Below are 144,179 nucleotides of genomic sequence, written 5' to 3' on the forward strand. Positions count from 1 at the left end.
ATTTCTTATATGTTTGGTAGAAATCTTCAGTGAAATAATCTTGGCCCAGAGTTTTGTTTGTGGGGAGGTTTTATTTTATTTTAAAATTTTATTTATTTATTTGACAGACAGAGATCACAAATCACAAGTAGGCAGAGAGGCAGGCAGAGAGAGAGGGGGAAGCAGGCTCCCCGCTGAGCAGAGAGCCCAATGCGGGGCTCGATCCCAGGACCTGGGATCATGACCTGAGCTGAAGGTAGATGCCCAACGAACTGAGCCACCCAGACGCCCCTAATGTCTACCTTTTAATTGGAGTGTTTAGAACATATTCGATAATTATCATTATGGCTAAGGGGTGCCTGGGTGGCCTAGTTGGTTAAGTGACAGGCTCTTGGTTTCAGCTCAGGTCGTGATCTGAGCTGTGAGATCGAGCCGGGAGTACGGCTCTGCACTCAGCACGGCGCCTGCTTGAAATTCTCTCTCCCTTTGCTCCTACCCCTGCTCGCATGCTCTCTCTCTCTCAATAAATAAAATCTTTTCAAAATTTATCATTATGGTTGAGTCTAAGTCTTAGGTCTTACTATTTACCTGAAACTTTTCCCTCTTTGCTTATTATCTTTTGCATTAATTTAGGAACTTTTATTATTCTTATTATTTTTTTTTTACATAGGCTCCCTGCCCAATGTGGGGCCTGAACTCACAACCGTGAGGTTGAGAGCTGCACACTCTGCTGACTGAGTCAACGAGGCACCCCTAATTTAGTAACGTATAAAAGTCCATTTGTGGGGTGCCTGGCTGGCTCAGTAGGTAGAGCATTTGACTCAATCTTGGGGTTGTAAGTTTGAGTCCCATGTTGGGTGTAGAGTTTACTTAAATGAGAGTAAAAGTCCATTTGAAACAGTCTATTGGCCGTCATGTTTAAACCTTTAAATATGAAGGCCAATAGACTGTTTCAAATGGACTTTGAAAAGTTGCTAAATCAAAGGTTATTTTCTCTTGTGTGGAATTTTAGGTTGACAGTTTTTTTTTTCATTGACTTCTGACTTGCATAATTTCTTTTTTTTTTTTTTTTAGTGGTTTTTTTTTTTTTATTTTATTTGACAGACAGAGATCACAAGTAGGCAGAGAGGCAGGCAGAGAGAGGGAAAGCAGGCTCCCTGCTGAGCAGAGAGCCCGACGTGGGGCTCGATCCCAGGACCCTGAGATCACGACCTGAGCCGAAGGCAGAGGCTTTAACCCACTGAGCCACCCAGGCGCCCCTGACTTGCATAATTTCTGATAAGAAATCTATCTTTGTTCCATAATGTGTCTTATTATTTTCTGGCTGTTTTTTTTTTTTTTAAAGAAGGATTTTTTTTTTTTAAGATTTTATTTATTTATTTGTTAGAGAGAGAGAGAGAGAGCGAGAGAGCGAGCACAGGCAGACAGAGTGGCAGGCAGAGGCAGAGAGAGAAGCAGGCTTCCCGCCGAGCAAGGAGCCGGATGTGGGACTTGATCCCAGGACACTGGGGTCATGACCTGGGCCGAAGGCAGCCGCTTAACCAACTGAGCCACCCAGGTGCCCCTGGTTTTTTTTTTTTTTTTTTGGTTGGTTTTTTTTTAAGATTTTCTCTTTGGGGGCCCTGCTGCTCTCCCTTCTTGTGTTCTCTCTCTCTGTCAAGAAAATAAAAAACATCTTAAAAAAAAAGATTTTCTCCTTATCACTGTTCTTCAGCAATTTTATTATAATGTGTCTTGATATTATTTTCTATGAGTTTATCCTACTTGGGATTCACTGAGCTTCTCAGATCTGTGAATGAACTCAAAGTTTCCAACAAATTTGGAAATTTTTCTGTCACTTATTTCCAAAAATATTTTTCTTGTCCCTTTTTCTGGAACTTTCATTACACATATGCTTGATATTGTCCCACAGAGTCTCTGTTCATTTCTTTCAGTCTTTTTTTCCTACGTTGTAACGTTTCTATCATTATATCTTCCAATTCACCAAACATAACTTCTGCCGTTATTTAATCCTCTGTTAATACCATTCGTGAACTTTCCTTTTCAGACCTTGTGTTTTTCATGCCTGCAAGTTCCATTTGTCGGAGTCATGAGTGTCCCCCACTAGCCCCACCATCAGCGCCCTGCTCAGCGCTGGTCCGCGTCTTACCATGCACCGCGCACTAGCTACTCGGATCAGAATGTCCTTTCATACACTCTCTATGTACCGTTTTCTTTCTTCTTTTCTTTTTTCGGTTTTCTGCCAGTGACCCCCTGGTAGCCCTGAGAACTGTGGGGTCTGTTGCGTGTGTCCCATTCCAGACTCTCACGACCTAGTGCCTCACTTTGTGGGCTGCTGCTTACCAGGCCATATGTGCAAAATGGTAATCACCTTGTTTGCTTCGGGGACCCAAGCCGCCATCTCTCCCCCTCCTTTTGGCAGTACTGTCTGTCGGGCTCTGTAGTAGGTGTGAACTAGGAGGAAGGACTAGAATTCATGGCCAGAAATCTCTCCACCATCCTAACACATAATAATATGTAGTTGGCTCCCTTTTTGGCTAACTGATGGACGGCATCCAGGAAGGAAAGAATTAAAATAATGTACGGGTCACGGCTTTATTGCTGACAAGATACCTTTTTTTTTTTAATGATTTTATTTATTTATTTGACAGACAGAGATCATAAGTAGGCAGAGAGGCAGGCAGAGAGAGAGGGGGAAGCAGGCTCCCCACTGAGCAGAGAGCCCGATGCGGGGCTCGATCCCAGGACCCTGGGACCATGACCTGAGCCGAAGGCAGAGGCATTAACCCACTGAGCCACCCAGGTGCCCCCCTAAGATACTTTTAATAACATGATTTTATGTCATCTTTTTATTGTGAAATATACATAACACGAAATTGACCATTTTAACCATTTTTAAGTGTGCATTTCGGTGGCATTAAGCACATCCACATTGTTGTGCAACCCTAACTGAACTCTATGCCCATTAAATGATAATCCCGCAGTCCCCTCTGTCCCCAGTCCCTGGCCGCCACCATTCTACTTTGTATTCCTATGAATTTGACTAGTTTAGGATCTTCACATAGTGCAACCCTACAGTACTGGCCTTTTTGTGTCTGGTTTATTTCCCTTAGCATAACGTCTTCATAGTTTATGGTTCATCTATGTCATAGCATTTTTCAATTTTCCTTCCTTTTTAAGGAATGATGTTCCACTGTATGGACATACCACATTTTCTTTATCCCATCATTCGTCGATAGACACTTGGGCTGCTGCCTACCTCCTGGCCATGGTGAATAATGAGTAATGCTGTTATGAACATGGGTGTCCAAATATTTGCTCAAGTCCCTGCCTTTCATTCTTTAGTGAATATGCTCAGAATTAGAACGGCTGAATCTCAGGGTAATTTTACGTACCACTTTTCAGGAACCAGTATCCTGTGCCCACGGTCACTGTTCCATTTTTCATTCCCACCACCAATGCACAAGGGTTCTAATCTCTGATGGGCTCAGCGATACCTGTGTACCTTTACAACTGCTCGGTGAGGCAGCACGGACTAGGTTACCTCCATTTCAAAGTTGTAGGTCGCAGACCGGTGAGTTTGCCTCAGAGTCATTAGACTAAACCCGTTGATATGTTTTTATTGAAATATCACTGACATACCATAGTGTGTATGTGTGAGGGGTGCAGTGTGTGGATGTAGCGATGTGATAATTGCCACTTTAACTTTAGCTGCTGTCTCTTATGTCACAGAATTCGTTCTTTTTTGGTGGGGGGGGTCAGTTAAGAGCTAGCCTGTTGGCACTGTTGAAGCTGCTACTGCAGTCTTGGTGAGTCAGACCGCTAGGCTGTGTGCATCAGATCCTCAGGACTCAGAGTCTGTCTCCCAGTTCCAAGTTGGTCACCTTTAAAAAGCACCTCCCCGAGTCCCCCAACCCCTGAGCCGCTGGTGACCACCATTCTACTCTCTGTGTGTGCAAGTGTGGCTTTTTCAGATTCTACATGGAATGGACACCAGTGTCAGTCTTTCTCTGACTCTCCTCACTTAGCAGAACAGCCTCGGGGTCCACCGATGTCACCGGGGGCAGGATTCCCTTCTTTCCCAGGACTGAACACCGCTCTGCTCTACCCATCTGTATAGATCATTACTTCTTCGCACAGTCATACCTGTTGGCACTTAGGTTGTTCCCCAAGACTTTTGGTTTTATGTTTATTTATTTATTTATTTATAAAGATTTTATTTATTTATTTGACAGAGAGAGATCACAAATAGGCAGAGCGGCAGGCAGAGAGAGAGGGGGAAGCAGGCTCCCTCTTGAGCAGAGAGCCCTATGCGGGACTCGATCCCAGGACCCTGGGATCATGACCTGAGCTGAAGGCAGAGGCTTTAACCCCCTGAGCCACCCAGGCGCCCCAAAGATTTTATTTATTTATTTGACAGATCACAACTAGGCAGAGAGGCAGGCAGAGAGAGAGGGGGAAGCAGGCTCCCTGCTGAGCAGAGAGTCCGATGCGGGGCTCAATCCCAGGACCTGAGATCATGACCTGAGCTGAAGGCAGAGGCTTAACCCTCTGAGCCACCCAGGCAGCCCAAGACTTCTCATTTTATAGTTTACTGTGACTACCACTTCATTTTGGTTTTGGTTTAGTTCTTCCTTCTTCTGTCTCCAGAGCTCATCATACACAATAGGTCTTCAGCGCCTCATAAATGGGAAGTGACTGGACTTAGGTTTAGCGTTATATTTGGGAGGTGTTAACTGCACGTATTCTTACTTTTGGGTTAACTTCTGTATCGTCAGGAAGAAGGGTGATCAACTTCCTTCTCAAAAATCTTGGGCTTTGGGGTGCCTGGGTGGCTCAGTGGGTTAAGCGTCTGCCTTCAGCTCAGGTTATGATCCCAGGGTTCTGGGATCGAGCCCTGCATTGGGCTCAGCAGGGAGCCTTATTCCTCCTCTGCCCACCCCCGCTTGTGTTCTCTCTGACAAATAAAATCTTTAAAAAGAATAAATCTCTCAATTCAGAGTTTTTAGTATATTCAGGCTGTGCAACCATCACCACTGTCAATTCTGGGACATTCTCATCTCCCCCAAATCAAGCCCATACCTATCAGCAGTCATTCCTCATGCTCCCCTTTTCCTGGCCCCTGGCAAGCGCTGATCTACTTTCGGTCTCTGAGCATTTTTCTGTTTGAGGTTGTTCATATACATAGAACCATATAGTATGTGGTCTTTCGTGTTTGGCTTCTTTCATTGAGTACCACGTGTTTAGAGTTCATCCAGGTTGTTGCGTAAATCACCACCTCATTCCTTTCAATGGTTGAGTAATATCCCATTGGATGGATATCCATTTGTCAGCTGATGGACGTTTGAATTGCTTAGTATTTCATCTGTTACGAATAATGCTGCCGTAGGTGTTTGTGTACGGATATTTGTGTGAACATACGTTTTCAGTTTCCTTGGGTCTATAACAAGGAGAGGAATTGCTAGGGCATACGGTAACTTTATGTATAACTACTTTTTATGTTACAAACAGGTATTTACTGAGATAAATTTTCTGCAGTGTACAAATCATTCTTAGAGATATTTAACCTAAAGAACATTCTTTTTCTGAGAGAGAGAGAGAGAGAGGATGAGGGGAGGGCTGAGGAAGGGGGAGAAAGAGAATCTTAAGCAGACTCCATACCAAGTACCGAGCCAAAGTGGGACTTGATTTCATGACCCTGAGATCATGACCTGACCTGAAACCAGGAGTCAGATGCTTAACCCACTGAGCCCCTCAAGCTCCCCTGAATATTTAACTTAGAGAAATTGCTACAGTTTTCTAAAGTGGCTGCCCCCTTTCACATCCCCCCTGGGAGTGTGTGAGGTCCCACTTTCTCCACATCCTCACCAGCCTGTATCTTTGATCCTAGCCGTCCTAGTGGGTGTGAAATGGTATCTCATTGTAGTTTTGATTGGCATTTCCCTAATTACTAATGATGTTAAGCATCTTTTTGTTGTCATACCAACCTCTGTGCTCCTCTGTGCTGAAATAGAATACAAAGACAGTTTGGTGATAAGAAGAGTGATAATTTTATTACTTGGCCAGGCAAAGGAGGCTGCAACAAGGTAGTGTCTTCAAAACTATAGACTAGGGGCCCCTGGCTGGCGTAGTCAGTAGAGCATGCAACTTTTTTTTTTTTTTTTTTTTTTTTTTTGAGCATGCAACTCTTAATCTCACATTTGTGAGTTCAGGCTCCACGTTGGGTGTGGAACCTACTTTAAACCCAAAACCAAAAAAACCCAGCAAAACTGCAGAGCTGCCTGCGGGGTACAAGGCTGAAGGGTTTTATAAGAAAATACAGGATCGGGGCCGTTTCGATAGGAATCTGGTATGTGCTGCCAGCCACGTTCATCATGTCTTCAAGGTGGTCTCCTGACCAGCTCTGGCAACAGCTATCTGAGTCTCGTTACTAAGTATACACTGAGATCAGTGAGATGTCCACATTGATAAGAAGGGAGTTCCTGGGACAAAGGATCTACAGAAAAACAAGTTCAGGGGAGGAGGAGGCTTCAAGAATGAAGAAGAGAAAAACTCGAGTTTAAAGTCAAGCCTTGCTGAAGCATTCGTGAATCTGTCTTCATCTCCATGTATCTGCACTTTTCTTCTTCTCCTCCTCCTCCTCCTCTTTCTTTTTCTCTTCTTCTTCTTCTAGATATCTTTTTATTCATTTGCAAGAGAGAGAGAGAGAGAGAGAGAGAAAGCGAGAGCAAGTGAGCACAAGCAGGGGGAGGAGCAGAGAGGGAGAAGCAGACTCCCTGCAGAGCCGGGAGCTGATGTGGGGCTTGATCTCAGGATCCGGAGATCATGACCCGAGCCCGTGGCAGACACTTAACCATCAGAGCCACCCAGGCGCCCCACATCTGTATTTTTCTTGTGGTTTCATTTCCACGTGCTTACGGGTCATTTGTATCTCCTCTTTGGGGAAAAACAACTCTTCAAATCTGTTGCCCAATTTTTCATTGGGTTATTTGTCTTTTTGTGGTTGAGTGTCAGATTTTCTATATAGTCTGGATACACAGACTCTTACCAGATACGATTCACAAATACATGATGCCATTCTGTGGGGTGTCTTTTCACTTTCCTGATATCCTTGGGTGGACAAGAGTTTGGAATTCTGTTCAAGTCCAATTTTCACCCCGGTTGCTTGTGCTTTAGATGTCCTATCTAGTCATGGATTACCGTGGTCACGAAGACCTCTACCTGTTTTCTTCTAGGACTTTTGTAGTTTTAGCTCTTACAGTTTGGTCTGACGATCTATTTTGAGTTAATTTTTGTATTTGGTGTGAGGTAGAGGTCCAACTTCTTTCTTTGATCCGTGGCTATCCAGTTGTCCCTGCACCATTTGTTGTAAAGACTATTTCTTCTGCATTGACTTCTCTTGGCATCCTTATAAAAAAATCACTTGACCATAAGTATATGGCTTTGTTTCTGGACTCGGTTCCATTGATCTAAATGTCTTGTCCTTATGCTACTGCTCGTCTTGATTAGTGTAGATTTGAAGTTTAAGTTTGAAATTTGGAAGTTATGAGTCCTCCAAATTTACACTTTTTCAAAGATTGTTTTTGGCTATTTGGCTCCTTTGCATTTACATATACATTTTAGGATTGGCATCTCAATTTCTGCAAAAAAAAATAAAAAAAATGCAAAAAGCCAGCAGATATTTTGGAAGGGGTTACATAGAATCTCCAGATGGATTTGGAGTACCTCTTTCCTAACAAATTACTGAGGACTTCCCAGGCTTCTGATCCATGAACAATGTCTTTTCATTTATTTAGGTCTTTAGTTTCAGTGTTTTTAGTTTTCGGTGTACACATCTTACGCTTTTTTTGGATTGTTGTTGTTAAATCTATTCCTAAACATTTTGTTTTTGTTTTTTTTTTTAAAGATTTTATTTATTTATTGGACAGAGATCACAAGTAGGCAGAGAGGCAGGCAGAGACAGAGGAGGAAGCAGGCTCCCTGCTGAGCAGAGAGTCCGATGCGGGGCTCGATCCCAGGACCCCGGGATCATGACCTGAGCCGAAGGCAGAGGCTTTAACCCACTGAGCCACCCAGGCGCCCCAACATTTTGTTCTTTTTGATGCTGGCCTTATGTGATCTTGAAATAGCATGACCTCATCATGAACGTAACACTCCAGGAAACCATCTGTCTGGAGACCGGGTTCCTTGTTTGTAAAAGGGGAAGCCTGAGGAACTTACCTTTCAGATTCCTTGGTTTCTTTCTCCCCTTTCAGTTTTGAGTCTGTGTGTTGCATTGGCTTGGCGCAGAGCCCCTGTGTCCTATGTGTTAATTTGCTGCCATCACTAGGGGTTCTCTGCGGTATGGGAGATGAAGGATGTGCAGAAGAAAGGCTTTGGATCCCCTCAGGCCTTTGAAATTCTGGTAACCCATTTCCTGGCTGCGTTACCTTGAGCAAGTTGTCGCTGGAGCTGCAGTCTTCTCACTGATCAGTTGGGGGTGTTTTTGAGGATTTCAGTGAGCTAAGTAAATGAACCCTGAACACTGCTCACCTCCCCAGGTCCATTTCCTAGACTGATGTGTTATAAACAGCTCAACTGGAGAGTTGTGGCTCCTTTCAGCTCTTCCCAACTTTTCATGGTGAGAATTTTCAAATACACAGGAATATTGAAATCAGCTTCTTGTATTCCTGCCTCTGGATTCTTACCTTCCCCCTCCCTAGCACTGCCTCTGACCTAGACAACAGCTCCCCCCCCCCACCCCATTTCTTTACTTCTGCCCCCACTTTTCTTTTCAACGTTGTAATGAAAATGGGATTGAACACTTCAACCCACATGTCTTGAAGCTAAGGAGACTAGAGGTGTGAAAGCTGGATATTTATGGCTTGGAAAGGAGTTAGAATTCTTGAGTATTTTTCCCTTTTGGGGGCTCAGATCAATCCTGGGCCCCTAGTACCACGGAGAAAACAGGGGTCTTTTAACAGGCATTCACCCTCTTCTGTAATCTGGTGTCAGCCATGTAGAGCTGAAACTATTTTCCCAACGGGATCAGATTCTTCTCTCCTGGTGCGGTTCCTCCTTACTCTTTTCCAGCTTTTCCCATTCATCTTCCCAAGATCCATAGATCTATGCCACACGCAGGGCTCGAATTTATGACCCTGCGATAGAGTTGCATGACTGAACCAGCCTGGCAGCCGTTCAAGATCCATTTTAAATACTGTCCTTTCCAGAACTTACCCAATTCCCCATCAGTAGGTTTCCCTGACTCCCATCTGTTCCTTGCTTATACATACATCAACACTTTGTTTTATCTCACTTAAGCATCCTTCCATCTTCTTGCAGGGCTGCATCCTGTCCTTGCGTGCCATTTGGTCTGGCACATGATGTAGGTGCTCCAAGCGGATCTGCTGGACCACTGACCGGAGACTGGTAGGCACTTGACACGTTTTCTGGGATGGTCTCTGATTAATGCTTAGTGTGCAAGTTCACCTCGCGTTAAGATACTGGTTATTTTTGTTGAGACAATGTAAAACAGAACAAATAGGTGTTGGATTAAGCTACTTGAAGATCTTTCTTTAGCCCTTAGTAGACTTATCATAGTGTGACGCTCTAGGACAAAGACAAGGTCTGCCCAACGATGCCAAAGCTGTTAGTAGTATTCAGTTGGAGACCAGTAAGCTCTTCATTCATTCTTCATTCTAGCTAGCACAATATACTAAGGCTCATTGCTGTAATCTCTTAGGCTTCCAGGTTTTATTACCACACATTTTCCTTTCTTACAACCTCATCCCCCATTGACTTCTTAGTTGGCAAGTAGCAAAACCAAAGTGTAACAGGACAGGAACATACTGTTGCTGTAACATCCAGTGCCGCTGTTTCAAGGAGTTACTTCTGACTTGGGCAGATATAGGATTCCTCTAAGGTGCTCATTCTCATCTCTGTAAGATGAGAGAGATCAGAAGACCATGAGGTCATCCATCCATAGGGAGCCCTGGAAGAAGGTCCTATATAAAGCTATTATTGGCTAATTAATACCAAGTCAAACTGGTGAAACTGACATTTTGCTGGTCCTTGGGTTTTCCCGAGCTCTGGAGAAATTTATCAGAATCTATTTGTGAACTCACTTTACGTGATAGTTTAGGAAGGCTCCAAGCTAGTGCTTTTGCCTTTTCCTCTGAATCCCACGTATCAGGCACTTACTCAAATGGATGCATTCTAAGACAAAGATGTGATGGCAAGAAGTAAAACAAGGTCAGGTGTCTGTCTCACACAGTTTATTTAACAATAGGTAATAAGAAATCAAATTTAACAGTCTATACAGTGATCCAAAGTTCATATTTATAAGTAATCAACTTTAATTGCATGATTTACAACAGTTGAGGGTTTTTGCTTTCTATTTTCAAGTTTTACAGAAAGTGTGTGTGTGTGTGTGTGTGTGTGTGTGTGTGCGTGTGTGTGTATGGGGTAGGGGCAGGGTAAGGAGGAAGAAAGCAAGCAAAGAAGAAACCCCAGGGACATTTTGTATGTTAAAATCATCCCACTGGAATCGTTTCTTACCCTCTTTTTAATTTTTTCCTTTGTTAGATGTAAAAATAACGAAAAAAATTCTTTCAAGAAACAGAACCACAATATATAATACATCAATTTTGGCAGCTGCCCCTGTATATTTTGAAAAAGTCATTTTTCTCTCTACATGTACAAATTATTTTAATACTTGAAGTTTTTACGCTCAGACTTATGGAATAGAAAATTTTCTGGAGCACAAAAGTTGACTTGAGGGGAGGAAAGGTGAAATTTTTTTTTTTTTTTTTACATTTTTAAAAGAATGAACATCTTTGCACCCAGAGAAAAAAAATTGGTATTTTAATATATATTTATATATATTTATATATATATAGAATGTAATTTTAAAGTAACATTAACCCCTTTTGTCCTCTGGTTTTAGAAATGTTCTAACTCTTCCATAAAGTGAGGAAAATAGGGAAAAATGTCAACCATCTGCACCAGTAAATAATAACTATTAATATTACATATTTTCATTAATTTAAAAAAAATAATAAAACCTATCGGAGGTGCAAGGCAGGAGCATGTGGTTGGCTTCACAGACCTCAGCCTCCTCCCAGTGCACACTTGAACCACACACACAAGGGAAAAAAAAAAGGCCGGTGGTAACCAGCCATAACAAAAATATATTCTTTGTATTCTATCATCCCTCAGGTTCATCTGGCATGTTTGCTTTAAACCACAAACAGCTACTGCACAGTTCTTGTGTGTTCCACGGAAAATTGTCTTTAGGCTAAGAAAGATTCAAAAAAATTGTTTTCAGTACAAAAAGTCTTGTTAAGAGAAAATAATTTTTTTGCTCCCAAAATACTACAAGGTGTCTCTAGTGTATGTCTAGTGTACTCTGTGAGAGGTTTGAATTCAAGTCTGAGTTATCGGTGCTGAGTCCCAGGTCCGTGGCGCTTGCACCATGGAGGTTTGCCATGCCTGGATTGCTAGCGAGCTGAGACAGCATTGAACTCTGGTCCGGGCTGGCAAAATGCCCTTGTTCCATGGGGTTGGCCTGGGCAGCTACCAGCCCAGGGTGTGGAGAACTGGTCTGTGGGGAAACGTGGTGTGGAGAAGGCTGAGGCTGCATCCTTGGGGAAGGGCTGGAGTGGGGGGGCTGGGACTGTGGCCGCGGAGAAGGGACAGGCTGGGGAGAACGCACTTGATTGGAGAGAGAAGAAGGGATCTGCTGGCCTTGGAGGTGTGGGGACTGAGCCTGGCCTGGGAGCATATGCTGCTGGGGGCTCATGGGGTTGGGCTGAGCGGGGGACCCCATCTGCTGCTGGAGGAGTCGTTGCTGATACGCCTGCAGGCTGGCTCCGGCCTCCGCCCCCAAGGCCTGCGGGAGCTGGCCCATTTGCCCCATGCTCCCCTGTTGCATCTGCTGCATGTGGTGCTGCATCCGCGGCGGCTGCTGCTGCTGGGGGGGCGGTGGCGGCGGGGGGTAGCCGACTCCTTGGGGTTGCTGGAACTGGTTATGGTTGGCCATCCCGGGGCCGATTCCGGGCCCCGCTCCCTGCTGCTGCTGCTGCTGCTGCTGCATCATCTGCTGCCGCCTCAAGATGTCTCGGAACTGCGAAGGCATGGTGCTGTGGTTCATGTTCATCTGCTGAGCCTGGGGGCTCATCCCGCCCATGGGCGGCTGGAGCTGCTGCTGCGGCTGCTGCTGGGGCAGGCCGGCCCTCTGGACGCCTGCTTGCATGGGGTTCATGTTAGGCATGGCTGGGTTAGAGTGCACCCCCTGCTGGCCTGGCAGGGTGGGTGGCTGCAGCCCCGGCTGGCCCTGGGGCATGCCAGGCTGCCCAGGGAGGGGCTGCGGATTCGAGTTGGCATACTTGGCAGCCCGCTGCTTGATGAACGCAGCCAACAGCTGGGGGTTGGCGTGAAGGATACTAAGCACCTGTTGCTGCTGTAGGGGAGAGCTGGGAGACCTGAGAGTCCGCAAAAGGTTTTGTAAGGCTTGTTGAGACACAGTGCCTGGTTTGAGAGGGCTCACACCTACCTGGCCCAGTCCTGGCTGGGGAGCGATATTCAAGGGCTGGCCATGCTGGGCCACCGACATCATGGCTGGTGGCCGCGGCATCCCAGGCTGTAGCTGCTGGGGCTGAGGCAATCCTCCCTGCACCCACTGCGGCTGCTGCTGCATCCCCGTGGGCCCCATCCCTGGCTCCAGATGCCCGCTGGGACCTCTGGTCATCGGGGGTGGGTTCATACCCATGGGGGCCATTGGAGTCATCTGGGGCATCTGGTGCTGGATTGGCCTTTGAAAAATTTGCACGTGGGCCATCTGGCGCTGCGTCTCAGCCGCCCTCTGAATCTGCATGGCCATTTCCACTGCGGCGGGCGGGGGCCCCGGGAGGGGTGGCTGAGCAGTCTGAGGGGGGGTGGGAGGGGTCACCTGGCCCGCCGCCTTACCCTGGGAGACAGGGCCAGCAGGCTGAGTCCTGGGCAGGTAGGGCGGCATGCTGTTGGGAGGGGTGGGCTGAGGCTGCGAGGGAGGCTGGGGCTGCGGCGTCTGCGGTGTGGCTGGCTGCTGGCCCGTGGGCGTGGTGGGAGTGGCAGGAGTCGGGGAGGGCAGACCCTGCTGCTGCCCCACCACGCCGGTCCGCTGCATGCTGGCCATCCTCCTGCGGAGCATCTGCGCCTGCTGGAGCCGGTGCTGCAGCTGCTGCTGCCGGAGCTTCTGCTTGATGTTGAGGCAGAAGGGCACCGGGCACTTGTTCTCCTGGCAGTGCTTGGCGTGGTAGCAGCAGAGGGCGATGAGCTGCTTGCAGATGGGGCAGCCCCCGTTGGTTTTCCGCTTGCAGCCCTTGGTGTGCTGCACCACCCGCTTCATCTTCTGGCAGGACGGCAGCGAGCAGTTGGCGTTGCGGCACTGGCAGGCGTGCACCAGGGACTGGATGCAGCGCTGGATGCTCAGGCGGCGAGAGTCTCCCGGGCTCTGGGTGGCCGCAGCCTGCTGGCTGTTGCTCTCGTCGTCTAAGCCGAGACCGAGTTTCTCCATTTTGTGGTCATGGTTTTTAGTGTTATAGCAGGTGATACACAAATCATAATCCTGCGGGGAAAATGGGTGCAGTCAACTCTCCCGGACGGAGTCATTCGGGCCCCAAAGCTGCCTTGTAGAGAGCCACTCCAAGGCTGGGCCCCTCCCGCTCTGCTCTGACTCCCCACCGGCACCAAGCACAGGCCTGTGTAGTAACGTCTGTTCCTGCTGCCTCTTGGGGACCCAGACCTCCCCCCGCTCCCCCGCCCCCGGGGCCTACCTCGCAGACGGTGCAGTGCCAGCGCGTCTCCACGTGGTGTTTGCACTCGTTGCAGGTATAGACGAAGCGGTCCTGGCTCTGGGTGTGCAGCTCCACCAGCATGCACATGGTGGACCACTGGGCTCTTCGGAGTGAAGAGAACTCCAGGTGCTTGTCCCTCGCGAGGGTAAGGAAGGCATCCCGCCCATCCATCAGATCGCAGGGGATGAGGGGGTCAGGATCGACAATGGGAGGCAGGGAGTTGGCGGCAGGGCCAGCGATGAGACGGATCACAAAGAAGACCTACGAAAGAGACCATCGCAGTCTGACTCCAGGGTAAGTGCAGCGCTGGGTCAATGGCAGCAAACAGGGGAGTCAGCAGGGAGGCTTGCAAGGCTGCTCAAAACCTCTGGTCTCTCCGCCGAGGACGACGACAGAGGGCCCAAGATCGACACCTTATTCTCTTATTTAATAATCCCTTCCAGATCAGAAGGGTCCACTCTAAGATCCAATCTACGGCCGACTCTGAATCGAATCACAAGGAAACAAGTCAGACAAATCCAAACTGAGGGACATTCTACTTGGGCCCTGACCTTCAATAAAACGCCCATGTTACCGATGACAAGAGAGCCGGGACTGAGACGGTAATCCTCGACTGGAGCCTAACAACCAGACATTAGAGAGTGGCGCCGGGGGCAATATCCTGAGTGTGAAGCCACAGTGTGGTTAAGGAGAGGAGGTCTTTTTTTCTTAGAAGGTGCTTGCTGAACTACAGATAAAAAAGGTGTAGCAAAATGTTAACAACCGGTGAATCTAAGTGAGGGGCAACACTCTGCAACTTTCTTAAGTTTGAAATTTGGGGGGTGAGAAAGAAAAAAGCAGAACCTTCTTAGTCCTTGCTGCAGAAACAAGAAAATTCTTGTTCATCGAAGTTTGAAAAGACACAACCACTCTTAACTCCCATAACCATTAGTGTAAAGGCTGCAACAGAAAGCCGGCATTGCACATGTACTTCGCGTTATTTGTATCTAACTATAAACTCTTACTAAGCTGAAAATCGCAAAGGTTCCTTCAAGAGATGAGGAACCTGTGAGCACCTGCTGCACTGCCCACTACATCCCGCCAGTTTCTCAGAAACGAAACTCTGTGCGAACTGGCAGTGACACTTGAACTTGGGCAGCAATATTTGCGTAAAACGAGATTAAGACATTTCTAGAAAAAGAACATAGGGCAAGAGAGCACACAGAGTAGAGACACCTCTTGAACAGATGCCAAAAGTGATAAGCATCAAGGGAGGACTGTGATGTGTGTCTGACCTTTCAACACTGGGTTTAACATTATGGCTCAAAGAAAGGCTCATAAAGCAAGGAAGAGCGTTTTGAAATGTGATGCACGGGAAAGCACTGGATCTAACCAGTGGGGAATCCCTTTAACGATGCACTCAAAACAGAGGCAAAGAAATAAAACCACCTGGTGACTCCCTTAGAAATCTTTACTACGACCAACCCTGCAGTAACAATCCTCTTGATTAGTTCCACTGTATGTTACCCTCTAGCTAAGACAATACCCAAATTTAAGCTAAACTGACAACCTTAGATTTTAATTCCCAATAGATAGCCGCTACTAACAGCTTCAGGCTAAACAAAGTCAGAAGACTAGATGCATAATTTAAGTCAAGCCTATTATAATACACTCTAGGGACCCTCCCCAACTACTTTGTCAGGCCAGAATCTCATGACACGAAATACTGCTCAAAATAGCTAATGATTATTGTTGATAACATCAAAACGAGGCACCCACCAGAACTCAGAAACCCTGAGGATTACAAACTGGGTTGGACAAACTATGCTTATGCTTTTAATGCACGAGACACAATACGACACCACTGAAATAATCAAGGAAACCTTATCACTTCCTGTTCTTAGCTCCCACTCTACCTATCCTCTTTTCTTTCTTCTTACCCCTCGGATGATTTCTTCCTTCTGAATTTCAAATGGTCCCGTGCTCACACCTTAAATGCTAACGGGGGGGGGGGGGGGGGGGCAGTGTTTCAGACCTCCTGCTCTGCTGCTTCCCCCCAAGTGGCTACCTCTTACCTCTTTGTGTTTCTCCATTGTGGCATACAGTTTCTGCGAGAGGTCGTTGGATACATTGGGCATGCCCGGCTTCTTCTTGTTGCCCCTACTCAGGCTGCTCTTGTTTTTGCTGGTTTTCTTATTATTTTTCTTTTTAGCATTTTTGCTGTCTCCCTTTGTCACCTGCAGGTTAGCAGAGGGGACAAGAAAATGTTAACATTCTTGTTAAGAAGTGATCTGAATAATACTAATGGTAATGGGTTCTTCTTTTCTTTGAAACTAGAGATTCTAATTCTACCAGTGCTTTCCAGACAGACCCTCTTTTTTTAAGCTTTTACAGCAGACTAATATTTACTAAGGTCTGTGCGCTAATTTTCTTCCAGTGAAGACTCCCTACGCTAAGACCCTTCAATAAGACAATGGTAGCCTTAGCTATTTGCTTAGAAGAGCCCCACAGTTTGGACACCACTCAGATCGATCCACCCTATTTCAGATTTGAGAACAGGGAGTAAGGAGTGAAAGGGTGGGCTACTGAACATTCTAGAATTTTATGGGCCTACTGTAAAAAAAACAACTTGAAAAGAGCCAGTCCATGAATTCAAGCTACAAGGCTGTGAGTTTAACAGGCTACTACTTAAAAGTGACTTTTGTTAGGTCAGACTCAACAGAGACCATGGTAGCTATGCTATGGGGAAGTAACTGACCAGGAAATGCTCCTCAGATGATCCCCTACAAAGCCAGATTCTGTCCGGGGGACTGGCAAACTCTGGCCCAGGCCTGTTTTCATACGGCTCAGAATGCTCTATACATATAGAAAGTAGTGTTGGGGGGTGGGGAGAAGCCCGAAATATTCAACCTGGATCTTTACGGAAAGCACTTTTGCCAGCCCCCTGCTCTAAACCGTTAATTTTCTATCAGTTTTTCAAGGTTTCCTTCCTTCTCTTTTTCATTGCCAGAAAATCCACGGGTCTAATGATAGAAAGGTTGAAAACCACTGGAACAGAACATTAATAACTTATCTAAGCCAATTATTTCCTGACCAATTTAAAGAACTTTCACACCTGAGAGTTCTAAGATCGAGTCAAAAGTGGAAGCCTGCTTGTGGATTATACCCGCCAATCAAGGCGGAAGCTGGAAAGGAAAGTGCAAAGCCCTTACATCTGTGCTCTCGCTGCTGGTGTTCTCTTCTCGCTTTCGCTCTTCCTCCTCCTGCTCCAGTTCCTTAATGCTCTCCTCCAGAACGTTGGGCCAGAAATCACCCTCAAAGTAAGGCAACTCCTTTGCACTTGTTAATCGATCTTCAGTAGCTTGTTTAAAAATATCCTGTGAAAACACCCCGGTACAGACAGGTATTTTTCTTTTTCTTTCTTTTTTTTTTAAAAGATGCATTTATCATTCAGAAGCAGTCATGGCTAGTGGACACAAGAAACACAAAGGACTGCAACATCTCCTGAAAGAAAGGCTGCAGAGATTTTATTGAGGGCCCAGGGAGACATTCAGTCCTAAACAGTGAAAACTCAAGGTCTGAAGTCAGTGGTTCTGGGTCTATCTATCCTCTGCCTGTGAGAACAGGGAGGTTACCTGCCTTTATACAAGTGGGACATCTTCCTGCTAGGACCAATGGCACAGGGGGAGGCACAATCAATCACACCGCGGCCTTCACTACAGCTGGTAACAGCGCACAGAGCAATGTGAGGCATGCCTGCCTTGCGCCCATCCCCCATCCCCCGACTCAGAAATATGTTCAAAACAACCCAAACCACAAATACTGGAATCTGCCTGGCTACAGGCTGCTCTGCTGCCTGGGAAAGCATCCAGTTCTTGCCTTTCTCCCCAGGAGTAAAAACAGATAAGAAACTTATCTGTTCAAGTTCTTATCATGAGACGCCCTCTAATCATGAATGGCTATTAAGAATACGTTTTTCATCACGTCTTTAAAACAGAGATTTGTAGATCTGACTCTTTTAAAACTGAGTTTTTTCTTCCTTTGAAAAAGGAAGAACAAACAGAAGATTTCTGTTAAGATGGTCAAATGGCAGACTACAGAGCAACAGATGAGTCCTTGCCCCCCAAGTCCTCCTGACCTTGTAGTCATGGACGATTCGCTCAGACACGGCCTTGTCAAGCATCTTTTTGTACCACTCCTGCAGTCGCTTGGGCTTGGGTATCTTCTGGTCAGGAGGATGGCAGTGGAAGATATAGTCATCTCCCTCACTTGGCGGACAAGCCCAAATATGCCCTGTCGTGTATCTAACAACACGGAGAGGGAATGTTCAAGAGAAAAGTTTACTGTCCATTCCAGAAAAAATGCTGTAGGGTGGGGTCAGTAGAGAAATAATATTAAGGCAACACTGAGTGTACAAGCCAGCATCAGGCCAGAAGCAGGCCTAACCCACTAACCCACAGCACTTACAGTGGGTCTCACAATGCATAGTTCTTATTGGAGGCTAGCCCTGGGTCCCCAAGTCCCCAGTTTGCATTTTAAGACCAAACCAAAGCTACGTGGGTCCACTCCGATAAGAGCTCAAGAGAATGCAAAATGTTAATGGAAGAACATGCCAGGGGAAGTGGGAATATTTTCAAGCACGTATTTACTTTGAACATAAGGAATCGGACTCATTTGTGTACTTCCAGATCTTAGTTTGGTTTTGGTTCTGGCCCTAAATGAGTAACAACCATCCAATCAAACTGCACCTAACAGCTAACTGAATGAAACAGAACTCATCTGAATGAGTCTGACTAGGGTCACAACAGCCGTTTCTGTCCAAATGACAACACTGAGAAAAGGGAGCAGGAAGTCACCCATGCTTCAACCTATGTCATGGTGGTCATTAGTTTAAGCTGTTTTTAAAGACAGCACTTATCAGTATGCTTACCCTAATTTCTTGACGTATTCTAAATATCCAATTAGAATTTCATGATAGACTGCGGTCCTCAAGCACTTAGGACGGAAGAAATGAACACTGTCGAGGTAAGATATGTAAACTCTCCTGCATCAAGTGGGGAGAAAGAAACCAAGTCAAGTTACATAAGGATTTCTTACTCATGTGGCTAAAAACACAATCTCTCTCTCCTGTGCTTTTCTCACCTCGTTGATAATGCACATCACATAGTCATAGATAAGTGACCAGACTGTGCACCATTCAGGGGAGTTTTGCGAGCCTATGGCTCTATTACAGACTCAGTACCCAGTAGTGCCCGAAACACAGTGTGTTAGTATTTATGGATCCAAATGTATTCTGGCAGCATTCTTTTTTTTTTTTTTTTTTTAAAGATTTTATTTATTTATTTGACAGAGAGAGATCACAAGCAGGCAGAGAGGCAGGCAGAGAGAGGAGGAAGCAGGCTCCCTGCTGAGCAGGGAGCCCAATGTGGGACTCGATCCCAGGACCCTGAGATCACGACCCGAGCCGAAGGCAGTGGCTTAACCCACTGAGCCACCCAAGCGCCCCTCTGGCAGCATTCTTGTTCTGGAAACAAACTCTAAACATATCCTAACATTTTTTCACATACCTCTCAGGCAAGGTGCTTTACCACAATCTAGATTTAAGGCCATTTTCTGAAAAATAGTCTGCTTCCCACTTCCAATTTCAGGCTGCTGTTCCTATCCCCTTCCTTATTACTATGACCACAGAACAGCAGTACTGAGCAGTGAAAATTTGCATTTCCATTTCCAAACCAAGCACATGAAATAGTTTCTTGCCCATGATGCTTCAAACTCCCACTCAAATTGGAAGACAGCTGTGTTAGGTCCTACCTCTGGTTGGGTGGAGGGCAGTCAGAGCCATACTCTTGAACATGCATGCCAAAGAAGCACAAGTCAACACCGTCTATCTCTTCAAAGGCAAAGAGGGCTTTGGTTCGGTATGGAAAGGATTCTGCCATCTCTCCACTATCTACAAACCTACACAATGCAGATTGGAGAGAAAAACATCTCATTCAGATCAGAATCATCAGCAGTAGCTACACTAAGCACAAGAGGAAAGGGGAAATTACTGGATACCTTGCTTTCATGCCTGGCTTCACTTCCACAGTTTTGTCAGAAGCATGAACTACCCGAACAGTGACTTCTCCTGATTCAGGGTGGTTTTGTCTCCTAAGAAAGTCATTCACACGGTTTTCCAGAAAGGTGCCAAGCCTGGTAGATGGCAACCCTAGAAATGCAGTGAGAAGTCCAGGAGTAACCAAGGTGCCAATTTATTACTGTTAAAAGTCTTAAGCTTCAATATCAAATATCATTTCTGCACAAATAAGATAACTTGATTTTGTTAAAGCAATGTGGTTAATATTTGAAAACAATCTTTAATTTAAAAAAAAAAAACAAACCTGGAATACTTCATGAACTTGTGTGCCATCCTTGCATAGGGACTATGCAAATCCCTATCATTCCAATTTTAGTACATGTGCAATCGAAGAAGACATGGTAGTCTTCCGCCCACCTCCTTTTTAAAAAAATATTTACTTTATGTACTAGAGAGGGCATATGAGTGTGGGGGCGGGGAGGGAGAAGCAGACTCCTCACTGAGCGGGGAGCCCTATGCAGGACTCAATCCCAGAACCAAAGGCAGCTGCTTATCCAACTGAGCCACCTAGGCACCCCTCCACCCAACTTTTTATTTGGAAAAATTTCCAATTTCAGATGTTAAAAAATAGAACACCTAAATGCACTTTGCCTCAACTGCAGTCATATTTAAAAATAGCACTGGTTAGGTATTATGAGAAACTTTATAGGAAAAAAAGCATTCTGTAGGTCAGTAAAAAGTGCAAAGGCATCTATAACGTTAAACCAAATACCAAATAATGTGATAATCTCAACTGTATGATAACAATCTTTGGCTACCACGCCCCCTGTCCCTGAAGCGAGACAGGTCTGCAAGAAGTCCTAACTGTATGGACCAAATCGAGGCAATCACGCATGGTATGGCAATTTTGGATAGTATTTCTACATGTGGCCCCCAAAATGAAGAAATTTAGGGAAAAAAATCCACACACATACCTTGCACATTTCAAATCCTGATCCTTTACGTTATTTCTACACCCAACGTGGGGCTTGAACTCACAACCCAGAGATCAAGAGTCACATGCTCTTCAGACTGAACCAGCTGCCTGGCCCCTTGGATAGTTTATTTTAACTATGTTTCAGGAAAGTATTGCCAGGATTTACTTCTAAGAGTAAACTTACTTTTAGCAGAAAACTTATTTTCTTTCCTGGTTCGTGCAGATTTCTTTAAGCAGCCATCACAGACAAATCTAAAATGTAAACCAAGACACTCCTTACACAGCTTAGAGAAACATTTAAAGTTAACATAGACTAGTAACAAAGTCTACCATATACATATATACACACACACATATATATATGTGTGTGTATATATATAAAGTTAAAATTCAAAACACAAGCTGGGAGAAATATTTCTAAATATATAATAACGACTTAAAGTAAGCAATATACAAAGAGCATTTAGAAAGCATTAAGGAAAAAAAAAAAGAATAAAAAAAAGTGTTTCTTAACCAAGTGACTGATCTTAAGTTGCAAGAATCACTGTAAGTCTTTTAACTATTCTTACCCAGCTCTTTAAATTAAGGAGAGCACTAAAAAGGCGTATCTGAACACAAGCCATACATACATCAAATGACTGATTTTTCCCTGCATGTTATTTTCTAGAAATGTGTTAATTAGCCACTTCTTCCCTGTGATCCCTAAACCAGCATCAACAATTAAAGTAAAGAGCATAGGACAGTGCAGAGATCCCATCTTTTTTTAACTTTGTATTTATTTATTCATTTAAGTAATCCCTCCCCACGATGGGGGCGGGGGGGGGGGGTGTGTGTGTGGCTTCAAACTCATGACCCTGAGTGAGATCAAGAGTCACTTGCTCTTCCAACTCTTCAGTCGGGCACCCTGAGATCATGTACAGACACCCCCAACCTTGAACAGAGCTGGTATCAACTCCATCCTGGAGAGTGAACGGAGACCCACAGTAGTAGACAAGTGTCACAATGGACAAAAATCCATTTACTGTTGTCAAAGTCTTTGATAATGTGCAGCTTAAGTAAATACATGGAGAATATTCAGAAACAGAACTTGGGACCCCAAAACAGCTTCTTTACAGAAATCTGTTTGTAGTCATTTCTATGAAACTCTTTCACTGGACAATAGCTATAATAACTTACTGTCCAACCCCCACAAAACATCAAATCCTAACCCATTTCACCATTTAGTAAACCATTCACAGCATGACATTTTCTCAGAGGTAAGAACAGAGCTGCCCCATGGACACCCTCTGTATCTTAAAATTTTCCTACTGTAGCCAGTATAAGCAGCACTCAAAATCTGGCAAATTTAATTCCTTCTAATAACTCTTTGCTAGTTTCTAGGTGCTAGAGATTTCTTAACTCTACTGATAAATCTTACAAAAATACTTAGTTTTGATGTGTAATGATTACAAAAGAATTTTAAAAACCAGACTATTTGTATATGGATTAAAACAAGGCATGCAAATTAAGAGAAAGACCTATATCTTTGGATTCTAGCTTAATGTTTTAAAAGTGAACTTCAGAATTTTTAAAAGATTTTATTTATTTATTTGAAAGATAAAAAGATAGAGAATGCAAGGCGTACAAGCAAGGGGAGCGGCAGAGGGAGAAGGAGCAGAACCCCAAAGAGCAGCAGGGAGCCTGACATGGGGGTCTATCCCAGGACCCCAGGATCATGACCTAAGCCGAAGACAGATGCTTTAACAGAGTGAGCCACCTAGGTGCCCCTAAAAGTGAATTTTAACTATCACACACAGTAACTTTGAAAATATGATACAATCATTGCAATGACAAAAACTTGCTAAAGTTCACAAAGAAAAACTCTAGAAAAAATACTAATGTCTCACCCAGATGGCCAGATGATTTCATGATGAAGGACACAGATCTGATGCATCTTTCTTCCACACTCTGTACATTCAACAAACCTGGAATGAAAAGCCGAAGAATTCGAGATTAAACCAGAACTTTAACTGGTTTAACTTTAACTAAATCAAAACTTTCCAACATTTTCCCTTATTCCTGACAATTTAAGACAGCCAAGATTACATTCAAAGAATGGAACTGTTTTTAAAAAGCTCTTCAGTGTTACAGGCAGAGCAAAATTCAAAAGCAATTAAGTCACTGAGTGTGACAATTTTATCTGAGAGAGAGGGAGCACATGGTGGGGGGGAGGAGGTTAGGGGTTAGGGGGGTTAGCACGATACAGAATTTAAGCAGACTCCCTGCTGAGTGTGGAGCCCAACTGCATGACCCCAAGATGATGACCTATGTGGAAACCAAGAGTCAGATACTTAACCAACTGTGACATCCAGGCATACCAAAAATTTTATTTTTAAGTAATTTCTACACCCAACATGGGGCTTGAACTTAAAACCCTGAGTCACATGCTCTACCTACTGAGCAGGCCAGGTGCCCCTAAATGTGACAATTTTAAATATGACTGTGGGTAGGCAGTAAAAAGTGAAAGATCACTACTGCTTAAACTTCCAAAGAAGTCTGATGCCATTGAGGATGCCTGGGTAGCTGAGATCACGATCCCAGGGTCCTGGGATCGAGTCCCACATCGGGCTCCTTGTTCAGCAGGAAGCCTGCTTCTACCTCAGTCTGCCACTCCCCCTGCTTGTGCGCATGCTCTCTCTGACAAAATCTATTTAAAAAAAAAAAAGGAAGAAGAAGTCTGACAGCGTTCTAACTGTTCCAGGAGCGTCCAGAGTACTAGGACTGTTTGGTACTTTCTGGGTGGCCTCACTACAAAGTAGGGGAGCATGAAGACGTCTGAAAATGCACAGGGAAGGAACACATGACACTCAGCAGAGGTAGGAGGGAGCTTCACTTGGGCCCAAACTATTCAGGGGATTTAGTGAAATGTAAATGATATTAACTGTAACGCTTCCAAATTTCCAGCATGCGTGTTGGACGTATGTTGTACAGATTTATCCTCAGACTGCACTGGCTATGCAAACAGAGAGAATGAAAGGAAGAGGGAATATCAAAGTAAACGGACTATTCAAGGCACCACTTACAGTTCAGGATCCAGTGTGTCATTTTTTCTCTTGGAAAATTGTTCTTTATTTATTGTACTAAGGAGAAAAGAGGGACACAATGAGAAAAAGCAATACAGAAAGATGAGCAATCTGACTACTATTCTAACCAAAGGAACAAATCTTGCAAAAGTGGATTATTTAAATCTTCTAAGACACTGAAGATACACTGAATAGGTACATTCTGGGCTCCCACATTTACATAAAGGAATGCCTATGTTTTTGGAGACTTTATAATAAATCTACCTCCCCTGAGAGGAAATGAAGAACCCAGTAACTTAACAACTGGAAACATAGGAGTTTGTTGTTCTTTTTAAAACCTTGTTTACTACTCATAGTAATCATTAGGTATTTATACCTTTTTTCTTTTTAAAAAATTTTGTCTTTGAGTAATCTCTACACCCAACATGGGGGCTGAACTCACCACCCTGAGGGTCAAGAGTCCCATGTTCCCCTGACTGAGACAGCCAGGTGCCCCCAGCATTTATAGCTTTTAGTAATAGACAGCTCCTAGACCGAGCTATGAAGATGGTGTAGATGGAAGGAGCTAAACCCCTATTTAAAATTAATATTCATTTCTTAGGACAGTCTAGTCAAGTAACATTTTATAGTAATAAAAAAAATCTCAATATTAAAACATGTATTTCAGGTTACTAATTGTTACCTGTTTAAAACTTTCACATGGCCTCCCATCCGCAAATCTAGCACAACACACTGCTCATAGCCTCACAAACACAGACACTAACATCTTAACCTTCTCTACCTAGAATAAACTTCAGGGTGCCCAAGGCTGACTACAGTGATTGCTCCTCACAGAAAAGAGGACCTCTCTCCACACTTAAACTCCGTCCTACTACATATGGTCTAGATCTAAAGGGTGAAAGTCCTTCCTTTTCAAAGTGTGTTCTGAACACCAGCAGCATTTAAGGACCTAGGAGCTTGTCAGTAACGCAGACTCTCAGGCCCACTACAAACCTATAGAATTGGAAGGGGATTTCCATACTCTTTAGTCTAAGAAATTCATGGTCCTAAGGTTTAGATCTTGTGGGAAGCCACTCAACCGTACCAATGGTAAGGCTACCTTCCTTTCCTGCTATCAGGGGAACTTACTTAGAGCTAGTCAGCCTGATTTATTTAGCCAAGGGTCAGAAAATCTCCTTAAGGTTCAAGGGGACCCAGCCATCTACTCCCCAGACTAGCACCCGACTCTACTACATTGCAGTCCAACGGTGACTGAAGGAAAAGTGCAACTTCAAGACTTAATTCGGAAAAATTAACCAGTTTTCCCTCAGAAGCCCTATTTTTCACTAGTAGTGTAACAATTCCACACTTTTTGGAATGTTCTGAACTGCTTCTGTTTATTACAAGTTAAACCAGAAAGAAGGAACTGAAGAGTATTAAAAGTACACCAAATAGTTCTTTCTTCCTAAAACAGTACACACCTGAAACAGTGTCTAACTACATTTTAGCAATCAGAAGAGCTATTAGCCAATTTAAGCTATGTTTCCAAATTTGTCCTGGCATTTGCCACACACAGTAAGAGCTTGTGAGACTGCAAAAGCCCAACCAACCCTCCTCCTTCTGGGCTACTCTAATTAAGTGCCTAAACCCCTAATGTGAAATGAATGTTGCTCAACGATTATAATTGATTTCAGTACTGATAACCAAACATGAGAAGGCTATAAGGAAGTTATCTGTTCAATTCCCCTTCAACTTGAAAGAGTTAAATAAAACTTTGGTTCCCTTGCACTACAGCCTTTCAATTTTTAGGAGAGAAGCTGTTTCCATATAGAAGAAATACCTAAAATGACCATGCAACCCAGTGTTGATATATTTCCTAGATCAGTGTTGACAAAACTTTCTGCTGTGACAGAAATGTTTTCTATCTTTGCTGACTAACATGGCAGCCACTACCCACAGATGTCTATGGAACATCTGAAATGTGAACTTTTATTTCCTTTAATTAATTTGTATTTAAACAGCCAACTGTGGCAAAGAGCTACTATACTGGCAGTGTAACCCAAGACCACTAGAAGCTTAAGGATAATCACTTGACAACTAACCAAGACAGCACTTTCCAAAACAATGCAGTTACTTACGTTTGAGGCTGGGAAGGGTCATCCCCCAAAGAAACGCTCTCCCCTTGGATTTCATTGAAACACTTCTCACAGAAATGATACCTGTCGGCGAGAAGGCCATACTGGGGTGAACTGTTCCGTTCACACAACACAGCCCAAGCCAAGCAACGAAGCCACCAATCACAGCAGGCCAAGGAGGGGGACGGGAGCAGAGAGCAGGTCATCAACGGCGACAAGGACATTCAATGATGCAGATTTATGGGCCCCACAGTTTTTTTTTGTTTTGTTTTGTTTTGTTTTTGTTTTTTTTTTGTTTTTGTTTTTTGCAATCAAAGCCAAGTGCAGACAACGGACAAGCATGAGGGAGAAAAAAAAAACACAAAACAAACGAAGAAATGAGGGAATTGCAGGACAACAAAAAACATAAAAGCAAGACAAGACAACACAAAGCAGAAAGCCAAGGCAAAGCACAGATTAGCATTAAATATCTCAAATGGGATCACAAGTAGCAAATGATTACAGCAAATAAAATAAAAAAGTTTCACTTACACAGACCTACATTCTTTCATTTTAGTAATTAATGCTACTTGATGAAAATAATCAAAAGGAGGAAGGATAAATGTACTGGAGGAGAAGAACTGCTGCTCTATTACTGAAACATAACAATCACACACTTCTCCCCATTTCCAACAACAAAATAAGTAACAAATAAAAATCCACTATGGATACAGAACCAGGAAGCAATCACCTAAAAACAACCCCGACTGAAAAAAACCCACAAAATTTTTTTGGTCCCAACGAAGCCACGTTAAGTTAAAAAAAGTTTTTTTTCAATGAAAACTCTGCACAAGTGCTTAAATACTGATTGCAGCCACCAACTGACAGCTGAAAAGGCAAAGGCAGGCAGTGTTGCACACAGGCGCATGATTACATGTTCCTTAGGTACAAAGATTACAAACACTGCGCACTGATGTTAAAAATCCAAAAATGGCATAAATGTCAAGACTGCAACATGAGGAAAGTTTCACGCAAGTTGCCACTTTTTTTTTTTTAACGTAAGTGCTTTTAACAACTTGATTCACTTTTCCTAGGTATTAACAGTGAAAAACTATGGATTCTAATGATTACAACAAAGCATTAGGAGAGTGCACCTAACTTTTTGTAAACAAAACAAAAAGTTTACGTGACTTTTTCAAAGCTAGAAATGCAACTGTAGCACACAAGTCCAGCAAGAACCACCACCATGGGGTTGGTTTTATTAAAGAGTATTAACTGCCTGGTCTTGTTATGACTGTCTCAGAGCCCCAAGTTATATTTGTAGGCTAATGACTGAAAACAGGAGACAGATCATGCTTAAGATAGATAAATGAATGCCATCTGTATGATTACAGCCATTGTTTGGCCAGGAGAAAAATAAGGCAGAGGTTCCTAATTTGTTAGAACTCTACCATCCACTGTCATATTCAAAATAAATTTTAAGTAACAGTCTGGTGCAGACCTATTTTTTGGAGATTTTCCTTTTTATTGGCTTAACAGAGGCAAAGAAAAAACTCTGAAATCCTGTTTTCATTTGCTCTGAGTACAACTTAGTGACAGGCTGCACACAAAAACGAAACATTTCCCTGAAGATATAGCTGGCTAACAACTTTTGGTACAAGCTTTTTGGGTAGTTTTTGGGAAGGAGATGGCAGCAATTTCACGGACAAGAAAAGACATTCATTTAAAAATTCTCTCAGCCTCAGGCAGTGGTAAGTTGGGATATAATGCCATCTATGCTACCAACTCACAAAGTTGCTTAACCTCTTGAGGATTTGGGCTCCTGCCTTCTAAAAATAAGGGGCCAGACAACTGACACAAGGCTACCTTCCGCTATACTGATTCTGCAAACAAAGGCCGAATGCTAAGACCAGAACTTGTGCTGTACAGTTGTTTTCAAGCAAGATACACATGAACCATGAATGTATGTGTGCTGGTCCATCCGCATGCAGTCCCTGGACACACGGATACGCGGACCATGGTCCACACATGGTTGAGCTTACCTGTTCTGGTAACTGTAGTAAGTGGCATCACGAGGGATTGTGCACAACTGTTTGCCATAGCAACAGAGTGTCTGTGGAGAAAACTCCAACTGCAATAGAAACCATTTGTTAAATAGTACACAGGCCTGCAAAACAAGCTAGAATAGTCAAAATGGCATTTCAGAAAGAAAAGTCAGTGAATTCTTGAGTTCTCATTTATACAATGGGCTAACTCAATTTCTAAGAGCACACACAGAACTAACACCACTCTTAATATCCTGCAGCAGTCCCACTTCTCAACAGGCAAAGACCACACTAGTGGATGCCTAAGATCCTGGACAGTACCAAACTGTAAATATAGTATCATGTTGTCTCCTATACATACATATCTATAATAAAGTTAACTTATAAATTAGACACAGGTAAGAGATTAATAACTAATAATAAAACAAAACAATAATAATAATATACTAAAGACATAGTTATGTGATCGTGGCCTTTCTCAAAATATCTTACTGTATTGTACCCACCCTTCTTGTGATGCTATGATGCCTAGGTGAAGACATGAAATGAGCTCAATGACGTAGGTGTTCCAAAGTAGCATAAAAGCTACTACTAACCTCTTGCTAGTATGTCAGAAGGTGCATCATCTGTTTCTGGACCACGGTTGACAGAAACCATGGGAAGGAAACCCATGACAAAGAGGGACTACTGTACTTTATCTGCTCACCACTCTGAGGTGAGCGGGGCCGTCATGTCCTTCAACCACTTAGCAAAAAACTCAGTAGGACAAGATGAAATGCATGTAAGGTGGTATGCACAGGAAAACCAGCTCATGCCAGAACCGTGCACCCATAGGTGAAGATGATTCAAAGTCCTATTCCAGGTGAGTTTACAATCTGATAATTTAGGATTCTAATTAGTCAAGCTTTCAGTAATTCTTACCGGTGAAAAATTTCTTACCTTTCTGCCACAACAATATCCAAGGCTTTGCATTACTGGGTCAATTTCTTGTTCAAAGACTTCAGACAGCTTGGAGCAATACTTGTATACCCGAGATGTTTTCCGATTATACAACCAGGCATTGTTGAACATAAGCCAAATGTCATCCACATACTGCCAGGGTTCCTGATACTGTCCAGTGTCTAACTTCCTCTTGATGGTAGAAAGGTCCATGGGGCTCTTCACAATATCAAAGTAATCCTAGAGAGGTAAGTGGCACCAAGCAACATTATCTCAGTCTCAGTATGTTTTAAGGCAGATGGTGTGTCTTCCTATTATAATCATGAGTTTTCCAGAAAAGCTGAGTCTTTGACCTGATTGTATATCCAAGAAATTGTCTGATGCCCTTCACTTTCTTTTAAAGATTTAAATTAGAGAAAGAGAGCACATGGGCAAGTGTATCAACTGGGGGAGGGCAGAAGGAGAGAAAATCCTCAAGCAGACTCCCCACTGAGCACGGAGCCTAACACACGGGGCTGGATCCCAGGACCCAGGGATCATGACCTGAGCTGAAATTAAGAGACAGCTACTCAACCGAATGAGCCACTCAGGCACCCCTATCACTTCTTTAAATTACTAGTCTATAGAGATATTAACAGAGCTACTATGTAGACTTTCCAGATAGTAGGCTGATGATCTACTGAAACTCCAGGTTCCTTACTACGGTATATATCATCCATTTAAAGACCAAGAAGTCAAATGGCCTGTTTTAACATTTTAGTACTAAAAAGGGCCTACAGATGAGAAAACAAAGCCCAGTGAATATCAGTGATCTAAGGTCACAGAAAACTAGGGGAAGAAAGAAGTTCCTAAGAACTTTGCCTCCATAAGCACTCCAATGCCTTATTCAACACCACTTAGAAGCCTCAAATGAAGGCTCCCAGCAGCCTGGTGTAGAAAGGCCAACTTTAGAAACAGATGAAGCTAATTTGGTCCAATCTTTTCTACCAAATAAACCTGTGACCTAGTAATCACACTCCTTGGTATATACCCCAAAGAAACAAAAACATACACCCACACAAAATTTTGCGCGTGAATGAATATTCATAGCAGCACTACCCTCAACAGCCCCAAAGTGCAAACAACTCAAATGTCTACAAACTCACGAATGGGTAAAGAAAATGTGATGTGGCCATACAGAGGGATATTTCTGGACTACAAAAAGAACGATGTACAGGTTCATGCTATAATATGGATGAACCTTGAATGAAGCCTGTCATAAACACATACTATTTAATTCCATTTAATGAAATGCCCATAAACAAATCCATAGAGACAGAAGCAGACTAGTGGTTGGATGGGGGGGAGGAAATGGGAGTGACTACTTATGGACATGGGGTTTCTTTTTGGGGGGTGATGAAAATGATCCAAAACAGACTAGCCGTAGTTGCACAATCCTGTTAATACACAAAAATCACTGAATTATTCAGTTTAAATGGGTGTCTTGTATAATACGTGAATTACATCTAAATAAAGCTGTTAACAAATAAAAAAAAAAATTAAAGTACCACCACATACTTACAGGGATTCCAAGAAGTTGAGGGTCCACAGGTTGACGAAAGGGAAGGGATTCTGGATCCTGCCGGTAAAGTGCCTCCAAAGTTGGCATCAGTGCCTGTCGTAACTCCTCTGGTTTGAAAACTTAAGAGCACATTTGAAATTAGTTATCAATTAAGCAAAAGAAGAAATGCTCAAGTTGAAGCTATAAAAACATCTCACAAACCACAAATCTGCCTAACAGTATCTCCATGAAGGTATCATTTAGGACACACTTCCTACTTCTAATTCCCGGTCCGCATCAGGTAGCGCCTTCAAAACACCATGTCTAGTCAACTTTAAACACCCTTCATAACTCAGCTAATTTTTCAGTCAGAAATTCAGTTAAGATAGTCTTGACCAAGTAGAAACGGAATCTCAAGCATTCCAAAAATTTTTGAACAGACCTGTCAAAAAAACGTTTCAAAATATACTAGCGATGGGGAAGGACAGGCGATGCTGTTGAACAAGAATAGAAGTAAGGCCTCATTCATGATAACAGTATTTAACAAGTCAGAAATTAGACCTGCATTATCTAAACGCTAAAGGAATCCGAAACCCTGAGGGGAAGAGTCCCTCATTAAATTTAGCTTGGTGTCTTAGAGCTGAGGAGGACATATCATCTTAATGGCAAATGTTAGGTTTAAGTCTAAACAGAGAACTAAATTGTTATTGCCAAAAAATGGACTGAGTTGATCAAATTTCATCCCAGTGTGCCGTTAATATGTCCTAAAGATCAGGAAAGATTTGACGATGTGTCCCAAGTGGATTTAATTTAAGCTATTATTTAAGAAGCTATTCATTAAAGGTCCAATCTTGGGCTTTAAAACACTCTCAGCACAGGCCTTCTTACTTCTTCTATTTACAAATTAATTTTTATCTTCACGAGGGGATATCTGTTAGTACTTTAGATATTTTTCACTTGATGGTGGGGGCGACCATGAAAAAAAAATGAACAAACAGGAGAAGATACTTTGTTTTTCATATCTGGTTGTACTCAAAAGAAACAAAATTTGAACCTGTGAAATTAGCTATTTTAAAGACAGATTTCTAATAATAAGATTGGGTTTCTTACAGCCTATATTAAAATACCACTTCAGTTATATAAATCTTATTAAAATACAAATAATTTTTCGACTCCAACATTCTAAACTGCATTATATTAACAGAAAAACTTTGTATGTGCTATTGTGAGGAGCCAGCAGACTCCTCTCTTGAGAGAAGTCCTACCATAGAAGGCATCATTAGAGCCATGAGAAGTTCTAGTCCTACAGTAGTTGGTAAATCAGTTTTTGTGGGAATTAACTAAAGAGAGAAACACTCTGTGTGAAGCAGAGCTGTTTGCTGGGCTTGACTCATTAATACTTAAAGAGTTGGCTGGGAGCAGAGACTCTGAATCAGCCCACCTGGGTTCACTTACCAGCTGAGTAAGCTGGGGCAAGCTACTTAACCTTCCTAAGCCTCAGGTCTTCCCTGCCTGTAAAGCAGGGATCAATAACCCCAGAGATGCTGTCAAGTTTTTAGAGGAGACAATGCAGGTGGCACAGTGCCTAGTGCCCAGGTTAACAACGAACAGTACTATGGTCACTGCTATTATTTCCTGCATTTTAGTCAAGGATATGTAACAATTTCTCTCCTCTGGTGGAAAATAATTTTTTTGAGAGGTTGTTAACCAGCCCACCCTGAAGAAATGATGGATGCGACTGACCCAATGACTGCAGGAAGGAACTATGCCTATAGAAAAGAAAAAGTCTTCTCCAATATTATTAATAACCCAGAGACCAGGCAAAATGGGCTCCAGGCTTAATGAAATCACATTAAAATCAATTTCTCAAACCCAAGAAGCCTGATCCCGTTCTATTCTAAGTCTTGGGTTTTTTTTTTTTTTTTCCCTTGTCTCCAGGAACAGAGAGCCTAAAAGACCTACTCTTCTTCTTTGACTGTCCCGGGGCGGGAGATGACTGGGTAGCTGAAGTACTTGGCTGGTCTTCCTCCTCTTTTGTTTCGGTTTTTAATTCAGTGCCTCTCTCTTCTGTTTCTGTAGGTTCCATTTTACAGTCTTCTGCTTTACTCTGAAAGATAAGGTAAAAGTTGTTAGTATTCCAAAGACTTGCCAACCAGGAAGCAACAAGATCATTATCTTATTTACTATCCTGTAGAAATATCTGAAGACCCTTTCTCATCTGGAAACCAATGAAATGAGACCTAATTATCTGAATGCTAATTTCCTAGACTGAGGCCCTAACCAACGGCAGTCCTTGCCCTGCTCTCACCTCTGCGATATCCTCTGGCTGAGCATCTGCCGGTTCTGGTGGTTCCACTTCCATCTTTGCCTCCATTTTCACTTCCTGTGAAGGCTGCTTCTCAGGAATGGTCTGAGAACTCACTTCTGTGCTACTAGTGGATGGAGGGTTTGATACCTGCCCTTCAATGCTTACGGCTGGTTGGGAAAGCTGGGCGTAAAGAGAGGAAAACACACAAAAAGTTCGCCAATTATACAACCAGAGTTTAAGCTCCAAAACAGGATGGCATGATTAACAACCTAAATCTAGACTCCTCTCATTACATTCATTTATGGTGCTTTCACATACTCGGCCTACTCCACTCCCTTGAAGTAAACCGTGCGTTAGAACAGGAGACTGAGGGCTTGCAAAACTGGCTGGCTGACCGTACAAGCGAGAGACACTAGCAGTTCCTGCACTAGCTGTCCTGTGCCAGGGTGTGAGGGCTGGGGTCTCAGAGATGACTGCCTCAGAGAAGCTCACATTTAGAGAGAAATGGAAAGAAAAGAAGGATTGACTAGCTATTTTGTTTTGTTTTTTAACTTTCCAGTGGGAAGATCTGCAAGGCTATAGAAAAAGTAGAGAACATATCATGAACTCCCACACTGAGTGGCTGTTTCGAATCACCACATTCTAATGGGATAACCAGTAATCTCTTTTCCTAGGTCTTCCAATAAGAAACCTCATGAGTAGTTAAGAATTTTCAGGAACCCTAATCAAAAGTTTCCTTTCCGCATTCTACTGTTCCTTGCCTATCAGAGGGTGGGACGAACCAGCTGCTGACTTATGGTGTTTTATGAAGTAGTTATGACTCATGTACTTTTTTGTTCACCAACATGACAGAAAACTAAAATGTAGGTATCAGTAAGCAAGCCTCAGAAAGTTCTGAGCCTTGACACAAAGAATTCCATTAGTAAGGATGCAACTATTAGATGGGAACTTAGATTTCTGCTACGTACATGATGAACCTCTCACAAGGAAGCTATGGACTGTTCAAGACCCATACTTTTCTCACCTTAGGTCATGAATTTCTAACCTTGGCTAGGACCAGACATTCATAAATCTATGGTTTTGTTCGTTTACTCTCAAATACTACAGCTCAGACTGTTCGAAAAAGATTCTTTAAATAAGCAGAAAAGTTATGTGATGTGCTGAACATACTACAGATTCTTTCCCCTTGTCACCTGCTTATATGCCCTCAAGTCTCAGAACACAACGCAAAACATACCACAGTGTCAGACCTAAACAAAGTCTTTGAGCTCCTTCTATGCTAGGTACTAATTATCGTAAGAAAGAACAGGAAGGAAAAGAAAGTCCCTAACTGCAAAGAGATTCTAGTTTAACTGGGGAGACAACACAATACAAACCAGAACCGGCATATAAATAATCTTAACACTACAGTACAATCTGAAAGGGTTCAGCGGAAACCCAACTCTCTGCTTACTGGAGTCGCAGGCTGTGGGGGCAGCAGCGGCGCTGTCGGGGTGGGAACAGATGCTGCTGTACTCTGCTGGGAGAGAGGCTGCTGCTGGGGCTGGTCAGCTGAAGGAGCAGCAGGAAGTGAAGGCTGAACTTGAGGAGGAAGTTGCGTTGGTGGTGGTGTGGGTGTCTGCCTTGGAGGCGGATGCAGAGCCTGGGTCTGCGGCCCGGGTGGCAAGGCTGGAGGTGTAGGAACAGGGGCTGGAATTGCTGTTGCTGGTGGCTGCTGAGCCCCTATGCTTGGGGGAGTGTGGTGAGGCGTAGGGGTGCGACTAGGTACTGGAGAGGGTGAATTCTGATGCAGAGCTGACTGAGGGAGAGGGGGACAGTGAATGTGGCTCCCTTGAGACCCTGGAGGCATTATAGGAGAGTTCACAGGGCAGGAAGAACTGGACATTTGTGCCTGTTAAATGAGAAACAGAACAAGATGGCACTTGAGAACACAGTAAAATATTTACACAGCAATATGCTTCCATTTCAAAATGTGTCAAAACTTCACATAATCCACCAACGTAGTACTTAATTAAGTAGACTTCAAAGAAAATTCACCAAAAAATCCCGAAAACAAAACAACCCACAACAAAATGGGCCTCAGCCACTTCAGGGGCATGGGACGGTTGAGTACACAGTATTTTCTGCCTGGCTATGCTCTCCTTAGCCATAGTTCTTTCTTCTGTATTACAACTCTAAGATTTCATTTTAAGAAGTGTTCACTACTATTAAAAAATGGTTACAATTATCAACTTAATCTCTTTTCTAGTTTGTAACAATTAGCAGCACTGCTATATCACAGAATAATCTTTTCATGTCCAGAATACCATATGTGCATAATTGCTCTTCTTAAAAACCCTCTATTTTCACCCATTATTTGCTGCCACCCTTTCCTGTAAAAACCTAGATCAAGAGAAGTTTAAGGACTCCTAAGAACAAGTGAAAAAACCCATCTGTGAGACCTACTTGAGACACTGGTGCTTGACCGCCAGACGGAGCCAAAGGCATATTTGTTACATTCATTCCCTGTGCTGAGAACTGAGTCTGGGGAAGGAACTGGCTCTGGCTGGAAGGCTGCTGCATGCGAGGCCCATAGCCCATAGGCTGCATAGGGGGGAAAAAAAAAAACAAAACATTACACAGAGCACCAATTGCTTCATTATGGTTATTCTACTAGTTAGAATCACAACTGCTGTGGCTCTGCTGAGGGGAAAGGTGGGTAGAAAAGGAAGAAAGTGCAACACTGGACTCTCGTGCAAAGATAATGGAGAACAGCCTTACAGCTGACCCAAGCCTACTCTAAACCAATTATGGGGGGTTACAGACAAACCAGTTCCGATACACACCTGACAAGGTACAGAGGTGACCACTCTTTGCATACTGTTAAGTGACAGTGAAATACACCTTCACAAGGTCTGTGTTCACGTCATGATGTTGCAGTAGCACAAACCGTAAGAATCTATAATCAGTACAATTAAAATCTTACAAAGATTTGTGGCTGAACTTGGTGGCATTCATGGTCCACAAATATTTGAAGATTGTTATATTTCATTTCTTTCATGGCGGGGAGGTGTTTACAGTACTTTATTCATAAAAGTCAACAACTGGAAACAATCAAAATGTCCATCAATAACAGAAAGAATAAACACATTGTCGCACACTCACTAAATCGACTACTACTCAGCAATAACAAATTATGGACATAAACAACAATGCAGATGAACATTAAAACCATTATGTTGAGCCAAAAAGGCCAGACACAAGAGTACATTTGAATAATTCCATTTATATGAAGATGAGAAACAGGTAAGGCTAATCCATGGTGACAGTAATCAAGGTATCAGCTGTCTAATGGGGACAGTGATTCAGTGGAAGGGGACACGAGGGCACTCTTAGTGGAAATGTGTTTTATCTTGAGGATTATTAAATTTCATTTCTAAAAGTCTGCAAACAAATATAGGCCTTTAATAGAGAAAGCAATTATGGAAAAACAAAGGTCAAATACTTAATAATGTAAGAAAGATTATTAAAACATGGCAGTCTGACGCTCAAGAACTAAAGACACTACCTAATTCTGAAAGCATAAGGGTTGGGGTTAACATGGCAAGGTGGACTGCCTTAGAATTTGCACAAGGAGAGGTGAATGCTCAGAGTCCCTCTTCTCCGGTCCCTAGAACCTAACGATTGCCCCTACATCACTCTTGCGAGAGACAGTTTCCTGTCTGGATAGGTTCTATGTTTGATGCACATTACAGAAGAGCGGCGACCATCAAAGTATGCAGGCTACTAAATATTTAGACTCCAGGGAAAGGTGACTGTCGTTCTTATCAGCTTTCTTCTTGTAAGAGGACCACGGGTTTCTTAGTGTTTATTTTATATAGATTATAATCAACAGAGTTCCTTAACTATCTTGGACCCTCTAATACATTTACTTCAGAAACTTGGTTTTTCATTTAAAGCTGTAAACCTGTTTTATGCCACCATGTTAAGTTCTGAAATTACTGGTTATAGAGCATTCCAATTTACAAATGTACCGTAACTGAACCATAATGAATCCCTGACTGTACATTCAGGATACAGCCTTTTTTCAAAACAGAGTACATAATATGAGATCCTAACATGAATTTTCTCCAAATTACATCGTTTTGGTACCTCAGTGATGAATTTTGTAGGATAAATTTCTAAATACAATTTATTGGTAAAAGAGATGGATGCAAATTAGGGATTATAGTATTTACTCCCTAACTGTGGTATATGGCTTAGTTTTCTCCTACTCCACTTTAAAAAAATAACTACTTATTCTCTGCTTTAAAACACATATATAATCATTTATCATGTGTACCATAAGGGCCAAATAGAATTACAGAAAAAAATCAACGTTAAAGGATAACCACTTATAGTTAGCTATTTAAGCAACTGTAAGGTTTGTTTTCAAAGCAGAAACAATAAAAAAGGATTTAGGTAAAGGCCAAAATGATTACACAAAGACGACACACTTACTGGGTTGAGAGTTCCAGGCTGAGCTAACTGTCCATGGTGCTGAAGAGGAGAGGTCTGCCGGGGTCCAATTGGGGGCTGGGGCATACTCATCTGGCCAAACTGATTCAAACCTGTAAGTATAAAATATTAGGTCTGAATACCTTCATGGAATTGGAGAATTAAAGAATGAATTCTGATTCTGTAACATTTTATCAGGATAATTAAAGGAACCTGTTTCCAACTGTGAATGGAGGACACTGTTAATAAACATACTGTTCTCTGAATAAAAACTAGTAATCCGGAATAAAATCCACCTTGACGAGTTGTTTTACTTATTTTATTATTTTTTAAAAGATTTTATTTATTTAATTATTTGAAAAAGAGAGCCCAAGTTGGGGGGGGTGCAGATGGAGAGTGAGAGGGAGACTCCCCACCAAACAGGGAGCCCAAAGTAGGGCCCAATCCCAGGACCTGGGATCATGACCTGAGGCTAAGGCAGACGCTTAACTGACTGAGCCATCCAGGCACCCCTTGACCAGTTGTTTTTATTTATTTAATTAATTTATTTTAAAAAATATTTTATTTATTTGACAGATCACAAGTAGGCAGAGATAGAGAGGGAGGGGGAAGTAGGCTCCCTGCTGAGCAGAGAGCCTGATGCGGGGCTCGATCCCAGGACCCTGGGATCATGACCCGAGCCAAAGGCAGAGGTTTTAACCCACTGAGCCACCCAGGAGCCCTGACCAGTTGTATTTAAGTGGATGCTTCATGTCTGCCACCTGACCTGCCAGCCAACCTGTACTCTAATACCTTTCCTCTCCCTCCCTGGGCTCCAACTCCAAAATGTGCTCTGATTTCTCAAGTAGGTAACTATGATACATGCTGCTGGTCTGAGGCAGGAAGCGAGGTGGCAAGAATAATCCTGTAGTACACCAGAGACTCTGTTTTAAAAAGCCATGGTTGGGGCACCTGGCTGGCATAGTTGGTAGAGTATGGGACTCTTGATCTCAAGGTTGTGAGTTTAGGCCCCATGTTGGACATCGAGGTTACTTTCGGGAAAAACAAAAGCCATGGTTAGATACATGGATTACATGGATTGCTTTTACAACTTACCAGGCTGTGGAGTTATCCGGGCCATCATCTGGTTTGGCACACTGCCACGGATCATAGAGGGGTCAGGCAGAGGGCCATCTAGAGTGGAACAGAGAAATGGTTAGAAAATCTTTCTACTTTTTAAGATTTACTCATTTATTTTTTGAGAGAGCATGCATGAACAGGGGGGAGGGGCAGGGGGAGAGAGAGAAGCAGATTCCCCACCGAGTAGAGAACCCAACACAGGGTTCCATCACAGGACCCTAGAATCATGACCTGAGCCAAAGGCAGACCCTCAACCAACTTGAGCCACCCAGATGCCCCTAGAAAACCATCTTTTGGCTAGTGGCCTTTCCATTAAAAAGAGGAGGGGCTGACAGAATGAAGGAGAGAAAAGGAAAAAAAAAGAAAACCTCACAAAGTATCTTTAGTAATGTCATGAAAAATTCAGCCTGCCTCTCCAAAGAATAAAGCAATGAACTTAGGAACCCGAAGAAAATGTTAGTTCTAAAATATAAGAAAAGCTTCCAAATGATTATAGTATTTTGCTTTCCTTCAGTGTTGACAGGAAAATAATATAGTAACTTAAATTAAAAAGAGAGAGAGAAAGAGAGAGAGAGAGAGAGAGGCTACTATAGCATTTAATATGCTACTATTTGACTAATCTGGAATCTTTGGTTGGTATGCAGCAGGATACCTCCGAGAGACAGCCACAGATTTTGTTCAGTGACCAAATTTGATGTGTACCCCATGTGTTTTTATGTGCATAAACCCACTGTGAACACTGACCTTAAATAATTCACGTATTATACTGCTCTATGTATCAAGGACCTCAGATTTGCCTGTGGCAGACTATGCTTTAAAGAGAAGCCTACCACACATCGGAAAATTCAAATCCCTGTCACTTCAGCAAGTGTGCTATACTAACAATAAAAATCATCACACAACTAAGTGCTTTAGTGCAATTCAACTAACTAAATCCACTAGGATTTACCATTAATATTGTTGTTTTTTTTTTTTTTAAAGATTTGTCAGAGAGAGAGCACACGCGTGCACAAGCAGGCAGAGGGAGAGGGGGAAGCAGGCTCCCCACTGAGCAGAGAGCCTGAAGCAGGGCTTGATCCCAGAACCCTGAGATCGTGACCTGAGCCGAAGGCAGAGGCTTAACCCACTGAGCCACCCAGGCACCCTAAAAATTTTTTTAATAAAGATTTTATTTGTGTGTGTGAGAGAGAGAGAGTGCACAAGCAAGGGGAGCGTCAAGCAGAGGGAGAAGCAGGCTTGCTGTTGAGCAAGGAGCCCAATCCCACTGATCCCAGGACCCTGCGATCATGACCTGAGCCAGAGGCAGAGGCTTAACCCACTGAGCCACCCATGCACTTTTTTTCCCCCCAGATTTTTTAAAAAAAGATTTATTTGAGAGAGAGAATGAGAGAGAGAGAGAGAGTGAGAGAGAGAGAGAGAGAGAGCATGAGAAGAGGGAGGGTCAGAGCGAGAAGCAGACTCCCCACTGAGCAGGAAGCCTGATGCAGGACTTGATCCCAGGACTCCAGGATCATGGCCTGAGCCAAAGGCAGTCGCTTAACCAACTGAGCCACCCAGGCGCCCCCTTTTATTACTTTTTAATTACAATTGTATTTAACATATCTTCATGGTTTAGAGCTGACTGTGAAGACAAAATGGGTTTGATTCTTGGCTCTGCCATTCGCTAACAGTGTGACCACAGCAAGTCAGGCCACCTCTATACCTCAGTTCCTCACTGGTAAAATGGGCAATAGTATCTAACATTATCTCTCAAATCTTTTTTTCTATGTATCTGTTATCTCTCTACTAATTTTTTTCTTAATGTAAGCTCTACGGCTCAATGCGGGGCTTAAAGTCACAACCCTGAAATCAAGAGTCACAGGCTCCACTGACTGAACCAGCCAGGTTCCCCATATTTTGTACCTTTTTAAATAAAGCTGTTTTAATTCTTATCTTCTGTGGTTTTTTTTTTTTTTTTGAATTGCAAATCTGGCTTTAAACTCTGTCAACTCTCCCAGTTTGTGTTCCTTTTTTTTTTTAAACATTTTTTTATTTTTAATTTTAGTTACTTGACAGAGAGAGAATGAGAGAACACAGGCAGGGAGAGGGAGAAACAGACTCCCTGCTGAGCAAGGAGCCAGAGGCGGATCTCAATCCCAGGACCCTGGGATCATGACCTGAGCAAAAGGCAGATGCTCAACTGACTAAGCCCTCCAGGCATCCTTCCCAGTTTCCCACCCTTTTTGTTTTCAATTTTTCTATGAACATTTATGTTTTCTATAATGAATTCCCCTTGCACTTTTAATTATCTACACGAGGACCACAGGATGAGTTTTTCCTGATTATGTATCTCTGTATAGGGAGTCGCCCCTCAGGGTGCGCTGCCTGCTCACGAGGGCAGGTGGCATTACCTTAGAGTGGTTCCTTTAGCAGCCACACCTAGCCCTTCGCCTTTAAGTAGAGGGCTCCAGATGGTTGGTCAAATCTGTTCAGTCTTCCAACTGCTTGGGTAAAAAGGGAATGCTCTGGAGAAGCCGCAATTAAAATATTCTAGTGTATGGCTACTTTAGCAATGTAATACTGGGGCCAGTTTTAGGATGTTTCTATAGTATAAATTATGTTATTGTGAATATTTCTGTGCAACCGTACATTACTTAAAATTAAATTTTCAGAAATGTAATGACTGGATTTAAGGGAATGAAAAACAACATTTCAGTTTTCACCAATAGCATAATCCAGAGCCATGTTACTGTACAGTCTTCAATACCCACTTTAACCTTTAAAGACCCCAAAAAGGGGCGCCTGGGTGGCTCAGTGGGTTAAAGCCTCTGCCTTCAACTCAGGTCATGATCCCAGGGTCCTGGGATCGAGATCCGCGTTGGGCTCTCTGCTCAGCAGGGAGGCTGCTTCCCTTCCTCTCTCTCTGCCTGCCTCTCTGCCTACTTGTGATCTCTGTCTGTCAAATAAATAAATAAATAAATCTTAAAAAAAAAAAAAGGACCCCAAAAAGGTCACACTGATTTTACTTTTCTTTCATTTTCTTTTCCAATGTTTCATCTTTTCCCCTGAGTCATACGCTAAGGAAGTTAGCACCTTTAATATTAAAAATATTTAGCTTGGTTTGCCCATTAATTGTTTATTCTTCAATACATTCTATGTACTACTTTTAATTTTTTAAAATTTAAAACTTTTGATTCTTCTATAATTATTCTGCATATGGGATAAGGCAGGGATCTCATTCTACAAAATACCAGATTTAGTATACAGGCTAAAGGTCAACATATACTTAGAGGCTATTCAGTTCCATTAATGTCTGTTGCTGTCTCCATCAATATACCATACTGCTTTCCCTCTAATATTAAGACCACAATTTAGTATCTGCAGACTTTAGACTTGGCTCAAATATCTAAAGAACTTCAGAAAACTCTAACACACTCAAGTATCTCAGGTTTGCCCACTTGTCTCTATACCTAATCCTGGTTTAGACCATCAGCACCTAATCAGTCTACTCAATTCTAGTCTTGACGGTTTCTGAACATTTGTTCTTCTACTATTAGGAGGTAGGTAGGAGAACAACAACAAAAATACCCCAGCTGGGGTGCCTGGGTGGCTCAGTGGGTCATGGTCTCAGGGTCCTGGGATCGAGCCCCGTGTCGGGCTCTCTGCTCAGCAGGGAGCCTGCTTCCCCCCCCCCCCACCCCGCCTGCCTCTCTGTCTACTTGTGATCTCTCTCTCTGTTCAAATAAAAAAAAAACAACAAAAAACACAAAAAAACCCCAGCTGCTTGGGCGTCTGGAAGGGTAAGTGGGTTAAGCGTCTGGCTTCAGCTCAGGTCATGATCCCAAGATCCTGGGATAGAGCCCCTCGTCAGGCTTCCCACTCAGGGGGGGTTGGTGGGGGAGGCACGCTTGTCTGCTTCTCTCTCTACCCCTCTCTCTTGCTTGGGCTGTCTTTCAAATAAATCTTAAAAAACCAAAGACAAAAAAACTGCTGCTGCTTTTCCTTTGCCAGTGGACCTCCATGTATACTCTTCCTCTGCCAGAAACACTGTTGCTCTTCTCAATTCTTCTCACATCATGGCCCGAGGGAACATGTATCCAGCACACTGCATTTAACAAATGTGCCTGTTAAAGGCCAGTGGCAACCAGGAATTCACCACTTTACTACTTCAAGGCCTGAGGGAGATGAATTTCTCAGCCCACCTAAAATCCTGACGTATGAGCTGGTGCTTGCTGGCTCAGATGGCACATCTACAGGTAGTCAGAGTTCCCTGACTCAAGCAATACAAGCTTGTCCCTCTCATAGCCTTTCTCACAGCATTCGAACTAGCCTGTGTTGTTCTTCACCATGTATATAAAACTCATTTCACTGCTTGAAATCTAGTAATAAGTCAGTGAATGAATAAGGGAATGTATAACACTCTTGGATACCTGGTTAATTCATGAGGTTGAGAAGGCTCTTATAACCAGAATACCGAAACTGTCAAGATGAATTTTAAACACTTGTAAAAAAAAAAAAAAATAGTTCTTAGCCTTCAAACATATTGTGTCAAGAAGAAAGTGTGACAATGTTAAGTAACATTTATTTCGTGTTTAGGATGTATAAAGGCTGGTGGCCTGCTCGGCCTACATTTATTGGATGCCTACCAAATTCAAGTCAGTATAAACCTGTAGGCTATCATTTTCTAGGTGTCACTTTGAGAGAAGAGTATCCTGGGCTTCTAAAAATGATCCCAGATTATCAAGACTTGTTAAGTATTTACTATCACCAGAAATCTTAAATATACTGTTCAGTTACTTCTTTTACTAAGGGATGAATTAGTTTCTTTGCAAAGAAAGGGGTGGTTCAGAAACTCTAGAATAGGTACACAAGCAATGAAAAGTAATGACTTTGGTTAGAAACCATTTTATTACCAATTTCTCCCCAAAATAACTGTACAAAAAAGCACTTACTGGTAGTCATTCCTGGTTGTGGCTGTCCCATATTGGGCCCTGGATTCATAGAAACTGGCACCATGCCTGCAGCACTGGGCAGCATGTTTTGTTTCTGGAGTCTAGTCCTTCGTTTTTCTTCTAGTTCTTTCTGGATCTTATAGATCTTCTCAGCAAGCAGGTGGTAGTACTCCGCCTTTGTGAATGTTGGAAATAAAACAGAGATAAGGGAGAAAGGGGAACTCCCATTAGGTAACAGAAAAAATGAATAAAGACCAGATATTTGCCTCATTTAAAGAGGGAAGCAGAAACTCAGAGGGGAAAAATCTAAACTATTTTCAAGTTTTTATTTTAATTTCAGTTAGTAGCATACAGTTTAATATTAGTTTTAGGTGTACAATACAGTGATGCAACACTTCATACGCCACCCGGTGCTCATCACAAGTGTACTCCTGAATCCCCATCGCCTGTTTCCCCCATTGCACACCCCTCCCCTCTGATAAGCACCACCTAATCCACTTTCCTAGATCATTCTGGGTGTGAGTTCATGTTTGAAATCATCATGTGAAAAGCAGCTTTATTATGAACCTGCATAGTAGAGCATGACCTCTCATGTCTACAGAACACATGCTGGCAATCTGCAGCCCGAGAATGAGCATGCTGTATTTTGAAAAACTGCCAATTTAGAGAACAAAGTTCAAATGATGCAGAGAAACCGGACTGCTACTTGAGATGAACACACGAAGCAGCTGGTTCACTGTACTCCTGTGAACACAGCACAGAGCTGGTAACAGCTCAACCACTTTGTAAGCTGACAGAAGGACAACCCAGATAAAGTGCCACACAAGTGCACTGTATTACAAGGAGGAAAAATGTAAGATTCTTGATGACATATGCTTTAAGAAAATTGCTTTGTTATCTTGACTGTGCACAGGGAGAGTAAGACAGGATAGCTAAAGGGTATCCTCTGACGCACACTGTTATTTATATATGTTACAAAGAAGAATACACAAGTAGAACAGGTCCATTTCTGACTTTATATAGAAAAACAGATGCTCACTCGATTATTTGCAGATTCATACATGTCCCCTTCCACTTTCCGGGCGTATGCAACTAAGTTTTCCATCCGTCGGTCTTTTAAAGCAGCAGGATCCGGAGTAGGAAATATGGCTTGAACACTAGAAAGAGAAAATTCTACCACTATTATATCATGTCAACTTCTCGTTCTCATCACCGAAATATACAATACTTTGAACCTTTCCCTCATTAGTTATTTTCTCATTTTTATACGATGTGCCTATTAAGTAAAATAAAAAGGGGTGGGATGTACTCAAATAGGAAATAATACCGGCCCCAATGAAATGGTCTCTGAGGTAAACAAAAGGTTTCCCCAATCAGAATGTAAGAAATGACACTGCAAAAATCCCCTCTGGCCCCTGTCACTCTAACATAGGACCAAAAAAATTATACCATGCTATTTGCATCAAGTTAGCGAGGAAAAGCTGACCTTTGTCATTGTGTCAAGAACCAACTGCCTTCAGACCCTTCTATTCTCCTCAATTTATTCAGCTTAGTAAAATAAAACCTAATGGGGCACCTGGGTGGCTGAGTCAAGTTAAGCAGCCGACTCTTGATTTCAGATCAGGTCATGATCTCAGGGACACAGGATCGAGACCCACATCGGCTCCATGCTCTGAGCATGGGAGCTGCTTAAGATTCTCTCTCTCCCTCAAAAACTAAATAAATAAAACCTAATAATCACTATAAAATCTTGTAAGATAAAAAACATGAAGTGGAAGGGGCAGAGATGCATAATGATTCCACCCAATTCAAAGTCTTTTCCTTTCTAACAATTCCCCACAAAATGCTTGGCACTGGTGTTCCTGAAGATCTGACAAATGTATTTCCAGTAATTAATTTTTTTTTTAAAAGAGGACTTATTTATTTGACAGAGAGAGGGAACACAAGCAGAGGAAGTACGAGAGGGAGAAGCAGGCTTCCAGAGCCAGATGAGGAGCTCAATCTCAGGACCCTGGGATCATGACCTGAGCCGAAGGCAGACACTTAACGACTGGGCCGCCCAGGTGCCCCTCCAGTCATTCACTTTATTATTTGGGTATCTCACATTCAGTTGTGCAAGATTTGGAAAAACTAAATGGAAAAGAAAGAAATGGAAGTTTAGAAGAATATTTGAGTTGGTAACAAATTCATAAGCATATACAACTCTTAATGTCAAGTCAGATGATCAATCCCAAACAATCTATTACCTGATATAACGATAGTTACACAATTTGAATATCACAATATAAGTCCATTTCGTTCTTTTTAAACTCATTTTGTTAAAATCTTGGGAGTTTTCTCCCTGTTGTCAAATTCCACTAATAGGAATTTTTGAATTCCTAAATGAAACTTAAAATATACTTGGTAGGCTAATGTAAGATAAAAATAAGTTTAGATAAAAGATAGGACACATGGTTCTAAACCAGTAAAAAATATGGATGGAATGAAGGAAACCCTTCTATTAAGTGGAGGAGAAATGAAAAAAAGAATGCTTTCTTGGAGAAAAAAATGCTGGACATCACTCACAGTGTTAAGCTCTGCAATGAGTGAAGTCCAAACTCTACTTTTATGATATTGGACACATTACACTTTAATGCTCTCTATCCCGTCCTCTTTCCTCTGACAAGAAGTAGCTAAGCTTCTTTAAAGAAGCTAAATGCCTGGCATTTATCAACTCCACAACAAACAGTGCAGAGATAGCTCACGAACTGCTGACATGCATTTTTGGAGGTCCAGAAGACCACAAAGAGCTGCCACCATTCAACATCTTAAGAGCTTTATTAGGGATACAAGAAAACAGTGTCACCACTACCATACTCTAATGCAGAGACATGGTTTTGCTTCTAAAATTTGAAATTTGCAAAGGCAGGGACATTAAAATAATTTTTAGGTAATATACTGAAAACCATCACTGGTAGAATAGTATACACACTGTTAAAGCTGAAAGACTCCTACAAATGATGGTGGAAAAGGCTGAGAAGCAAAGAACAGGAAGCAAGAAAGCCACAGGAGCAGAAGCATTAGCGGCAACAGTCAGGCTACAGAAAAATCAATAATACCCCTCTTGTGGTTAAGTGCCTGGCAGGATTGAAAGCATGCTGACATGGTAACTCTTCATAAATAAGACATGCTCAGTCTTTATGAATAAGACATACAGTTTGTGAACAAGATGATTTCGAAGATCCTGAGTAATATCTTCATGCCATTGTTTCCGAATTCCAGTATTGGATGGTTGAGCTGCTGTTGGCATAGGACCCAGGGAGGCCACACTGGCATTTTCACTCATCATTGGGCTTTAAAACGGAATTGTGACATAGTTTTAGTGAAGAAGGTAGGAGAAAGAAGATTTCATTTAGAGGGGACAGTGATGGGTACAAATGGTCCAACACACTATGACAATTCTTTTACATAAAGAAATCTGAGAGAAATAGTGTGTATGTGTTTGTACCTGTGTGAGGTAGAGTTAACTCACAACATCTGATCCTCTGGAGGGGAGGATGAAGTCTTAGGTTTAGAAGACTTAAGTGTTATGTTGTTAAGACTAAACTGTTACTTTGACACAACTTATCCCAGGGAATCACTGGGTAATGGATTAATTCTTACCTCTGGGACAGAGTAAGCTCATTTTTAAAGCAGCTGCATACTTGCAACTTCTTACTATATCCAGGGAAGGTATAGGTTACCCCAGATAATTGATATAACTTCAAATAATATTGTAGAAAGCCAAAAGCATGGACTCAAATACAATATTTGTCTTCACTCATCAAGGATAGCTTCAAATCAAGGAAGCAAAAAACAAACAAGGAAATCTAACAAGTGCTTAAAACACAGGGTGCCCACCAAGAAAAAACTTACTTTTGAGAATTTATGGCTGAATGCAACATTGAGTCAGAGAGAAGATTCGACGTTTGAACCCCTACACCTCCATTTACTCCCATAGGACTAGCACCTAAGTCAAGACAAACAAAAAAAAATTATTTTAAATATCAGTTAACAAAAAGAAAAGAACAAAACAAAGAAAAGCTATAAAAGTACTAGAATATATCATAAGAAATTTCTGTCCTTTCAAAGACCCAAAACCCAGAAGCCATAAGGACAACCTTTAGAAACTTGAGTAATAAATAAAATAATCACCATGAGCAAAGAGACAAATGACAAACCAGGAAAAAAAAAAAAAAATACTAGGGCTCTTTGGCAAATGCTGACAAATAAAAAAAATCCACACACTCTTTGACTTAGTATTTCTATTTCTGGTATGTTGTCTTATAGGTGTACTCATACATGTATGGACAGACACTGGGTAAAATGACGTTAAAAGCAAAAAAATCAGAACCAAAACTGTGTAGGTAACAACTATATACGCATATTTTCATAAGCACAACTTATGTAAGGATGTAAGGAACCTAAGTGTGATGATCACTGGAGAGGGTGAAAGATGGTGTTTTGGTTAAACATTTGAATACTCCTTCAAAAACTGACCTGAATAGTTCTAGGTGTATATATTACCTCTTCAATTGGCAATTGAATGAATAGCTCATTTCTTTAAAAACAAAAACAACTAAAAGCAATATTCACACACAAACAAGATTTTCATGTGGTAAAAACAAAAACCAAAAAACCCCACAACTTTTATAATTCTATCAATATACCTCAAGATATTTTAGTTAAAAACAAGGAAACAAATAAAACTTCCCACTATAACGGGAATAACTGGCCAGATCTGTAAATAACATTTAATGAAGAAAAATGCTGGTGCTTTCCTTCATCATGCTTCCTAAATACTTCGGCAGAAATTTGCTTCTGACATCGGCCCAGCTCTGAAATGTAGTTGCTGGAAGTCGTCTTTTAAGACAGAACTGTACTATTTGTAATTCTGTATTTGTCCGTGTAAATACTCCACGTGTAAACACTATTTTTTAAAAAATTTATTTATTTGACAGACAGAGATCACAAGCAGGCAGAGAGGCAGGCAGAGAGAGAGGAAGGGAAGCAGGCTCCCCACCAGAGAGTCCAATGCAAGGCTTGATTGCAGGACCCCGGGTTCAACGTCCAGAGCCAAAGGCAGAGGCTTTAACCCACTGAGCCACCCAGGCGCCCCTAAACACTCCTTTTTAGAGAAATTAGGTACCCATAATATTGATTTGCTTTATCGATGGCAGCAGCATGAAGGGGTACAAGAAAAAGTGATGACCCTCCACGCATTTGCTTACTGTCTTCTGATGGCACATGAAAACATAGCAAAACATTCTCTATGAATCCCCAGGTCCATTTAATACTCAGCCCTGACTCCAAGTTATAGCTCAATCATAACTTGAGAAGGAATACCCTAATACAGGTTAATATTTAAGATCCTGAAAGGAGGTTAAAAAAAAAAAATCCCAAGAGCGAACATTCACTTGAGAATACAAAAACGAAGAAGTAAAACAGTACTGGCACTGCCAGAGACGAAGTCAGAAGGGGGAGGAAGGAACCACAACACCTAAAAATCATTAAGGATATATTTTTGTTGGGGCACCTGGGTGACTCAGTCAGTTAAGGGTCCAACATTTTTTTTTTTTTTTAAAGATTTTATTTATTTGACAGAGAGCGAGCGAGCGAGCGCACACGAACGGGGGACCAGCAGAGAACCTGACAAGGGCCAATCCCAGAACCCAGAGATCACAACCCAAGCCCAAGGCAAGGCAGGCACTTAGCCAACTGAGTCACCCAAGTGCCTTGCATCTGACTCTTGAGACTGGCTCAGGTCATGATTTCAGGGCAGTGTCATCTAGGTCCATACTGGGCATGGAGCCTGTGTAAGATTCTCTCTCCCCCTCTCCCTTTCTTTGCCCTTCCTTCCCCTCTAAAAATAAAAGAAGAATATATTTTTGTTTTCTAAGCTCTAGGAGGAATCCCATACTAACCTTTACAGAGAAAGGGAACTCAGCAAGAACTTTAAGAATGTGGTCAAATATGGTCAAGAAGTCTTATACAAAAAAGCTCTAATTTAGGGCTCCAGAAGGGAGTCCACCTTCTGGTTACAGAATTTCTGTAAATGGATATGTATTAACAGAGATCTTGTAGTTTTTGTCTGCTTAATTGCTTCCTTGCCTATCCAAACTAGAGATGTTTCAAAATAGGGGCCATGCCCCTTTCATATTATTTTTTTCCCCAGCACACAGCGGATCTGAATGAATGCTGTTTCTCATTTACTTAAATGTCCCCATCAATCAAAGGTAACTGAAATTTATAACTGAGAATGCTCCAGCATTACAGCCAATTGAGCCACAGCAGGAGAAACACCTGTAGTCCTGAGTCATTTTGGAGGATCTTAGTCTGCTCAAAAGCACTAGTATAAAGGCCTGCTTAGGTGCTTCTTCCTACCCAGGACTACAAACCTCAGGGAACGATGGTATGACATAGACCCATAAACACAAATACTACTTTTTCTAAAACTCCAACAGCCTAAACTGGCACTTATATCTGAGAAATAGGTGACACAGAAGACCTTTAGAAGAGAGCACAAAACAAAACCCAGGAGTTCTTAACGGTAATAGTTCCAGAATTTCCATAAAATAGCTGAAAGATAGCTAACCAATAATTTGAAGGTCAGTAATAAAGAGAATAGAGATACTACAAAGGCAAGTAAAGAATCCCAAGACATTTTTATGCTGAAATTATTAAAACCTGACCACGTACACACCACTATACATGACGTATTCATACCAAGAATGTTTAATCTGGATCTAATTACAAGGAAACAATCAGACAATTATAAATTATAGGACAATCTACAGTGATCATCAAAAGTCAATGTGTGATGAATAAAAGAGAGGAGATAACTTCTAGATTAAGAGAAACACATTGTGGGGGGCGCCTGGGTGGCTCAGTGGGTTAAAGCCTCTGCCTTCGGCTCGGGTCATGATCTCAGGGTCCTGGGATCGAGCCCTGCATCGGGCTCTTTGCTCCGCAGGGAGCCTGCTTCCTCTTCTCTCTCTGCCTGTCTGCCTCTCTTCCTACTTGTGATCTCTATCTGTCAAATAAATAAATAAAATCTTTAAAAAAAAAAAAAAAAGAGAGAGAGAGAGAGAGAAACACATGGCACATAACAAACTGAACGTAAAAACCCGACTGACTTGGTGGGGTTATGGACATTGGGGAGGGTATCTGCTATGGTGAGTGCTGTGAGGTGTGTAAACCTGGCGATTCACAGACCTGTACCCTTGGGGCTAAAAATACATTATATGTTAATCAAAAAATAAAACAATTAAAAAATAAATAAATAAAATCCACCTTTTTGGGGTGCCTTGGTGGCTCAAAAAACAAACAAAAAACCCGTATGACTCTGGGGGACAACTGTAGAAATTAAAACACAGACTGTACATTAGATGACGTTATTAACAAATGTTAGATTTTGTATACATGACAATAGCGTTGTGGTCACAGAGAATACCCTTTTTATTAGGAAACATGCTGAAACAGCAGTCAAATGTCAGGACAGCTCAAGAATACACAGAAACCAAGCAAATGTGGCAAAAATGCTGAGAACAAAGAAATCTAGGTAAAAAGTACGTATATGGTCTTTACTGGAGTATTGCAACTTTAAGGTAGGTTTTGAAAACTCCAAACTAAAATTTAGAAGGAAGCAAGTATACTGGGGCCCCTGGGTGGCTGGTTAAAGCCTCTGCCTTCGGCTCAGGTCATGATCTCAGGTCCTGGGATCGAGCCCCACATCAGGCTCTCTGCTCAGCAGGGAGCCTGCTTCCTCCTCTCTCACTCTCTGCCTGCCTCTCTGCCTACTTGTGATCTCTGTCAAATAAATAAATAGGATCTTAAAAAAAAAAAAAAGTACTTTAGAAGGAAAAAAAGTATATTCATATTAAATAATACTTTTACCTTGCTTAAATCTGCAACCATTATGAATAACCTAGAGTATTTTAAACTGCTGTAAAGGAGGATAGAAAAAAAATTTTTATGTCCCAAATTTCCTAATGAAGTTTTCCCCTGGATTTCTGATCATCTATCCACTCTGCCCTCTTGGCAGGGTCCCCAACAATACTTTAGGGTTAAAATAATATGGCTGAGACCTCACAGCACTAACCACTTGGGAGTCCAATCTTAGAAAAATATAAAAGATTAATTTTAGGTTGCTGAGTATATGGAAATATAGTAAATTGCTTTTGTTTATAAATGTAATAAAAACCTTACACTGTTGGGAGGACACAACATAGTCCTATTTGTGGATATAGTGTATCATATCAGGTTCAAACCTAAAGTGTTCTGAAATAAAGACCATTAGTGAAAAAAAAAACAGAAGTGAAGAGAGTCTGGCTTAGTATTTCAAAATCATGAGACATCAAAAAGGTAAGAAAGGGGTGCTTGGGTGGCTGAGTGGGTTAAGCCTTTGCCTTCGGCTCAGGTCACGATCCCAGGGTGCTGGGATCGAGCCCCGCATCAGGCTCTCTGCTCAGCAGGGAGTCTGCTTCCACCTCTCCCTCTCTGCCTGCCTCTCTGTCTACTTGTGATCTCTGCCTGTCAAATAAATAAATAAAATCTTTAAAAAAAAAAAAGGTAAGAAAATACAGTTAATAGTAATTTGCGTACTGAACTGTCCATTTCTTTACTCTTTCTGACAATATCGTTCTAGGCTAAGGCCAAGATGCAACTCCAGAGTCATTATTTCTGATAATCAAAATTATTATATTTCTAGTAAAATCCATATAAAACTCAAAAAATAGAAGCCTGAAAGGGTCACTTCAAGTACCCCCCAAAAATAATTTATAGTAATCCTTAGTCCAAACATTACTCAGAAGTATAAAGTTTTGGTTAAAACTAATAAATTGCTGGGTTGCCTGGGTGACACAGTTGGTTAAGTATCCAACTCTTGGTTTTGGCTCAGGTCATGACCTCAGGATTATGAGACTGAGCCCCACAAAGAGCTCCCTCCATACTGAGTGCAGAGTCTGCTTAAGATTTCTTCTTCCTCGCCCTCTGTCCCTCCCCACACTCGACTGCTCTCTCTTCAAATGAATAAATAAATCTTTAAAACAACAACAAATAAATTGGTTAAGATTTTGGTGTGAAGTGAAAAAGAGGTCACATGTTCATAATATGCAATAAAATACTTTCTTAAAACCCTCTTAAAGCCAGTACGGGGTGGGGATGCGCCTGAGAGGTTCAGTTGTTAAGCCTCCCCTTTAGCTAAGGTCATGATCCTGGGGTCCTGGGATCGAGCCCTGCATTGGGCTCCCTGCTCAGCAAGGGGCCTGCTTCTTCCTCTCCCACTCCCCGTTTGTGTTCCCTCTCTTGCTGTCTCTTGTCAAATAAATATATAAAATCCTTTAAAAAAAAAAAAAAAAGGACTGCAGAGAGGGGTGCCTGTGTGGCTCAGTTGCTTAAGCGTTGGACTCTTGATTTCCGCTAAGGTCATTAGGTCGAAAGACTGAACTCTCCCTCACGCCCAGTGCTGGGCCTTCCTGAGATTCTCTCCCTCCCTCTCTCTCAAAAAAGAAAAGAAAAAGGTAAGACTGTGGAGAACATTACATGCCCTAGTCAGGGGGATTCCATTTTGAGATGCATTTCTTTATCTACGTTTTAGAGAACTCATAAAAAGAAAATGAAAAGAGAGGGGGCACCCTTCAACATAAACACATAGGACTATTTACCTTTCTTTTTTTTAAGATTTTATTTATTTATTTGACAGAGAGAGAGATCACAAGTAGGAAGAGCAACAGGCGGGGGAGGGGGAGAAGCAGGCTCCCTGCTGAACAGAAAGCCTGATGCAGGCCTCGATCCCAGGACCCTGAGATCATGACCTGAGCCTAAGGCTTAACCCACTGAGCCACCCAGGCACCCCAGGGCTATTTACTTTTAAAAGGGCTTTGGCACTGGGTGTGGTGCATAAACAATGAATCTTGGAACACTGAAAAAATAAAATTAAAAAAATAAATAAACAAAAGGGCTTTGGTATAAAAGAAGTAACGCTTCATATATAAGCCTTTGCCCATCTGGCTTGGGCCTAATAGATAGAAACCATGAGGATTTAACATGCCAAAAAGAGGAGTTTGCTTTCACACCAGTTTTTAAGATGGGATTGAACACAAAAGAAGAGAGAAATGAGGTATTCTAGAAGTTTTGGCTCATGGTGATTATTACTAATATGGCACCATTAATAACTGAAGTAATAAGAAAGAGATGGAAACTTAATTAATCTTCAATCCTAAAATAAAAACACTGAGAAAAGGGAAAAAGAAATCTCAAGAAGCTAACTTTCAAATGATTTTGAATGTCTGTCAAATAAATAAAATAAATCTTAAAAAAGAAAAGAAAGCAAGCACAAAAAGGCAGGATTAGCCCTTTACCCCAGTTTCTGGTCTAGTTTTTTTAAACTAGACCCTCAATAATTATTTAATAAGGTAGCAATGCTCATCAAGGAATGATGTATATTTGAGTTAAAAAGCACAAAAATCAGGAAGATTACATTTTTGTAAGAGTAGTGTGCCCAATTTTGTTTCCTCATTTAGAATTGGGCAGTAATGGGCAGAAATAAAGCTTATCACAAATATTAACAGAAGGATGACAATGGACTTCACAGGAAAAAATATGGTGGACTATACAGAACCATACCTTTTTTGTTGTTGTTAAGATTTATTTATTTTAAGGGGAGAGACAGACCACAGCACAAGTGAGAGGGGCAGACGGACAGGGAGAAACAATCCCAAGCAGACTCCGCACTAAGCACAGAGCCTAACTATGGGGTTCGATCCAAGGACCCTGAGATCATGACCTGAGCCAAAACGAAGAGTCGGATGCTAAACTGACTGCGCCACCCAGACGCCCCCAGACAGTTTTCTAGTCACAGAAGATCTCATCACCAAGGACAATTTTAGAATAAAGAGGCAAAGTATTAAAAGTCACTGACTCACCAGTGGATTTACTTATTTAACTATTTAAACAAAATGGCTTAGATGTTAACTGCGTAACAGCAAAGGGATACAATCTAAATGCAAACCTCCTTCACTTCACTTCACACAGAGGGGAAAAATTTGCCCCAAATTAGGATACTAGAACACTGCTCACTTTTCCCCTTCCTTCTCAGTCATATCATAGAAGTTAAGTAAACACATACATTCAATAAGCTATTTCAAAAGGCACACAACTTCAGTGAGAATATGGGCATCTGTATTAACAATAACCACATTCGGGCGCCTGGGTGGCTCAGTCAGTTAAGCGACTGCCTTCGGCTCAGGGTCCTGGGATTGAGCCCCACATCAGGCTCCCTGCTCAGTGGTGAGCCTGCTTCTCCTTCTCCCTCTGCCTGCCCCTCTGCCTACTTGTGCTCTCTTTCTCTGTGTCAAATAAATAAAATCTTAAAAATAAAACAAAACACCCCCCCCAAACTAGCCACACTCATTTCCATACATTTTAAACCTCTTTTTTTTTTTAAGGTGGGTTTTTCTTTTGTTTTGTTTTTTTAAGAAAGCAAAAGATACTGAGCGAGAACTCAAGCAGGGAGGAGAGGTAGAAGCAGGCTCCCCATTGAGCAGGGAGCGTGACACATGCCTTGATCCCAGACCCTGGGATCATGACCTGAGCCAACAGCAGATGCTAAACCAACTGAGCCACCCAGGTGCCCCCACAACAATTTGTGTGGTTTAAGATGGGGAGGGGGAGGAAATCTAAATCTCCACGTGTAAAAGATTGTTCTGTACAATGAATTACTCTTCAACCATTAAAAAGGATACAGTGGGTAAGTGAAGTGAAAGATGTCCTAATTGCATTAAAGAAATAGTTATAGAATAACACACAAGATCCCACTTCTAGAAATCCAAGTTCATATATGCTCATAAGGACTAAGGAGGATATAAATCACTAGCAGTTGCCTCAGGTATACTGACTGCAATGAGGCTTTTATACTACAATCTTTAAAAAAATTACTTTAAGAATTAATCATGGGGGGCGCCTGGGTGGTTCAGTCAGTTAAGTGTCTGCCTTCAGCTTAGGTCATGATTCCAGGGTCCTGGTAGCGAGCCCCACATCAGGCTCCCTGCTCAGTGGAGAGCCTGCTTCCCCCTCTCCCTCCACCTGCTGCTCCCCCTGGCTTGTGCTCTCTCTGTCAAATAAATAAATAAAAACTTAAATAAAAATACCTTGAACAATCAGTCATATAACAAAAAAAATTAAGAGTGAGAAGAGACAGACACACAGACTAAAACTAAGAAGGTAATCTGCATTTTACATGGTATTTACATATAACCAACATCACATCTGTCACTAGGGAGGACACAAACTTACTCATGTTGCTCATGGGCCGCATGCCTTGGGGTGACTGCCCAGACTGCTGATTCTGCTGGTTCTTTGCTTGCACCTGGGGCTGTGTCGGCATCTGATTTACTTGATAGGGCAGTCCAAGAGCTGCATAGGCCCTTTCTATAGAGCTGGGATCAATCTGACTAACAGTGCTTAGGCTGGGGGTAGACTGCTGACCCACCCCGAGAGAGCTAGTATTTCCAAGTCCAACCGGTGCTCCAGTCAGAATTGCTAAAGAAGACAAAGAAAATGGGATTACAATGTTAAAGATGTAAGAAAAATAGACCAAACCATCATGAATTTAAAAGATATAAAATTATTTTTATGTGATTATGAAACACCTCAGTACATGCCTCTTGTTTTTCATTATTTCCCTGAAAAAAATGTCCAGATGCAGAACTGAATGGTCAAAAGAGGGTCACTGGCACGAAAGACTTTCAATACAGAATACCCAAAAGCCTCCCTATAGGCTGTATCGGTGTTCCCACCTACAGTGTATCAATGACTCAGAGCCAAATACCAACACCAGGGAGCATCATTTCTGTTAATGTGATGTGAGAGAAACAGCGCCTTATTTCATTTCTTAATAGTGAACTTTTTGGTATGCCCTCCCTCTATTAAATAATAATAATTTCCTTATCCCAATTTTCCCCTGGGTTACTTATGACTTCATTAATTTATGATACTTAATTCCTTCTTCACATGCTGCACATATATTTCTAAATTTGTCTTTTCAGCCCTAAATGCTTAATGTTTTGTTTCTAGAGAGGAGGTGTGGCAGCTGCACTTAAATCTTTTTTTTTTTTTTTTAAAGATTTTATTTATTTATTTGACAGACAGAGATCACAAGTAGGCAGAGAGGTAGGCAGAGAGAGAGAGAGAATGGAGGAAGCAGGCTCCCTGCTAAGCAGAGAACCCGATGTGGGGCTCGATCCCAGGACCCTAGGATCATGACCTGAGCTGAAGGCAGAGGCTTTAACCCACTGAGCCACCCAGGTGCCCCGCACTTAAATCTTTCTCCTTTTGTCTTTCTCTAAGAAAAGCTCCTCATCATCCCAAGCTTATAAAAATAATCTCAAACTTTTTTCCTTTTTCTTTAAATTTCAAACTATCTAGGTATTTAGACAAGTATAAAAGAATAACTTGCCCAATGTCATTGTCTTTTAAGTTTTCATAAATGTAAAAGTTAAGAATAAATTCACTGTTTTTATACAGAATGACTGTTAACAGTTTCTGGATCTTAAGGTAATAGAAGAGTAATTCTAATCTCATTAATATGAAATTAACAGGAGTGGAAACAACCTAACCTCAGGAACGTCACATAATCAAAAAGTACTCCAAATCCCACCAAACTGCACTGGTAAGAGTCTAAGAATATTCTTAGTACAAAAGCTTCTCAAAAGATTTAATCACTTACACTGTTGATTTCTCTTATCTCCAGCATTTTTAAGGGGGAGACACACAGGACAATCATGTCTCGTACAATTCTTCCAGTGTGAAATGATTTGTCGAGAAGATGCACAGTGTGCCACTAAAAAGAAGAAAAATAATTTTTTCAAATGCAGTTTATAGTTTTTTTACATTAGTTATCAGCTAACTTGTTGATAGTACTTAACAAGTGCTACAATGTTAACTCATTTCATCTTCCTAATATTCCTATAGGGTACTGTAACCACTCACATTTTACAGTTGAGAAAATAGGCAAAACCTGGTTAACCAATTTGCATAAAGTCAGAATACTCAAAGTGGGATTCAAACTTAAGCATCCCGGCTCCAGAGCCCATATTTTTCACCAAGATGCACAATCTACTTTACTCTATAAAAACAGATTTCTCATGACTCCACAAAAATATAAAATATACTAAGTTGGGTAACATTGTTTTAGTATTTGCCTAACTGCAAATCCTCAATAATATTTAAAGTATATTATGCTGGGGCAAATCAAAGTCAGTAAGGATCACCACAAAAGGGATATCCTTTAAAGTTTCTACCACAACCCTAGATACTGACAAAATGATACTGAATTTTATTATATCCTAATATGGAGTAAGACATTAACTGTAAAGGAGTTTCAAAATAGAGTAGATCACATTTTCTCTCTTGTCTTGGACTCTGAAGGTCAATTGCTGAGCACAGAAACCCTTTGAGCCCACTCACCTTGGCAGGACTTGCCTGACTGGCAGTGTGTCATGTGGTTTAGGACGTTCTTCATCGTGCGACAGTGGGGAAGGTTGCACTGCCTCACTTCCCCATTAGCCTGCTCCCTGCGCTGGCACTTGTGAGCATGCAAAAGGAGAACCAGCTGCTGCTGGATGAGCTTGCGCTTCTCTGGGTCAGCTGTGTGCGCTCCCGAACCCATTCCTTGGGCTACTGGAGTCACAAGGCCTGGTTGCTGGACCTGTGGGGCCTGCTGTTGACCCTAAGGGATAAAACAACAAAGATGCATTTAACGTTAGGTGTCACAGTGTGCTCTTTAATAAATATAGACCTAGACATTTTCAATTAAAATCATTAAGGACAGTCTACCATGTGCCACAGGGGATTCCAAGGTAAAAAAACAATGGTTCCTACCATCAAGAAGCTCAGTAAGAAAACAAAGCTACATTACCAAGTCATATAGTCAAAGTATATATAGGATATAAAGCAAAAGTAAAGAGAACAGCATGATAAGCTGAGGTGGGAGAGGAAAAGGCAAGGAGTCTATAGTGAAGAGAATGTCCAACTCAGGTTCTGAAACACAGCAACAATGAAGAACTCCTCGGGAGACCTAGCAGGGTCCTTTCAGGTGGGTGAAAAATAAGTTTTTGTAATTATTGAAGAAAGTCCCTTTTCTTCCCCAGTGAAAAAAGTAAACATTTCTGGGACAGAGAAGCCTTGTTTTATTCACTTTTATATCTCTAGTACTTGAAGTATTTGAAATACAGGCAATTCAGTGACTATATAACACAAATAAAAAAATAAAAAATCTGAAAAAGTAGCAGCATTTCTACAGGACAATTTTTTCCAAAGGTGAACATGGACTACTTAACAAATTTACACCTAGAAATCATTTTACTTTAGCAAAAAGCAAGCAGCAGCTCTTTCTGTCCATGGGTACTATGCCCATGCTTTAGTAAAATCCCTTCTGACACCAAAAAAAGAAATAAAAATAGCAATGTTAACAGCTTTGGAGATTTCCCGAAACAAAAATCACTGTTTAAAACAACGTGTAACTTTGAGGGAGGTTACTTTCGTATGGTACTATCAGATACAAATCAGTAGATACGGTCACTGAGAGTCGTAATGCTTTGCCAGAGTCCTTCCCAAGAGAAGAAAGGTTCTACTTTGCAATTTCACAGAAATGCTCACAAGCAGAAGATAATCAATTGAGCAGGCCACAAAATTTTCGTTGTAGCAGCCCCACTTGCTCCCATTTGGCCAAGCACTCTTACTGAACAATACTGTAAGAAACAAAAACCCATGGGAAATGAAAGGAAGGAACAAGCTAGATCACAGGGTCCATCCATTAACTCCTAGTGTGTATAGCAGACAGCACGAAAGTTTAACACAGTACTTTTGTCAAAATGCTACTTTAAAGACAAATCTTAGATAGATTACTACCCACCATGTTGGGCATTCCTCCACCAGGAACTGCCTTTTTGTCCATGGCAAATGGAGATAAGTTATTTGGTAGTACAGACTTTGTCTGAATCTGGAGACCAAGGCCACCGGCTCCAATCTGCTGTCCAGAATTCTGAGTGTATGGTGAACCGTAAGGATTAGGGTTGTTCATCATTCCCATCTAAGAATAAATAAAAACAGGCAAGAAATTAAATCTTATTCCCTGCATTAACAGAACATTACCATTCCTTTTCCACTTCCTAATTTATAGAGACAATTTTAAACGTAGTCCTCTGCTATTATAAACAGACTATAAAAGTATGTTCATGGTAATACTCATATTTTCAAGATCAAGATTTATAGGGGCATCTAGATGGCTCAGTTGGTTAAGCATCTGCCTTCGGCTCAGGTCATGATCCTGGGGTCCTGGGATTATGCTCCACATTGGGCTCCCTGCTTGGTGGGGAGTCTGCTTCTCCCTCTGCCCCTCCCCCCACTTGTGCGCTCTTCTCTCTAGTCCTCTCACTTGCTTTCTATCGCAAATAAATAAATAAAACCTTTATAAAGAAATTATTTAAAAAGATTAAGATTTAGGGGGCTTCAGGAGTGCCTGGGTGGCTCAGTGGGTTAAGCCTCTGTCTTCAGCCCAGGTCATGATCTCAGGGTCCTGGGATCGAGCCCCACATTGGGCTCTCTGCTCGGCGGGGAGCCTGCTTCCTCCTTTCTCTGTCTGCCTCTCTGCCTACTTGTGATTTCTCTGTCAAAATAAATAAATAAAATCATCGTAAAAAAAAAAAAAAAGATTTAGGGGCTTGAGCTCAGGTGGAGTAAGTTTACAGAGCTATTTTCTGTAAATATTTGATAAATGTGTTTTAGAAAACTTATAAGCATCTTCACTAAGCTGTATCTAAAAATCAAGGGTTTGTCATTCACCTTCACTTGAATGAAGTAGAAGCATTTTTATTTAATGTACAAAATACGGCTTAATAAACTAAATTCAACTCAATAAATGACCTAATCTCTGTCAGAGAGTATGATATGTCAAGAGCATCTGAATGCTTATTCCAGCATTTTGTTCATATAAAAGGTAGAAAACAGATAGTTTAGGGGATATGTCCTTTTTTTATTTAGGGATACAGTGGCACAGTGATTTTAAAAGTTTTGATATCTGAATCCCTTAGACAGAACATGCAAACTTCAGAGTCCACATCATTCCCTGCAGTCTCAAACCTACCTGCTTTATTAAATTACCTGCTTGGCTCCTAAAGTAATAATCTGAGTTTCTCTGTAACCCCTATATATTTGAAAAAGTCGATTTTTGTCTGTACTTAGAACAGGCAATCTGGAGCGATCATACTGGATAGTTATTAACTTAATGAACAGAGTATTAATTATTCAGAAGCCAAATGTTTTACTGATAGCAATGATGCAACTTACAATCCTGTTCTTCCATAGAAGAACCCACCAGAAGTCAAACACCACCTCTTAAAAACATAGTGCAAAGCTCTCAGAATAGAAACTAAGGAAGACAATACTACCACCCAATTAAAAGGAGTCATACTTCTAGTCTTCTCAGACAGATCCAGGTCTACCAGAGGGGCCTTCAAATTCTATCTCCAAACACACACGAACCCTAAACTGTTCCGTCCGCTGTCACTGTCTTAATTCAAGCTCCTCATCACAGCTTGTGCAGACTCTGTCCAACAGGTTTTCTTGCCTTCTGTCTATTCTATTTTCTACCCAGAGCCTTCATGATGCTCATGAAGTCTGACTATCTATCCATGGTATCCTTCTGTAGCCTGTACCCATTAACTTGCAAATCTGAAGAGCAACTTTCTTCTTAAATCTCTATCATCTGCCTTAAAGACTTCCCTTTTCCCTCTAACTAGGCAGTGGCACACCCTCCCTTCCTATCTGATTTCTGAATGATAACCTGTAAAGAAAATAAAATACTAAGTTCACCAAGAGGCAGTCCAATTTTCATTTTTCGTTGCTTACTTAGTTGGTACAACCATAACTAAGCAGCAGCTACAGATTCTACTCGTCCTCTAAGATAAATTTCAAAAGTTATCATGTCTGTGAAGCATCTATTGCTCCAGACCACTAAAGAGCTTTTTCTGCCCTAATAAATGTTTGTGCATTTATACTACAACAGAGGTGATAAAATAAAATGCATGCCTCTTCTATCCCCCCAGACCATGCACATTAAGGGAAAGAACCTTAGTTCATTTATCTTTGTAGCCCCACTGCCCTTATCCTGATCAACCAAAGAACCTGTTGACTCAGGAAAACAGAAATATAAGAGTCATAAAATAAACTCATGAACTTCAGTGAATAAAACTGTTCTTTAAATTATACGCATATCTATACAGAGGATTTATAGAAATATGACATCTTCAAAGGTTTGCCTGTAATGAAAAACTAGAGAACTGTGACAGTTTCCAGATGAGATCAGAGACTAGGAGTTCAGTAACTTGGGGAATAAGCCAGAGGGAAGTGGCAAGGTTTGGGGGAAAGCATACAAGAATGGGGCAGTCTGAATGGGGAGCATCCAGAGTAAAAAACTTACTGTTTCAGTACAATAATACACGAGCTTACATCTGGGGGAGTTACATTTCACTTGTCTATGTTTCCTATCAGCATGGAAACTCATGACAGACATAAAATGAATGCTATTCTGACACAAAATCTGCAGGACAGACCATAAAAGACCAGCAGACAATAAATTAAGTTTTTAGGAGTCCATTATTTATGAAAATAAAACACAGTGACTTGTAAGCTACCTTGATGTCTCTTAATAAGCATAATATCTCTACTCAAATATACCACAATAGAATCTGGTCGTTCACACTGTTCACAAAGACACTGCCTTATCTGATTCCAACAACTGGGTTTCAACCAGTTCCTGGCGTTTGTTTTCCCAGTTACAATGCATTACCTAGAAACTCCAAAGTGGACTACTGGTCTCACATATACAGACTGCACTGACTGCTGATCAGTGGCAGTAATGCATTCCTAGCACTTCTCATCACTTTGACCCACAAAGACTCTCAGGCTTCTGGCTTTTCTGTCTTCCTCAGGGTTCTGGGGCCGGTGTTAGACAGAATACAACCAATCTCCCCATCTCCACATCCCTCTCCTTCCAATCTCCCCAGCCTCCAGTACTCCCCCACCAAATATAACAGGAAGGGAATATACTGTACTTAATTTCCACTACACTGTAGTTCATTATTTGATCTTGTTTCCCTTCTTTGTATCTCAAGTGATCCTTGGCGTCCAACTACCCACCACCCACCTGCATTGCAAGGATACAGAGAACCACCTAAATGGAAAAGGCAGAGGACCAGGAAGCCACAACAGTTCTAGTCAAGGAAAACAAGAAACACCTCAGGGGGACTACCTTTTCTTTTCTTTTCTTTTTTAAATATGACTCTACAGGGGCTTCTGGGTGGCTCAGTTGTTTAAGCGTCTGCCTTCGGCTCAGATCATGATCCCAGAGTCCTGGGAGCGAGCCCTGTGTCGGGGTGGGGGGTGGGGGGGGCGATGGTCCCTGCTCAGTGGGGAGCCTCCTTCTCACTCTGCCCCCCCTTCTGTATCAAATAAATAAACCCTTAAAAAAATTTGTCTCTATAGGTTTTTTTCTAAGTTTTCAATATATTAAAAGAAGAAACTTAGAGAGCACAGGAATCCAGAAAACACCTGACAGGGGTTATCATTGGCAAATATACAGAAAAAATAAAAGTAGTACCTCAAATATAAAGAAAATAACTGGGAATATTCAGCACAGTGAAAAAAATATCCCTTAGTAAGATTTGAAGACACCACAGTAACTCAAAACAATACCCTGTGTGTGACTCCAAGATTCATCAAATAATAAAAACAAAATTATCTATAATCAGACATTTCCCACTACCTACCAGATTTAATAAATGCCAGTGTTATATATCTGTATCCAAGTTAGATGTCAGATACTACATAATAACTGAGGATACAATGATAAACAATAAGGACTAGGGATCTCTTAGAACCTACAGCAAATCTTAAACATTTACTTTCCAGAATCATTCCCCTTACTCCTATACCAATGCCTTAGTTTAGCAGGCCTCATCACCCCATTGGGACTATCCTTCAAACTGTTATTACAAACCTAAAACCAAATCCATCTAGATGGTAAATTTGGGTAGAAGACCCTCGTCTTTCAAATCTGTCAGATTACAGAATTTAAGATTAGTCTTTCTCTCAAAATGGATTCTTCCTCCTTTCCTTAAACTGAATACCCACCATCCCAAGTGGTCCTTCCTACCTGCTTCACTCCTGGCTGATTCAAGTTCTAAAACAGATCAATCATTGCTCTTATACTTTAAAATTTTATAAGTTAAATACTCTTTAACATCACATGGCAAAGACGATGACTAACTAATGTTAATTTTTTTTTTTTTCAGTATTTATTTGACAGACAGAGATCACAAGCAGGCAGAGCAGCAGACAGAGAGAGAGGCGGAAGCAGGCTCCCTGCTGAGCAGAGAGCCTGATGCGGGGCTCGATCCCAGGACCCTGGGATCATGACCTGAGCCGAAGGCAGTGGCTTAACCCACTGAGCCACCCAGGCGCCCCAACTAATGTTAATTTTAAGAGAAGCGCTCCAAAAATGACATTACTGTTCCTACCACCTCAAAAAAATTGTCAAAAGGGAAAAGGAAAGAAGGAAAATGGGAATTATTCCTAAAGCCGATATTCATTTAAATGAAGTTCAGACTTTATTTATTTATTTATTAGATTTTATTTATTTGACAGACAGAGATCACAAGGAGGCAGAGAGGCAGGCAGAGAGAGAGGAGGCTCCCCACTGATCAGATCACAGAGAAGCAGGCTCCCCACTGATCAGAGAGCCCGACCTGGGGCTCGATCCCAGGACCCTGGGATCATGACCTGAGCTGAAGGCAGAAGCTTTAACCCACTTGAGCCACCCAGGCACCCTCAGACTTTTTTTTAAAATATCAATTTCATCAGTCACAATTCATACAAAATTTGGATACCAATCTATCCAGATGCCAAGTAACACAATTCTTCACAGCATGTGAGGTAACCAGAGTCAGAGGAAAGGAAGGTTAGGATCTGTCATCGCCCAGATCCAGGACTACAGAATAAGAAGTAAAAAGTAGGGGCACCTGGGTGGCTCAGTGGGTTAAAGCCTCTGCCTTCGGCTCAGGTCATGATCCCAGGGTCCTGGGATCGAGCCCCGCATCAGGCTCTCTGCTCAGCGGGGGGCCTGCTTCCTCCTCTCTCTGTCTGCCTCTCTGCCTACTTGTGATCTCTGTCTGCCAAATAAATAAATAAAATCTTAAAAAAAAAAAAAAGTAATACATAAAAATGCTCTAAGATGAGGTGACTGGCAGCGCCTGGTGGCTCAGTCAGTTAAGCATAATCTTTGGCTGAGGTTATGATCCCGGGGTCCTGGGATGGAGTCCAGCTTCCCACTCCCTGATTAGCGGGGAGTCCGCCTCTCCTTCCTCCTCTGCCCCTTCCCCTGGCTTGTACTGTCTAAAATAAATTAAAATCTTTAAAAAAAGAAAAAAGATAGGGCGCCTGATTGGCTCAGGTTGACTGTGTGACTCTTGGTTTTGGCTCATGATCCTGGAACTCATGGGATTGAGCCCCACATCTGGCTCTGTGCTCAGTGCAGAGTCCTCTTGGGATTCCTCCCTCCCTCTCAACCCCTCCTCTCACTCCCTCAAATAAATAAATAAATAAATAAATAAATAAATAAATAAAATCTTAAAAACGAAACAAAAGGATGTTCCAAGGCTGTGTCTGTGAATGGCCCAGCAATCATGAAAACTGAATTATAGAAAACAGGCAGGGTTCCTGCTCTTACAGGTCTTAGTCTAGCAATGATCACCCCTATATAAGGTCACAAGTAAGTGAGGAGGTGACTGCAAGAAACATAAAGGCACTGCATCTGTTTTCACCTGTGTAAGTTCTATTAATACGTGGATCATAACAACAGAATGACATTATACTACAGTGATCAACAACAGGCACTCTTAATTCAAAAAGACAAGAGTTCTCTGTAATACCCATTCCCTGACTGTTCCCTCACCTGTGTAACAGGAATAAAACCATAGGGCTGATGTTAGAATTAATGACCCTAGCATATATTAAATACCTAGTAACATTTAGCAGCTCCTTAGCTGTTGGAGCTAACGCTAATTTAGGCACAACTATACTGTCTGCTGTTATTTAATAAAATTCTGGATCTTGTCTCTTTAATCATAACAAGCTTCTGTCTCTGGCTCAAGTCATGATCTCATGATCCAAGGGTCCTGGGATCAAGCCCCACATCGGGCTCTTGAGCCCCACATCAGGTTCTTGAGCCCCACATCGGGCTCTCTGCTTAGCAGGAAGCCTGCTTCTGCCTCTCTGCCCACTTGTGATCTCTCTGTTAAGTAAATAAAATAAAATCTTAAGAAAAAAAAAAGTTAAAAAAAATCATAACAAGCTCTTTAACAGAACAGATATTTTTCTTTTTTAAAAGATTTTACTTGAGAGAGAGAGGGAGAAAAAGCGTGCTCACGAGCAGGGGGAGGGACAGAGGGAGAGGGAAAAGCAGACTCCCCGCTGAGCAGGGAGCCCCAGCGTGGGACTTGATCCCAGAACCCCAAGATCATGACCTGAGCCAAAGGCAGATGCTTAACTGACTGAGCCACTCAGGAACCCCTAGATTTTTTTTTTTATTTTCTAAGAGGGGGGCATCCAGAATACTAATGAACACTGCCTGAATAAAAAGTTCTTAGTTCCAAAGAACTCTACTAGTGGGTATCCCCATATCCTCCAGCCAACAGCTGTTCATGTGGTATGTTGTTTCATCTCCTGTTATAGCCAAGAGCTACGCCTCTAGAAGATTACAGCTTAACTTACGTGATCTAGATTCGATTTCTCCCTCTCCCCATAAAAATGTTTTAAGAACTTCACAAAAATGGAACTACAATAATACTAAGCACATGCTCCCACTACTATTACTACTCTACAGGTCCTTACAATATACCACTCACAAAGGGCTTACTTCTATTAATTATTTAGCTCCCCAATAATTCCATGAGGTAGGTTACACCCACTCTTACTATTTCCATCCTACAGATGGGAAATCTGAGGTACAGCAAGCAAGTTGCCCAAGTTACTATAGCTACATGTGAGTAACTGAGTTCATTGTTAACCTGGGCAGTAAAACTCCACAGTCCATACCATTAACTATGATGATTAATGTCATCTCTTTCTTCATCCATAAAAAAGGCAGCTATTAGGGTAAGGATTTTCAAAAATGCTTATTTCTTTTGTCACCAGCATTTTTAAGGAGGCAGATTATGTCTTGTGACGTTACTGGAGAGGGAAAGGATTTCACCAAGAAGCTTGGCAATATGCAGCTGAAGAGGACCCCAACTGTGCTAACAGCCCAGAAGCTAACCCAGGTAGCATGACTCAAAATCGGCACTCTTCTGCCGTGCAGGGCACCTCCTGAACTAATCAGTCAGAAATAACTTTAGACATAAAACCCTGCCTTCATCTTATGCTAACTCTAAGATCAAACACTAGCTTAAAGGGGGATATGACCCAAGTTTTTCCCTATAAACCACCGTTAGGCTTTGGAAAAACACTGTTTAAGTAGTAATGTCACAACCCACGTGCACACTCTGAACCACAGATTCCTCCATAAAAAGAACTGTGTACAAAAGTCACTGCCATTTGCCAAGAGGGTTCAAATCTTCAAGTCTCACTGAAAATTTCCTTAATTCCTGATTCTTAAATATCATTAGAACTCTTAAGAATTTTGGAAGGAAAGTAATGAATATAATCAGCTCTTTGAGGTAATTTTAGGACCTGGGTCCACAGAAAGGGAATTGCTATCCAATAATTTTAACACCTTGACTCAACTTTATTTTAATCTCCAGTAAAAAAATACAGGTTTTTTTCCCACTATAAAGAGAAAACTCGTTTTATAAAGTACTTAGTTGTATATTAATTGAGTATCTCATCCTAAACCTCCATTATTCTCCAAAACTCATTTACTAAATAAGCATTTAGAGTTCTGTGTTAGGAACTGCTTTAAGTACTTTACGAGTATCAACTTTAAAATATAGATAGGACTCATTTAAAACCACAAATTTTAATAATAATATTTTTATATTTGAATTCCTCCATCCCATGAAAACAGAGGCACTAAAAAGGTTATTTTTGTCTGTTCTGTACACTGCTATATATCCAGTCCCTGAAACAATGCTGATACAAGAAATTTGTGTTTGTTTGTTTGTTTTTAATCTTATTTATTTGACAGAGAAAGATACAGCAAGAGAGGGATCACATGCAGGGGGAATGGGAGAAGCAGGCTTCCCGCTGAGTGGGCAGCCCAATGTAGGGCTCGATCCCAGGTCATGACTAGAGCCGAAGGCAGATGCTTAATGACTGAGCCACCCAAGCGCCCTGAAATTTGTGTTTCAGATTATAAATAGATGGAACCCCACTATCATTGAGCCTTTTTTTAAGATTTTAAGTAATCTCTACACACAACTGGGGATCAACCCCTGAGATCAAGCATCACATGCTCAACTAAGCCAGCCAGGCGCCCCTGAGCCTTTCCTTTCAATTTTCTCTTCCCACCATATACCTGGAATATGTAAGCTTGTAACTTACGTACACACTAGAAAGTAAGTTCTATGAAGTAAGTTTATTCACTGCTCTATCTTCCTTCAACACCAAAGCTAGGCTCAGTAAGTATCTGATCAGTCAGGGAAGGTTCCATCTGTCACCCCATCACTCCCTGCTGGAGTGTGAACAGCCACAGCTCTGTTCTAGAACCCAGAAGAGGGACCTAATAAAGACCTCCTCGATTCTGGTTTGCACTCCAAATATTTGAACTTAACCATATCAACACAGCAACATTAAAGTGCCAAAAAGGGAAAATCTACAAAGGAGGTAGGAAAGATAACAGAATCATTCCCTAAGAGGTCAATATTCTTTACTGTGTAGCAAATAAATTAATTCATTAATTAAATTAAAAAATTAAGGGCTTTCATTTATGAATATGACCTCAGTCTCCCCACTCCCTATTCATCCCCCTTTTTTTTAAGTAGGCTCCATGCCCAGTGTAGAGCCCAACACTGCACTTGAACTCACGACCCTAAGATCAAAACCTCAGCTGCTGAGATCAAGAATCAGATGCTTAACCGACTGAGCCACCCAGGCGCATCTCCTCCCACTGTCTTTAATTTCACCCCTGAACTCTCTCATCATCATGATTCTCAGGAACACAAAGTCCCAATACCTACTCAGTAATTCCTCTTACACAGAGAGCTTGCTCTTAACTCCTTATGAAAATCTTACCCATCTTCATTATCACCTTCCAAGCAAAGTCATCTTTTTCATTCAACAAATATTTACTAACTATATGCCAGATGCTGGCAATTGTAGTGATACCACTTCAAGAAATAAAGAAATAGATATGTAGGAAAAATATAAAGGAATACACATCAAATACAGACTTGTAACATCTTAATTTTATACATAAAGAACACATTTAAAAAGTTTTGAAAAATGTGTTTAGTGTGTGTTAGTTAATAAAGCTAAAAGAGGGTGCCTGGGTGGCTCAGTGGGTTAAGCCTCTGCCTTCAGCTCAGGTCATGGTCTCAGGGTCCTGGGATCGAGTCCCACATCGGGCTCTCTGCTAGGCAGAGCCTGCTTCCTCCTCCTCTCTCTCTCTCTCTGCCTGCCTCTCTGCCTACTTGTGATCTCTTTCTGTCAAATAAATAAAATCTTAAAAAAAAAAAAAAGCTAAAAGAGTAGGCTTTTTGAAAAAGAAAAGCCTTTCAAACAATGACCAAAGTTATGTTAAGTAAACACTTGGAATGTTAGTTGAGGTTTCTGAGTAAATGAATGCACCTTAATGTCCATCAACTAATAAGAAAAAATAACATTTAGTAAATCTTTTAGAATAAACACCTCTTGAAAACCAGGGATATTCCAAGTAGTAGAAATATGTGATGTCTCTCTGAAGATGGTATAAAGCCAGCTAGCTCAAAACTATATTTTTACAAGTAGGCTATGAAGGCTAAAGTGGGCTTAGAAAGGAATTAAAAAATACTCTAGGATTTGTGAAAATATTCTAATACTTATTCTAATACCGAGAAAACAGGAATTAGCTAGCAATCAGCTGGAACCAACTGAAGGTATACAGTATCACTGAACCGTGAAAAAATTGTTTTACTTAAAATTAATGTAAGAGCTTCATAAAATTTGTGCCAACACAGATCTTTGGTATATATGTGAGAAATGGTACACCATGTAAGAAGATTAAGCATGAACAGTAAAGAATAAATGAGTAACTGACCTCAAGCCCTCCCTCCATCATGGGAACAATCAAAAACATACTGACAGTGCATACAAACCGAAACTGCACTTACCTTAAGAGGCTGAGGGCCTCTCAATCCCGTCTGTCCTCCCATCTGAGGAGAGCCTTGCTGCAGTGGCTCGGGCATTAAATTGCCAGCATTTCCCATGCCTGGGTTTGGGTACTGCATATTAGGTCGCCCCCGGCCTGCTCCAATTGAACCGTTCATGACTTGATTAGGCATCATCCCCTGTCCATTGCCTGCATTCAACATTCCAGGATTCATGCCAGCATTCATCCCTGTGTTCATTCCCATGGCAGGCTGATTTACCGGACTGTTCATCATACCTGCTGCAGATGGCGTAGGACCCTGATTTGGTCCGCTAGTGCCCATCCCCATGTTGGGAGAAGTCAAGCCTGCCTGTGCCATTGGGCTTTTAACCATGCTATTTATCAAACCTAATCCAGGACTGTTCTGTTGGGGCTGGCTGGCCATGCCTTGGCCTGGGCCACCAACCCCCATATTGAGGTTAGGGGAACTACCAGACCGTAGCAATTCTGACAGCTGTTTATGTTTAGAGGCTGCATCTTGTACTATGCCAAGACTTGTCTGAAGCTGATTAATATCACCACCATTGGTCAGTCCCAATTCTGTAGAGTTGATTAATTCATCTGGTAAGTCATGCTCCAAGTCAAATAGAGAGCCAAAATCTAAAAGCAAAGAGAAAAAATAAAAGTTAGTCTGACCATCAAAATCACAAATTTCTCTCTGTTTTGTTCTTGATAAACATTAAATATTTCCAAACTTCAATCCATGGGATACTATATGTATTACAGTCTTTCCAATATTATGCTAAAAATTTTTACATATGTATTTAAAAATTAGAGAATATTTGGCTATGCCAACAAGTTTAAACACCTATGAACTGTACCTAAAGTAAGACCAAAGGAAAAAGGATTAAATGTTAGCACAACCCCATTACATGAGTTGCCCAGTTTGTACTGATGTTCATGAAAAAAAAGATATACAACCATTCAATATTCCAGAATTCCTTAGAAGAGATTAAAATAACTTATCTACATACAAACTAAGTTCAGAATGAAATACAAGACTTAAAATGTAATAATAAAGAGAACTGATGGTTTCTCAGCCTTTTGGCTAAGATCAAGTGAAGACAAGTGCTAGAAAGATTTGTCATTCCAAGAACGTTAAGTGTGAACTCCATGACAGGGGCTATCTACCATTCCTTACCAAGTGCCTATCAAAGTGCCTGCCACAAAGCAAGTCCCTGATCTGAGTGAATTCAATTTCACCTGACCTCAGCCTATAGATAGCTTTCCTTAACCAAAATCTCACTGGAACAGGATATAAAACCATGCCTAACTAGTTCCTTCAACAACATACAAATCACCCCCAATCCCCCCAAAAAGAGAATGCAAGTTATGGATTAACTCAGGGTTTCTCAAATCTTGGCACTATTGGGTATTTAATAATTAGATATACTTGAATCAACTGATTATACTATTAAAAGACAGTCCATCCCTTGAAGACAAAATACCACCTAGTAATGATCTACTTGGGTCCAATTTAACCTTGTTTCCGAAGCCCAACTCTTCCTCTACGTGCCCTTTCTGTTCTTAAGAGCATTCTATCATGGCACTGAAACGATCTGTGTCTCTCTCCCCTCCTCCATGCTACCTCTTCCTACCACCACCCCTCACCCCACCCCTGCATCCAGACTCTGTATTTGGGAAGGAAAAGTTTCACCACTTATACACCAACTCCCTGCCTAATGTCCAACACACTTAAGCATCTGGTCATATTATAATTGCTCTGAATCGGGAAACCTAGGTGGATCAGTTGGTTAAGCATCCACCTTCAGTTCACGTCATGATCTCAGAAATGGAGCCCCGCGTGGGCTCCCTGCTCAGTGGGGATCCTGCTTCTCCCTCTTCCTCTGCCACTTCCCCTGCTTGTGCTCTCTCACTCTGTCAAATAAAAAAATAAAATCTATTTAAAAAGAAAAAAAAAAAAAAAGAATGGGAAGTTCTAATACACACACACACACACACACACACACACACAATTTGCTCTGTATCACATCCTAGGATCTCTATGCATGATTCAGAGTCCAGATTTTTATAGTATTCTTTCCTTCTGAAAAATCATTTTGTGCTCCTACAAAATGTGTCTTAGGCATTTTGGAATACAAATAAAGTCTCAAATAAAATTTCCCTGATATCATTGGGATACTTGGGTGGCCCAGTTGGTAAAGTGTTTACCTTCGGCCCAGGTGATGATCCCAGGATCCTGGGATAGAGTCCCACAACAGGCTCCCTTACTCAGTGGGGAGCCTGCTTCCCCCCCAGCCTGCCACGCCTCCTGCTTTGTGCTCTCTCTGACAAATAAATAAAACCTTTAAAAAAATTTTTTTTTCTGAATCACTAATGAAAAGACAACTGCTTAATATGTGGATATATTTCCTTCACTGTTTCCACTTACATAATTCACTAAACTAAAATCATACGTATTTTATGAACAAGCTTGCATTCTACTTTTCCCCTACAGTATACAAGGATATATCCCATCATCTGCATAGTTTTAGTGCTGAACATTTAAGTAAAAAAAACTCTGCTCATTTAGAAATTTTATTTTATTTATTTTTTTTAAGATTTTTTATTTAGGGGCGCCTGGGTGGCTCAGTGGGTTAAGCCTCTGCCTTCGGCTCAGGTCATGATCCCGAGGTTCTGGGATCAAGCCCCGCATCAGGTCTCTGCTCGGCAGGGAGCCTGCTTCCCTTCCTCTCTCTGCCTGCCTCTCTGCCTACCTGTGATCTCTGTCTGTCAAATAAATAAATAAACTCTTTAAAAAAAAAAAAAAGATTTTTTATTTATTCATTTGACAGACAGAGATGACAAGTAGGCAGAGACGCAGGCAGAGAGAGACAGAGAGAGAGGGAAGCAGGCTCTCTGCTGAGCAGAGAGCCCAATGTGGGGCTTGATCCCAGGACCCTGAGATCATGACCTGAGCCGAAGGCAGAGGCTTTAACCCACTGAGCCACCCAGGCGCCCCAAGAAAACCCATTTTAAAGAGAATCAGGAAGGGGCACCTGGGTGGCTCAGTCAGTTAAACATCGACTCTGGTTTTGGCTCTGGTCATGATCTCAAGGTCATCGGACTGAGCCCTGAGTTGGGCTCTGCACTGAGCAAGAAGTCCGCTTGAGATTCTCTGTTCGTCCCTCTCCTTCTGCCCCTCCCCAGGCGCGTCTCTCTTTCTCTCTCTCTCTCATAAATAAATAAATAAAATCTTTTAAAAAAAATCAGAAAAATTAAATATGACTGAGTGGTGGGTAGTATTAAATTATCGATTTTGGTGGGTGTGGTAATAGCATAGTTACTATGTTAAAATAAATCCTTTTAACTAAGAGATACATATGAAGTATTCCTGGTGAAACCACTTGTCTGGGATTTGCTATAAAACACTCCAACAAAAAAGGAAAGCAGGAGAGCATGTATGTGTGTGCAAAAATAACTTGAAGTAACAGGCACATGGGAATTCCTTTTAACTATTCTATTAAGTTGAAATTTCCCATTTAAATAAGTTTAAAAGGAGACACAGAAAGCCTGAATAATCCTAAAATACTATTAGGGATTCTCCCTCCCTGTCCCCATGCCCCTCCCGTTGCTCCTCTGCACTCTCCCTCTCTCAAATGAATTAATCTTGAAAGAAAGAAAGAAAGAAAGAAAGAAAGAAAGAAAGAAAGAAAAAGAGTGAGTCTCTGTCTTAATCATTGGTTGATCTTCCCATAAGGAAAACACCGTATCTAAATGTTTTTTTTTACAGGCATTTCCCACTGAACTTTTTTTTTTTTTTTGAAGATTTTACTTATTTGAAAGAGGGAGAGACAGTGAGAGAGAGCATGAGAGGGGAGAAGGTCAAAGGGAGAAGCAGACTCCCCATGGAGCTGGGAGCCCAATGCGGGACTTGATCCCGGGACTCCAGGATCATGACCTGAGTCGAAGACAGTTGCCCAACCGAGCCACCCAACAGCCCCCCCTCAATGAACTTTCCAAGTAAAAGACACTTCAACCTCATACACACTTCTAGAAAACAGAATACTCTAAAAATCACATGGCCAGTACAAGAAAAGAAAATCATGAACGTAATAAGTAAAAACCAAAACCAAAAACTCCAAAACAACAACAAAAAAACCCCCTGCAAGTCAAATTCATCAGTGTCTTGAAATGTACTGTAATGATCAAGTTGGGATAATGTCAGGAATCCAGGGTGGAGGGGTCTGCATCAGAAGCCTCGAATATCCGTAAACATCATCCACTGTATTAACAAAGGAGAATGGAAATATAAGGTTCATCTCAATGGCTGTAAGAAAAACTATATAAAATTCAATACCCAGTCACACACAACAAACCCCAAACCAAACCAACAGAAAACTACAGCAATCAAGAAAGTGATGGGAACTTCCTTAAAGTGATAAAAAAAGGTTCCTTCCAAAACCCAGAAACTGACAGCAAATAATGCATTAACGGACCAACATCAAAAGTCTCTTTAGCATCAGAACAAGAGAAAGATACCCATGAGAAACACTTCTAATTCAACGTTGTACTGGACAATCTAGCCAAAGGAATACTACAAGAAAAATTACACATTCAGCGCAATGCCAATCAAAATCCTAACAGTTTTTCAGGGCACCTGACAAGAGGATTCTGAAGAACCCACAGAAGAGCCTAGTTTCCACCTCTGTATAACACAAAGTACCTACTTCTAAGTTATTTGTAGAATAGTGCCTGACACATATTGAGCACCATAAAAATGTTTTATCTATTATTATTCAATGGAATCATTACCTGATTAGGAGACAAACAATCTTATAATAATGAGAACAAACTTTTATCAGGCACTTTCAACAAGGGATTGTTCTTGGCACTTCAGGAATTGTATTATTCCCACTAACCCTTCTCAACTGTATCTGTAGTAGATAAGAGCCACACACACAGAATTCATTGAGGAGAAATCAACTTTAGGAATATGGAAGTCTCACTGGAGACCCTAGAATCTTGAGGATTTTAATTTAACCTGCATTATAGCCACAAATTTGCTCCATCTGATTGCTCCTTCATGTTTATGCAAAACATTTCCCAACACGTTAAAAAGTTTAGCTCCATCAGGAAGCCAGACAGGAGGGTTTACATGGATAGACCCTGAAAATAAAAGTTTTGTTTTTTGTTAATGGCAATCCTGTATTTTCAATAGACCTAAAATGTAGTTACTACTACAAGAGATCCACTCAGGTTTCAACTCAAAGATTGATCCCAATATTCCTGTTTCCCAAGATGGCTCTCAATCTCAACTAGGCATCCCCTTCTACCTTTTATTATGGCTAAATGTTTGTGTGCATCTTACTCCATTACCAAATTACGAGTATCTGAAGGATAAGGGTTGCATTTATTTTTTTAAAAGATTTGAGAAGGAGCTTGCATATGTGCACAGGGAAGGGGCACAGACAAAGATTCTCAAGCAGACTCTCTGCTGAGCAGGGAAGCAGGATGTGGGGCTCAACCTCACAACCCCATCATGACCTGAGCCGAAATCAAGAGTTGGACGTTTAATTGACTGAGCTACCCAGCCGTCCCAAGGGTTGCATTTAATAAATATTTACATTTCTCACATGATCTACCATATACTCACAGAATTAAATAATGTTTTACAGCAATTCTAAAATTGCATACTGTAATTACTTATATTTGATTGGTATTTATAACTAAATAAGAGTTCTCTTATCTCTACTTAAACTTTTTTTTGAAAGATTTTATGTATTTATTTGACAGAGAGTGATCACAAGTAGGCAGAGAGGCAGGCAGAGAAAGAGGAAGGGAAGCAGGTTCCCTGCTGAGCGGAGGGCCCAATGTGGGGCTTGATCCCAGGACCCTGAGATCATGACCTGAGCCGAAGGTAGAGGCTTAACCCACTGAGCCACTCAGGCACCCACCCCTACTTCAAACATTTTCAACAGCTATACTAATTTGGAAGACTACATAAAAGTCATATATACTTTGATCAAACAGACCCTATTATTTCATCTAATATCATTAACAGTCATTACTACTCCTAAGCTACTTTGTGCCTCAAAGCTCTGGACATTTATAATTCCTAAATGCCATCAACTATCACTGTTATCTATACCTTGGCACTGCGCAGGGAGTCTAAACCCAATTCTATAAGCTGACCTCATTTACCAACTGTGAGCTCAAGTCACCCTTCCACCAAGAGATAGTAAAACTTTCTCTACTTCCTTCATGGAGTTTTATTGTTGTTGTTCTGTTTTTAGGGACAGGAACAGTGTTTACTGAAAAAGGTAAACTCACACAGAAGATTCTGATGGCCCTGGCTGAGTGACAGAGAATCTGAATGCCTGATGAGAAATTTCAGAACCTTCTGTCCAGAGGGATGGGCCAGGATAACTTCCAGTGTGAGTCCTTAGCTACAACTTTGTCCTAGACAACAAATGAAACCCATGGTCTAAAACTAGTAGAAAAGCAAGTTCCAAACTAAAAGCAAAATATATGAAGATGTAAGGGAAAAAAATAATTAAAAAATTTAATGTCACATTTAGGAAATCCTACAGGATGGTGGGTTTTAGTACTGACCAGTCTCGATTTCATGCTTATTACTGAGCTTTTCGAATTCTTCCTCTTCCTTCAAGGAAAGGGGAAAAAATGAAGGTTCAAATAAATCCTCTTCTCAGACCCCTATCTCAACTTGCCCTTCATAGAAATTAGTTCACATCAGCTGAATAAAATTTAGATGTTCAACAAACATGAGAAACCTAGAAGATCCCCTAAGCTAAGAGTAGAGAAAATTGGTCTACTGAAGAACTTTAAGCAAAAATATGATATGAACAAACCTGTATTTCTTAGAGCCCACTCAGGCAAACAAGATAAAGAATGAATTGGACGGACGTGTTGGAGTCAGAGAGACTGGTTAGGGGACTGCTGCTGGAGAAGTGACAAAAACTAGCAGTTGATCCTGGAGCAGATGTATTAAATGAGCACAGGCACCAAAATGTCAATCAAAAGAACTCTGACTACAGAAGGGGGGTTAAGAAAAAAGACAAGGATGACTCCTAAGTTTCCGGGCTGGATGACTTAAAAGAGTATATAAGGGTTCTGCTACCCAGATGGGCAATCTAGAGGAATACATGATGATGTAAGAAAAAAGTCACCACTGGACATTAGGGGGACCATCAAATATACAAGTGTTTAAGGGACAATAATCTTAAACCATCAAAGGATGTTAAAACCCAACATTCCCCAGCCCATCCATCAGGAATACTGTCCTGGAAACCAGGTTCCAAGAAAGAAATGTTAGTCATGTCCCATGCTCCAGGAAGAATTTACTAAATGTATATACTAGGAAATATTTACTAAACCGGGTAAGAGTAGTTCACTGGAGTTGCAAACAGCAAATGCCAGACTGCAGTGGATTGAGGGGGAGGAGGTAAGAAAGGAAAAGACAGCAAGTATCTTTTCTAGATATTAAAGTAAGCTCCTAAATATTCACTTAATTGCCTCCTTTCTCTATGGTTAGAAATTTATAAATCTGAAATTTATTCTATTACCTTTTAGACTATCCTACAGCAAATTATCACAAAATAATATCACAGACAACTGTTGAATAAACTCACACTATGTCCAATAAGATATTTCCTGCTTACTTTTAAAAAATTATCTACCAACCAACATCATTAGCAGACAGTTTCTACCAAATAGTTGGCTGAAAAGTTCCCAAATACCTTTAATGATGCTCAAGTACAAAATAACTTTGAGTAAAATGTTTCTTCACCTGAGTGTGAAGAAATACAAATACAGTCCAAATACAAATACAAATACAAATACGATCCAAATACAGTGATACAAATGTGACTAACAGGACAGATTTAAATGTGATTTGCAAAGTTTAGAATACATGAGGTGTATCCAATGGACCAGATATTAGAAATGTGACAACCTAAACAAAAACAAAATTGGACTGAATTATGTGGGAAACCAGCGTTGAGTCAAAACATCCTTTCATTATTACATACTGATTTTGTAGGTCACCCTTGGTGTTTTCTATATTGCTATACGATTTAGCCATGTAATCTCTTGTAAAATGAATACCCACATCACTTAGCCTTTCCAAAAATGATGATTCCACAATATGAGAAACCAGATAAATACTACCTACCATGAAATACATAAATGAAGCATAACCTTCAAAATTAGAATTCTTAACAATACAATCCCACACTGCACACTGTGCTGTGAGTATAAATAATAGGCTTTTTTTTTTTTAAGTTTCTAATTAGGATGTGACAGTTGAAATAATTTTGGCTCAAAACCTAACTCTACTGAATGGCACCTCTTCCCAGTTATACATTTTTCCCCATTTACAAGGCCCAAACATTATTTGTTTGTAACAGGCTTATTTTTGTGATTTAGGTAAACTGAAGTCAAATAAAAAACTCAGTTCTGCTCTTAAACTGTGCACATAAGCAAAATACCCATACTAATATCCACACTATTCCAAAACTAGTCAATTCTGAAGAATGCACTTAACAGAAGACAGCATTTATCCACTGAGTCTCTCTCTCTCTCTTTTTTTTAAGAGTTTATTTGACAGAGCAAGAGAGAAAGCACACAAGCAGGGGCAGCAGCAGAGGGAGTGGGAGAGGGAGAAGCAGGCACCCTGGGATTATGAACTGAGCGGAAGGCAGACGCTTAACCAACTGAACTACCCAGGTGCCCCTGATTCTCCTTTCATTTAGTTTACTCTATGGCATTAAAATGCTTTAAAAAAAGAACATTCCAGATCTCAAAACCTTTCTTTCCTCTAACCCAGCAGTAAGGCCAGAGGATAAGTAGGAGCGGGACAGGTGAAGGATGGAGAGAAAGAAAATGGGATGTGTACCACCTAAAGCTCCAGTTCAGCAACTGTTAAGAATTCAAAGTAGGGGGGCGCCTGGGTGGCTCAGTGGGTTAAAGCCTCTGCCTTTGGGTCAGGTCATGATCTCAGGGTCCTGGGATCGAGCCCCACATCAGGCTCTCTGCTCAGTGGAGAGCCTGCTTCCTCCCGCCCCCCCCCACCCCCCGGGTTTCTGCCTACTTGTGATCTCTGTCAAATAAATAAATAAAATATAAAAAAAAAAAGGACATTTTAAAACATTGCAGCCTTTAAAAATGAGGCAAATTTGCAGACTTCATGGATTAATTAGAATGAAACAGCTTTCCTAACCTTCATTCAGTGCTTTATTTAAAAATTGTATTTCGATACTCTGTAGATGTAGAACTAATCTAATCACAAACAACCCACCTATCAAGAAAAGAAAGATGCACAAACACTTCAAAGCTACTTTTCAAAAACTAAGAAAATTTAATGAAATATCCATGCTGGAAAAACAGATATGACTTCTAATACTTTTCAAGACAACTGGAAACAATCTGTGAGTTATCTATAAATCTGGATTGAAGACGATCAATATTAGGTTATAGAGAATCACACAGCTATGCATGTCAGCAAGTGTTGAATTTTGAAATCCAAAGGAGTCAAAGGGCAGAAGTGCAAGCAAATTTCAAAATATGCATTCTTAACATTGTCCTGCAACCATGACATCAAAAGGTGTACCTATACTTTGGCAAGTGACTGACTTGGAGTTGACTCTTAACCCCAACACATTTAAGTTAGGTCTCAAAATTTAAACAAAAGATGAAGTGTTATAAGTGATCAAATGTGTGACCCCCGGCCCACTTCTAGAAGTTTTATGTTGACTACATGCCTTGCTCTTCATCAATTTATTAATATGGTAACCCTTCTTGGCATGAAATTAACTAAAAGGTGAGGACACTGTTGTTTATCAAAAAGCCCACTTTAAAAATCAACTCAATGACATGCTCATATTAAACCTAAACTGCATGTTAATTTAACCACCACTGATCATTTCTTGATTTTGAATACTGGTAACATCTTGGAAGTGAGTCTAAGATTCATCTGCTTGACTGGGGTTTGTCCTGCAGGAATGAAATGCCTATAGGGGATCCTATGTGACAGAGCTATCATACAATCTCTCCATAAAAAAAAAAAAATCCTAAAGATTGTATATCTGTGCAGAAAAAGGAGAGAATGAATGGTTTCTGAGTTATCTCCTGTATTCTCCACATTTAGGACTATATTGGTAAACAAAATTGGACCTTAAAAAAATAAACAACCCACATCAATAATTACACTCTACCTAAAACTTCCAAGGCAAATGGAAGTGCACTTCAAAAGATAAATGACATACCCCTAGTCTTCCTGCCATTAGGTGCTCTCCTTGCTACTGAACCTGTACTGTGTCACCAGAATTAGTCTCCCCCCTTTCCCTGACCATGTCATTCTCTTGTTCATAAAAGCTTTATCCTGATGGTAAGAAATGTCAAACTCCTTACTATATTTCTGTCTTTTCATAATAGGACACCAAAATCCTTTTCCACCTGTCTCACGTGAAAACATAACACTGTAGTCTGTGTTCCAGTCACATTAGAACCACCTGTATTTGTTCCACCCGAAACACAAATACTCTTCCAACTTTCTCTACTTCTAAGGTAAGTTATCTTCTCCTACCTCTGTTCAAATACACTTCTGAAGTTTTCCCTCAGTTCTCCAAACTCACCCTGTCAGAAACAATCCCTATCCTCTACCTTTATCCTGACTTTTTAAAAACACTTAGCAGACAACTCAGGAAAATTGTGCGGACATGTATACCAACCCCATCAGATCCTAAATGCTTTAAAAACAAAAAGTACAACCTTGATTCATTTTTACAATTCCAAGTGTCTAGCAATTGATGTTTGGTAATTAATGTTTATTGGCTGAAATGAGAGAAAGACACACCAAATGAAAACAGTGACTACTCAACTCAGGGGAATCACATAATTTCAAAATGTTTAAAATTTAACTCATCACAATCCCTCCCCACCACCATCCATACACAAGTACTTCACTTCCTATGTTTGAAATCTTAGGAAATGGCAACCTCACCAATCCAGCTGCCCAAACTTGAAACTTGGGAATTACCCCTGATTCCTCTATCACAACATCCTAACGTGTAATTAATCACTAAGTTCTGCTGGTCACCCACTTTCCTCAAATCTTTCCACAGCTTTCCATCTACTAATTCAGGCCACCCTCATCACAGCTGGAATCCTAAAACAGCCATCTCTCTGGTCTCCCTATTTCGTATTTTTCCCTGTTCCTTTCCAAAGCATTCCTCACTTTAGTCAATCATCAAGTCAATCATCAAGATGTACATTGGGCTCCCTGCTCAGTTGGGAGCCTGCTTCTCCCCAATTGTGCATGTGTTAATGCAAGTGTTTTCTGGCAAAAAAAAAAAAATAAATAAATAAATAAAAATCTTTTTTAAAAGAGCTAAAATGGAAAAATCTGAACTCCAAGAAGAATTAGAAGGCAAGCATAACTGGCTCTATGCTCACCTATATGATGGTTGTATCTCGCTATTCCACCAGTCCACCCGGTCAGATGGAAATTAATAGGTTTCCTGAACAGGCCATACTCTTGTTCCCAGCCTGGGAGCACTCTTACTAATCCTATATTCTATCCTTCAGATCTCAAGATCAGACACCAATTCTTCAAAGACAGCCACCAGAGGAACAGTAGTTACAGCTTATAGGCCCCCCTGTTTCTCTCACTGTACACGGTCCTTTGCAAACATAATGTTGGTCAGTCTTAAATATCACTCTCATCCCCTTATCTATGTGCTATGTACGGGAAGGAAGGGTCCATGTCTGTCTTGATTAACAGAGTATTCCCTGCACTGAGGAGAAATGCCCCGTATACAGAAAATGTTGGTCCAATACAGATGAATGCCAAGTTGTCAACTCTTCTAAGCCAGTATTTTTCAAATTGTGGGTCACAAGCCAATAGCGGGTCATGAAATCAATATGGTGAGTCACAACCAGAACTTAAAAAAAAAATAATAGAAAACCTCAGAGTATGTTACAGGTAGTAAGGGAAGTAGTTTGTCCACTTGCTGAGGTAGGGGCTCTAGTTCTCCATGTAAAATGCAGTTCTTATTGGGTGTGGTCAAAAAAATTTGAAAAGCACTGCGCTGCTCCTTCTTTTCTTCTCCCTCTTCCTTTTTAAGAAACTCTTTAAAGACCCAGGGATAAGCAAACAGAAAAAAGAAAAAGTAATGTTTAATCACACAGTTCTTTAGCAAAATGCCATTCTAACTTGAGCATTTCTAGTAAGAACAATCTTTCTGATTTCTCGTTATGCTCTTAATACTTAATTTCCATTTTAATTACTTACATATACAAAACACCTTGTATGACAGGACATACAGTACTTCTACTTTTAGTCTCAGCTACTGTATTCTTAAACTCTTCAGAAAGTTAATCTTTGAGCAGACTGGCTAACTGTATCGTAAGCTTTACTTCTGAGACTACTACTTTCTGGGGGCACCTGGGTGGCTCAGTGGGTTAAGCCTCTGCCTTCAGCTCAGGTCATGATCTCAGGGTCCTGCGATCGAGCCCCAAATCGGGCTCTCTGCTCAGCAGGGAGCCTGCCTCCCCCCTTTCTCTGCCTGTCTCTGCCTACTTGTGATATTTCTCTGTGACAAATAAATAAATAAAATCTTTAAAAAAAAAAAAGATTACTACTCTCTGAACTTCATGAACTTGGCTTTCTCTTTATCCAATCTATCTATAAATCCACTAAAAAAATCTTTACCACTGCTTTGTTGTTGCTATATATTTAGCCAGTAAGGTTAAAAACCCTCAACACAATGAGCGCATACTACACTGCAGCAAGCACTCCATCCTAAACATTTGACAAAGAGAATTTTCTTTTATTCCTCATCATAATCCTGTAAGGTGGGTACTACAGGTGAGGAAGCTGAGAAAAAGAGGTTAAGAAATTGGCCCAAGGTTCACAGTTCATAATAAAGTCACGTCTGGGATCAGAAATCTAGCCTCTCCAAAAACCCCTTTTCTTAACCATTCACTTTTTTTTAGGAGTTTTAGTTTTTGTTTCTCTCTCTCAACTAAATTACTCCTAAATGCTTTTTGAAGCATTTGTAAAATAAGACCTATATCTAAAAACAAAGGATATCTTGACTGTTCAGAAGAAGCTTAACACCTTAAAATTCATTCTCTTAAACCTATGAGAACTAAGCAATAAAAAATTTCCTACCAAAATTTCACAAGAAAACTAACACCCATCACATGAAAAAATCATCTGCAAAATTCAATGTTTTAAAATTTTTACACTTGGGGGGCGCCTGGGTGGCTCAGTGGTTTAAGGCCTCTGCCTTCGGCTCGGGTCATGGTCCCGGGGTCCTGGGGTCGGGCCCCGCATCGGGCTCTCTGCTCTGTGGAGAGCCTGCTTTCTCCTCTCTCTGCCTGCCTCTCTGCCTGCTTGTGATCTCTGTCTGTCAATTAAATAAATAAAATCTTAAAAAAAAATAATAATAAAATAAAATAAAATTTTTACACTTGGTATAATTTAAGTTTTAACCTGCCCATTAATTTCTCTAATATGTTTGCCACATTAAAAAATTCAACCTCAGAAATTCTCAAAGAAAAAACCCTAAAATCACAAAATACACACGAAACAAGCATATCCTACTTTTCTATTAATTGTTGGCTGTTACGAATTGGCAGAACAGCTCCTGAGCTGTTTTTGTAAATATACCAGGAAGAGGTATTTTACACTCCCACTTGTCTGTGCAACGTTCTTCCTACTCTTTTTTTTCCCTTTCCTATTTACCACTTAATGTCCCTACAAACACCACTAGGCACTTATTTTCAACTTCTTGTTTCAATTTTTCTTGCTTTTTATAGAATAGACTAAGAAGAAGGTGGAAAAGCAAAGTAAAACAGAAAATAATGCAAAAAGACAACCAAAGGCAGAAAGTGTTTCCTTTCTCTCCATTATACATTCACTAGACACGCCAATACATTTCTTACATCTGTGACAGACAAGAATTTCTGCTGGAAAAGGGCACCCATACTGTATGTAACACGTATACTGTTTACAATTTAACAAAAGTCACTTTATCTCACTATCAATCACATATAGCCTTCTTGAAGCCCTATAAATGAACTTACAAAGCCTTGAGAATAGGCAACTGCCAGAGTCCAAGGCACTTAATAAAATGTTTTGCAACCTAACACTGAGGTCAGCAATACCTCATTGGACCAAGGAGCCATAACAGAAAAACCCCAGGAGAACTTTAATATAAACATGCACGCCTTAAAAATAAAATTAAAACACAGTATCATAGGCTTAAGAACTGAAAAGAAATGGCCTCCACCAGAAATATTCTGGTTAAGATAATAAACCATTAATCCACAGCAGTGTTTTGAGAAAATATAAATGACATTAAAAAAAAAAATCCTTGCCATTTCCCTATTATGTGTATTAATCTAGTGGTTGAAATGAAATATTACATAAATATTACATATACTATCTGCCCTATCTGTTCCTTTGAAGTGAAAAACAGGCATAAAATCCAAGCCAATTCTGACACGAGTACACAGTAGGACTACAAAACTGGTACCAAGACCAGAAAGATCCTTATTTAACATGCCAGATCCTCACAATATCAGCCATCTTTCCAGAGTCTGTTGTTCAGTGCATATAGCATTAAGTGTTTACAAAGCGATGACAGAACATATCCAGTGAACAATGAAACCAACTGTATCATCCTCATCAAGCCCATCACTCAGATTATTACTAGAAATAGGTTCAAGAACTACTTTCAGGACTTACCTGTTAACTTTCCTGGTCAGTAATTTTACCAAGTATTTTTACAAATGGCTTTCACCATCTTTTTTTGGGTGGAGAACACGCAGTCATTTGACTTATCAAATAGTTCTGATCTAACCATACCAGGTTAAATAAGATTTTCAATGAATCAAGTACAAATACTGAAACAGGAAACACGAAGATGCAAAAGCTAAAATAATGGGTCTTCCTCCCCATTCCAACACATAAAACTTTAACTTAATTCAAGTTATTTGAATCAATCCGGAATGTTTTAGAAGAATCTTTGACTTCTCATTGAGAATTCATTTTTATTCTGCCATCAGTGGCTAACCTTAAATAATCCAGAAGTTGGAATTTAAACATTAATTTGTTAACACATTAGTATGTCAACCCAACTGGGTTCCAGTTTTCCTTCCTGTAAAACTGGCACATGCCAACACTCGTGGCAGGAACGCTTACACTACTAAAATAACAAGACCTAATCATTAAAAAAAATAAAATAAAAAGTTTCTGATGTCTAGCACATTGGGATCATTTTGACCTAGTTCTAGATAAAATTCTTAGTCAATCACCAAAAAACAACTTACTTTCACATTTATAAAATATCCAGGTAATAACTCAAAAGTCAAAAAGTAGAAATGTTTTGAAAACTTCAAGTTTTAAGAAGTGAGGTGTGTCTGTTTAAAGTTCCCTGCCAACTTATACTACACACTGTTGGCTGGGGGGAAAAAAAAATCACCAACTTCAATTAAGTTCACAATGGGACAGTATTTTCTTTATAACTCCCTCACTCTCTCCCTCCATCCCCCGCTCCCTGGCCAAAACCCAGACTGATTAGGATTAAAAACTGACACCAAAAAATTCCTAGAGTACAATCTTAATTTGGGCAGGGGGATCAACTCTCATCACAAAATTTAGAAAAAGGTAACTAATACTAAGATAAATCCTTAGTACTAAAATTGAGTTCATCTCAAGGTCGAGAGTTTTTTACTCTAAAAACCCACTTGATACATTTAGGACTCTCTTAATTATCCAAAGATATTTCAAGTAGCGAACCAGTTTTTGTGTACCAGACAGGTGAGACACTACTAAAATGAGTTAGCTAAAGTTGCTAAGTACACAGATCAAATAGGAAAACAGTAGTGCACCTGAACAGAGGTACCTGAACAAGAGTGCACAGCTTTCCTTTCAGGCCTTGCATTACTCCAAGACTAAGCTGCTCAAATCAAGGGTCATCAAAGTGACACAGGAAAGAAGTTTTCTCTGCAACATCCCAAGTGACTACCGAACTCAAATGCAAAATTCATTACTACATTACACAAAAATTAAAGAAATAACAAAAACATACAGACAGAAATATGTCTAAAGGTGATCTGAAAATCCTCCGGAACATTTTAGTAAGTGCAAAGAAATAGGATACTCGATATATGTAACAGTCCTGAGGAAAAAAGGCAAGTAAGAGAAAAAAAAAATCTGTGAAGAATACAGAAAGTTCAAGGAATAAGAATAGATCAAAGTTCCTGCATTGCCAATTTTACAAGTCTGAAGTAGAAAACTGCAAAAATCTTCAATCTGCAGGTTATCTTAAACTCATGACACATTTTTCTTATAAAAGCAAAGAATCCAAAGCATTTGCCACACATCCTTACATTTTCACCCTGAGAAACGAAGCCTACTTAGAAACATGCTTTAGAAGTTCTCTACAAACTCATAGGGTACATTTAACTCCATTATGCACTCTCACTGGCAGATGGAGGGATGACGTTGAGTTAAAGAGATGCTCCGTAGTAAGGGGGAGAACATCTTGTGGACTGTCAGATGGCCAGCCATTCTTCCCTCTTCATTATCCTGGCACCTCAAACAACTATGAGAGCAAAAAAGAAGGTCGGTGGCCATCAGGACAGCACCAAACTAATTACAAGGAGGGAGTGATGGAGGGAAGTCTCCCTGAATTTCCCTTGACAAAAGGGTTGGTCCACAACTGAGTGAAGTTAAGAATGGCTGAGCTTTTTTAAGCTGAAATATGGACCTCCAAGTATGTTTAAAACACAAAAAAACAAAACCACACAAATACAGAACCTAATGCACATTTTAAACTTTTGTACAATCAGTTTATGTTTGCAGTTCATGACTGGGACCCTTACAACTCCTAATTTTGATTTCCAAGTACATAACTTCACACAATTGGCTATCTCCACTGCCCCCCCACCCCGAAAGTGAGTACAAACTGCAAAGAAAATGCCTCTGCTCTCCCCCAACCTAAAACCCCAGAGTTTCAGACATTTTGGTCTCACACCAAAGAAATGGAAGATGTAAAATGAACTGCGCTCCATATTGATTCTTAAGGCAAATAAAAAAGGGGGGGGGGAGGCTAGGAATGGGAGGTAAAATAATTCGAACCGAATTTCAGCTTTGACGTTAAACCTAACGTCAAACCTGAAATCTTGGGTCACACATACACACAAATAAAATCAAGATTTTTTATACTCTCATCCTCAAAGGAAAATCCTGTTCAAAAAAGAGAAAACCTTGAAAAGGGAGAGTGGAAAGTAGAGAAAACAGAATAAGTGCAATAGAGGAGAAAGGATTCGCAATTCCTCATTTCTCAACAACAAAAAATTCAAAGCAAAATTGCATTAAAAAAGCCCTTACACACAAATGCACTGGCATTTCAAAAATTAAACTGCATGGGAGCAACAATAAAGGCTATTTCCATAGCACCACTCAAGAGCTCTAATTCCAGAACACACATCTATATGACATAGTGTTGCAACGAATGTATTAGGAAGCAAAGAAAATGGTTGGGCTACTGGACGTCTTCGACCAGCTCATTCAAACACCTCTGATTAATGAAGAAACAGAGAACTAAGAAGAAAGAAAAAGGAAGAAAATATGGAAGAAGAGGGGTGCACGGAGCAAAAAAGATTAAGGGGGATGTGGAAGGCCAGGGCTCCCGGGACTAACCTGTGCCATCGCTGGCCGACGCCGAGAGGGCCGGAGATGAGAGTTTAGGCCGCTTGGCTGAAGGCGGCCCCGGTTCCACCACATTCTCGGCCATTTTTAATTCTTTCGGAGATACAGGCGAGGAAAACGAGAATCCTCGGGAAATCTCTTCTTCGGCCAGGGCTCCCCGCCCCGTTCCCTGGGGTGGGCTTGGGGGGCTCCGCCGGCCCCCGAAAGGGGTGGGGGAAGTTCCTTTTTCTCTTCGCTGGGTCGCGGTGGCTGGAGAGGGATGCCGACTCGATAAAGGTAGGGGCAAGTGCGAGGGGCCGGGCCTGGGCCCAGGCCCGGAGGAGGGCACAGGAGCACAAATCCGCCGAGCGCGTCCGCTGCGGCGAATTCCCGAGAACTCGCGGCTCTAGAGGCGCAGTCCCCGGCCCGCCACGGCCGGCCCCTGCCCAGCCGAGGTCTCTCGGAGCTCCGCCGCCGCCATCAGCCTCTTCCTCCTCGGCGCTGTCCTCCTCCTTCTCATCGCCACAAGGAGGCGGGGGCGAAAAGGGGGGAGAGGAGGAGGCGACGAGAGACACTCACCTCCTCCCGGTGCCCCCTCCCGGACCTGCGCCCCCACCCTCCGAGCCCTCCTCCTGCCGCCGCGCTCCGCGCCGCCGCCGCACCGGCCCCTAATGGCCGCAGAGAGCTCGCCCGAGCCGAGAGCCAGGCTGGCGCCGCCGCCTCACATCGCGCGGCGGGCGGCGGAGGCGCGGCGAGGACGCCGGGCGCGGAGCTCGCCGGTCCAGAGGGCCGAGGGGGCCGGGCCGAGCAGCGCCGCCCGCCCGCGCCGACGCCGAGCCCACCGAGGAGGCCCCGCTCCGGCGGGCGGCGCAGGCGGCCTCTCCTCGCGCCGCGCTCTCCTCCTTCGCCCTCCTCTCCCGCGGCACAGAAATAAATACGGCCGCCGCTACGGCCCCCACCCCCGGCGGCCAGGTGCCGGGAGCGCCCGCCCCCCGGGGCTCCGCTCGGGGCCGCCCTCGGCGGCGGGCGAAGGCGCCGCGGGGCGCGGGGTTATGTAATGGTCCCCCCTAGGCGTCGACGCCGGCCCGGCTGCCGGGCCGCGGTGGGGGTGTGTGCGGACGGGAGGGGGCTGGGGTCGCCTCAGCCCGTGCGCCCCGGGCCCCCTGCCACTGTCTCAGCCCCTGCCGCCTCTCTTCGGCCCGGCTCGCCTCCGCACTCTGGCTCCCGCAGTTCGCACTCAGCCCGGCGTCCCGCTTGCCCACTCTCGCCCGCTCCCTCTCGCCCTCTCTCCCCCCCAGCCTAGCACACAAACAAGATGGCGGCTGTTGTTTCTTCCCTCTGCCGAATCCTCCTTACAGGCTAGCGGTAGCAGCGGCGGCCGGAAATGAGCCAAGGGGGGGTGAAAAAAAGGGGAGGGGTTGGGCCTCCGGAGGGAGGTGGTGAGGGGGCGGGGCCTGGGCCCGAGCCGCTCACACAATGGGGGAAGAGGACCCGGGGGCGGGGCCAGTTCCAATCACGGGATCCGCCCAAGGCCCCAACACGGTTGGCGCTTCCGCAAACTCCCCCGGCGTCACCCGGTGGCTCCCTTTAAAGGGGAGGACTTGGCGGCAAAGGGGGGGGGCTTGGGGGCCGACTCGGGATCTATTTTCAGTCGGTGGACACTTGCGGGGGAAGGTGCCTGGGTTGGGTCTCTGCGTAGGGAACCGGTGGGAACGGGGAGTGACGGAGCCCGGGAGCTGCACTGGGGAAGGCGCCAGGTCACCGCGCAGGTGGCCGAATCGGAGCGCCGTGGGGATGGCCCTGCGTCCCGGGTCCTTGGGCGGCCAGTCTTCCGAACCCCAGTGGATTCATCCAGGCAGGGGGTACCCCGTCGTCGGCCAGTGTTTCTGGTCAGAGACCCAGTGCGTCCTCTCTCCTCCGTCTGTCTCCCAGAGGGAACGGTTCACATTCAAAAATTCACACTGATTATGAGTTGTTTCCCTTTTCTCCAAATTTTACACTTTGTTTTACAATAAGCATATATTATTTTGATAATCAGGAAACAAAAATCACGGTGGTGGGAAGAAGACGCTGTAGGACCAGACCTAAATTCGTTTCTAGCCCACCACGTGTCCACTCGTCCCTACCAGGTACCTCTTTCACCAAAGGAGACGAATTATTTTTCTGAATACAGCTGAGATCTGAGGACATTTTATGCTGGTACTTTTCACCCACCCCCAGCAGGCTAGCTCAATAAAAGAGGTACGTTTAGGTAGCGCCTTAAAGATAATGTAGATACGGAAAAGGGCAAAAACGTAATGTGCTAAAGATAATCTAAACGTGGACAAAAGCAAAATGTAACTACGGAGGAAAATTCTTGAATATAAATAAAGTGTGTGCAAAACATAGTTTTGCAGAGGAGGGCCTCGCCAGCATGCTTTCACATTCCTACACATTATGGGATTCCGCTGTGTTTGGCCTTGGGTAAATTGGTACTTGAGGAGGTGGCAAGGTTGTTAGTGTTCCCCAAGGAAACCCCCAAACCAGTATCTATGGAGATAGTTAAAAGCTTTTTCACATATTTCAAATCTCATTGCTCCTTAGTTGGCATTTGCTTATTGGTGAATTTCACTTTGGTGGTGGTGGTGGTTTGCTCTTTAAAGTGAATGGTGAGGAGAGTAAGAAGCTAGCAGAGAAGATATCCATGGAGCAACTCAGGTTACCAACAAGGATGAGTTCTGTCCTGTGATGTTCAGGCCTAATTCACCGCAATCACAGTAGAAAAGCAGGTAAATTGAAAAGGTGCTTTAAGAAAGTTGTTTTTGGGGGCGCCTGGGTGGCTCAGTGGGTTGAAGCCTCTGCCTTTGGCTCAGGTCATGATCCCAGCGTCCTGGGATCGAGCCCCACATCGGGCTCTCTGCTAGGCGGGGACCCTGCTTCCTCCTCTCTCTCTGCCTGCCTCTCTGCCTACTTGTGATCTCTGTCTGTCAAATAAATTTAAAAATAAAATCTTTAAAAAAAAAAAAAAAAAAGAAAGTTGTTTTGGGATGGATTCAGCATGTGCGACTAAGGCCAAAATGGGCCTTTCAGGAATGATTCAGTTATTTCTGATAGTTTATACCCACCTTCGCAGTAAAGAAGACATAGGAAAGAGATGTGGACAACGCCTGGAAACTTGACAGGTAGTTTTCTTCTGGAAGGTTGCTCACCCAACTTTTTGAAGAGTTTCTGACCTTCGGAAAAAGATTTGCCTCGTTTTGCCAAGGATCCAACCTGAATTTAAGCAGCATTCAAACATAACTGGCCTGCCTGGCCAAAAGTACTTTAGGACTAGCTAAAGGAAGCCTATCCAAGAAGATCTGAGGACCATCTCATGAGAAAATTCTGCAAAAAGGAGAATCAGGAGCCATGGACCTGCCCAGAGGGAAGGCTCCACAGTAAACAGAGTTCTCATGCCTCCTGCTCCTTCCCGGGATTTGTGCCTTGGGGTCTTCACTCAGGACCTGGAAGCCAGCGGCGTTGAAGAGGGCTGGAGAAATGAGCGAGGGTCCCACGAATGCAATCAAGATGTGACTTCAGTGGCTCCTGGGTGGGTCAGTCGTTAAGCATCTCTCTTGCTGACCTTCTGTCAAATAAATAAAATCTTAAAAAAAAAAAAAAGAGAGAGAGACTTCAGATAGTTTCAAAAAATCAAAATGGGATGATCACCCTGGATTATATATACCTTAATCAAATGAAAATTTCCACCAATTGTGCAGTGCTATGTGTGGATTAAGGGTGTGCATGAAGAAGGAATTGTCAGTCACAAACTGGGAGGTGCAAGGGGGGTGGGAGAGGAAGCCACAGGAGAGAGCAGAGACCAGCAGGTAAGAACATGGCACTGAAGGCCACCAGGCCTGGGGTTAAATTCTGACTGTGTCACTTACCAGCTGTGTGACATGGGCAGGCTCCCAATCTGTAAAATGGATTTCTTGATTGGACCTACTTTACTGTGAAGATTAAACATGATAATTTAGGAATAACGTTTACCCGCAGTGTCTGATACATAGTGTTACCTTAGCTGTTTCCAGTCATTCATTCTAAAATTAAATTAAAAAGGGCTCTTCTAGGTGTGGCCCAACAAACTTTGTCTCGAGCACTTGTCATCAAGGGAAGAATGCCTCAGGAACTTGGGTTCCTCCTGCAAATACAAGTGGGGACCGGCTATGAAAGTGGCTGCATATCCATTGCAAGTAATTATTGATTTACACACTCTCCTAAAATGTCGTCAGCGTTTACAAGAACACATTTTTATCTATATCATACATTTAATAAAATCTGTTCTTGAAAAAAATTTTAGTAGCCAATATTGGCGAGGATGTGGAGAATTGGTGTTTATATACAATGTTAATGGGGAAAGAGCATGGAACACATGTTTTAGGTTCATACTATTACACTTAAAGATTTTGAAAATCCCAGTATCTCTAGGATGAAATCTGCAAGTGCACAGAGATGGATATGGGAATGTTTCTTGCAGCATTATAATAGTTCCTCTCCCCACTCCCAAAGGTTAACAAACCACCAGGCCCAGCCGGTCTCTAGGTGAATGTTAAAAACAATAACAACGACAAGAAACCCCAACTATGGAATATGATTCCACTTATATACTGTTATGAAAGTACCCAGATTCACAGAGACAGAAAGAATGGTGGTTGCCAGGGGCTGAAAAGAATGGGAAGATGCCATTTAACGGGTAGAAAGTTTCAGTTTGGTGAGATTAGAAAATTCTGGAGCCGGATGGTGGTGATGGTTGCATGGGTATATGAATGGACCTAATGCCATTAAACTGTGCACTTAAAAATGGTTAAGATGTGGGGCGCCTGGGTGGCTCAGTCAGTTAGGTGTTGCACTCTTCATTTCGGCTCAGGTCACGATCTTAGCATCATGAGATAGAGTCTGGTGTCAGGCTCCAGGCTCAGTTTGGAGTCTGCTTGGGATTCTCTCTTCCTCTCCCTCTGCCCCTCCCCCTTATGCACACTCTCACTCATGCACTCTCTCTCTCAAATAAAACCTTTTTTGGGGGGGTGCCTGGGTGGCTCAGTCGTTAAGTGTCTGCCTTCGGTTTAGGTCATGATCCCAAGATCCTGGGATCGAGCCCCACATCAGGCTCCCTGCTCGGCGGAAAGCCCACTTCTCCCTCTCCCACTCCTCTTGCTTGTATTCCCTCTCTCGCTATGTCTCTCTGTCAAATAAATACAATATAAAAAAAAAGGGAGGGGGCGCTTGGGTGGCTCAGTGGGTTAAGCCTCTGCCTTCTGCTCAGGTCATGATCGCAGGGTCCTGGGATCGAGCCCCGCATCGGGCTCTCTACTCTGCGGGAAACCTGCTTCCCCCTCTCACTCTCTGCCTGCCTCTCTGCCTACTTGTGATCTCTCCCTCTGTCAAATAAATAAATAAAATCTTAAAAAAAAAAAAACCCTAAATGATTCCTCTTTGCTGTTAGCAAAGAAATGTGTTTCTTTGTAATATGTAAGAGATGGTGCTTGTCTACCTGTCCCATTTCTCTCAAATTCCCTCCTTACAGCAATGTGGAATCACTTCTGTGCGGCTTGTGATGTGCTTTCCCTTCACACACATTCCTTCTGTCTGAAACAGTCACTACCCCACCCCTTTTTGCCAACTAATTCCCAATCACCTTCCAGGTCTCAACTTACACATCCCTTTTCCTGTAAAGGGCTTCCTGATCCCCTCGAATCCTGGTTGCAGATGCCATCCCATGGCAAGCACCCTTAACTTCTGAATTGCCTGTGTTTTGCCCTGTGTTATAGTCCTTGTTGGCCTTTTCTGGTGACAGCAGGTAAGGTGACCATGTTGTCCCTCTCCCGGCTCCTAACTCAGGACCTAATGCATGGTAGGAACTCAACTCAACCGTCTTGAACAAACGAATAGACACCCCTGATTTGCCAGTCTGGTCTGAGTGACTTGGTCTCCTTGCCCATCCTTCTTTTCTGCTGCAGCGACAAGGACACCGTCTATCTGGCCCTGAAAAGGACAGTCTATCTTACCTGTCCATTGGGTACCAGCTAATCTTCCTCTCTCCTGGAATCATGAATATCTTGGCCCAGATTCTTTATAACAGAAGGAGAATAAGTGCTTTTATTCATTAATGATCTGGGAAACCAAGGCCTAAAGCAAGTAAAATGTCCTTCATGAGACCCCAAACTGAGGCAAAAGGAAGTCTTGAACTCAGGTTTTCCAACAGCACATACAGGCCTCTTACCACTTAACCCTCAGGGCAGAAAGTGGGTCTCATGCTTTCTCATGCCTCTGGTACCTAGTACAGGAATTGCTGTAGGATTCAAAGCCAATGAATGTCTGTTGAATGAATGAATGAATAAAGGAAGAAGGAAGTTCTATACATAAACACATACTCAAACACACGCATTCACAAAATCTTTTTTTTTTTTTTTAAGTATGCTCTGTGCCCAACGGGGAGCGCAACGTGGGGCTCGAACTCATGACCCTAGGATGAGGACCTGAGCTGAGATCAAGATGTCAGACACGACTGAGCCATCCAGGTGCCCCATCACAAAATCTTTTCTATAAAATTAGAACACAGAGTGCCAAAGCCATAAAAGCAGCCATAGAATTTGTAACTTTCCATGTTGTTAGGCATGGTGCCCCACCATAAGGACTGAAGTGGACTAGTAGAGCCTAACTACTAGCAAGCAAGAACTTGTAATCTTGACACCCTGAGCCAGCCTTTCCTGAGCATCTTCTCTGTGCCCAGCACTTTGCTGGGAACTGCGGATTCCAAGATGGAAAAGACACTATTCTCATCCCCTGGGCACACCACCGAGTTGGAGAGAAACCTAGTTGGATCAATAGTTACCAGACAGAGTAATGGAGGCTCTCTCAAGGCAAACAAGGATGGATAATTCAGGAGTGAAATACTTTGTCACACTGGTGCCTGGGTGCTGCTTATGGAGGCTGGAGCTTATGCTAATGAAAGGACCCAGGCAGCAGAGGATGCTGAAAGAGTGGCCTGGCCAGGCCACAAAGGACCATGTGTGCCATGCTGGGAAGGCTGGACGGAGACCTGCTTTTTATTTGGAACTTGTGGCCGTTTGATCTACAAATTAGAATGTATAACAATTCATTGGAATATTAAAATAGGTTAGCAGTATTATAAATAAAAATCTGATTGACTTCAAGAAAAGAAAACCATGACCTAAAATTTGGTCCTTTATATTCTAAAAGCGTTCTTCAAAGGATGACAGAAAAGACAGACATGCAAATCAGATGTTTTCAATGCCTCGTACCCCTAAGCTGATGGTAACTATCGCCACAATGTGTGGGCCTATCAGACTGTGACTCTACCTAAAGGATCTCAAAATAGCTCTGCTCTGCTCTCTGCAGCAGGCAAGCGTCTGCTCTATTCGGCGGTAGCTCATTCTTTACTATTGTTGCTATGTGACAAACTATTGGCTCTCACTGTTAATCTAAGCCTGCCAGAGAAGGAGGGCAGGCAGAGGGCTTTGGGAGAAGCATCTTTCCTAGAATCTAACGTAACAAATGTGTCCTGAGAATTTCCTAGATACTCCCGTGATACCTCGTCCTGAAGATACAGATATCCAGTTCAGATCATTGAACATTTATTGAATAGCTCCTATATGGAGGCACTGTGCTGGGCTCCAGCAATGCAAAATTAAATAAAATTCACACGATTTCCGCCCTCAGTTTCTCACTGTCTAGTGGTAGAGATAGTCTCATAAACAGGATATTATAATCTAATATTCAAGAGGCAATGATAGAGTCTTGGGTGTTATATGAGCACTCAGTCAGGTGCTTTAGATGTGTTCAGCTTTGGACATGGTAATGTGCTTGTGGGACACCCATATGGACATCTCCCCCAGACAGATGGACATACAGGTCTATAGGGAAATCAGACGCAGTCCTTGCCCTGGAGGGTGTTGCTATTGAGTGAAAGAGACGGGAATGTAAACACAGAATCAATTACAATACTCACAATTACAATTTACACAAAGATGATGATACAACGACCTTGGCCTGGAAGTTCCGGTGTCCCTCTAGGAGACAGCCTGGGAGTGGAGTCTTGAATGACCGAGAGCGGCTATTCTGGTAAACCAAACCAAACCAAACCAAACAAACAAGCAAACAAAAACAAAAAATCCAACATGAAATAATTGAAAAACCCGTTGTCTCTGTAATCCAGGCATGGGTAAAGGGAAGCACAGAAAATGCCATAAAGCCCAGACTCTAGGCTATGGGCACAGGTGATCTGGTGGTGTGGCTTACTGGGGAGCTAAACGTTTGACATCACCTGGTGACAACCGATGTCCTGGGGTATTGAGGTCCTTACAGGCATACAAAGTAGCAAACCCAGTGTTCCACACACTGCCAACCTGAAAAACATCTCCTCCCCCTGGACTTCAGGTGCATCTCCATCAGACATCGGTAGAATACTTGCCTTGACCTCCTACTGGTGGCCTCATTGCAGGTTTATTCTTTGCACTACTACTCTGACTCCTCTTGGCATAAATCAAAGAACAATTTCAAAATTGTGAGCTCGAGGCCTACATTGGGTATAGAGATTACTTAAAAAATCAACAAATAGGGTGCCTGGGTGGCTCAGTTGGCTAAGCGACTGCCTTCAGCTCAGGTCATGATCCTGGAGTTCCAGGATCAAGTGCTGCATCGGGCTCCCTGCTCAGCGGGGAGTCTGCTTCTCCCTCTGACCCTCCCCCCTCCTGTGTGCTCTCTCTCTCTCTCGTTTTCTCTCTCAAATACATAAAATCTTTAAAAAAAAATCAATAAATAAAAATGTAAAAAGAATTGGCGGTTTAGCAAACAAAGGGTTAATTTGTTTAATCCACAGAGCTCTTGCATGTGGTTAAGGGGGAAAAAAAAAAAGGAAAGAAAGTAGATGGAAAACCTCACAAAACAATAAACAGTGGTGGCTGACAAACCCTAAGGTGACTCCCCCAAATTCCCACCTCCTGGTGGTCCTGCCTCTGTGTAATCCCCTCCCCTTATGTGTGGGTAGAATCTGTGACTTGCTTCTAACCAACAGCAGTGGGAAAGGTGATAGGATATCAGTCCCAGATCATGTTGTGTCACATGAGACTGCATCAAGACTTAGCCGATTAGAGAATCAGATTAAGAGGTTCTCCTTGCTGGCTTGAGGGAGTGGGCAGCCATGGTGAGGAAGCCAAATGACAAGACACTGCGAGTGGCCTCTAGGAACTATAGGCCAACAGCCAACAACAAAGCTGGGGCCCTCAGTCATACCACTACAAGGAAATGAATTCGGCCAATCGTATGAATGAGCTCGGAAGCAGATGCTTCCCCACTCAAGCCTCCGGATGAAACACAGCCCAGTCGGCATCGTGACGGCAGCCCCGGGAGCCCCTGAGCTGAGGACGCACATAAGCAATGCCTGGACTCCTGACTTGTATGAACTGTGAAATAATGAATGTATGGTTTAAGCCACTAATTTTTTTTTAATTAAAGGTTTTATTTATTTATTTGACAGAGATCACAAGTAAGCAGAGAGGCAGGCAGAGAGAGAGGGGGAAGCCAGCGCCCTGCTGAGCAGAGAGCCCGATGCGGGGCTCGATCCCAGGACCCTGAGACCATGACTTGAGCGGAAGGCGGTGGATTAACCCACTGAGCCACCCAGACGCCCTTATATACACATTTTAAAGACAAAGCCAACAAGTGTGTAATCATTGGGCAGGCCATGAAATGAAATCTAGCCGATCGTTAGCAGCTCTGCCCATCGCTGTTGTGGACTCTCCTATCGCATATCCATTGCTTCTCAGAAGCAGAAGCACTACACTGATTTCAGTCCCCACTGTTTCCTTGCCTTTCTAATATAGTTTTCCCTCCCGTGGGCGCATCATCAGACACTGTAGAATAGTTTCGTCCATTTTTGACCTTTACATAAAGGAAACCATTCTCTTCTTTTGTGACGTATCTGTTCAGCTCCACGTTGTTCGGCCATGCTGCTGCCTGAAGGTGTGATTTGCTCATTCTGCTGCTGGCGGGTTTTGCCCTGTCTTAATAAATCACAATTTATTTTTCCATTTTACCATGGATGGACCTTTGAAGGCTTTTCATTTTTATTCTATGAGGAACAGTTGTGCTCTGAACCGATGCACATGGGCAAGGCTCTCTCAAGATGTGTAAGTCCTAGGACTGGAATTTCTGGGATTTAGGGCTTCCACAGTCTCAGGTTTTCTGAGCAGCTTAACCAATTCACACTCCTGCCAGAAGCGCGTGAGACTTCCTGTCATCCCACGTGACTGACAACATTTGGTATTGTCAGATTTCTTAATTTTATTTACTTAAATATTTATTTATTTTTAAGATTTTATTTATTTATTTGAGAGAGAGAGAGAGAAACCATGAGTGGTGGGGAGGGACAGAGGGAGAGGGGGAATCAGGGCTCATGTGTGAATGACACATTCAAGGATAGTCAGGGTAACACTGTTTATAAGAACAAAAGATTGAAAACAGCTTCAATCCCCAGTGGCTGAGGACTGTTTAAGTAATTTATGATACAAATTTACAAGGGAACACTAATGCAATTTTTTTTTTAAGATTTTATTTATTTAACAGAGATAGAGATCACAAGTAGGCAGAGAGGCAGGCAGAAAGAGAGGCAGGGAAGCAGGCTCCCTGCGGAGGAGAGAGCCCAATTCGGGGCTCGATCCCAGGACACCGGGATCATGACCAGAGCCGAAGGCAGAGGCTTAGCCCACTGAGCCACCCAGGCGCCCCGCATGTATTACCTATTAAAAGTAAGTTAGAGGGGGGCAACTGGGTGGCTCAGTGGGTTGAGCCTCTGCCTTCGGCTCAGGTCACGATCTCGGGGTCCTGGGATCGAGTCCCGCATCGGGTTCTCTGCTCAGTGGGGAGCCTGCTTCCCCCATCTCTCTGCTTGCCTCTCTGCCTACTTGTGATCTCTCTCTCTGTGTCAAATAAATAAAATCTTAAAAAAAAAAAAAACAAAAGTAAGAGGGCGCCTGGGTGGCTCAGGGGGTTAAAGCCTCTGCCTTCAGCTCAGGTCATGATCTCGGGGTCCTGGGATCGAGCCCCACATCGGGCTCTCTGCTCAGCAGGGAGCCTGCTTCCCCCTCTCTCTCTCTGCCTGCTTCTGCCTACTTGTGATCTCTGCCTGTCAAATATATTAAAAAAATAATTTAAAAAACTTTAAAAATAAAAAAAAAGTGGGCGCCTGGGTGGCTCAGTGGGTTAAAGCCTCTGCCTTCGGCTCGGGTCATGATCCCAGGGTCCTGGGATCGAGTCCCATATGGGGCTCTCTGCTCAGCGGGGAGCCTGCTTCCTCCTCTCCCTCTGCCTGCCTCTCTGCCTACTTGTGATCTCTGTCTGTCAAATAAATAAACAAAATCTTTAAAAAAAATAATAAAAATAATAAAAAATAATAAAAAAAAAGTAACTTAGATAATTAGAAAATGTATGGAGTTTCTATTATGGAGCAGACCTGTGTTAATTCCTAGAGATAGGGTGGTGACCCAAATAGAGACCCTGCCTTGTGGTGCTCCCAGTCCAGTGACAGAAGACGGTCACTAAAGCCATCATTGTGGTAACATGTGATGACTGCTAGAACAGGGGACATTGAGCCACAGCCCTCAGAGTTTCAGAGGTGAGCAGGCAGCCTGACATTTGTGTGGGAAGCAGAAAGAAGAGAAGAGGCAGCCAGCCCGTGGAGGTGGCTGGCAGAGAGCAGAGGTCCCGGCAGAGGAAATAGCATTTGTGGAGAGAGAGTAGAGTTCTGTCCATTTGAGGAACTGAAAGAAGTTCTGCTCAGCCGGAAGTCGACACGAGCTGAGTCTGTTTTCAGAAAAAGCCACACTAGGACTATAGAAAAAGGATCGAAAGAGGGCAAGAGTGGAGTCAAGAAGACTGGCGAGGAAGTGCCTGTCGTCATCAGACAGGAGAGGACCAGAGGCTGGCTTAGGAGGCCAGCAGTGGGGACAGAAAGGATGGGACAGATTCAAGAGACGTTGAGAATGTAGAATCTACAAAGTTAGTGGTTGGATGATGGCTGAAGGAGGGAGAGGATCATTATCATAGTAAAGACTAATATTTGAGGGGCGCCTGGGTGGCTCAGTGGGTTAAAGCCTCTGCCTTCTGCTCAGGTCATGATCCTGGGGTCCTAGGATCGAGCCCTGCATTGGGTTCTCTGCTCTGCGGGGAGCCTGCTTCCTCCTCTCTCTCTCTGTCTGCCTCTCCGCCTAGTTGTGATCTCTCTCTCTGTCAAATAAATAAATAAATAAATCTATCTTTAAAAAAAAAAAGAAAAATACTAATATTTGGTAAGTACTTACTCGGCAGTAGTACCCACCCAGCACTTAGAGTGATTCTGTCGTTCAGTGACCTGGGGAGGTAGGTGTGGCTATGATGAGAGTCTACAGATTTAAAGTCTGAGAGGGTACAGGAACCTGCTTGCGGACACACAAGCACTACATGGCAGACCCAGCGTTTGAAGCCATTTATCTGGCTGCCACATTCGAGCTCTTAACCCATCTCTCTCTCTCTCTCTCTCTTTCAAGATTTATGTATTCCTGAAACAGAAAGAGAAAGAAAGAAAGTGGGAGGAGGGGCAGAGGGAGAGGGAAAGAATCCCAAGCAGTCTCCGGGCTGAGTGTGAAGCCTCACACGGGGCTTGATCTCATGACCCTGAGATCCAACCAACCAACCAAGAGTTGATTGCTTAACTGATTGAGCCACCCAGGTGCCCCTCTTAACCCACTTCTTAAAGGCGACTCCCAGCTGCCAGGTTTGGGCAACTCAGTGGTGGACAATGCTATTTATGGAGAGGGAGAGGGAGAAGATTCGAGGAGGAAAACGGGCATCTGACTCCTCTAGTTTAAGGTCTCTCCAAGACACAGGAGTAGGTAAGTAAAATAGGCAGTTTTATATCTAAAAGTAGAGAGAGCTCTGGGCTGGAATTTGGGCCTCATCGGTATTTGAATAGTGCCCGAGGTCAAAGGAGTGGAGGAAACTAGACCACGACCGAGCAAGAACAAAGAGGAGCCAGGAGGGGCACCTGGGTGGCTCAGTGGATTAGGGCCTCTGCCTTCGGCTCCGGTCATGATCCCAGGGATCTGGGATCCAGCCCCGCGTCGGGCTCTCTGCTCCGAAGGGAGCCTGCTTCCTTCTCTCTCTCTCTCTCTCTGCCTGCCTCTCTGCCTACTTGTGGTCTCTGTCTGTCAAATAAATAAATTAAAAAAAAAAAAAAAAAGAGGAGCCAGGAGAGGTATTTTTCAGCAGGGAATTCACATGATCAAATCTTGTTTATAGGAAGATAAGTCCGGCAGCAGTTTGGAAGATTGGGGAATCTTGGTAGCAGAAGTAGAATCTTGGAGGAATAGGTAGCAGAGCATCCAACACATGCATTCCTTCTTGCCTTTAGTTATCTTCCAAGCATCGCCAGACGCTTTGTGCAAGATACCACCAAGCCCACGGAACACAGAGACAAACGAGACCCTGTCCTTGACCTCGTGGAACTTTGGGGCCAGGAAAGAGAGAGATTAGTGAGCCTTATGAGAAGGGTAGGGGGGCACAGGGCACTGTGGGAACACAGAGGAGGGAAAGGAGACTTAAATCTACTTTGGGCAGGGGGTTCCTCAGTGGAAGATGTGAGAACTGAGTGTCCCCTCAATGAGGAACAGGCAGAGCCAGCAGGGTGGGTAAAGTTCCTGCTACCTTAAAATCACAACTTTAGTCACTGCAAAGGAGTTCAGTGAGACTGGGGCCGGGGGTAGATGCTCGAGGAAGGAAGATAGATAAGGCTGGAGATCCAGAGAAGCTCTTGAAAAGCTGGATTCAAGCAGTTTGAATTTTATCCTGAAAATAGTGGCGAGATAGGAAATCATGTGATCAGATTTGCCCTCTAGAAAGATCCCTGTGACCGCAAAGTGGAGAATGGGCTGGAGAAGGCCAGAAGACAAGGAAGATAGGAGGATGTTGTAGTGAGAGTCAGGAAAGATTGGTTGCAGTGACCCAGGTAGAAATATTAAGGACCTGAACTGAGGTCTATGTACAATTCAGCTTTCTCTAAGTTATGCTGCATAAGAAACAGCTTTAAAATTTTACTGCTTATGGCAATCTATACTTATTTTTTGCTCATATAGTAGGTTGCAGGTTGATTATCTTTCTGCTAGACTTGGCTACTCATATCTTTTCATTTTGGAGTCCAGGCTGAAGAAATAGCCACTATCTGGGACCTTTATTCACTGTGAGGGACTAGAGCACAAGTGCCCCAGCCGAGCCCCACAATTGCATTTAAAACTCTGGATGAGTGTGACAAAGTTCCCATATGCTCACATCCCATTGGCCAGAGCATATTATGTGGCAAAATCCAAAGTTAATAGGCCAGGGAAACATGTTAAGTGTTGGAGGAAACGAATATTTACGAACATATAGGATAGTTTCTAACAACAGGTTGTTGGGGACAGAAAGGAAAAGTGGGTTGGATTTGGGATTTGGTGGGCTTTAATGGATGTGCCAAGGATTACCTTAGGTGGCTAAACTGAAGGTGGTACCACTCAACAAGAAAAAGGAGAGGGGAAGAGGAACCTTGTAGCAGATGATGCCCAGCATCGCATCTGCCTTCTTGTGATCAGGGTACCCTGGTTTTGCTTTTAGGGAACCATTCTTTCTCCACTCTCAACCATTATGCTTTGGGTGAAACTTCTACCCCCTTACCAAGGGTGCATGTGACCTCATCCTAAGCCAATGAGAACATACTGTACTCTTGAACACCGATTTGTTCAAGTGGAGGTTCGCGACACACACATGGCCCGTCAGAGCCAGTGAGGCTCCCTTTTAGGTCTTTAATTTGTGGACTTGAATGAGAAAGGCCAGAGTTCTGGCAGCGTGAAGGGAATGGAACGTAGGAATGGAGGAATGGAGTCAGCACACAGTGGAAGCAGAACAGGGAGGAGGTAGAAGAATGGTTTCTGGTGATATCACCTGAACTTTGACCAAGACGTATGTGGAACAACCCCGGGGAAATATTAATTGTAAGCATCAGAAACCTGGAGGATCAAAGCTAGAGAAAGAGTAGTTCATGGAGGTCAGAACAGTCCAAGCAAAAGATAATGAAGGGTTGAATAAATCAGTGGCTTTGGAAATGAATGGAAACACAGAATGAGATGCACATTTGAAGGCCATGGAATTGGTTGGCTCACAGCATTTGGGGGGGGGGGTAATGGAGAGAAAGGTGAAGATGACGACATGCTAGTACATAGTGAGGAATGTTTGGGAAAATGATGAAAGCATTGAGGTCAAGAGTACAGAATTGGGGGCATACTTGATGGTCAAAGAACAGGTTCCATTTTGGACATGTTAAACTTAGGCGCCTGTTGCAGATAGAAATACTGACATGGGGCATGATAATGGGACAAGAACAGGGATGTAGGCATGGAAAATATCAACATATAGTTCAGAGTTGCAGCTAAAGGGTAAAGGAACTTTCCCAGAGGGTGCTAATAAAGACAGAACAGAAGAGGGTCATGGACTTTGGAGAAGCACACCCATTTAAGGAGCTGTCAGTGAATGCAGAGCCATGAAAATCAGAGAGGCATGGTCATGAGAAGGGAAGGGTGAAGGGCACCAGTAGCCAAGGAATTAGGCAGTCCCCAGGAGTAGGGGGTTTTTATAACACTTCCCTCTCCCGTGCACTCTACATCCAAACTGTTGGCGAAGGTGATCGATCCTATTTTAAAAACATGTCTCAGGGGCACCTGGGTGGCTCAGTCCTTAAGTGGCTGCCTTCAGCTCAGGTCATGATTCCAAGGTCCTAGGATCCAGCCCCGCATTGTGCCTGCTCAGTGGGAAGCCTGCTTCACACTTTCCCACTTGCCCTGCTTGTGTTCCCTCTCTCCCTGTGTCTCTCCCTCTGTCAAATAAATAAATAAAACCTTAAAAAATGAAACAAAACAAAACACATGTCTCAGATCCCTCCACTTACCTCCATCCCCATTCCCAGCACGTGGTCTAAGCCACTGTTTTGTCCACATTACAAGACTTCCCTGGTTTTCCTGCTTCTTGCTCCATTTCAAACCCATTCTCCACACAACAGCCAGACTGAACTTTTAGAAATCTAAACTGAATCATGTCACTCTACAGCTCAAAGCCCTCCAGAGTCCTCCTACTGCTCTTAGAATGAAGCGCATGGGTGACAAGGAACCCTTGGAGGGCTGTAAGTAGGGGACAAGGAACCCTTGGAGGGCTGTAAGTAGGGGAGTGACACAATAAAATTTGAGAATTTGGAAAGCATTTTGGAAAGTCACTCTGATAGAGAGAAGAGGACCACAGAGTACAGTGAGGAAGCTGTTGCATGGTGACAGAAAGTGGGTCTGAGGAATATTTAGGCAATTGAATCTATGAGGTTGGTGGTTGACTGGTTAATGGAAGGAGATAGGGAGTGGAGGCAGTGATGTAGCAGGCAGCCATACAGGGCAGACACAAACTGGTATAACTTAAAATTCAAGGTCACTCCTCTCCCTGAGCCTTCAACAATGCTGAGAACATTACCGAGCATCTCCAGCCAGCTCTCTTGTCCACTCTCCGCAGGACGATTGCTAACCTTCTTTTGCTGAACTGTGTGCTCCCCTCGTCTTCCTCTTTCACTCTCAGTAGATGGCCTCACTTCCTACCTCACAGAGCAAAGATAAAGCTTCCGAAGACAACCCGTTCACGTCCCCGCTACCAAAATCCCCCTACCCATATCCACCTGGTGCCTACCCCTTCTTCCAGTTTCAGTAGTATGGCAGAATGGAGCAAACCCTCCCCCAAGATGAGAGGAGAAACTAGAGAATCAGAGAAGATCTAGTTCATAATGGGGTCATCCCTCCCTGGTAGCTTAGATGGGGGCATTTTCACACAATCATTTTTAGGAAAAAAAATCCCCAGGAGGAGAGCATACGCATTGTTGGGGCCAAAAGACTAGGAAATCTTTACCACTTCTCAAGAAACAGGGTAAAATCCTATCAATAGGAGGAAATTGCCTTTTTCATACGGCTAGACAGTACGGAGTTGGAAGAAAAGAAATTCTATGGTGATAAGGTGAGTTTGCCCTTTGGTAACTGAGGAACAAAACAGCTACAGTCACTTCTGATACAGAGCTGTCAAACTGAAGAGGAAATGCCTACCACGTTACAGCCCTGTGAGAGCCCGGAGCTCCCTCTTGCTCCCAGTCGTCTTGGAAAGCCGTAGAAGCCCGAGCAGAGGACGGCCCCACTGACATCCAGTGGGAATGTGCCAGAAGTGAGATGGTGTGGCACTGCTCTCCTGCGGAGGAGGGATGGAGATGGGGAGTCTCAAGGGGCAGAGGGGGGCTCGAAGCGAGAAAGGGTCTCACTTACAGAGAAGGCTCGCAGAAGAACCAGAGAAGTGAGAGGGGAGTGAGGGGGGGTCCGCAGACCAGGAAGGGGAGGGCTTTTCTCCTTTTGTCTCATTTTTTGGGTCTTCCTCCTCTGCCTTTAAGATGCTCAGATCCCCACATCTCAGTCCCTGGCCCTCTAACGTCACCCTCTCTATCCCGACCGGGCTGTAAGTGCCATCGCTACGTAGGTTCAGCAGATGTTTGTTGAATGAGTCTGTGAACAAAAGCAGGTGAAGATTTCTGGAGGGTTTTGGCGGGGGTAAGTGGTGTGAACCTGGTGGTGGGTATCGTGGAGGGCACGTATGGCATGGAGCACTGGGTGTGGTGCACCAACAGTGAATTTTGGAACACTGAAAAAAAATTAAATTTAATTAAATTTTAAAAAAGAAATTGGGGCGCCTGGAGGGCTCAGTGGGTTAAAGTCTCTGCCTTCGGCTCAGGTCATGATCCCGGGGTCCTGGGATCGAGCACCGCATTGGGCTCTCTGCTTCAGCGGGGAGCCTGCTTCCTCCTCTCTTTCTGCCTGCCTCCCTGCCTACTTGCGATCTCTGCCTGTCAAATCAATAAATAAAATCTTCAAAAAAAAATTTAAAAAAAGATGATATTATGGGCTCAACAGTGTCCCTCCCCTAAATTCAGAAAGTCCTTACTCCCTGTATCTCAGAATGTAGCTATATTTGGAGACAAGATCTTCAAAGAGGTGATTAAGTTAAAATGAGACTGTAGGGTGGGGCCCTAATCTTATATGACTGGTGTCCTAATAAGAGAAACAGATACCAGGGATTCGGGTACACAGAAAAAAAAAAGTCTTATTTTGAGGACACAGAGAAGGCAAATGGGTTACTCTGAAATAAGAAATATGTATTTGGTCTTTGTCCCCAGTTCCTGGCACTGAGCTCCTAAAATCCTTGGAATTTCCTGAGCGATGAGGTGAGAGGACCATCTTTTGTGATTCATAATTAGCCCCTTTCAACCACACCTGAGTTTATGCAAATGAGGTGACTCTCGGCGCACCCCAAGCCCCTAGGTAGCCTTAGGATCCTCCCCTGCCCAAGGATCCAACCCTGTGATTGGACCGTTGGAACTTTCAGGTCCACCCCCTCCCCCACCCCTGGGGAGGACGGAGGGGTTGGAGAGTGAGTTAATCTCAATGGTCCAATAATTTAATCAATCATGCCTCCGTGATGGAATTTCCATAAAAATGCTAAACCATGAGGCTTGTAGAGCTTCTGGATTGGCAAACACGTCAAGGTGCTGGGAGGGTAGTACACCCAGACAGGGCATGGAAGCTTGCAGCCTGTCCTCCTAAATCTGCCTTATGCGCTTCTCCCATTTGCTTGTCCCTGAGCCGCATCCTTCATAACAAACAGACAACAGGACGTAAAGCGGCCTTCCTACGTGAGCCATTCTAGCAATTTACTGAACCCGAGGAGGGGGTCATGGGAACCCCCAATTTATAGCCTCAATCAAAAAGTACAGGAGGCCTGGGAATTGTGATTGGCTTCTTCTTTTTTTTTTTTTTTAAGATTTTATTGTTATTTATTTATTTTAAGATTTTTTTATTTATTTGACAGACAGAGATCACAAGTAGACAGAGAGGCAAGGCAGAGAGAGAGGGGGAAGCAGGCTCCCCACGGAGCAGAGAGCCCAATGTGGGGCTCGATCCCAGGACCCTGGGATCACGACCTGAGCCAAAGGCAGAGGCTTTAATCCTCTGAGCCACCCAGGCGCCCCATTTATTTATTTGACAGAGAGAGATCACAAGAAGGCAGAGAGTCAGGCAGAGAGAGAGGGGGATGCAGGCTCCCTGCTGAGCAGAGAGCCCCATAGGGCCTCCATCCCAGGACCCTGGGATCATAACCTGAGCCAAAGGCAGAGGCTTTAACCCACTGAGCCACCCAGGCGCCCCGTGATTGGCTTCTGAAGTAGGGGCACTCTCTCTCAGGGGACCCAACCCTTAACCTATGGCATCTGATGCTAACTCTGGGTGGTTAGTGTCAGAATTGAATAGAATTGTTGCACGCCCAGTGGGTGTCCAGAGAGCTGGAGACCTCGTTTTGGGTGTAGAAAACCAACAGCAACATACATGTGATGTTATGAAAACTGTTCAGAGTGGCCCCCTGCAAAACAGAGCACTCTCAACAGACGCCAAACCTGCCAACACCTTGATCTTGGACCTCTAGCCTCCACAACTGTGAGAAAATAAATTTCTGTTGTTTAAGCCTCTCAGCCTATGGTATTCTGTTGGAGCAGCCCTGACAAACGCACAAAGGGGGACCTGTGGAAGGACCGTGAGCTGATGGCAGCAAGCAAGTTGGGTATGTGGGGTCTCAATCTGAGAGTGGGGTCTGGGCTCGATAAAGAGATTGTTGGGCAGGGGCACCTGGGTGGCTCAGTGGGTTAAGCCTCTGCCTTCGGCTCAGGTCATGATCTTAGGGTCCTGGGATCGAGCCCCGCATCGGGGGGGAGCCTGCTTCCCCCTCTCTCTCTGCCCGCCTCTCTGCCCACTTGTGATCTCTGTCTGTCAAATAAATAAATAAATAAGTATTTTAAAAAAAAATCCATTAAAAAGAGATTGTTGGGCAAAGTGTGATCAGTCTATTGTCTCTATCTCCGGTGGAGATCATGGACAGTGAGAAGAAAGTCATCACCTTTTATTTTCAGTCTGGGAGAATGCTGTTTGTTGATTTCCCAGTGTTCAGGTCCCCCTTCCTCCTTCCAGCCAGAAACCTGGTTTTGTTTGGGTCTTTGTACCTCCCCAGGCAGCCTGTGAGAATCTTGGGACTCTGACCGCATTCCCTGCTCCGGCACTGGATCATCTTTCGTTTAAGCCAGAATGAAAAATTCATTTTTCTAGTGTGTGATTAGTTCTAGAATTTGCTTAAGTTAATCATCTCAACCCGTTCCTCTGGTCACTGTCATGTTCTAGGGTTGGCAGAGACTGTAGGTAGCCTCCAATAATTCTTCTTTCTGTAGAACTCTCCATTTTGAGCCAGGCCTTGGCCACCCTCCCCCTAAAGACTATATTTCCAGCACCACCGCTTGCAACTAGGTGTGGTCATGGGGTAAGTTTCGACCAATCAGATGTAGATATGATTGGTGAAGGCCAATTTTGAAAAGTATCCTTAAAAAGGGATTTTGTAATCATCCATTGCTGCATAAAAAAATTACCCCAAAGCTAAGTGCCTGAAAACAACAGACATTAGTTTCTTGAAGTTTCCTGAAGCTGGGTTAGGAATCCAGCAGCGTTTTAGCTGGGTGGTTCTTTCGAGCGAGGCTGTAATCAAGGTATCAGCAGGGCCTGCCATCACCTAAAGGCTCCACGAGGGGGGTTTGCTTCTGAGCTCACTCATGTGGCTCTTGAGGTCGCAAAGGAAGGATCCATTTCCAAATTTACTAACATGGGGCTCTGTGCAGGACTGCCTCATAACGTATCGGCTGGATTGCCCCAAAGCAGGCCATCAAGAGATGGTGAAAGAGGGGCGCCTGGGTGGCTCAGTGGGTTAAAGCCTCTGTCTTCAGCTCAGGTCATGGTCCCGGGGTCCTGGGATCCAGCCCCGTGTCGGGCTCTCTGCTCCGCGGAGAGCCTGTTTCCTCCTTTCTCTCTCTCTCTGCCTGCCTCTCTGCCTACTTGTGATCTCTATCAAATAAATAAATAAAATCTTAAAAAAAAAAAAAAAAGAGAGGTGAAAGAAAACACCCAAGACAGAACCACCATTTTTTAATGGACTCATCTTGGAAGTACCATACTACTACTTCTGTAATCTATTCCTTACAAGCAAATAAGTCTAGCCAATGCTTGGGGAGAGAGGATTACACAAAGATGTGAATACTGGGAGGCAGGGAAAACCGGGCACCATTATAGAGGCTGTCCGCCACAGTGGGAAGTGCTCACGTCTTTACCTTTTTCTTCTGCCTGCTGACTAGAGAAAGAGGACTAGTGGCTGGAATTCAAGCAGCCATTTTGCACCATGAGGTTATCTTGGGAATGGTGGGTGTGAATAGTGCAGCAAAAGGACAGAAGGAGCCAGGGTCCCTGACATTGTGGAGACCCATCCCCTCCAAAGGCTGTGTCTCTCAGCTTTTATTCATCTTGTTTAAGCCATTGTTATTTTGTACTTCCCATTTCTGACGGTCAAACCTAACCCTATGTGAACCAGGTCTTTAGTGTGGCCTGGAAACTACTCTGGTTGGTAAAAGAGCTGGTTTCTTACCATTTTTATGCTTTATTTTTTTTAAAAAATATTTATTTATTTATTTGTCAGAGAGAGAGAGAGAGAGAGGAGCGAGAGTGAGCACAAGCGGGCAGAGAGGCAGGCAGAGGCAGAGGGAGAAGCAGGCTCCCTGCCAAGCAAGGAGCCCGATATGGGACTCGATCCCAGGACGCTGGGATCATGACCTGAGCCGAAGGCAGTTGCTTAACCAACTGAGCCACCCAGGCGTCCCCATTTTTATGCTTTAGATATGAGAATTAAGTTCTCTTTCTTTCTCTCTCTCTCTCTCTCTTTTATTTTTAAAAACTTATTTGCGAGAGAGCTAGAACGCACGGATGGGGGGAGGGGCAGAGGAAGAGGGAGAAGCAGACTCCTTGCTCTACTAAGTGCAGAGCCCAGTGCAAGACTCAATCCCGGGACCCTGAGATCAAGACCTGAGGCAAAATCAGACCCTTAACTGACAGAGCCTCCCGGATGGACACCCCTCTGTCTTTTATTAAAAGTATGGTTGATACACAATGTTACCTTAATTTCAGGGTTACAATATAGTCTGTATGTTATACTGTGCTCACTACAAATGTAGCGACCATCTGTCCCCATGCAACACTGTTACCATACCGTGGACTATATTCCTTATGCTGTACCTTTCATCCCTGTGACTTATTTGTTCCATTACTGGAAGCCTGTACCTCCCACTCCCTTGCCCCCCTTCTGCCTACCTCTTCACTCTCCTTGCCTCTGCCAACCACCAGATCGTTCTCTGTATTTATGGGTCTATTTCTGCTTTTTGTGTGTTAGTGCATTTGTTTTGTTTTTTTTTAGATTCCACAAACAAGGAGTTGCTCCTGATACATGTTCACTGAAATCACTGTCAGTCCCTTGCCTTCTTTAAATTCAGCCACAAGCTGTCCTGAGTTCCATTGCCCCGACTCATCCTCTCTCCCCTTTTGGCGATTTCCCCATTCAGATGCAGAAACTTGAACCAGTTTGCAGATTGTGACGAAGAAACTGGCATAGAGGAAGAAATTAAAATCCAGGAGTCAGGAATAATTCGTGAAACAATGCCCCAGAGCGGGGGGCAGCGAACTACAGAGGCCAGCTGCCGGGTTTTGTAAACCAAAATTTATTGGAACCTAACCCCACCCATTCATTTACTGATCGTCTATGGCGGGTTTTCTAGCTACAAAGGAAGAAAGGGCAGCAGAGCCTGAAATATTTGTTATCTTGCCCTTTATAGAAAAGTTTGCTGACTCCTGCCCTAGAGGAGTCAGGAGGTGGGGGACTGGGTTGCACAGAAGTCAAAGATGCCGGAGAGGTAGTAAAAAGAAAAAAAGTGGGGCCCACTGCCTGTAGGAAAAGTAGCATGATTAAGGTGAGGCTGAGAAGGAGGAAGAGACAAGAGGCACGGGGAGGCTCCATGCATCTGAAAGGCAGGGGCTTGGAGGGGGAGTGTATGAGAGGAGTGGGGCAAGGGGGCAACGAGATGGGGTTGTCAGGGACTGAGGTTTCTGAGGTGCTGAGACTGGCATGATGGTGGGAGAGCTTCGTCCGGACCCCGTGTCAATCACTAGCGCCACCAGCTCCCTGTCCCGTTGCCTTCCCCTAGCCGCCCTGCCTGGGGCGCAGATGCCCAAGTTCTCTGTGAGTGTGACAGAGAAGCAGGGGGTGGTTTGAGGAGACAGAGGAATTGCAGGTGAAGAGCGAGCAGGGAAAGGCTGCAGGGCTAGAGGCATGGGAGGTGAGGCACCGTGAGCCTCTGCTTCTGCCGCTGTGGGGCCGGGGCCAGCAGGTTCCCTGAGTGCCAGTGGGAACAAGCGGCTGCAGGGACTGGGCTCCGAGTGTCGATGCTGAGGGCCGTTTTTTTTGGCCATGAAAGTGGGAGCAAAAGGCCAAGGAGAAAAGGCACAGAAGTGAGGAAACTCAGAATAGTCTAGGGTTGAACAAAGCAAAGAAAGCCAGAGACGGAGTTGGATTTCCACACTTACTCTAAGATCAGTTAACATTTAAAGCCTTAAAACAATCACGGACTAGTTACTAAGATAAGAGCATTTGGGAAAGTTAGGAGTAGAAAACCTTGAAACAAATAAAACAAGGATTTCTCTCTTTCTAGGGCACCTGGGTGGCTCAGTGGGTCAAGCCTCTGCCTTCAGCTCAGGTCATGATCTCAGGGTCCTGGGATGGAGCCCTGCATCAGGCGCTCTGCTCAGTAGGAAGCCTGCTTCCCCCCTCTCTCTGACTACTTGTGATCTCTCTGTCAAATATATAAATAAAATCTTAAAAAAAAATTGTTTCTTTCTCCAGTAAAAGTCCACAGGCAGGGGGGGGCCAGGACTGGTGTTAGGGACTCCAGCGGGCATCAGAGGCCCAGCCTCCTTCCTTCCACCTTCTTGCCCTGACTTGTGCATTTTCCTTTCCCAAGTTATCTCTGCTCCAAGGACTAGTAGCCATCGCATTTCCACTTTAGCCTGGAAAAGGAAGAAATGGGAGAAGGGCGCATGCTCCTCCCTGTAAGAGCTCTCCCCAGGGGCGCCTGCGTGGCTCAGCAGGTTAAAGCCTCTGCTTTCGGCTTGAGTCATGGTCTTAGGGTCCTGGGATCGAGCCCCGCATCAGGCTCTCTGCTCGGCAGGGAGCCTGCTTCCTCCTCTCCCTCTGCCTCTCTCTCTGCCTGCCTCTCTGCCTACTTGTGATCTCTATCTGTCAAACAAATAAATAAAATCTTTAAAAATAAATAGATAAGAGCTCTCCCCAGAAGCTGCACCCGCCATTACATATCCCCTTGGCCAGAATATAGTTTACACAGCTACACCCTGCTGCAAGACAACCTTGGAAATATGGCCTTCATTCTGAGTGGTCATGTGCAAACCTAAATTTTACAGGATGTGGAAAACATAGATTGGGAAACCAATACTTTTCTCTGCCATGTCCCACTCTTTTGTCCATGCATATGAAAGATGATTGTACATTTCAATTTGCACAGGATAGTCATGATTTACAATGTTTCCCACATAATTATTGACAGCATTCCTTTTCACTCAGAAGTGAAAAAAGGGAGAAAAACTGGTGGTTCCTCAAAAAATTCAACATAGAAACATATGATCCGGAAATTCTATCCTAGTTATGTACCCAAAAGAATTGAAAGAAGGGACACAGATTACTTCTACACCCATATTCATAGCAGCATTTTTCGTAATAGCCAAAGGAGGGAAACGACCAATTGTCCATGACCAATTGATAGATAAACAAAATGTGGAATATATGTGCAATGGAGTATTATTCAGCCATAAAAAAGAATGAAGTACTAATTCGTGCTACAACATAGATGAACCTTGAAAACATTATGCTCAGGGAAAGAAGCCAGACACAAAGGGCAGATACTGTATGGTTCTGCTTGTATTTAATGGGTACAGAGGTTTGTTTGTTTGTTTGCTTAAGAATTTATTTATTTATTTGACAGACAGAGATCACAAGTAGGCAGTGAGGCAGGCAGAGAGAGGGGAGGAAAGCAGGCTCCCTGCTGAGCAGAGAACCCGATGCAGTGATGCGGGGCTCAATCCCAGGACGCTGGGATCATGACCTGAGCCAAAGGCAGAGGCTTCAATCCACTGAGCTACCCAGGCGCCGCAAGGGTACAGAGTTTCTATTTGGGATGATGAAAAATTCTGGGAATGGCTACAAGAGCACAATAATGTGGATGTACTTAATGCCACTAAACACTTAAAAATGGTTAAAATGATGAATTTCATGATATGTATATTTTACCATAACAAAAGAAAAGGGAAAAACCAAAACTTGAGGTATTTACAAAGAGAAAAGAAGGCATAAATGTCCATACAAATACTGACTATTCAGAGCAGCTTTACCGTGGAAACTGGAAACATGACGATGGTACCCCAGCAAGTGACTGGATAAGAAAACCGTGGTACAGCCACACAGTAAAACATGACTCAGCTGGAGTACGACTTAGCCATCAAAAAAATAGGAACTCTTGCTATTTGCAATGGAGGGAATGGAAGTAGAGGGTATTATGCTAAGCGAAGTAAGTCAATCAAAGAAAAACAATGATCATATGATTTCATTCATATGTGGAATTTAAGAAACAAAACAGGATCATAGGGGGAGAGAGGAAAAAATAAAACAAGACAAAATCAGAGAAACCACAAGAGACTCTTAATCACAGGAAACAAACTGAGGGTTGCTGGAGGGGTAGGGGGATGGGGTGACTGGGGGATGGGCATTGAGGAGGGCACGTGATGTACTGGGCATTATACAAGACTGATGAGTCACTGTCCTCTACCTCTGAAGCCAATAATACATTATATGTTAATTAATTGGATTTAAATGAAAAAAAGTAAGAAAAAAACACTGCTCAGCAATATAAAGGAATAAACTGCTGAGACATACAACAACATAAATGAATCTCAATTATGCTGCATGAAAGAAGCCGACAAAAAAGAGTATACAGTGTTTATATGTAGATCTATATAAAATTTACATAACATTCTAGAAAATGCAGGTTAAGGAACATTGACAGAGGTAGATTGGTAGTTGCCTGGAGAGGGGGGTACTGGTAGAGACAGGAGAGAAAGTTTACCAAGGGACACAAGGAGTTTTGGGAAGGGGAACAGATATGTTTCTTATCTTCATCGTGGAGACAGTTTCATGGACATACATAAATGTCAAAACTCTTCAATTTGTATACTGAAATATGTGCAATTTTTTTGTTTGCCGAGTATACCTGAATAACACCATTGAAATAAATTTGCGTGCATACTTACATTAACATATGAAGAGATAATATAAAGAAGTGTTCTAGTTTGGGCAGTATGTCCCATGGTCACCCTATATACATCCTTCTTTCCATATATAGAGCACACTCACCTGTGCCCACTAGAGAGCCCCCAAATCTCACTGCACCCCGCTCAAAGTCTGTAACCATCCACCAGCTCCAGATGTCGGTGCAACTTATGAGCTAAAAGTCAAACTCTCATTTAAATACACGCCAGTGGCGTAGGAACAAGAGAATCCCACACACACACAAATGACCATTCTGAAAATTAAAGGCTATGAAACACACAGCAGATGATGGTCTACTGCAATCCATGGTGTGTTCTGAGTGGGGACAGGGAAGATTCCCTTCTCTGGCGGTAGAATTAGTTTCTGTGTGGACTTAATGTGACAGCCGCTAGCTCTTCCTACTGGTGGCATGGACTCAAGGGGTCACAGATGTTTGCAGGCCAAGCTAGTGGTTTCTTTGCAGATATAATTCTCTCAAACACTTCAATGGCTTTCAGGCTATTTGCTTCAAGTGCAAATGACCACAGCCAAAGATCTCATCTAGATAAAACTTTTAAGCCTGGGTACTTTGGTTTTTCACAAATGAGCCTCTGTGTTGAGCCTAATGGCAGCCATCTTCATTCCTCCTGAAATAGGGTGGGAAAGCAGCATCCTTTAATCCTGTTTTTGCCTTCGGGCTCATGGCCTCTGGGAGAAAGTTAGTCTAATCTCTTGCTACTGCTCCCATGCCACTCCCTATAGCTGCTCAGGTTTGAAATACCAAAACAGATGGCTTCTTTCAGCTGTGAAAGTCATCTCCACGCTCTGAAACTCTTGGACAACTTGGACTGTGAACCGCCAGCGGAGGATCGTTCTTTCTCTGCCAAACTGGGGAGCTTCAGCCTGTGCCCCCCTCCAGTAAGATCTAAAAAGCAGCAAAGAGCACCCAAAACACAGGAAGACTGAATTTTCCCAACTAGTTCTCCGGTATTCCTGCCTTGTCTGAAACTTACCTTCCAAGGGCTGCTGGAGCTTGTGACCCATGAGTGTGTTGTGAAGTCAAGTGGGTCACAGCCAATTTTTCGGGGTTTTTTTTGTTTTTTGTTTTTGTTTTTTCCAATTTTTCGTTTTAAGGAGCTAGAATAGAATAGAAAATATTAGATGCATGCAGCTGGGGGCAGGAATAGAAGCTCAGCTACATTGAATTCCTGCTGCTGCTAGCTCTCTGGCCCATGCCCCTTTGATAATGTGTGGCCTCTTGTCCTCAAGCACCAAGATAGTATCTACAGTCCAGGCAGAAGTTTGGGGAGAGATGAAGGAGGAGGCAAAGGGGACACCCACAGTCTCTTACCCTCTGTTCCTAGAAGCCGCCAGACAGCATTTCTACTTAATATCCCACCCACAAGAGCTTAGCCACGGGGCCACAGTTAATGCAGGACGGGGAGAGATGTGGTTTTTTATCCTGGGTAACGTGTCCATCTAAAAGCTATATTAAATGGAAAAAATGAAAGAGTCTGTTAATCATAAGACAACTGACAATGCATGAATATATGTAGATTTTTCTTAAATTACTAATTTCAAGGCATCATGGGTGCTAATCAATTTCAAAACTCTCAGAGCTGGGCGTCTGGGCGGCTCAGTCCGTTAAATGTCTGCCTTCAACTCAGGTCATGATCCCAGAGTCCTGGGATCAAGTCCTATATCAGGCTCCTTGCTCTGCAGGGAGCCTGCTTCTCCCTCGTCCTCTGCCTGCCATTCCCTGTGCTTGTGCTGTGTGTCATATAAATAAATAATTAATTAAAAACAAACAAACAAAAGCTCTCAGAGCTATTCTCACCTAGGAAGAAGTAGACACTGTGTTCTTGGTCTGCCTTTGACCCATTCCCACCAACAGTGTCTCCAGACTCCTAACTCTTCAACCACTAGATACAGGGCTTAAACTTAAAAAACGGAGTCCAAGATTCCCAGGTGCAAATCCAGACTATACCCTTACGAGCCACGTGACTTTTGTTGGCAAGTTATTTTAACTCAGTGTCTCTTTCCTGGGTGCTAAAATAATGGGAGACCAATAGTTCCATAGCAGAGCATTTTTATGAGGATGAGATATGAATTTGCATGTAAGGATGTGGAGAGCCAGGCACATGGTTAGCTCTTAGTAAATGATAATTCTGGTTCATTATTCAGTATCATCTTGTTACCCCAAGGCTAAACTTCCCCACACGTGAGAATCTTCTAGAATGTGTCTGTGGTGTCAGCCCCATTTTCCATCCCATGGTCCCTTTCTTATTTTGTAATAACATTGTTTCCAATTAAAAAGTAATACAACCTAACAATTTCACCTCTAGGAGTCTATTTTACAGACTCCCGTGAGCACACAAAGATGCACCTGGAGTGCTGGCATTGTTTGTACCAGTAACAAATTGGAAAACAACTATAGATAAGAGAGTACTTAAAAATTAAGGAACAGCCAGACTCTGGAATCTCATGAAGCCATTTAAAAGACCTAGACTGGGGCACCTGGGTGGCTCAGTGGGTTAAGCCTCAGCCTTCGGCTCGGGTCATGGTCTCGGGATCCTGGGATCGAGCCCCACATCAGGCTCTCTGCTCAGCAGGGAGCCTGCTTCCCCCACTCCGCCTGCCTGCCTCTCAGCCTACTTGTGATCTCTGTCAAATAAATAAATAAAATCTTTTAAAAATAAATAAATAAATAAAATACTTAGACTGACTTTTTTTTTTTTTTTTAAGATCTTATTTATTTATTTGACAGAGAGAGATCACAAATAGGCAGGGAGGCAGGCAGAGACAGAGAGAGGGGGTAGCAGGCTCCCCGCCGAACAGAGAGCCCGATGCGGGGCTCGATCCCAGGACCCTGAGACCATGACCTGAGCCGAAGGCAGAGGCTTTAACCCACTGAGCCACCCAGGTGCCCCTAGACTGACTTCTTATACCACTCTCTCCTTGTCCCCTTCTCCAGGCTCCCAGAGAGGTCTCAAACATGCTACCCTCTGTTCCTGTTGTAGGCTCTGGCATGAGCCCTTCCCTCAGCTTGGCATGTTCTGTCCCTGACAGATTTCATTCATTCATTCATTCATTCATTCACTCATTAATTAATTTATTAAAGATTTTATTTATTTATTTGACAGGCAGAGAGATCACAAGTAGGCAGAGAGGCAGGCAGAGAGAGAGGGGGAAGCAGGCTCCCTGCTGAGCAGAGAGCCCGATGTGGGGCTCAATCCCAGGACCCTGGGATCATGACCTGAGCTGAAGGCAGAGGCTTAACCCACTGAGTCACCCAGGTGCCCCCAGATTTCATTTAGATATGACTTTCCCTAACCCCCTCTGCCAACATAAAGGAGCCCTCCAGCCAATCTCTAGCACATCACCCTGTTTTATTTCTCAGTATAACACATTCCCCTAATTTATTTATTTACTTATTTATTTTCTGTCTGTCTGTCTGCCTGTCTTTCCCATTTTGAAACACAAATGCTAGGAGGGTAGTGCCCTCATCTTGTTTATCATTCTGTCCCCACTGACTGAAAACTGAGCCTGCTCTATAGTGGGGATTCACTAAATACTCACTGAATATATAACACCAACTATACTTACTGAGAACTGTTTTCTGTGCATCATTCCATATCCTTTATGCGTATTTATATGCATATTTGTAGAATCCTTACAACAATTCTATGAGGTATTTACTATTACTGTTACGTTATTTTACAAAGGAAGCTTTGCCTAAGACTAAGCAGCTACTAAATAGCAGAGCTGAATTTCAACCCAGGGAGTATGAGTTCCAGAGACTGTGACCTTAACCTCTACACAACATTGACCTTTAAATGTCAAGTACCAAAACATATAGAATGTAGGCAAAGCAGTGCTGAGAGGGAAATATATTTTTTTATGTCTTTTTTTTTTAATGTCTATTTTGGGGGGCGCATGGGTGGCTCAGTGGGTTGGGCCTCTGCCTTTGGCTTGGGTCATGGTCTCGGGGTCCTGGGATCGAGTCCCGTGTCAGGCTCTCTGCTCCGTGGGGAGCCTGCTTCCTCCTCTCTGTCTCTCTGCCTGCCTCTCTGCCTACTTGTGATCTCTCTCTCTCCCTCTGTCAAATAAATAAATAAATTCTTAAAATAAATAAATAAATAAATAAAGATGTCTATTTTTTAAAATGTCTATTTTTTTTTTAAAGATTTATTTATTTACAAAGATACAGATGTAGTGAAAAGAAGGGCCATCTGTACCCCAATGTTTATAGCAGCAATGGCCACGGTCGCCAAACTGTGGAAAGAACCAAGATGCCCTTCAACGGATGAATGGATAAGGAAGATGTGGTCCATATACACTATGGAGTATTATGCCTCCATCAGAAAGGACGAATACCCAACTTTTGTAGCAACATGGACAGGACTGGAAGAGATTATGCTGAGTGAAATAAGTCAAACAGAGAAAGTCAAGTATCATATGGTTTCACTTATTGGTGGAGCATAACAAATAATATAGAGGACAAGGGTAGATGGAGAGGAGAAGGGAGTTGAGGGAAATTGGAAGGGGAGGTGAACCATGAGAGACTATGGACTCTGAAAAACAACCTGAGGGTTTTGAAGGGGCGGGGTGGCAGGGTGGGGGAACCAGGTGGTGGGTATTAGGGAGGGCACAGATTGCATGGAGCACTGGGTGTGGTGAAAAAACTATGAATACTGTTACGCTGAAAATAAATAAAAAATGGGAAAAAAAAAAAAGATTTATTTATTTGACAAGGAGAGATCACAAGTAGGCACAGTGGCAGGCAGAGGGAGAGAGAGAAGCAGGCTCCCCACCGAGCAGGGAGCCCGATGGGGTTCGATCCCAGGACTCCGGGATCATGACCTGAGCCGAAGGCAGATGCTTAACTGACTGAGCACCCAGGTGCCCCTTAAATGTCTATTTTTTAAAAAAGAGATCTCAAACAATAACCTAAACTTCCAACTTAAGAAACTTGGGGGAAAAAAGCACACTAAACCCAAAATGAGAAGCAGGAAGGAAATAATAAAGGTTAGAGCAGAAATAAATGAAGTAAAGAAGAGAAAAAAAGCAGGGGCACCTGGGTGGCTCAGTCGGTTAAGCGGCTGCCTTCAGCTCAGGTCATGATCGGAGGGTCCTGGGATCGAGCCCCACATTGGGCTCCCTGCTCAATGGAAAGCCTGCTTCTCCCTCTCCTACCTGTCGCTCTGCCTACTTGTGCTCCTTCTCTCTATCTCTCTGTCAAATAAATAAATAAAATCTTTTTTTAAAAAGAGAAAAAAAAACAAGGAGAAAATCAATGAAACTCAAAGTTGGTTCTTTGAAAAGATCAACAGAAGTAATAACCTTTTAGTTAGACTGACCCAGAAAAAGGAGAGGAAATTAAAATCACAAAATTCAGAAATAAATGAGGGGACATAGACACAAAACTTAGAGAAATAAAAAAGATTATAAGAGGAACGTAGGGGCACCTGGGTGGCTCAGTGGGTTAAAGCCTCTGCCTTCGGCTCAGGTCGTGATCCCAGGTCCTGGGATCGAGCCCTGCATCAGGCTCTCTGCTCGGCCAGAAGCCTGCTTCCTCCTCTCTCTCTGCCTGCCTGCCTGCCTGCTTGTGATCTCTGTCTGTCAAATAAATAAATAAAATCTTAAAAAAAAAAAAAAAAGAGTAAAGAATATAGGGAAATGCTGCTCAGAGGGCACAAGCTTTCAGTTATAAGATGAATAAACTCTGGGGATATACTGTATAGCATGGTGGCTACAGTTAATAACACCGTGTTATATACTTGAAATCTGCTAGAAGTGTAGACCATAAGTGTCTTTAGGACACACACAAAAGGGGCAACTCTCAGAGGTGATGGATGTGTTAATTAACCTGACTGTGGTAATCGTTTCCCAAGGTATACATATGTCAAATCATCATGCTCTACACCTTAAATGTATATGATTTTATTTGTTAATTATACCTTAATAAAACTGAATACAAAAAAGGGAAAAAAGGAGGATATTATGAACAATTTTCCTCCAACAAATTAGAGATTTTTTTTTTAAGATTTTATTTATTTATTTGACAGGCAGAGATCACAAGTAGACAGAGAGGCAGGCAGAGAGAGAGGAGGAAGCAGGCTCCCTGCAGAGCAGAGAGCCCAATGTGGAGCTCAATTCCAGGACCCTGGGATCATGACCCGAGCCAAAGGCAGAGGCTTTAACCCACTGAGCCACCCAGGTGCCCCACAAATTAGAGATTTTTTTTTTATTAAAGATTTTTATTTATTTATTTGACAGACAGAGATCACAGGTAGGCAGAGAGGCAGGCAGAGAGAGGAAGGGAAGCAGGCTCTTTGCTGAGCAGAGAGCCCGATGCGGGGCTCGATCCCAGGACCCTGGGATCATGACCTGAGCTGAAGGCAAAGGCTTTAACCCACTGAGCCGCCCAGGTGCCCCACAAATTAGAGATTTTTAATGAAATGGATAAATTCTAGGGAAACACAAAAAAACTGACTGAAGAAGAAACTGAAACTATAAATAGGCCTATAACAATAAAGACATCAAATTAATAATTAAAAAGATCCCACAGGCACACCTGTGTGGCTGAGTGGGTTAAGCCTCTGCCTTCCGCTCAGGTCATGATCAAAGGTCCTGGGATCGAGCCCCGCATTGGGCTCTCTGCTCAGTGGGGAGCCTACTTCCTTCTCACTTTCTGCCTGCCTCTCTGCCTACTTGTGATCTCTGTCTCTCCCTCTGTCAAATAAATAAATAAAATCTTAAAAGAAAAAAAAAATCCCACAAAGAAAAGCCCAGTCGCAGATAGCTTCATTGGTGAATTGTACCAAACATTCAAAGAATTAAACCAATTGTGGTAGGTTGAAGAATGGTTCTCCAAAGATACCCATGTCTTAATCTGAAGAGCCTAAGAATGCTAATTCACATGGCAAAAGCGATTTTGCAGATGTAATTAAGAATCTTGAGTCGGTGGGATCATTTTGGATTATTGGAATGGGCCCAGCGTAATCCCAAAAGGTCCTTAGAGGAGGAAGATGGAAGAGTCAGAGTTAGAGCACCATGTGAGGAGGGAAGCAGAGCCCAAAAGAGAACCTACTTCTCAGCTGGCATTGAGAATGGAGGAAAGAGCAATCAGCAGCTTCTAGAAACTGGAAGAGGAAAGGAATAAATTCTCTCCTGGAGCATCCAGAAAGAACCAGAGCTGCTACCCTTGATGTTAGCTCTTTGGACTCATTTCGGATTTTCAATCTCCAGAAATGTAAAAGAATACATGTGTGTTATTTTAAGCCAATAAGTTTGGGGTGCCTGGGTGGCTCAGCGGTTAAGTGTCTGACTTCGGCTCAGGTCAGGATCCCAGGGTCCTGGGATTGAGCCCCACATCGGGCTCCCTGCTCAGCAGGAAGTGTGCTTCTCCCTCTCCTGTGTTCCCTTTCTCGGTGTGTCTCTGTCAAAGAAAGAAAGAAAGAAAGAAATCCTTAAAAAAAAAAAAAAAGCCGCTAAGTTTGTGGTAATTTTTTTTTTTTTAAAGATTTTATTTATTTATTTGTCAGAGAGAGAGTACACACAAGCAGGCAGAGAGGCAGGCAGAGGCAGCGAGAGAAGCAGGCTCCCTGCTGAGCAAGGAGCCCGATGTGGGACTCGATCCCAGGACCCTGAGATCATGACCTGAGCTGAAGGCAGCGGCTTAACCAACTGAGCCACCCAGGCGTCCCGTGTGGTAATTTTTTTACAGTAGCAATAGGAAACTCATACACCAGTCTTCCACAAACCCTTCCAAGAAATGGAGGAGGAAGGAACACTTCCCAATCATTGTATGAGGCCAGTATCACTCAGATACCAAAACCAAATAAGGGCATCACAAGAAAAGAAAAATACAGAGTAATATCATTTATGAACTTAGATGCAAAAATCCTGAACAAAATACTGGAAACTGAATCCAACAATATATAAAAAGGGTTATACGTCATGATTAAGTGGGGCCTATCCCAGGAGTACAAGGCTGGTTTAATGTCTTCTGCAGAAGAGAGTTAACACCATGAGCTTGAGACTTCTTTCCTTAGAAGTGCCTGCTTATGAGGCTGGCCCTTAGCTGGCATCTGGGAACATGGATTTCAGGGCTGGTAAGAGTGGTTCACTGAGACTACACTGTTTGTACAGTGTGGTACATGTTAAATACCTGGTTTCCTTCCAGAGTCAGAATTTTGGCACATGCTAAGCAGAGGGTGCCTACATGACCATCCCCTATTAAAAATCTTGGCCAATGAAATTATCGAATGAACTTCCCTGGCAGACAACATTTCACTCATGCTGTCACGACTCGTTGGAGGAACTAGGCGTTTCCTACGTTGACTCTATTGGGAGAGGACTCTGGAGGCTTGTGGCCGATCTCCTCTGGACTTTGCCCTGTGTGCTGCTTCCCTTTGCTGATTTTGCTCCGTATCCTTTCACTATGATAAAACTTAGCTGTGAGTATGACTATATGCTGAGTCCCGGGAGTCCTTCTTGTGAGTCATTGATCCTGTTGGTGGTCTTAGGGACCTTAACACACGTTCAAAATCTATTAACATAATAGAGCACATTAATAGAATAAAAGGCAAAAAAAAAACCCCACATATGATCATCTCAGTAGACTCAGAAAAAAAACATTTGATAAAAGCCAACACCCTTTCATGACAAAAATACTCAACAAACTAAGAATAGAAGGGAACTTCCACAACCTGAATAAGGGAATCTATGAAAAACCCCTAGCTAACATCAAACTCAATGATGAAAGACTGAATGATGTTCCCCTAAGATTACGAAGAAGACAAAGATGTCCACTGTCACCACTTCTCTCTCTCTCTCTCTTTTTTTTTTAAGATTTTATTTATTTAGGGGCACCTGGGTGGCTCAGTGGGTTAAAGCCTCTGCTTTCGGTTCAGGTCATGATCCCAGGGTCCTGGGATCGAGCCCCACATCGGGCTCTCTGCTCAGCAGGGAGCCTGCTTCCTCCTCTCTCTCTCTCTCTCTGCCTACTTGTGATCTCTGCCTGTCAAATACATAAATAAAATCTTTAAAAAAAAAAAAGATTTTATTTATTTATTTGACACAGAGAGGGAGAGAGAGAGACAGAGATCACAGGTAGGCAGAGAGACAGGCAGAGAGAAAGGGGGAAGCAGGCTCCCTGCTGAGCAGAGAGCCCAAAGCAGGGCTCAATCCCAGGACCTTGATATCGTGACCTGAGCCAAGGGCAGAGGCTTAACCCACTGAGCCACACAGGCACCCCTCACCACTTCTCTATAACATTGTTTTGGAGGTTCTAGCTAGGGTAATCAGGCAAGAAAAAGAAATAAAGTTACCCAGATTAGAACGAAATAAGTAAAACTATTCTCTTTTTACATATGAGATGATCTTGTATATAGAAAATCCTAAGGAACCCACGAAAAAACTATTAGAACTAATAAATGAGTTTCACAAGGTTGTAGGATACAAGATCAATATATGAAAATCAATTGTATTTCCATATGGCAGCAAGGAACATTCCAAAAATGAAATTAAGAAAATAATCCAGGGGGCGCCTTGGTGGCTCAGTGGGTTAAAGCCTCTGCTTTCAGCTCAGGTGGTGATCCCAGGGTCCTGGGATTGAGCCCCGCATCGGGCTCTCTGCTCAGCGGGGAGCCTGCTTCCCTCCCACCCAGCCCACCTCTCTGCCTACCTGTGATCTCTCTCTCTGTCAAATAAATAAATAAAATCTTTAAAAAAGAAAAAGAAAAAGAAAATAATCCAGGGCACCTGGGTGGCTCAGTTGGTTAAGCGTCTGTCTTCGACTCAGGTCAGGAGCCTGGAGTCCCCAAATCATGCCCTATGTTGGGGTCCCTGCTCAGCGGGTGTCTGGTTCTCCCTCTCCTGCTGCCCCTCCCCCTGCTTGTGCTCTGTCTGTCTCTATCAAATAAATAAATAAAATCTTAAAAAAAAAAAAAAGGAAATGGTTCTAGGACAACTAGACATGCATATGCAAAATATTGAAGTTTGACCCTTACCTCATACTGTACAGAGCAATTAACTCAGAATGGGTCATAAACCTAAATGTAAAGGCTAAAACTAAAAAAACTCTCAGAAGAAAATATAGGAGGACATCTTCATGACCTCAGGTTAGGAAATAGTTTCTCAGATATGACATTAAGAGCAAAAGAATCAAAGAAAAGCAAATAAAGTGGACGTCATAAAAAATGTAAAACTTGTGTTCTAAAGGACACCATCAAGAAAGTGAAAAGATATCCCACCAAATGGGAAAAAAAATTGCATCTCTTGTATCCAGAATGTATAAAGAACATTCACAGCTCAATAATAAGCCAAATAATTTAATTTTAAAATGAACAAAGGATTTGAGTAGATATTTCTCTAAAGAAGACGTACAACGGCACCTGGCTGGCTCAGTCAGTGCGTGTGCAACTCTTGATCTCAGGGTTGTGAGTTCAAGCCCCACACTGGGTGTAGAGATTACTAAAAAGTAAAAAAAATCTTAAAAAAAAAAAAAAAGAAGAAGATGTACAAATCGACAATGAACACAAGCATTCTCAACATTAGGGAAATACCAATGAAAACCACAATGAAAATCTTAAAAACAAAACAAAACAAAACAAGGGACTCCTGGGTGGCTCAGCTGGTGAAGCACTGCCTTTGGCTCAGGTCATGATCCTGGAGTCCTGGGATCAAGCCCCACACGAGGTTCCCTGCTGAGCAGGGGGTCTGCTTCTTCTGCTTACCTCTCTCCTCTCATGCTCTCTCTCTCTCTCATTCTCTCTCTCTCTCTCTCAAATAAATAAATAAAATCTTAAAAAAAAAAAACAACAACAACCCACAATGAGATACCACTTCTCACCCACCAGGATGGCTAGGATGGCTATAATCAGACAAAACAAGTGTTGGTAGTATGTGGACAAATTGCAACCTTCACAGACTGATGGTAGAAATGTAAAATGGGGCAGCACTGTGGAAAACAGTTGGGTGGTTCTTCCAGAAGTTAAACATAAGAGTTGCTGGGGCACCTGGCTGGCTGTCGGTAGAATGTGTCACTCTTGATCTCAGGGTTGCGAGTTCAAGCCCCACACTGGGTATAGAGATAACTATAAAAAAAAAAAATAAAATAAAACATACTCCCCGAATTAAAAAAAAAAATATATATATATATATATATATACAAAAATCATGGACTTGCCACGTGACCCAGGAATTACACTTCTAGGTATATATTCAAGAGAAATGAAAATGTCAGTCCTCACAAAAATTAATACATGAGTATTCTTTTTTTTTTTTTTTAAAGATTTATTTATTTATTTATTTGACAGAGAGATCACAAGTAGGCAGAGAGACAGGCAGAGAGAGAGGGGGAAGCAGATTCCCCGCCGAGCAGAGAGCCCGATGCGGGGCTCGATCCCAGGACCCTGGAATCATGACCTGAGCTGAAGGCAGAGGCTTAACCCACTGAGCCACCCAGGCGCCCCTATACATGAATATTCTTAGCAGCATTGTTCATAATAGCTAAAAAGTGGAAACAACACGAATGTCCATCAACAGATGAATGGATAGGGGTGCCTGGGGGGCTCAGTGGGTTAAGCATCCCACTCTTGCTTTCCGCTCAAGTCATGATCTCCAGGTCATGAGATCGAGCCCCTTGTTGGGCTCTGTGCTGGGCGTGGAGCCTGGTTAAGATTTCTCTATCTCCCTCTGACCCTCACCACCACCTTAAAAAAGTATAGATGAATGGATAAACAAAATGTGGCATTAAAAGGAATGAAGAGAAATAAGTTGTAAGTTACGGAGCTGCGGGTGGGAGTGGGGTGATCTTTCACTGGAAAGATGCGTGGAGGGATAAGAGAATTCAGGATGGAGTCCTGAGCCCCTTGCTCATTGGAGGAAGGGAAAGGAGGGGGATTCAGGAAATGAGGCTAAATAGGAACAGCCAATGGAGTAAAAGAAACCCACGTGGTGTGGACCAGCCCAGACCAAGAGAGGAGAGTGTTTTGGAAAAGGGAGATCAGGTTTGTCAGAGGCAGCAGAATGGGCAGGAGTCTGCCTGCACCTTTGGCCGAAAGAAAGTCAACGGTGGGCTCTTAGGAAGCCTCCCTGAAGTGGCGGGGAGGTGTAGTTAGGTTGCGTGGAATTTGTGGAATTTGGTATCCAGCACACCCGGGCGGTCTCAACTCTGCTGCTCATTGCCCAAGTGACTTTAGGAAAGACACTGAGCCTGCTTCCTCTACTCCCAAGTGTGGAGAGCCTGGATGGCCTTAGGTGGAGGAGGAGGCTGAATACTAGCCTGTGCAAACTGTCTGACGGTGGTGGGCTTGGTCTAGAGAGCACTTAAGTCTCGGTCTCAGGGTCATGAGTTCAAGTCCCACGTGGAGCACTGAGTTTACTTAAAAAAAAAAAAAAAATCAATAGGGGCGCCTGGGTGGCTCAGTGGGTTAAGCTTCTGCCTTCGGCTCAGGTCATGATCTCAGGGTCCTGGGATCGAGCCCCGCATCGGGCTCTCTGCTCAGCGGGGAGCCTGCTTCCCTTCCTCTCTCTCTCTCTGCCTGCCTCTCTGCCTACTTGTGATCTCCGTCTGTCAAATAAATAAATAAAATCTTTTAAAAAATCAATAACTAAAATGCTGAATAATAGTAATAAATTCTCAATTTAAAAAAGAGAAAGAGAAGCTCAAGCTCCAGAGAGAGACAGCCAGCTGTGTGAGCTCAGTCAGTTTCCTTAACCTCTCTGAACCTTGGTTTCCCGGAGGGAAGTATTAGTAAAATATTAGTAAAATCAGCCTCACTGGCTCGTTGCGAGTTAGATCAGACCGTGCAAGTAAAGCGTTTGGCATGGGGCCTGGGTACAGTCAGGGCTCTAGGAAGAGCTGGATGTCCCCTTTGGCTCTCAGCCCTTGCCCTGATGTATGCCCGTGTTCGGTGACAATCAGGGGGCAGCTCCAGCAATGGGGAGCAGCTCACGCAAACCAGGTTCCCACAGGGCTGGGCCAGACGCCTAAACATCCGCTCAGGTCAGCCAGCCCCAAATCAAACTGGCCACCAGGAGGGTTCAGACTGAGAGCAGAGCTTTGGGCCTCAGCTGTAGGGGGGGTGAGTGTGGTTGGCGGCGGGGAGCCTGCAGCCTTCCCTCAGCTTGTCCTGGCTCCCAGCCTGGCAACATGATCGCCCCCTTGACCCCGAGCGGGAACAACTGCACTGGGACCATCCCGGGACTGGTATCCCGCACAAAAGTCCCGCTTAACCTTGAGCAGCTGCCCTGGCCACCCCAACAGCTGGGGCCCCGCTGGCCATAAATCACTAATGACACCAGCTCCTGGCAGTGGGGGTGGGGTGGGGGAGCAGGCAGGGGCTCAGAAACACGGCCCCTGGTCCCCAGATCCCACCCATTCCATTCAAACCTAGGTTTGCAGCTTTGTATCCTCGCAGGCAAACTTCTCTTCAATATCCATTGGCCTTAGACACTGCACAACAGAAGTGAGGTGGACGCACAGGGAGAGGTTACAACGTGGAAGCCAAGTTGGAAACTGGGGAATCTGACTTGAAAGTCTCTCATTCGTACTTGGTACTTGCTGCGGGGGCAGCAGGGAGGGCAGGCCCCCTCTCTGGCCTGGGGCTCCGGATCCTCTTGCCTCCCCACTCTCCGCAAAAGCTGGAGCGCCCCGGAAGCCGGCTAACTCCCAGGTTCCAGCCAAGCGAATGCAGGGCCAGGGAACCACGGCCCAGGGAGCGGGACACACGCCCCAGGCTCTGTGAGCGCAGACACCAGAAGACCGCCTGGATTTTTCCCTTATCTGATGAGAGTGAATTCCAGGCAGTTCACCCACGTGTTTACTTTGCTCGTGTGTGATTCGTCTAGAAACATCTGAAATGGCATTTTTCCTTTAACATCGTGAAGGGCGGCAGAAAGGAAAACAGCATTAATGGTTACTGACCATGAGGTTCGAAATGGCAAAGAATCGGCAGCGGGTGGACGCACACGGGGGTGTCGACTAGATTCTGGCGAACTTTGCAGGGATTTACATCTTGAAAAGACTGGAAAGAAAAGTGCAAACAGTTGTAGGGTGCCGGAATGATTTGCTTGGAACTGTCCTTGGCCAGACTAAGCTACGGGGTCCGGATAATGGTGGCCTTGGAGCGTGGTGGTGGCCTGGGAGGGGTCTGGAGGGGTACTAGTGATGTCCTACCATCCACCGGGTGCTGGGTGTTGGAGGTGCGTGTTCGTTTTGTCAAGCTGTTCGCTTACGGTTCGTGCACTTTTACTTCAATAAAACGTTCACTTTAACAAATGTTTGAGCATGGTATCTTCTTTTCTGTAAACTATAAAATATTTTCAAAGGTACTCACAGGGCAAAAGTCACTCTCAGGATTACCTAATCCAACTCTACTGATGAGAAAGGCAGACTCACAAAGAAACCGATCACTGCGCCCATTGAGGCAGAGGCAGGATCAGAACTGAGACCTCAACACCCTCCTACTTCCATCGCAGGGATCCAGGTGTCCACTGCAAGTCTGAATGAAGAAACCTTGTAGAGCTATGAGTTTTTGTTTTTGTTTTTGCTTTTGTTTTTTTTAGATTTTATTTACTTGACAGAGAGAGAGATCACAAGTAGGCAGAGAGGCAGGCAGAGAGAGAGGGGGAAGCAAGCTCCCCTCTGCCTTCCGCTGGAACCCTGAGCCAAAGGCAGAGGCTCAACCTACTGAGCCACCCAGGCACCCCGAGCTATGAGTTTTTAAAAAAAAAATGTCTATTTATTGGGGCGCCTGGGTGGCTCAGTGGGTTAAAGCCTCTGCCTTCAGCTCAGGTCATGATCCTGGGGTCCTGGGATCGAGCCCCACATCAGGCTCTCTGCTTGGTGGGAAGCCTGCTTCTCCCTCTCTCTCTCTCTGCCTGCCTCTCTGCCTACCTGTGATCTCTGTCTGTCAAATAAATAAATAAATAAATAACCCCCCCCAAAAAAAGATTTATTTATTTATTCGAGAAAGCAAGTGAGGGAGAGAGACATAGAAAAAGCAAGCAGAGCAAGAGGCAGAGGGAAAGGGAGAGAGAATCCTTAAGCAGACTCCCTGCCAAGTGTGGAGCCTGACTGGGGGGATCCCAGAACCCCAAGATCATGACCTGAGCCAAAACTAAGAGGTGGAGGCTCAACCAACTAAGCCATTCAGGTGCCCCCAAAGGGCTATGATTTTATTGAGTTCTAAAATAGCGATAACATTCTTGCATCTTTTTAGGTCAAAAAGACATTATTTTATTTAGTTAGTGTTTCGTTATGTGTACAAAGCTCCAAATCCAAGAGGTATAAAAAAGGTTTAAATGCAAAGCCTCCTTCTCACTGGTTCTTGGCATACCCTATCCCACCCTCCACTCCAGGGGCCACTGCAGAAACTTCTGTGCATCTTTGTGGAGATAGTCAGTGTGTAACAGACACTCTCCTTTCTTATTTACACAAAGGGAAACATACTGGATACACTGCTCTACACCTTGCTCCCGCTACTTACTAACACAATATATTGAATCCTGTTCACTGTAATATACTTAGCCCCTTTTTAAAAGCCTACAGAAGACTCCTTCCTTTGAACTATTTATTTATTAAAGATTTTACTTATTTATTTGACAGAGAGGGAGAGATCACAAGTAGGCAGAGCAGTAGGCAGAGAGAGAGGGGGAAGCAGGCTCCCTGCTGAGCAGAGAGCCTGATGCGGGACTTGATCCCAGGACCCTGAGACCATGACCTGAGCTGAAGGCAGAGGCTTAACCCACTGAGCCACCCAGGCGCCCCTACTTATTTATTTTTAAGCGATCTCTACAATCAACCTGGGGCTCAAACTCACAACCCTGAGATCAAGAATCATGCATTCTACCAACTGAGCCAGCCAGGCACCCCTCACATGAGCTATTTAAACACATCTCCTTTTAGTAGACATCTGGATTGTTTCCAAGAATTTGATATTACATCAATGCTGCGATATAGAGACTTTTTCATGTTATTTTGTATACATGTAAGTAGGTCATAGGACCGATTCCTAGAAGGACAATTAGTGCATCAAGGACATGTCCATTTTAAGTTTTAATACATAGTACCAGATTGCTAACTGCGACTTGTACCATCTTACAGTTTCACAAGCAAGGTATCAGAGCGCCTGTTTCCCTAACTTCTTGCAACACAGTGGCTTATCAAACTCTTTGGACTTTGCCAATCTGACAGATGTAGAAGGATGTGTCAGGCTAATTATGACGTACGTTTCTCTCATTATGAGGGAGACCGAACATTTCTTCATTTGTTTGATTCATTTATTTTTTTCATTATGAGAAGCACCTGTCTATCCTCTGTCCATTTTTTTAAATTTTATTTTTATTTATTTGACAGAGAGAGATCACAAGTAGGCAAAGAGGCAGGCAGAGAGAGAGGAGGAAGCAGGCTCCCCGCTGAGCAGAGAGCCCGATTCGGGGCTTGATCCCAGGACTCTGGGAACATGACCTGAGCCGAAGGCAGAGGCTTTAACCCACTAAGCCCTCCAGGTGCCCCCTCTGTCCATTTTTTAAATTCCATTTCATATGGGGTTCTTGGCTTTGCACTATCAAATTTTTCTTTAGAAAATACAATTTGTTTAAAAAAAAAAGGAAGAGAATGTGAACAAAATCCCACCCCTTCAGCACAAAAATCAATTATTTTTGGTGTGGTCCCTTGATGCTCTTCTCCATAGGCATACATTTTTTTTTTTTTTACATTGTGACAAAAATTAATACTATCAACCATTTATTGAATACTTCTTGGGTGCCAGGCATTGCAGCATTGTAGCAAACATTGTAGGGGTACATGAAATTTCTAGTTCTGCTTTTTCCATATCATGTAGCAGTGGTGGTTTTTCACGTTGCAACATTGTCCCTATGATTCTCATTTGTAATAGCTCCTCCGTGGGCTGTCAAGATAGTGTATGTACTATTATGTAATTAGCCATTCCCTAATTGTTAACTTTTGGTTGCTTCCATTGCCTTATAATTTCTGTTTAGTAAATCCTTCACATCTATGTTAAAAATTAAATTATTACATTGAGGGGCGCCTGGGTGGCTCAGTCGGTTAAGTGTCTGCCTTCGGCTCAGGTCATGATCCTGGGGTCCTGGGATCCAGCCCCACATTGGGCTCCCTGCTCGGCAAGGAGTCTGCTTCTCCCTCACCCTCTGCCCTTTCCCCCTTTTCGTGCTCTCTCTCTCAAATAAATAAATTTAAAAAATAAATTCTTACATTAACATTGTCAATTGCATCTTTAATGTCAAACATCCTTAAAATATTTATAAATATTCAATCCTTGTAAGTAAAATGTTTGCCTTCTGAAATAGCAGGTAATGAGTGGTGAAACTAACCAGTGGCTATAACGTGCATACACAAACTCACACAGACACATCGTGTATACACACACACTTGATTTAGAGAGACACTATCGACAGCAGCTACTTCTCCATTTGATGGAAACTTTCGCCCAAGATTTAAAATTATGGATGGAAAATTATATCACTCTACTTGCTGCAGAAAGTTTTCATTTAATACAACTCTATTTGCAAGCACTTTAAAAACCAAATCAAGATACATACATTTTAGTGTGACTTGGTCCTCAATATCAGTATAGAAAGCAAGTGCGATTTCCCTTCACTATCATAAATCTATAATGAAAATAATTACTTTTGCCCTATATTGCCTTTAAAAGTGTGGTTGTGGGACACCTGGGTGGCTCTGTGGTTAAGTGTCTGCCTTCAACTCAAGCCATGATCCCAGGATCATGGGATTGAGCCCTGCATGGGGCTGCCTGCTTGGCGGGAAGCCTGCTTCTCCCCCTCCCACTCTCCCTGCTTGTGTTCCCTTTCTTGCTGTGTCTCTCTCTGTCAATTAAATAAATAAATAAAGTCTTTAAAAAATAAAAACAAGGGTGCCTGGGTGGTTCAGTTTGTTAAGCGACTGCCTTCAGCTCATGTCACGATCATGATCCTAGGGTCCCAGGATAGAGTCCTGCATCCGGCTCCCTGATCAGCGGGGAGTCTGCTTCTCCCTCTGACCCTCCCCCCTCTCATGTTCTCTCTCTTTCTCATTCTCTCTCAAATAAGTAAATAAAATCTTAAAAAAATAAAAATAAAAAATATGTGTGGTTGTGAACCTGAAGTGGTCACCATTACATGTGTTTATGTATGTAAAAGCTTGTTTTGCAAAAAGGCTTACTTTCTTTTATTTTTCTAAGTAAAATGCTTTTATGAAATGTCAAGTGCAAAAAAAGTATAAAATTACATATATGATATGATTGCAATCATATTAAAAAAAATAAAATACCCTGCACCTGGGTGATGCCATTGGTTTAAGCGTCCGACTCGGCTCAGTCATGATCTCAGGGTCATGGGATCGAGCCCCCTACTGGGCTCCTCATTGAGCCAGGACTCCGCCTGGGATTCTCTCTCCCTCTCCCTCTATGACTCCTCCCCCTACAAGCGTGGACACACACTCTCTCTCTCTCTCTCAAATAAATAAATAAATCTTAAAAAAATATATACCAATTAAAGGGAAAGAAAGTCTCTAAGGAGATACAGAAAAATTTATAGCTCTGTTACCAAATTTTGCAATATAATATTAGCTTTACAATGAAAACCAAGACATAAAAAAAATAATTTTTAGGGAAAGAAATCACAGCTGCCATAATAATCTGATTTAGGGGCCAGAACATCTGGGGAAGAATTTCTGGGGTCCACACGTATGGTCGGCTTATCCCAAACCACATGGCAGCACATTAGTTGATCGCCGTGACCCACGCACAGCCAATGTTAGAATTCAGCCCAGGCAGGATCTTTTCCCCTTGCAATGACACAGAGCAGAATTGACGTCAGATGTGGGCAGGGACAGATGTGAAAGAGGCTTCCCATGTTGGAGGTTAATGTTCATCTGCTTCCTGGACAGATAAAAAAAATTATAGGGACAATGTTACCCAGCACCGCACAAAAAAATCATTGAATTAAACAGTTGTGATTATAAGTGATTCCCCATTCCCATGCTATAGAGCATTCTTTAAAAAGATTATTTATTTATTTATCTGAGAGAGAGAGAGAGAGAGCGTGCGCGGGGGGGGGGGGGGGCGGAGGGGCAGAGAAAGAGAGAGAAGCAGGCTCCCCACTGAGCAGGGAGCCCGATGCGGGGCTCAATCCCAGGACCCTGAGATCACGACCTGAGCAGAAGCAGACTCTTCACAGACTAAGCCACCCCGGGCAGCCCTATAGAGCTCTTTTTTTATTTAAAAAGTGGACAGGTGAGGAGAGCTGTGGGAGGGATGGAGAATCCCAGAGTGTGAAACAGAAAACAGCAGAAGTCTGATGAAGAAAACAGGGAACAAACACCCAAAGGGTAGAGATTGTTTTGGTCATCGTGACCCAGCAAACCCACGAGCGCATACCACTTGATTCTAGTGCGGAAACGCCCCAAGTCTTGCCTGTACCCTGGGAAGGGGTCAGCCCAGAACCGACAAAACCCTGGCATCCCCAGTACTCCAGACTAAAGGGCTCTGCCACTCTGGGCGGGAGCCCGTGCGGTCATAGGGGTTCTTTCTTTTTTTTTTTTTTTTTAAGATTTTATTTATTTATTTGACAAAGAGAGAGAGATCACAAGCAGGCAGAGAGGCAGGCAGAGAGAGAGAGAGGAGGAAGCAGGCTCCCCGCTGAGCAGAGCGCCCAATCCCAGGCTTGGAGCTCAGGATCCTGAGAGCCAAAGGCAGAGGCTTAACCCACTGAGCCACCCAGGCACCCCATAGGGGTTATTTCTTTGCTGCACTGGTGAATGGATGCTCTCAGCACCCCCAGGTCCTCTTATCAAAGGGAATCACCTAGCTCCTTCCCAGAGAGCCCCTCCTCACCCGGGATTTTGCTTGACTAGATAAATCTGTGAACATGTTGTAGATTGTAGCTTTCCTTCCACTGTGGCTCTGAGGTTTTATCACTAACAAATTTGGTTGCCAAGGCAACCATGCAGCAGTTTGGTCTCCTGACACCGACCCACCTAGGCTGGCTTAAGTGGCAGGAGTTTGAGGTTGTGTTTGGCATTTTGTGAACTCTGACCATGAAATCCCCTCCCCCTCAAAAAAACCCACATGGAAATGACCACTCCGTGTCTGTCAAGGGTCATGCTTCCCTGTCGATATCCAGTTCTTTCTCTTTTGTCTTCTTCCCGGTCCACCAGCAAATGCAGAGACGGCCAGCGGCAAGAGTTGGAATTAGAAGGGGGGGCGCGGTGTGTCCAAGGGGGGGTTCAGCCATGAGCCCAGGGGTGATCTTTAACCCCGGGCTGCTCTCCACGACTTGCTTGCTGATGTCTCATCCATTGCCTTTGGCACTGTGCTGAGCTGGGGCAGCTGGGGACTCCCAGGGGAGGCGGGCCCCCAGGGAGCAGGGGAGCGGCCCTGGATGCTGTTCAGCCGCCTGGCCCTAGGTGCCAGGCCACACCAGCCAGACTGGCTTCTTTCAACCCCAGTGAGAAATGACAGGTCCCTACGGTCCAAACCCACAGCACCCAGTACCTACCGCACTGTGTCGAAATATTCCTCTCTTTCTCCAAAAGCCTCTCTTTCCACTGCCAAACTGACCCCAGCCTGTCCCATGGTGGGATGCCCACTCACAGGGCCTTGACCACCACCTAACTGCGGGGCTGAGCCCATAGTCAAGGTTTGGACAATAGGGGTGCCCCATCTCCTGTCCGGAGTGACAGGTCAAATGGGCGTGTAGCCCATCTGGCTGTAGGGACACGAGGAGCAACAGGGTTCTTCTTTTAGGTTGTGATCTTTTAACAGTGGAGCTGCCTTTCCCACCAGGTAGAGATGGTCTGGCTGTGGCCAAAGGGAATGAAACAAACATGCAAAGAGAAAGAGGGACAAGCAGAGACAAGAAATGGGAGAGCCGTGTCTACCCTGTGCCATCTGGCCATGCCTGCAGCCAATACCCACCCTGGGCGTTGCTGTCACCTGGATCAATGCATTATCACCCAGTTTCTGCACCAGTTCCTGATTCCGATTCAAGATGAAGCTAGCTAGGCGCGCCTGGGCAGCTCAGTCATTCAGCATCTGCCTACGGCTCAGGCCATGATCCCAGGATCCTGGGACGGAGCCCTGCAGCGGGCTCCCTGCTCTGCAGGAAGCCTGCTTCTCCCTCTCCCACCTCCCCTGCTTGTGTTCCCTCTCTCGCTGTCTCTCTCTCTGTCAAATAACTAAATAAAATCTTTAAAAAAAAAAAAGGGGGGCACCTGGGTGGCTCAGTGGGTTAAGCCTCTGTCTTCAGCTCAGGTCATGATCTTAGGGTCCTGGGATCGAGGCCCGCGTCTGGCTCTCTGCTTGGCGGGGAACCTGCTTCCTCTCTCTCTCTCTGCCTGCCTCTCTGTCTACTTGTGATCTGTCTGTCAAATAAATGAATAAAAAAAAAAATCTTAAAAAAAAATCTTTAAAAAAAAAAAAGTTAAAGCTAGGTACACCTCTTCTGGCTGGGTTCCAGAGTTACCAATTATTGGAATGATCAGTTACCAACCATTATTTGGATAAGTGAAATGACCCAACATCAGTGAATAAGTCGAGCATAATACTCAAGAGTATGGTTCTCAAGCCAGATTACATGGGTTTGCAAATTCACTAGCAGTACGTCTGGCTGTATTATTTAATTTTCCCTAAGCTTCATTTTTCTTATCTATAAAATGAACATCAGGGACATAATCATACATATACAGTAAGAACTCAATAAATGCACATCAGTAGAATCATAGGAGTATTATAGTTTCAGCAGATTCTAAGAGCACCCAACACTTGGAGCGAAGTCTGACTTCGGTAACTCTTTATATCATACTATTTTTATACTGTTAATATTTTTTTTTAAAGATTTTATTTATTTATTTGACAGAGATCACAAGTCGGCAGAGAGGCAGGCAGAGTGAGAGAGGAGGAAGCAGGCTCTTTGCAGAGCAGAGAGCCCGATGCGGGGATCGATCCCAGGACTCTGGGATCATGACCTGAGCCGAAGGCAGAGGCTTTAACCCACTGAGCCACCCAGGCGCCCCTATACTGTTAATATTTTTATTCAGTGTATTTATTATTTTTGTTGTTGGCTACTGTTATTTACTACAATTAACATTTTTATTATTTTTTTTGGGGGGGAGAGGGGCAGCGTGGAGCCCAATGTGGGGATCGATCTCACGACCCTGAAATCATGACCTGAGCTGAAATCAAGAGTCGGACACTTAACCACCTGAGCCACCCAGGTGCCCTACAATTAACATTTTTACAAGATTTTATTATTTTTCAGTAATGTCTATACCCAACACGGGGCCTGAACTCACAACCCCAAGATCAAGAGTCGCAGGCTCCCCCAACTGAGCCAGCCCAATGCCCCTGAAGTTAACTTTTTTTGAAGGCTCACCACGTGCCAGGAACTGCACTAAACCCTCCACGTGGGTGGTCTCCCAGCAAGTGTGTGTGGCCAGAAGTGTTTTAAGCCCCTGCTCACGCTGTTGTCTCCACCATAAAGAGGGTACTTCCATGCAAATGCCCACAATGGACAATTCCAGACTTTCCTTCTCTCCCTTGCTTGCTCTCCCTGATGGGAAGAGGGGCTAACCTGAGGGTTAGATCTCGACAATCACTTTATGGTAGGTGGTATTACTTTAAAATGACTGAAGGGTGCCCATTCCCTTTCTGTTCTGCCTGTGATGGGTGAACAGCATGGGAGGTGGCTGGTCTCACTCTCTTGCAGTTTGCCTACCTATACCTGTTGGGACGCACTGGGGGCCCAGCTGTCTCCATTCCCGGCAGGGAGAGGAGGAAGGCTGGATCGAGGTCCAGGCCTAAGCCAAGTTCTCAGCACAACTAACCATGGGTTATGTTCTGGTTTGCCCAGGTTCATAAGAGTACACTTAATATATGCTAAAGTAACAGATGAGGATTCTGGCATATGGGCTTGGCAGATGCAGAGAAGGGAGACCGAGTGAGAAATAATGATTTAAATAATGGAGGTGATCCCACCTACCCTTCATCTCAGTGAGTCTCTGGCCCGGAGTGTGGAGAGAGAAGACCCAAATCGGCAGGTTCTCTGATCTTCTCAGATCCCCTATGCCCCTTGGAGTGTGGGCATCTCCCTACTAGAAGTGATTCTGATGCCTAAGGACGGGGATTTTTCCAAAAACATTAGCCTTCAGAGGTAAGCTAACAGCTTCTTCTGGTGCTCCCCAGTGGTTTTCTTTTACAAAACAGGAGGAGACCCTGGTGGTATTGGACTCACTGTGGGGCAGGACGACCCCCACCTTCCCAGGGCATTTGAAGAGCAGTTTTAACCAGGAGCAACCTTTACCTTCACTGCTAGCATGAGTGCCTGCTGTCCATTTCCGAGGTAGCCTTTGTCTCTGCTCCGTGGGTCAGAGCCCTGCGGGGGAGAAGAAGTGAAGAAAGCATCCCAGGGCTCTAGACACTAAGTTACTTGTACTCAGAGAGGGTGAGCATCCTGCCCACTTTTGCACAGCAAAGTGGCAGAGCCCAGATTCAAAACCAGATCTGCCTGGAGGCACAGGCCCAGCTCCCAACCACCTGAATGCCTCTGTGGCCTGGGTTAGCGGTTTGCTCAGTCTCGCTCTACAGAACACAAATCACGGAAGCGGAGGGAACAGGTAACCACGCAGTGCAACCCGTCACCCAGTAAAGCTCCCTCGTTCCAGCATCTTCAGTGGCTCATCAGCCCCTCTCTGTTCAGATACCTTGAGGGAAAGTGAGCTCATTACCTTCCTCCAGGCCTCCCAACTCATGGTTAGGGATGCTTCTTCCTACTAAATTCAGCTCTGGCTGTAAGGTCCTAGCTCTGCCTTCGGTACCCTGCCCACTTGTCTACCAAATCCACACACTGTCTTTCACTTACCCGAGGCCTGTGTTCCCCCAGAGGCTTCACTTACGCACATGTCTTGTCCTTTCATGTGCCAAATGCAGAGACACACACAGCACTCTTACTACCCTCAGATGCTCCCAGACTAGAGGGGGAGCCGGCTGTGGACGGAGGTCACGGGGAAAAGAACAGAGCTAGGGAGGCACTGAACCCGGCAGGCACGCGGCAGGAGCGGCCAAGGGGAGACACTCCCGAGCCAGTGATATGACGGAAATACTCCTGGGGAATGTGCTCTCCGGGCTGGGTCTTGCAGGAAAGATCCGTATTAGGCCAGACGACGACGGAACCAGAAAACTCCTGGCTTTGTAAAATCTCGATTTATTTTCAATACTGAAAAATCGGGAGACTTCACAGTACAAGCTGGCCTGGTGGCCTCTCCTGAAAATGTCAAAGATCTTGCAGCGCGGATCTGACACATCCTGTGTGTGGCCATCCCTTTGGGCCGAGCAGCCGCCGCTCCAGACACGCGCCACGGTCCCTTCCAGCCCACTTTTCTCACTCACACCGTCCTGACCGGTTCCTGCCGCCATCTGTGCGGATGCTTGAGCAGAAGCCGCCCCATTTAGTTTCCTCTTTATTCTCATTAAGAAAACTTTTAATGCAGGGTGCCTGGGTGGCTCAGTTGGTTAAGCAACTGCTCTCGGCTCAGGTCATGATCCTGGACTCCGGGGATCAAGTCCCATATCGGGCTCCCAGCTCTGCGAGGAGTCTGACCTTCTCCCCCTCTCATGCTCGCTCTCTCTCTCTCAAAGAAAGAAAAAGAAAACTTTTACTGCAGTGATTCCCTATGTGAAGGAGGAAGGAAAGATAGACTCATAGGGATTTTTCAGACAACGTGCGTATCCTGGAAAGCCTCCCCCTGTCTCTTCTCACCCCACCCACGGTCAGAAGCCCCGCCTCACCCCTGCCACACTGGCAGGACCAAGTGTGGCCCTTCCGTGGACCACAAAGTCTCCCCGATCCAGCAGGAAGATGTGTCTACTCTCATCTCACTCCACAGCGGTCTCGCCCCCTTCTCGCTAATCATCACTAAAGGCTGTCACCTAGCAACATAGCACCCATCGGGATAGCAACCACACACCAGTTCATTCATCCCTCCAGCAGACATTGACGGAGCTGCTCCCACGCCTGGGATAGTCAGGGACTCAAAAGAAATTCTTTGCATGAATGAATGAAGATACAGGGATGAATGAGGCCCCAAAGGAGGTCATACTCTGGGCAGGAGAAAAACATTTTTTTTTTTTAAAGATTTTATTTATTTGACAGAGAAAGAGAGACCATAGTAGGCAGAGAGGCAGGCAGAGAGAGAGAGGGAAGCAGACTCCCTGCCGAGCAGAGAGCCTGATGCGGGGCTCGATCCCAGGACCCTGAGATCATGACCTGAGCCAAAGGCAGAGGCTTAGCCCACTGAGCCACCCAGGCATCCCAGGAGAAAAACAGATTTTAAAAAAAGAAGTTGTGATACAAGGTCTAATAGATGTGTGTGTGCATATGTAAATTCCACAGACGAAGCCACAGTCCTGCATAGGGAAAGAAGGAGGGATAGTTCAGTTAGGTCTTGAGGAGGAGTGGGAGTTTGGTACAACAGGAAGAAGGAACAGGAGAAACCATGTACCAGGGCACAAGGACATCACAGGTATCACAGGCAAAGGCCCTGAGGTATGGTACTGCATGGCTCGTCTGAGGTCACAGCGAAGTTCAATGTCAACAGAGCAGAGGGTAAACCAAGATTCCCAAAATCCATATCCACAAGGTTCAAGCCTTGTTCAGGGCAAGATCAGATGGTTCTTTTGAGACACAGGTCAGGCATGCATCCCTGCATGGCCTGCTCTGGGCACGGGGACTGGACAGCCCTGGTCAGTAAAATGCTTGTAGAATAAAGTCGAAGATAGAACGGAAACAAGAAGGCAAAACAGGAACCATTCATAGCCCATGCACGGCCAAGATGCTGTCTGGGTGGTTCCCCAAATACTTTCTCCCTTGTTCCCTCAAGGTCGTCACGCCTGGCCTTGTCTACTGTCTCGGTCTCAGCATTCCTCTCCTGCCTTTCCAGTCTTCTAATATCTGTTTAACTAATCTCCTATATTAGTTTCTCTGCATCAAAATAACCAGTTTGGTTTCCGTTTTCCTGCCTAGAAACAAATAAAGGAATTTATGAACAAAGAAACAGATCAGCACTAGTGAAAAGGAGAGCACACAAAATGAGGACGGTGGGGTCGGCAAGGGCAGATCACGCAGGGCCTGTGGGCTGTGTGACAACCCGGGGGAGGGGCCCTCCGGTGCCTGGGACCTAGACTTCAGCACTGGCAGAACCTGATCAGGTCCTTGAAGCACTCGTCGTTCCTGAGCACCCCAAAGCTTCCCAGGGCAAGCACCTAAGACTCTCGGCCCGAAGCACTTTCTGCGATCATAGGGAACATGTCCAGCCTGATCGCAGACACTGTGTAAACGCCAGGAAATGAACAGTCCTAAGAGCAGCCCTCAGATGTGGGAGGTGGGCGTTACTGGACAAATGGTGGGCTTCCTTACTCCTAGAGTGAAACAGTCCAGAGGAAAGCCCTGCACACCTCCTAAAGGGAGCCTGAGACGGGGTCCTGGTTGCCCACAGTGGTAATGGCACATTCCTGTACCAGTGTAGCAACCACACCCTGTATGCTACCCTCTACTGGGGCCTCCTGGGATCTTTTTCACAAAATAAGCTGTCTGCCCTCAAACCCCTGCTTAAGGGTCTGCATTTGATGGGATCTAAAATAAGAGGTTACCAGATGTGGTTCCAGGAAGTAAGCTCTCCGAATGGGATTTTGGAACCAGATCATGTGTCTGCCAGGTGTGGACGAGGACAGCGTTATTGATGTTACGTGGGATGGGAGCACCCGAAGTGTGCCGTACCAGCACGTTAGCAGGACTCTAACTTCGGGTAGGTTAGAACGGGGTACAGGGAGAAGATTCGCCAGAGCCTAAGACAAATCTATCACTTGAAAAATAGGAGGGCAATGGTCATTATAAGGGTTATGAAGCGGGTTGACTGTCTTAACGGCCATTAAAGCCCAGAAGGAAGAAAATAATGGGCTCAAGTCAGTCCACTAGCAACTCAAAGCACGATATGAAAACCAAAAATCTGGGCAACCCCCTTGGGTCCCCTTCCTCCTTGAGAGCTTTGTACTACAACTTTGCTATGGCTCCATGAACCTTGCTTTGCTGCCCACCAAAAAAAAAAAAAAAAGAAAGAAAGAAAGAAAACCAGAAATCCTCATGGTAGTGTCTAAAGAGACCCTCATCTCCTGCAGCCAGAGAACAGACAGTGCTGAAATCAGGCCCCAGATTTTACTTACAAAATTCATAGCTCCTGCAAGTCTCCTCTGCTAGGGACTGGGGAGGGAGGGAGTGGAGCTCTAAGACCCGGATGTGACAATGGAGCAGATTCAGCTGAGAATCCTAAATACTCAGATTCACCATGTAGGACAGCAGCACCGGGCCCCTCTCTTTCGTGAGAGGAACACAGCCTCCATTACCTGGAGACCTCGTAAAGGCCTCACCAGAGGCAATTGTCTTGTATAAGGATACCTGCCCTCTTTGCGATCTGCCCTTTCCTGCCCTCAAGGTTTCCAGACCAAAAACCAGGGTCAAGTCTTACAAAAGAGCTTCAGAACATCGCTAATCTGTTCCAGCAGGAACAAGGAACATGTCTGGAGAGCAATGGATCAGGGAGGGGTGGATTATAACGCTGGAAGGGGAGACTTTATTGATCTGGGAAACACTCTCACGATTCAGGATTTAGTATTCTGGCAAGGATTCCTGGAACTCCAGCTCTAACAGTCTCCAGAACAGCCCCTCAAAGCTTGGAAACAAAGACATCCTACAGTATATTGGGTAGAAATGCTGGACTTGGCTGGGCAGAGTGGAGAGAAGACGCAAAAAGCTGAGGGAGGTGAGCGTGTGAGAATGGACTTATTTATTATGTGGGGCCCCTGGGGGCTCAGTTATTAAGCGTCTGCCTTCGGCTCAGGTCATGATCTCAGGGTCCTGGGACTGAGCCCCGTATCAGGCTCCCTGCTTCGCGGGAAGCCTGCTTCTCCCTCTCCCATTCCCCCTGCTTGTGTTCCCTCTCTGGCTGTGTCTCTGCCAAATAAATAAATAATCTTAAAAAAAAAAAAAAGGATTTATTAGGCAAAATCCAAGAATCTGCTGGCTGACTACCATCTCTGGAAGACACTGTCTTCACCGAAGCAGCTCAGAGTCAGAGGTCAGCACTGTAGAAGAGCAGCAGTAGCCGTGCCGTGGGCCTGGGCTGACAAAGGAGATGCCGCTGTGGTCCTGGACTCCTCAGTGTGAATATGGATGATAGGAGTCTGACTAGCAGAGGCCGGGGGTAGCATTTCGTCATCAGAGGCAAGACAGTCACAATGACCATCATAGGGAAGAAAATGCGAATGGCAATCAGATGGCCTTTAGCACAGAGATCTGTGGTGATGGATGGCTTCGGCAGATGGCTGAGGTCAGCTACGAAGTCGGAAAATCTACATTTCTCACCTATTGGGTGGACAGGAACTGGTTCTTACAGCAGAACCCATCAAAGGAAGAGGAGGCCAGGGTTCCTCTAGGAAGGACCCTGTTAGGGTCACAAGTATATACACCAGAGGTTCCCCAGCTTCTCCAAAAGGACTTTTAGTCACTTATCAGAATAAATGAACAGAGGAATGCCCAGCTCTTTCGAGGGCTCTTCGATACAGGTTTGAGTTGATGGTTGATCCCAGGAGACCCAAGTGCCACCGCCACCTCAGGGCATTTGGAAGCTGGCAATAAATGGAGTTAATGGTCCTCTAGCCATTTCCCAAATCTTGGAGCGATCAGAATGGACCTACTTATCGGCCAGCAGAACCCACCCATTTATTCCTTGCCCTAGAGAGTAAGAAGCCCTGTGTTTGGAAAGACCAGGTAGAAGTCCCTGAAACTGTCTGAGTCCTTCCTTCGGTCAACACAGGACATCAGAAGCATTCCTACAGCCTGGGTGGAATGGAAGAGATTAGGATCATGTTTAATTCACCGGCCTAGCCCTTGCAAAAGCCAGATGGATCATGACAGTGGACTACCATAACTTGACCAAACGGTAGCTCGAATCACAGCTGCTGTGCCAGACGCAGCATTTTTACTGTAATACAACAACACAGCCTCCGGTACTCGGTATGCAGCTATTAATCTGGCAAACGCACAGTTTTCAATGGCGACTGAAAAGCAGATCGCGTTCATCTGTGATGAGCAGCAGGCCACATTCCCTGTGTTACCCCAGGGCTACGTTAGCTCTCCTGTTTTCTATCACAATATAGTCCTAAAGAATCTCGATCACTTTGACACTGATCCTAGCACATCCCACATCCCACATCTTGAGCTGCTGGTCTGATAGAACGCTAGGATGATCTCTAAAGGACACAGCTGTGGTGGGAAGCTGCCCTAGCCTTCCGTAGCAGGTCTGTAGCTGTTCACGAGACGGTGGTGAATTTTTTTTTTTTAAGATTTTATTTATTTATTTGACAGACAGAGATCGCAAGTAGGCAGAGAGAAAGAAGGGGAAGCAGGCTCCCTGCTGAGCAGAGAGCCCGATACGGGGCTTGATCCCAGGACCCTGAGACCATGACCTGAGCTGAAGGCAGAGGCTTTAACCCACTGAGCCACCCAGGCGCCCTCCAAGCTTCATTTTTAAAGGCTCTGAATTCTCAGGGGTCCTGCTTTATCAGGATTACTTTGATTTCCCATTAATTTTTAATCCTGCACATGCAAGTAATAAGAGGTGCCACATGGGATCCTCCGGGTTCCGGACATTGCCTTGCTGCCCGCGCTGTAACCAACAGTTTGGTTTGGCAACTGAGGTGAGTCATCTGGGCTAGGAGAGTAAGCTCTTTGTTCACCAACTGAGAAATGCAAAATGTCCAGACTCTAATTCAGTGGAGCCCTAGCCACGTCCCCTGATGTTAGCTCTCCTCCCTTGGGAGCTAAGACCTCCCCTCCCGCTGAAAGTTGTGGGAGGAGGAATGAGAAGCAGATGTAGTGATGTGCACAGCCACTCCTGTTCCAGAACTTTGAACAGCCCCATGCATAGATCGCAGGTCCAAAGCGTCGTGTAAGACAGGCACCATCCTCTCAGGGAGTTTTCACCTGATGCCAGAACAGGCTCTTCAGCAGGTCATTCTGCCACTCTTTCAGGCCAGCTGGTTCTGCGCGATGGGGTACACAGTCGTTTTAGTGAATTCTGGGGGCACCTGGTTGGCTCAGTTGGTTAAGCGTCTGCCTCTTGATTTTGGCTCAGGTCACGATCTCAGGGTCGTAGGATCGAGCCCCTCGTCGGGCTCTGTGCTTGTGAGGAGTCTGCTTGTCCCTCTCCCTTCTGCTCTCCCCCCCACTGACCCGCTCTCTCTCTCTCTGTCTCTCTCTCTCTCAAATAAATAAA

General features: G+C 43.5%; 1 protein-coding gene across 1 annotated transcript; it reads right to left on the minus strand.

Annotated features, from left to right (window-relative positions):
• Positions 1–11,195: 11,195 nt before the first annotated feature.
• EP300 (EP300 lysine acetyltransferase) lies at positions 11,196–87,944 on the minus strand. The gene is made up of 31 exons (XM_080811261.1): positions 87,431–87,944; positions 69,716–70,353; positions 59,269–59,445; positions 57,822–58,083; positions 57,082–57,195; positions 55,650–55,895; positions 47,232–47,325; positions 46,532–46,669; positions 44,377–44,494; positions 43,338–43,512; positions 38,383–38,460; positions 37,291–37,400; positions 35,257–35,394; positions 34,265–34,702; positions 32,812–32,991; positions 32,466–32,610; positions 30,525–30,643; positions 28,964–29,203; positions 28,022–28,110; positions 26,004–26,084; positions 23,887–23,943; positions 22,711–22,788; positions 21,009–21,076; positions 19,830–19,980; positions 19,584–19,730; positions 18,703–18,816; positions 17,911–18,076; positions 16,985–17,149; positions 15,848–16,009; positions 13,773–14,054; positions 11,196–13,564 (listed from the first exon to the last, which is right to left on the minus strand). The coding sequence occupies exons 1-31, from the start codon at positions 87,522–87,524 to the stop codon at positions 11,345–11,347; spliced, it is 7,284 nt and encodes a 2,427-aa protein (XP_080667387.1). The 5' UTR covers positions 87,525–87,944; the 3' UTR covers positions 11,196–11,344.
• Positions 87,945–144,179: the final 56,235 nt, after the last annotated feature.

This window comes from Martes martes, assembly GCF_963455335.1.
Source record: "Martes martes genome assembly, chromosome: 8".
NCBI classification, from domain to species: Eukaryota; Metazoa; Chordata; class Mammalia; order Carnivora; family Mustelidae; genus Martes; species Martes martes.

What these genes read in the sequence shown, in the direction of transcription:
- EP300 (XM_080811261.1), bottom strand. Translation starts at nt 87,524, where the DNA reads ATGGCCGAGAATGTGGTGGAACCGGGGCCGCCTTCAGCCAAGCGGCCT. An exon ending in GTGGAGGAATGCCCAACATG is followed by an intron (nt 58,084 to 59,268) that starts GTGGGTAGTAAT and finishes TTTATCCCTTAG; the next exon opens with GGTCAACAGCAGGCCCCACA. An exon ending in GAAATCATCTGGCCATCTGG is followed by an intron (nt 21,077 to 22,710) that starts GTGAGACATTAG and finishes TTTACATTTTAG; the next exon opens with ATTTGTCTGTGATGGCTGCT.